The sequence below is a fragment of the Perca fluviatilis genome, chromosome 9 (assembly GCF_010015445.1).
Source record: "Perca fluviatilis chromosome 9, GENO_Pfluv_1.0, whole genome shotgun sequence".
NCBI lineage: Eukaryota > Metazoa > Chordata > Actinopteri > Perciformes > Percidae > Perca > Perca fluviatilis.
Window position 1 is genome coordinate 36,633,586 of NC_053120.1, and position 141,340 is coordinate 36,774,925.

A 141,340-nucleotide genomic window follows, 5' to 3' on the forward strand; every position below is an offset into this window, starting at 1 on the left:
TGAAGAAGAAATTCATGTTGTTTAGTTTAAAACACTCTAAAGGAAATGGTCAGTTATAGTGTGATTAAAACTCACTATTTACATTATTTACAGTACTTGATTTACAGCTGATATGTGAAAAGGTACACAACCTTATTTAACAGTAATTTAGTTTTACTGCGAACCGTCACAGGAAGTGCTTTTATTTTGAAGTAGTCTACACGGAAGTTGTCTTGTGTACTCTTGCTCATTGTCGCCAACTCAGCGACTTTGTCGCTAGATTTAGCGACTATTCAGATCCCCTTAGCCAGAGATGGGAGTAAGTCACACCTGGGCAAGTCACAAGCAAGTCTCAAGTCTTAACCTTCAAGTCACAAGCAAGTCCAAGTCATTTTTTTGACAATCAAGTCAAGTCATAGCTTTGGTCAAGCAAGTCACAAGTCAAGTCATACAAAAGTTTCCATTTTTAAAACAATGGTTATAACTGGATTTTTGTATTTATTTACATCTACTGTTTTTTTTATTCAAAAGACATTGCGTCCAAGCCACATACATCTGAACAGTTTACATTTATACAGATAAAAAAGCACAGCCTAAAACTGATATTAGGCCAACAATAAATCAACATACACATTTGTTCAATATGCCTCAAACATGACATCAAATCATGAAATTCATTCAGACAATTCAAGTATGGTTTCTAAGTCAAATAATATTCTTCAAACATGCCTCACTTTTATGGGACAGAAACACATCCTTTAACCTTTCCTTCTCTTAAAGAAAAATAAAACATATTCTTTAAGAGTAGCTGAATCCCACCACCTTTGCGTAATTTGGAGAGATTGACTGAGTGTATTTAATTTATCACATGGAATGGATAGTATGATAATATTTGTCAGTGTATTTGTGAGTCACTGTGTGTATATGTGCCTAGCTTTATTCACATACTTACATATGTGAGTGTGTGTGTGTGTGTGTGTGTGTGTGTGTGTGTGTGTGTGTGTGTGAGAGAGAGAGAGAGAGAGAGAGAGAGAGAGAGTGCAGTTTGTGTTGTGTGTGCCAAATTTTATTCGCGCTTACCACCACCTTGAACAAAGAGGGGAGGGTGTGCTTATTCATGGCCCAAAACTGAAGGGAGTTCTGTCCATCACAAACGTCCAACTAGTGGTTCAGCTGAATATGGGGACTGGAACCTTAATCTCTCCCAATTTGAAGTGTTTGATGAAATTCGACGTGGTGGTTGACGTCGGGCATTTTTGTAGTGCAGACCTTGCAAACTGCTGTTCGTTTCTTCTTTGCCTGGTCAGATGTGTAATCCTTATAGCCAAACTTTATTATTTTCGGTGCAGAGGGATCCATGACGTTAAGTTCCTAGCCGTAGCCAGTCTCGTTTACTGCAGGTCTGCCGCCGCGTGCCGCGTCATCATATCAATGGATCCCGCGCATGCGACAGCACTAAAATCGTAAAGAATTATACGATTTTACTCCTCCTCCTCCTCAACATCAGAGGGGAAAAATACATGTTTATTAAACAGAAAATCAAGTCATTTCAAGTCATTTGACTCAAGTCTAAGTCAAGTCTCAAGTCATGAATATCAAGTCAAAGTCAAGTTGAGTCTTTTATGAATATTTATCAAGCAAGTCTCAAGTCCTAAAATTTGCGACTCGAGTCTAACTCGAGTCAAGTCATGTGACTCGAGTCCCCCATGCCTGCCCTTAGCGACTTTTTTTCACAGGCGACTAGCGACAAATCTGGCGACTTTCTGTAGAAAAGACAGCAACTTTCTGTAAAAAAAAGTCGCCAGTATTGTCCAGCGACCATGCAAGGTATTTCTCTCCTGTGTCACCTCTCTCTTCTGTTGTGTGAATGAGGAGCAGAGGAGCAGCCCCTCCCCTCTCTCCTCATGTGTATTAGCGCAGTGCGCAGGCAGGTAGAAAGGGGAGAAGGGACAGGGTGCGGGGCCGGTGTAGGTAGGAGAGACAGCGGGACGCGATGGGAGAAAGACGCTGCTGGGCTGGCCTGGTCCTGGGCAAGCAAGCCTTCTTTGAGAATTCTTTATCGTTCTTTTTCCCTCCCTTTGTAGAACAACAACGTGAAAAAGAAATATCAATCGCAGGACACAAAGTCAAACGCAGGACTCAATCCCCGCTCTCCTGGGTGAAAGTCCTGTGTTTTACCCATCCTCCACCCTGACCAATGTACCTATTTGGATTTTCGCCCTTTCATACTACTCGCTACGGCGTCAATTCATACACAATTGCAATTGGCATACGGAAGTACCGGAAGTACATGCCACTGGCACATGCCACATGCCACTTAAAAATCTAACTGCCTCTCAAAACAATACACCATTAAATGTTGCGTTAAAATGTGTTGTAACTTGCCTTACTGGGTTTGTAATGAGTATAATATTACCAAAATGTAATTAGTAATGTGTTATATTACTGTGTTACAGCAAATTAACATTACTTTTGTAACGCGTTACTCCCAACACTGCTGGACACACACTGTTCTTTCTGATTCTGTCTATTTTTTCATTTTAAACTTTGACCCTCTCACTGTGTGTCTTGTTCTTCCAACCAAGCTAGCTAGCTACCGCTAGGGTTACCTGGTAACTTAAGGGAAAGTTTACAGATTTTCTCTTCTGCTGTACATGCTGATGAATGTCTCCAGTACCCGGAGGTCTGCGTTTATCCGCCGGTAAATCTCTGCTGGATGACTCGCTTCAGAAGGGTTGAAAATAAGCAACTTTCCCTTTTAGCATTTAGCTTAGCGCAGCTCCATTGAAACCAAACGCAACAGTGGCTTGGCCACCCCAGCTCCATCCTGTCGTACAAACATGTTCAATTCTGACTCCAAAATACCTAGATGGCCAAAATTCAATCTCCTAACTATTATTATTATTATATAATAATATATTATTATATTTTATTATTATTATTATTATTATTATATAATATATTATTATATATACTGTATAATATTATTATAATAAATGAACAAATTTTATGATGTAAGCCGAAAATGCGCTTCCCTTCTTTGAAAAACCAGCAGCCGCCACTTACCATTAATGAGCTAGGTTAGCCTTTAGTAGCTATATGTCTTTGTTATATGAGCGCAGCTTAGCTTTAGCCTTGTAGCAATTAATATAATGATGATGATAATAATAAACACTGCATCAAGAATTGTGCTTTTTACGGATTGGATTCCTGACAATATTCTGGTTAGGGACCGTTCGGTATTTATGGAATGGACCATCGGAGGAAAATAGGGGAGGGCCATGTCTTTTTATAATTTGTTGAAGGGAAGGTCCACATGCAAGCTCCCAAATTGACGCTTGTCTGAGAAATGGAGTTTTGGATAATGTTCAGCTTCGACAGCTTTACCTTTATGCTAAAATATACAATGACTGAGGAAGCCTAGTGCGAGTCCATATATAGCAACCAGTTCATGTTTTGAATTTGTTATTACCCAGTGTGCTTTGTTGAATGGTCTCAGTGTTTTATTGTTTTATTTCATGTGAATACTAGTTTACTAGAGGAGTAACTTAGTATTTGAAGTAATGCAGTAATGAAGGAAGTGTGCATAAGAGATTCCATGCTTATTGTGTTTCCATAACAATGTTAGTGAGTAAATCTACTGAAATGGCCACCATAACAGTGGCGTGTGATGTGTAAGATGAGAAAGCAGAGGTTAAGTCATTTATGTCATGGCTGTAAAAAGACAATGGGCATTTTTGCCAAGTGCAAACCAATACATAAGGCATCAGTAAAATATTAGGGAGGGTTGTGCCTCTTTTCCCAATCATTTTGGAGGGTCATAGAAAATGTATTGCTGGTGAAGGGAGGGTCAAGTCTATTTTGATGAAAGATCCCAAAACTCCTCTGGTGACCCCTTAAATAAATAATGAACAGTCCCTTAGTTGACTTTACGCCACTGTAACTAAGATGCATCTCACGTCTCTGTGGTGCAACCAAACATTGTTACAGCTTTAGTGTCAAACTAGCTGGTTTTAATGTTCATCGTACATGGTTTAGTGTGGACTTTACCTTAAAAGAGAACTTACTGTACACAAATGCTGCTTTAAAAAAATATATTATGAAAGCTTTATGTATGAGCTGATCAAATTCAAGCCATTCTGAGCCGTGATGTCTGCACAAGGCAGGTCAATGAAAGAAGTTTCATCACAGAAATTTACACCATGACTGTTTATTTGACATGTTTAGTAATATGTTCTATTTCTCGTATACTTTAGAGACTGTTACAGAACTTTTCAAACAGTTATGGTTGCTTAAGCGTTGTGTGGTGTATCTCAGTCCTCGTCTCTGGGGCTGGGGCGGCGCCAAGTACGAGGCCAGGGGCAAATGTGGTGGAGAGCTGGGTCCGATCCATGGCAGCGATGGAAGCGATGCCAGGCATGGAATTGGTGTTTGGAACCGAATGGGGGCCTATGATGCTGCTTTTCTTGGTCAGGATGGCCATCGCCGGAATGATGGCGGCCACGGTGGCCATCGCTGTCATGATGGCGGCCACGTTGGCCATCGCTGTCATGATGGCGGCCACGTTGGCCATTGTTGTCATGATGGCGGCCACGTTGGCCATCGCTGTCATGATGGCGGCCATCGCTGTCATGATGGCGGCCACGTTGGCCATCGCTGTCATGATGGCGGCCACCACGGCCATCGCTGTCATGATGGCGGCCACCATGGCCATCGCCAGCATGGGGACCAAAGTGATGTCTGCCACCGCCTGCATGGGGAGGATAATGCCTGCATACGGGCTCTTGCTCACCAGGGCCAAGGGCAGTCGTGTTCTGTTCAGAACAGAGACAACAGAGTTAGTTGAAGTGTATTTCTTCATATTATATCTGTATATAACTGCACATTTCTAAACATATGGGTACAGGACTAATGAACAATGTAAAGTATAGCAAGGCATTCCAAAACAAGAACTGGAGTTTAGGAAAGATAACTACATCAGTCTCAGCATGAAGTAGATTACGTGAACACATATGATTAGGATGTGGACTCACCGATGGGGGATAGAATTCACACTCGACTGACTGGAGGCCGGTTTGCCTGAAGTAAGTTGACTTGCAGAAAGCATGATGCTTTGAAGAGAGGAGAGAGAGAAACTGATGAACTCAACATCACACTCAGTCATGTTGTTACCTGTCCTTCAAAACAATGGACTACCTAGCTCTGATCCTGGACTCCTACTACTGTACAGATCAGTCAGACTTTGTAACGATAAAGAACATGATAAATGTTAAGTAAGAAAAAACATGATTGTCAATGTTTATTTGTGAAATTGTGAATAGTACTTCCTTTACCTCCGCTCTCTACTTCTCTACTACTTCTTGCTTATTCACAGACTATTTTGTTTTGAGGCCCCCTGGTGTTTTGGAGAATACTGCAATGATCAATGCGTTGAGGATAAACATCTCCGTGCATGCTCGTAGTTCGTGCACCATCTACAGAGGCCAGATGAGTATAAATGAAGCTTTTATAAGACCAAGACAACCAAAGGCAACCAGAGCTCACTCATCACATCTCACCATGAAAGTAAAACTCAACTTACCATAGTGTCTTTTAAAGGTGCTCTAAGTGATGTGATGCGTTTTTTAGGCTACAACATTTTTGTCACATACAGCAAACATCTCCTCACTATCCTTTAGCTGCCTGTCCCCTGAACACACCAAAGACAGCCCAGGCTCCACAAACACCAACAAAAACAAACTGCGCAAACCTGCCCCATGAAACATAACAAACAGTGTTCCAGCCAATAACCGACGAGAAGCAGCTGGTTGAGTGGTGAACGTGCGTTGTGGAAGTAGCCTACGTGCTAACGCTGCTGCAGTGATGGTTCAACCAGCTCCTTCTTGTCTGTTATTGGCTGGAACACTGTTATGGTTCGTGGGACAGGTTGGCGCAGTTTGTTTTTGTTGGTGTTTGTGGAGCCTGGGCTGTCTACAGAGACCGCATTTTTTTACAGTGTGTTCATGGGACAGGCAGCTAGCAGATAGTGAGGAGATGTTTGCTGTATGTGACGAAAAATGTTGGAACCTAAAAAACGCGTCACATCACTTAGAGCACCTTTAAATTCAGTACATAAGATGTCAAAATGTGGCTGTGAATTTTTCCAAAGCTTGTGTGAGTTGTACTTACAGCTCTGTCGGGGCAGAGGGGTTTGCATGCCTCAGGATTGATTCTGCTTCCCATTGGACAATGAGTCTCCACAAGGGCAAACTCAGCATAGTAGTCCTTCCCAGACTGAGCCAGGACAAGAAAGAGAAGGTGAGATGCGAGATTACAGACATTACTGAGCAGCATTAATTCCCAAACATATATACAAACTAGGGCTGTCAAAGCATTAATGCATGTGCTGAATCTAAAAAAATAAAGCGTTATTTTTTTTTATGCAAAGTAATCATTTTATCAAGAGTAAAAAGATCGCTGGTTCTTAATTTATAGTTGTTTTTTAGTTTTTTTAAGGTGCATAGCAGTGACTAACGTTTTGATGTAAGGTTCGAAGGGCTCTGATGAAGATGTAACCTTATGTAAACGTTAGTCACTGCTATGCACCTTAACATTTTTTAAAAATAACAAAAAACTATAAAATAAGAATACATCTGTGTTGCACCGGCGATCTTTTTACTCTACACTGTCTTGTCTTGCCCTGGTTGCACCGGATTGTTGTGGTTTACAGAAGCGCAGGGAACTCTCTCTTTTTTACTCATCATTTTATCAAGTTTGACCCCAACCTCTTCCTGTTAATCACAGCCCATGACTGTGATTTGATTAAAAAAAACTGCTAGAACCCATCTCTCTGTTATATAATTATACAAAACAGAAGAGTGTGTGTGTGTGTGTGTGTGTGTGTGTGTGTGTGTGGTGTGTGTGTGTGTGTGTGTGTGTGTGTGTGTGTGTGTGTGTGTGAGAGATTCCCTCTACCCCAAGTCTGATCCGTCCCACTTCCTTCAGGATGTAGTGGTGCTGGTTGGTGGCGTTCTGGTTGAACTTGCTCTCAGCTTCATTAATAGACTTGAGACCTTCAGTGCTGTTCAGTGGGACCAGCACGGGAACGTCCAGGTCGGTTTTACTACACACACACACACACACACACACACACACACACACACACACACACACACACACACACACACACACACACACACACACACACACACACACACACACACACACACAGTTCTTGTTATGAGAGAGCCTGCTCTGTGACGCTTCCAGTTTAGTGATCATTTTTTAAATCATGACATCCCTGTACAGAACATGAGAGCCGCCATATATGGTTTAAGACACTGCAAACATAAAGACATGCATGCAGCTAGGACTACAGTTGAAAATTATCCGACTGGCTAACACTGGCGCATTTACAGAAATGTTGATTAATGTGCATTGTCCTAATCAAAATAAATAAATCTTAAATCTTAAACAAGCTTTCTTCCTCCAGGAGTAGGGCGGGCCGTAGAGGAAATATTAGTTTGATAGACTCATGTTGTCAGCTCAACAAAAAGATCAGATTGATTCTAAAAACCTCCATCTAACAAAACATCCAAGTATGTCATTGGCTGCTTCAACCACATTTTTGACCATGCCTGATGAAGATCTCTGTTAGACCGAGGTGTTGCTCTATCAAGTTAAATTGGCTGGGAGGGAGCTGTCAGCCCAGTGCTCAGATCTTTGGTAGGACCTCTGCTGCAGTCATATCACACTTTGTCTGCAGTCCTCCCCAGGCCATCAGTAAAGTAGTAAAGCAGTAACCATATGCCATAGCCTAACCTTAACCATACTACAGATGCCAGGTGCAGATATCGTAGAAATGAATGATTATAAAAAGGTACACTGGATGTGACAAAAAGAAAAACCCCATCCAAGGTCCAGGGTTTAAAAGTTATTAAAGTCTGATACATGACAGAGAAGCCCACCTTGTCGCGTGTCACACTCATACTTGGTGACATTGGCGTCATTATTTTTAACGCTCATCTTTACGGTGCAGTTAGCCGTCACCGCCTACAGAGAAACAGAGACAGACAACATTTCACTGTAGATACCTCACTTCTTCTCCATTACAGACAAGATAGGAGAGTGATGGTCAAATGAAGCTTCGTAAACCATTTCCTTTATTTCTGAGCTCACTAGACGGCGCTCTCTGTTCAAAGAAAAAGATTAAACGAATGGCAATTCAGTGTGTTTTCAACCCTTTGTTGAAGAGAGAACCCCATCTAGTGGGCTCAGAAAAAAGAGAAAATGGTTCACAAAGCTTAATTTGGCCATCACTAAAAACAACTCTCCGCTCTCCATTGACTTGTATTGCAGAACTTTTTTATAAACTGCTGACCCAAAAAACTGAGCTTTTATGAAGACAAAATTGGAAACAGACGTGAGGAATCAGCAGGGACAATGGGGAGACTGGGGGATCCTGACACTAATCTAATGTTATGTCCGACGTTACATTTGCAGCAAGCATGTTCTTACCAAGTCAAATATCCAATGTCAGTTTTAGGCTAACTATACTGTATGTCTGTAAGTTAAACTAAAACACGTAACTGTGGACCCCCCATTCTCTCTGCTGATTCCTCACATCTGTATCCACTTTTGTCTTCATAAAAGCTCAGTTTGATCATGTCAGCAGCGTATAACAACTTAAGTAATGGGCTCTGACTGTATAAAAGAAATGGATTAAGCAAACGTTTGCTTAGCATTTACCCGCTCAGCCTCTCCACGGATCTGACAGTCCTCAAAGTGTTTGGGGTTGACGACGTGGCACACCGTCTCCTGAAGGTTCAACTGCAGCTCAAGGTTACAGCCGTCGTCCGCCTGCAAACAACAGAGTCAGAGCGTAATCACATTTATTGAGGCGTTATGATTAGCCTGTTTTAATTTCCCCACACCTCCCTGCTGCAAGCATCTATCCTGTCAGGAAAAGCTGAAATCATGTAAACATATGGTTCTTCTGCCAGATTTAAGACCAGATAATAAAATGAGGCATCTGGAAGCAGTGCCTCCCAACCAGAGGTGTATAGTCCAGGTGCCAGAAAGTAGAAATCCTGTGCAGCAGCTGTCCCAACCATCACTAAACCAGCTCCTCTACCAGGTAGATGAGCTCGTTAGTGAAAACACCTGTTCTAGATGTAGAGGCAGATCCAAAAACATGGCAGGATTTTTACTTTCTGGCACCTGGACTATACACCTCTGCTCCCAACGGTGCCTTCCAGGCAGCGCTGCCTGGAAGGCACCGTTGGGGGCAAAAAACACAGATAAACTGTCCAATTGCCTTGTGTTTATTCAGATGTAATATGCTTTTTGTACACTGGGTGGCAGTCACCTGTAACAGGACTGCATTTCTACAGGAAGGCTGCTGCGGCCAGGTGTGTTGCGTGCTAGAGGAAGAATACCGTTTTTTGACCGTGATCATGACGTCTGCAGGTAGCGGTGTCTAAAATAGGGATGGCGATATCCAGTCAATTTACCATAAGAGAACCCCCCCCACACACACACACACACAAATATCGTGTACATCTCCTCTACAACACCACGGACGATGAGAGCTTCGTCTTGGAGGTGGACAACGTAATACGACATCACAGATCTTCGTTATGAAGACAACGCCAGAAAAGAGAAGGCATGGAGTTTAACTGTAGGAGTGCTTGGACTGGAAGATAGATACTAGCTTAATAAAGACCTGATTGTTCTGTAAAGTTCTTGTAGACACAATATAATCTGCAAGTCGGGCATCAAGACGCTCCGCTTCTGAGACGCTCCCGGGGTGGTATGGTGTGTGGTGGAGGACGGAACAAAACCGGAACGCAGCACAGACGCGCCTGGTGGGAAATCATGGTTACAGGTATTAACTAATAAAGCTGCTTTGTGTCGAATCAAAGAGTCAACTCGGGACACGAGCATTATTCTCTCCTCTTACAGTTTTTTTCGATTGCTAAACGACAGTGGGCACAACTGGAGTCACATGTGCAAAACTCAAACTACAGTCTGCACTACCACCAGTCACCTGAGCTAAACAGTTCACATCACCTACAAAACTCATTCAAAGCAACACAACTCTTAACACACGTCTCAAACAGTATGCACAGGCCTCACTGAGATAACACACACTGTCACTCAGAACACACTGAGGGTAAAAACACTATGATCAAACACCAATACAGAAATTACAAACTTTCTCATCTTTACAGTTTGAACAATTTGAGTGACTTGACACTACTCAACAGTTTATTTAAGGAAAAAATATAGATTGTATAGCATACCAATTTTTACATAAGGTAAACAAGAAGGAATGAAAATCATCAGTTTTCTTGTAATTTGTTGTCTCTAGTAATTTATGGAATTACTGGGGGAAAAAACTAAAGGTACATAACAGTACCAACGAATAGTGTGACTAATCCTGCCTCTCTCCAACATCATGTGGCAAGTTCTCTTCATCACATTGGATGTCTGCATCATCTCTAAATACAAATTACTGTAATGTGGTGTTTCTATTGCTTTCACCTCCATTACTTTCTGAAAAACAGTAAGAACACAGTTTTACTATTGTAAAGATATAGTGTTTTTCACTTTTTATTATAGCTGCGTACATAACCTCAGACATCTTACCTGGACATGTTGGTATCTTTGCTCTTTTACCCGTTTCTCTCAAACGTTACAGTGTAGAATTGTTTCATTCTTATTTGGCGTTTGTATACAAAAAAAGACTTTCTGAGCTTTCTCTGTATAAATACCATATATGTTCACTAACTAGTCTAAAACAAGACACCTGCTTAGGCTTTCAGCTAAAATTGCAATCAGCAGTGTTTGATAGGCACCAGACTGAAATCTATTCTGTTTTGAATGTGTGGTTAACAGTTTTGACAGCAGTGTGTTAGCATTTGAACAAAGTGCTGTAAATCTACAGTGTTGTGCACGTTGTGGTTAAAGGCATGGGATAAGTGTGTAGAGTTTTGAAAACTGTGTTCAAGCAATGAAAAATGAACTAGAGTTTGGTCCACATGAACTGCTGCTGTGGAGACTGTAGTTAGAGTTTTGCACATGTGACTCCAGTTGTGCCCACTGTCGTTTAGCAATCGAAAAAAACTGTAAACTGTTGATAAAATTACAACTTGGGAAAATCAAAATTTGTATGCATGGCAGGATAACTGCCTAAACGCCCTGCTTAAAACACAAAGGTGAGGGCAAAATATTTGTCTGTCATCACTGATGAACCTGGTTTTATCTCTGATTAACGGCACTTTTGCTACACGTTTGTTCGAATTCCTTAGAATTTACCTTTATTTCAAATTTGCTGAAATAACTTTTGCTTTGTCTCAGCGTGCAGTCCAGGCTGTGCATGTACACAGGGGACAAACAGTACAAAACTAAATAAGACAAACACAGACATATGACTTGTTTTCTGGTTGCTGTTTTATGATTACCCATATATTTGCTATATATTACACTATTTTTATTATATATTATACTACATTCATACTGTACTATATTTAATTTGACATTGTACATATCATTCACACACACAGATTTCATTCACACACACAGATTTCCCTGTGAGCTGTATTTTGTATGAATGAAGTCTTCCAAAATGGAAATACTCAGTTGGACTAATTAGCAGAGAAACTAGTGCTCAGTCACTGCTCTTTTCTGGTTCCCATACCTTTTCGACTTTGTTGCCTTGGATCTCTTGGAGTCTGAACTTGTAGCCGTGGCGATGGTTCTCGTTGATGCGATGCATAGCCAGCTGTGCAGCCGCAGCTCCACTCTCCTCGCTGCATGTCACCAGCTCCATAGCCGGAGCAGCGCTGACCAGCAGCACGGCCGAGGACAGCAGCACCACGATGTGAAAGCCCTTCATGGTGCAGAATAGAGAGGTAGAGGATGGGGACAGGGTTATAGGACGAGGGGTGGGGGGGGGGTGCAAAACAAGAGGAGAGATAAAGGATAAATGTGATAAGAGACTGAAGAGGCGTAGCATGGGGACAGAACCGCAGAGCTGCCAGAGTAAAGAACAAACAGAGACTTTAACCAGAGCAGTCCATCTGATTTTCCACATGCACAGTGAAGGCTTTAATCCCAGCTCCTTGGAGGAAGCTGGGGGGGTTAAATGCAGAACTGTAGCCAATCAACAGCAGTCTCACATAGCTTCCTGTGTTTTCCAGGTGAGATAAAATGAGGTGCTGTGGAGGATGTGTGCTCTCTCCTGCTGATTGGTTGTGACAGCTGGCAAACTAGTGAAACTGATTACTAAAATGACAAAATTAATGTTAAGGTTAATGAAATGACTTGGTCAATGGGGTATAAGGTTGAAGTGATAGATAAACCATCCAATTACCATTTACAGAAAGGTCTGCTAGGAATGAAAAAAGAAAGGAAAGGAATGCTAATTTGACTGTAAGATATTGACATGTAAAGTTGCAAAATAAAGCAAAATAAAGACTATGCTTGTCACAGTTCAAGAACTAAGAAATATTATATTATAAGATAATATCTCTGGATCACAATATTACCTCTATCTTGAGATAAAGTGTTTTCTTCAGGTTGCAGCTTCATTATCAAATCTTATTAACCCTTGTGTCGTCTTCAATCCTTGAGAGAGATTATCTATTGATTGATGGAATAGCTGACAGTATAGCACCTTTGCATCTTGAGCAAAGTCACACTTGGCCATTGGCTGCATCCTTTGGTTTTATTCAGAATAGATGCATGTTTTTCACTTTCACATTTTAATAGCAAAGTTCTTGTTGTTTATTTTCAGGCTGGAGGCAATTCCAGATGCAACTCCCAATACACATTTGTTTGCAGAGTAAAGTTGAAGCTCAAAGGGAACATGTTCGAGGCCTTTTCCCCTGCAGGGAGATCACAGACTAAAACCTAAGTGATGCTCCTCCAAGAGGCCTCAGGCAAAACTGTAACTACAGTCTGCACACACTGTGGACACACAGCACTTCAAATGCTAACACGCTGCTGGCAAAACGGTTAACCCTTGTGTTGTCTTAAAAGATATAAATGATGTTTGTGTATCAATAGATGGTCACTCTGTGCACAGCTGGAAGTCCCTCGTCTATTGTTCCTTGGCCATTTTGTTTAAAGATGAGAGGGAAATAAGCTTGGACACAGCCACACATTATTTTGTGTTAAGTATTTTAACCCTCTCACTCTCAAAAGAATGTACTGTTTACTGTCCACAAAATACATAATAATATAAATGCCTTGTCAGAAAGGGGTACTCTGGTTCATAAGTATTGTAAGCGGACTGTATAGTGCTTTTCTAGTCTTAACGACCACTCAGACACGTATAGGCACCATTCACACACCGGAGGCCGAGGCTGCCATACACGGTGCAACCTGCTCGTCAGATAACCATCACTCACATTCACACAGCGATGGACTGTCTATAGGACTGCCTAGTTGACTCTAATCAAGTAGATGGCATGTAACCAGTGTGTTCACACTTCACAAAAACTACACAAACACACTAACCCACACAGTGGGGGCAAATGCACATATACTTTAGTAATCTTAGCAGTTATTTGTTTTTTTAAATGTCCATGTAAGCAGGAAACCCTGGTTAGTTGTTCTGGGTAAGGGATTACAGATTAGGCACATGTCAACAGAGAGCAGGCAGCAGCAGCAGCAGCACACTGCCAGCCAGCATGTCTGCAGCGATAAAGACACTGTGTTTGTGTTGAACCTGAAGGAATACAACACTTTCTATTCTATTTGTATTGAGATTCTTTGGAGAAATATACTGTTATACATCATCATATTTGTATTGAGACAGGCAGGAACTCTGAGCAGACTTGAAAATGTCTGTAGAGTGCTGGAGGGTTGAATGCAGCTGTTAGTGACCCTGAAAGGTTTTCTGGGACATGGAGCCATGGCATCGTTTGAAGACTTTGATGTTGATTTTTGCGGCTGCCTTATCAAGGTCCATTTTGTTAAAAATGTTATTTTGCGTGCAGGCCTTTGGGCAAAACTAATATGAACCTGGATCTTATATATCCAGGTTCATATATTTGCTAAATATATTTAGCAAAGTTAGCAGTAGGGCAAGGATCAACAGGTCAAAGTTCATTTTTGACAAAAACAATCATCATCATACCTTGAGGTGAGCTTGTTTTGTCAAGGCAAAGGTTAGGAAAAGAGCCGTGGTTAAAAGATATTGACCCCACTGTCACCAACCCCCAGAGTACCTACCTGGACTCATCTACTGTTCAAATGTGCCCCGTGATTAGTCAGTGTGAGGAAAGCTGCTCAGAGTAAAATGTTACATGTCACAGTGTAAGTTTTATCTTCCTTTTATCAGCACGTGTTTTGGTCCGTGCTCCTAATTAAAGAACTAGCAGTCAACAGCAGATAGCAATGTTCCTCTCACAGGGCAGAGACCCACACTACCATGAAGAACAGAACATGTTTGAAAATGTCTAATCATGGAAAAGATCAAGGGTCAATCCCAGTACTACTACCCACACTACATACACATGGTGGAACATGTCATCAAGGAATTGTCATGTTTTATTAAGTGTGAATATAATATTGCTCAGATGGCATTATTTATAATGTACATACAAAACACATACAAACAACTTATAATGAACCTTTAATGACAAATATGACAATAATGCTTAGTAGCAGTACAAGCTTTATTCACACACACTTCTGGTACATGGTAACATATGTTAGTTCACCAAGTTCCCATGATGACAGTGACAGCTCCTCTACTTTAAATATAGTAAATGTAGTTTTGTGTGTGTGTGTGTGTGTGTGTGTGTGTGTGTGTGTGTGTGAGCAGAGGTCGGCCATTTGGCAGAAAGATCATTCTTTCTTGCAGGACTAGATCTACGACCTTTTCATGATTCTGTTTCATGTTGGTTTGAAAGACTATTTCCAAGTTACTGTACAGTACAACTAAACTAGTTTCCCTATTTAATAAAGAACAGCCCTACAAGGTAACGACACACCACACCAAATTCAGTCGCAAATTTAACCCTTCTTTAAGAAGCCTCTTCAAGGGTTCTGTACTCGAAATTCAGACAATTAATATAGCAGCAAACTAATATTAGCTCTGTAAACATATAGTGAAGTAATAAAGTCCCACTTCCTTTCGAGCGTCTTTTATGATAGCCTCAAAATAGCTATTTTTAAAACACTAAGAAGGCTCGACACAACATTAAACTTTGCTCGAAGTATCACCAGGGGCTCTACACCTTAACAAAAGCATTGACAACATTGTTTGTGTAAGGCAAGGCAAGGCAGCTTTATTTGTATAGCACATTTCAATTCAAAGTGTACCCAGAGTTTACCAAAAAGAAAGGTTTTAAACAACTCACTATAGGAGCCACTTCCGCATTGCCCATAGGGGGTTGGACTGTCGGCTTTTTCCGGAGATTGCCGAGGAAAAAAAAAGTGTCAGCCATCTTGAATCCTCGCTTAGCTTCTCAGCACGAGCAGAAACTGTTCATCCCGACGAAAATTTTAGAACAACAATTATGTGCATTCAAACTACCGCACACGCGTACCACCGGGATACATTGGCACACATCGGAGAATATGCAGGACACTTTATTACAGACGCAATACTCAACACACTACGCAAGCTTCACCTGCATGGAGACCAGCGGTGGTGCTCGATGCCTCTGGCCGGTAAAGAGACCTCATCAGCGGGGAGCGTTGAACGAGTGTGCCGGTGGAAAGCTAACGCTAGCCGGCCACCTGTTCCACCAATCCTGCTTGCAAGTGTCCGCTCATTAAACAAACTGGACTACATCCAACTTCAACGAAACTCCCAACGTGAGTTCAGAGACTGCAGTGTTTTTGTTGTTGTGGAAATATTGCTGTACCGGACAATCAGCCTGCTGCTCTGTCACCGGGTAAGACTACTAGTGGAGGTGGGCTGTGTTACCCCGGACTGCCTTTTGCAGAAAATGGGTGATTTGTATCCAACTAACTGCTAACTGCTAACTGCTGGTGGAGTTTGTGACTGTAAAATGCCGACCATTCTACATCCCACGCAAATTTACGGCTGTGTTTATACTCAATGTTTATACCACAGCCCACCAAGAGCTAATGCTAGTAGCTAAGTGTTAGCCTTCTTTCATGGCTTGGTTGAATTCTAATGTAGAATGCAGTCTGTTATTTCTTGTTATACCATGGTCTGGGTAAATACTCGATTCTGATTGGCTGCAGGGTGTCCATTAAAAAGTGATAGAGGACACCTACTAAAGGAGTTCGGTGAAACTGACTGTTTACTGTTCTATATGAATGCGCTACATTAAATCAAAAAGGAAATGTGGATTTATTATTTCCAACTCGTCCTCTGAACACCACAGGATGGCACTAAAACACACAGGCTGCAAGAAGTCAGTTATACTGGCCCTCTGGACTGACTTTGTTTCACAGCGAATAACGTTATCTCACATCCCGTTCACTGTTCAGCTCGCTGCTTCAGGCTGCGCCGCTGCAGCCGACAGTAACGTTACACATCGCGGATCAAATTCTTCGTAAAAGTCGTTATATTGTTTTGGGGACAATGACATGGCTGGATAGCTAGCTTGTCTTGTTGTTCAACATACTGTCAAATTATTTTTACTGATTGCCAACTGTACACAATGTTATTGACTTTGGATCTTGCTAGCATAGCGTTAGCTTTCTGGCTCGTAGCTAAACTGAAGGGTTCTATCAGCTGAGCGGATTATATAAATATCTCCGGTTGCTAAGGGAGGCAAGTCGTATCTAAGGTTCTTCCTAATTCCTGGTGGGGAGAACAACGTTTGCATTGCATAAGAACCTGATGGATGGGAATGATTGTTCCAGGTATTAGTCAAACCGTCCAGGCAATTAACGGAAACGGGAGTTAGTTTTTTTGGTATAAACTTTAGATTTCGATTGTAAAACTAATTAAAATATGAACTAATGTTTTAAAAATATGTTATTTGGCAAGTGACCATGGTATAAGCGGGTTAATGCCCTTCGAGGTGTCCATTGTCAGGTATTAATGGACTTCGGCGGACGGTTCACGCCTCGCCGTCGTCCATTAATACCTGACAATGGACACCTCGTCGGGCATTAACCCTTACATAACAGACCGCTGTTAAGGATAACACACCGTTGCCATGCATAGCAGAGTGTTGCCATGGACACAGTTCTGTTCACTCTGGAGCTATCAATCAATACAATTAAAGAAGTCCGGATAATGTATCAGCTGTGGCAAAAAAGTATATGTTTTAAATATGTAACACCACTTGAGCCACGGTGAAACGTTTTTTCGTGTATATGGTTGAAATGACAATAAAACACACTTGTTGAGTTGATCGCCTCACTGTCTGTCTGTAAAGGGTAGGCGTGGCTTGGGAGTAGACGCTAAAGCAGCGAAGCAAGTGCATTCTGGGATTTGGTGTCTTTCATCCACATGAGCCAAAAACACATTTTCTGGCTTTTCTCGGCCTAGAAGCCGAAAAGATTCACATTTCTACTACATAAGTGACCCAATTTAAATATATATTCATCTTTCCAATGGTGAAATATTCCTTTAAGGTGTAGAGCCCCTGGTGATACTTGGAGCAAAGTTTCATGTTGTGTCGAGCCTTCTTAGTGTTTTAAAAATAGCTATTTTGAGGCTAGCATAAAAGTGCCCCTAGCACTCCCATTCAAAAGGCCATTTGACCGAAAAACGAAAATACGGTAAATCTTAAAAGTGGCAATTCCGTCCTAAATATGCTTTTAAACAAAAGTTTGACTCGGGTACGTTCACAAAAAGACCCTAGGTTGCATTTTGGCGAGAGTAACGCTTTAATATTGTACGTGGCGTTTTCTTTTGCAGGGTGCAACTGTTCCACCAAAACAAGTTCCTTCCTGAGACTGCATCTGGAGCTTAGCATCAACCAAGACCATTGTGATTGGTTTAAAGAAATGCAAACAAAGTGTTGTAATAATTTGGAAGTATTTAAGGAAATAAACAACATAATTTTCCTTTTCAGAGTTCCCTCAGCCAACAAAGCCCTCCGTAGCGTCTGTTTACTTCTCTGCATGAGCAGAATGGAAGACCTCCCCATCTGCGTCATGGCTTCTGTTCACAACTCACTTGTCTTTAAGTATATGTTGTTTTAATTTTTGTGTGCTGATGTTATACGCGTATGGAAATGCTGTTAAAACCTTCTGTATGCTGGATTCCAGTGATCATGGAGAATGTGTCAAAGTCTTCAAATTAAAATAATAGTCTTAAGTTTTTTTACTGTTTATATTCTTTTTGCTGTCTGTATTTCAGTTATGAAGTGTAGTCTTTAATAAACAGCTTTTCCATCCCATCTGTACCTCCTGGTTTTACATCTACATTTCATTTATGTAATTGTGTTAAATGTTATTTAACACACGGAGCAGCTGCAGGGGCTGTGATTGGCCAGACTCCTTTGGCCAATCAGAGCTCCTGCTGCTGCTCTGTGGGTGGGACTTGATTACATCTTTAGGTGGCACCAAGCGACAACTTCCCACACATAGGGAGTGCTTTGTTGTTGCTGGAAACAGTCAGCTGTTCCACAAACTCCCGGGCAGTTCAGAGCTTGTGTTTGGTGTTTTTAAACTTTCTTGTGGCAGCGATAGAGGCAGTGATGTTTCCTGTTTCCTGTACGGGACTCTGGCTCAAAACACACCGACAAGTCTGATCTCTGTTTACATGATTGGCCACCGCAGCATGATGTGGGGTTGCGTTTCTCCAAAAATTGAGTCTGTCTTAATTTTTTGCACCCCGCCACAGCTTAAACACACACAAAATGAATGAAAAGACCTGCATTTTTGCCAGACCCTCTACAGATAATGCAGGTTGTGTGAATGCGGCTTGAGAAGTGAATCCATTGCTGAAGCTCCTTAAAGCTGCATTATCTGTACCTTACAGCAGGGGGCAACTCCACTGGCTCCATAAAGAAGTCTGTTTCTTTCTTTATTTTTAAGAAAATTTTTTGGACATTTTCGGCCTTTATTTTTGACAGGACAGATGAAGACATGAAAGGGGAAAGAGAGGGGGAATGACATGCAGCAAAGGGCCACAGGTCACGGGCCCGCTACATTGAGGAGTAAACCTCTATATATGGCCACCTGCTCTACCAACTGAGCTATCCAGGCACCCAAGAACTCTGTCTCTATAGAAGGCTATAAGAAAATGAGCCTACTTCTCACTTGATGTATTATTTTAGCAAACATTTTCATAATGAGTTTATGGTCTCAATCGCTAGTTTCAAGTCTTCTTCAACACAGCATGATGTTCATTTAGTAAATTATGGTCTCATTTATTTTAAAGTAGCCTAGAGGATAAAGCAGGGGATGCTTTAGGATCTTTTTTTTCAGGACAGAGGCTTAGCAATGCTAACAATGCTATCACTGGACAGGAAAATAGACTTCAACTTGTTTTTGGCTGTTGTCATATCATCCACTCTGCTGAGAAGGTGATTGTCTCTTGTAAGGAAATTCTAAAAAGACGTGTTCGCTTGATTTCTGAGGAGGAAGGAGAGGCCTGGGTCGAATTGAAAGTTAAGCAAAAGGTTTAATGAACAACACGATGAAAATGACATGACAAAAACAAATGATGCACTGCAGCTGACAGCGGACTGAAATGACATGCCTCCTCTTCAGGAATTATATCAATCAGTCCTGAGACATTCTCAGGTTCGGAATTATATTCCTTTGGAATTGTGGGTGTTTCCCTGAATGGAAACTGTCCCAGGTTAAAGACACACCTCTGATTTCAGGTTTACTTTAGGTCACAGACAAAGGTTGTTTATCATGGTAATGCCGATTCTACAGAGATATGCATTTCCTTTGTTCTAACCCAGTCTGGCCCCGCAGGGAGTGGCTCTCCAAAAGTTGTTTAAACAATAAGTCTTCTAGAGCATCTACATTCATGCTAAATAATATGACCTAATCAATTCTTTAGAAGCTTGAGAAGGTGTGAGCCAGACAAATGCTGATTAGGCTTAATCAGTATTGAAACATTCCTTCACTCAGTCACACAACAGTTTACATTTTTAATTTACATTTTTTACCTAAAAGTATATTGTACTAAAACATAAGCATGGTTTTAACTTTTTTATCTTCAACACTCTCCAGGACCTGTACACCTCCAGGATGCTGAGGCAGGCAGGAAAGATTGTAGCCGATCCCTCTCACCCCGGATACACACTGTTCTTACTGATTCTGTCCATGTTTTCATCTTAAACTTTGACCCTCTCACTGTGTGTCTTGTTCTTCCAACCAAGCTAGCTAGCTACCGCTAGGGTTATCTGGTAACTTAAGGGAAAGTTTACAGATTTTCTCTTCTGCTGTACATGCTGATGAATGTGTCCAGTACCCGGAGGTCTGCGTTTATCCGCCGGTAAATCTCCGCTGGATGACTCTCCTCATAAGGGTTGAAAATAAGCAACTTTCCCTTTTAGCATTTAGCTTAGCGCAGCTCCATTGAAACCAAACGCAACAGTGGCTTGGCCACCCCAGCTCCATCCTCTCGTCCAAACATGTTCAATTCTGGCTCCAAAATACCAAGATGGCCAAAATGCAATGTCTCCCAATCCACAAACCACTGGGTGACATCACTGATGCTGCCTCTACTTTGGTAGGCTATGGGTGACACAAACACGTTCTTAGATAGCTCTTTAAAAAAATGACACTTCAGTACACTGAGCTGTATGATAGAGACACAGGTATGTGGAATAACAAGTACAATTCCATTGACTACAATCATGACTATGTACCCAATTTGTATAATTTGATATTATTTTTGTTACTTTTAAAGCTGATTTAATTCATCAGTTTATGGTAGTTTTTTTTTTTAGATGTATCGATTCATTGATGATTACACTTTAACATGGAAATAGTCTAATACTCCCATTGTACAATCCAGCACTGGGTTGCACCAGCTGTGTGTACGTTCAAACTTGGACTAGTTTTAATGTTGGCCTGACGAGGACGCCCTCAGAGGACAAGGAGCAAAGGACCTGGAGCAGAGGTCGCTCAAGACGCCGTCATCACCGAAGCAAGCAGCCATCTTCAAACACTAACAAAACAGCGGCTGGGTGAGTCAGTTTAACTAAGCACAACCCCTCTAGAAGTAGGAAAGACATACACTCATCCAGGTCAGTTTAGGTCTCACGTTAAATGCAACATGCAGGGAAAGGAGACAATACCATTAATGAGCTAGGTTAGCCTTTAGTAGCTATGTGTCTTTGTTATACGAGCCCAGCTTAGCTTTAGCCTTGTAGCAATTATTAATATAATAATGATGATAATAATAAACACTGCATCAAGAATTGTGCTTTTTACGGATTGGATTCCTGACAATATTCTGGTTAGTTGACTTTACGCCAACTTTGTAACTAAGATGCACCTCACATCTCTGTGGTGCAACCAAACATTGATACAGCTTTAGTGTCAAACTAGCTGATTTTAATGTTCATCGTACATCGTTTAGTGTGGACTTTACCTTAAAAGAGAACTTACTGTACAAATGCTGCTTCAAAAAATATATACAGTTTTTTTCGATTGCTAAACGACAGTGGGCACAACTGGAGTCACATGTGCAAAACTCTAACAGTTGTGGACCAATCTCTAGTTTGTTTCTCATTGCTTGAAAACAGTTTTCAAAACTCTACACACTTATCCCATGCCTTTAACCACAACGTGCACAACACTGTAGATTTACAGCACGTTGTTCAAATGCTAACACACTGCTGTCAAAACTGTTAACCACACATTCAAAACAGAATAGATTTCAGTCTGGTGCCTCTCAAACACTGCCGATTGGAATTTTAGTTGAAAGCCTAAGCAGGTGTCTTGTTTTAGACTAGTTAGTGAACATATATGGTATTTATACAGAGAAAGATCAGAAAGCCTTTTTTGTATACAAACACCAAATAAGAATGAAACAATTCTACACTGTAACGTTTGAGAGAAACAGGTAAAAGAGCAAAGATACCAATATGTCCAGGTAAGATGTCTGAGGTTATGTACACAGCTATAAAAAAAAATTTAATGAGAAAAACATTATATCTTTACAATAGTAAAACTGCGTTCTTACTGTTTTTCAGAAAGTAATGGAGGTGAAAGCAGTGGAAACACCACATTCATTTGTTATTTAGAGATGATGCAGACATCCAATGTGATGAAGAAAACTTGCCACATGATGCTGGAGAGAGGCAGGATTAGTCACACTATTCTTTGTTACTGTTATGTACCCTTAGTTTTTTTCCCCAGTAATTCCATAAATTACTAGCGACAAAATACTATATTGAAGAAAACTGCAGTGTAAAGTCACTCAAATTGTTCAAACTGTAAAGATGAGAAAGTTTGTAATTTCTGTATTGGGTTTTGATCATGGTGTTTTTACTCTCAGTGTGTTCTGAGTGACAGTGTGTGTTATCTCAGTGAGGATTGTTCTGAGTGTTTGGCTGCACTGAGCCTGTTTTGAGACACGTGTTAAGAGTTGTGTTGCTTTGAATGAGTTTTGCAGGTGATGTGAACTGTTTAGCTCAGGTGACTGGTGGTAGTGCAGACTGTAGTTTGAGTTTTGCACATGGGACTCCAGTCGTGCCCACTATCGTTTAGCAATCGAAAAAAACTGTAAGAAAGCTTTATGTATGATCAAATTCAAGCAATTCTGAGCCGTGATGTCTGCACAAGGCAGGTCTATGAAAGAAGTTTCATCACAGAAGTTTACACCATGACTGTTTATTTGACATGTTTAATAATATGTTCTATTTCTCGTAGACTGGTAAGAATTCTTCGGGTACTGTCAAGCAGTTATGGTTGCCTAAGCGCTGTGTGGTGTAGCTCAATCCTTGCCTCTAGGGCTGGGGTGGCTCCAAAGACGAGGCCATGAGCAAATGGGGTGGAGAGCTGGGTCCGATCCACGGCAGTGATGGAAGTGATGGAAGGCATGCAAGTGGTGCTTGGAACCGAATGGGGGCCTATGATGGCCATCGCCTGCATGATGGTGGTCACCGTGGCCACCGCCTACACGGGGAGGATGGCCATCGCCCCCATGGTGAGGAGGGCCACAGGGACGGAATCGATGGCCATCACCTCCGTGGGGAGGGGGGCCTTGGCCAACATGGGGAGGATCGCCTCCGCCACCAAGGGGAGGCAATATGCATCCAAGGGGAGGTCTGCCACCGCCTGCATGGGGAGGTTGGCCATCGCCACCATGGTGAGGAGGGCCACAGGGACGGGATGGATGGCCATCGCCTCCAGTGGGAGGGGGGCCATGGCCAACATGGGGAGGATTGCCATCGCCACCAAGGGGAGGCAATATGCATCCAAGGGGAGGTCTGCCACCGCCTGCATGGGGAGGATGGCCACCCACATGATGCCTGCATACGGGCTCTTGCTCACCAGGGCCAAGGGCAGTCGTGTTCTGTTCAGAACAGAGACAACAGAGTTAGTTGAAGTGTATTTCTTCATAGTATATCTGCATATAACATAGAGCTGGGCAATATATTGATATTATATCGATATTGTGATATGAGACTAGATATGTCAGTGTTGTCTTTTCCTGGTTTTAAAGGCTGCATTACAGTAAAGTGATTTTTCTGAACTCACCAGACTGTTGTAACGGTTCTATTATTTGCCTTTAACCACTTAGTCATGATATCCACATTACTGATGATTATTTATCAAAAATCTCATTTTGTAAATATTTTGTGAAAGCACCAATAGTCAATCATTGCGGTATCGATATCGAGGTATTTGGTCAAAAATATCATGATATTTTATTTTCTCCATATCGCCCAGCCCTAATATAACTGCACATTTTGAAAATATGGGTACAGGACTAATGAACAATGTAAAGTATAGCAAGACATAGATTACGTGAACGCATATGATTAGGATGTGGACTCACCGATGGGGGATAGAATTCACACTCGACTGACTGGAGGCCGGTGGCATTCAAGTAAGTTGACTTGCAGAAAGCATGATGCTTTGAAGAGAGGAGAGAGAGAAACTGATGAACTCAACATCACACTCAGTCATATTGTTACCTGTCCTTCAAAACAATGGACTACCTAGCTCTGATCCTGGACTCATACTACTGTACAGATCAGTCAGACTTTGTAACGATAAATAACATGATGAATGTTAAGTAAGAAAAAACATGATTGTCAATGTTTATTTGTGAAATTATGAATAGTACTTTGACAAAAACAACTCAACTCAAGGTCCACATTCTAGCTTTTTCCAGAGATTTCAATCAAACATCATGATCTACTTCAACAGCTGATGGAGAGTTCACATGACGAAAGTATAGGTGACATGATAGTGTTTGGAGATGGTCACCTCTGTCTCTGTTCAGAGATGGTCTCTGGTATCACATGTGAAAGTTCTGATCTTTCTCCGGCCGTCACGCACACAGCTCCGCAAGTCAGTGCATTTGATTTCAACATGTTCGGCTTGGAAGACTGGCCGAGCAGCTTCGCCTCTACCAACATCTGTATGATTCTTCATTTACAGATCTCAGAGAGTCAAACAGCCTCAAATAAGTGGTCCGAGAGCATTTTTGCTTCGTGTGGAAAAACATGAGCTATCGTTTTGTCAAAGCTAACTCATCAAATCTCTCCATGAAAGTAAAGCTCAACTTAGATATCATAGTCTCTTTTAAATTCAGTAAATAACATGTCAAAATGTGGCTGTGAATTTTTCCGAAGCTTTTGTGTGTGTGTGTGTGTGTGTGTGTGTGTGTGTGTGTGTGTGTGTGTGTGTGTGTGTGTGTGTGTGTGTGTGTGTGTGTGTGTGTGTGTGTGTCAGAGATGTTCACAAGTAATTTTTTGGAAGTCCAATTCAAGTCTCAAGTTTTTGAGCTTGAGTCCAAGTCAAGTCTCAAGTCTTTGAGGGGCAAGTTCAAGTCAAGTCTCAAGTCTTTTGCCACGTGTCCATTCAAGTCTCAAGTCTCTGGCCATCTGGCCATCTGATCTGTCCCTAACACTGTATTATTAAATCTTATGAATTCAAAGCATGTCCTGTAGCTACCATCCCAACACGGTCTCACGGCAGTTCATGAAATGGTCACGTTATTTTTAATCTATTGATACGTGTTCACGGGGAAGTTTTTGTCGTTTTTTTTTGTGGTGGTCAGCACGAAATGGTCTATACGGAGATTAACGGGGAAAGCAAACTCCACACCCCGGGGGAGGACGCCTCACACACTGGGAGACGGCCGCGGGTGACGCGCGAAAATAACGGGATGGCAGAGGTTGGGTTTAGGAAAAGACGCTTCACATGCCACGACACGGCCGCGGGGGCCGCGCAACATTTTGGTATCTGCACCAGCGAATACATGTTTGTCTGTGTTACTAACTGGCTGTTTCATGTAACATCTGCATTGAAAGTTAATACACCAACCATGGTGCAAACATGTGAGAACTTATACTTGTAACATCATATGGATACAACTATAAAGATACAATTTGCCTGTTCCCAGCATTAGCACACTTTGCGATGGTTAGCTTGTTACCTGTGACGATATCTGCTAAATGTAACGTCTCTTTCACATTAGCAAGTGACTGACCTATCTGGGTGCGTTTTGAGATGCCTGATGAAGTTCGACGTTGTTGATCCGGTGCCACACACCTTGCATGTAGCTGTTGGCTTACTGCCACTGTGTACTAAGTTATTGAAAGCAAAACTAATGACAAAAGGCACAACTCCGGGAGGACTTGGTGTCGCCATCGTCAATGCATTTATGTGAGTGCGCGCACATATAGGCATAGCGCATGCATTACGTTGCACATTATGGCAAAGGGCAGGGGACATGCAGCTCCTCATACGTTTCCCCAATGTATATGCGCCAATAAAAGAAAATATAAATACATGAATGAATTTAGATTTAAAAAGCAATAATTGCATGAAAACAGGTTGTTGACGAGTCTCTAAGCTCAAGTCCGAGACAAGTCTGAAGTCTTTTGGGTCGAGTCGCAAGTAAAGTCTGAAGTCAGCTGTTTGTGCGACTTAAGTGCGACTTGAGTCTGAGTCTCAGACTTGAGTCCCCATCTCTGGTGTGTGTGTGTGTGTGTATGTGTGTTGTACTTACAGCTCTGTCGGGGCAGAGGGGTTTGCATGCCTCAATACTGATTCTGCTTCCCATTGGACACTGAGTTTCCACAAGGGCAAACTCAGCATAGTAGTCCTTCCCAGACTGAGCCAGAATGAGAAAGAGAAGGTGAGACGCGAGATTACAGACATTACTAAGCAGCATTAATTCACAAACATATATACAAACTAGGGCTGTCAACGCACATCACAGCCCATGACTGTGATTAACTTGATTACATTTTTTTTTCTTTCTTGATTGACAGCCCTAATACAAACATTTATTTGGTTATGTTTAGGCTGCTAGAACCCGTCTCTCTGTCATATAATGACACAAAAAAGAAGAGTGTGTGTGTGTGTTTGTGTGTGTGTGTGTGTGTGTGTGTGTGTGTGTGTGAGAGAGAGATTCTCTCTACCCCAAGTCTGATCCGTCCCACTTCCTTCAGGATGTAGTGGTGCTTGTTGGTGGCGTTCTGGTTGAACTTGCTCTCAGCTTCATTAACAGACTTGAGACCTTCAGTGCTGTTCAGTGGGACCAGCACGGGAACATCCACGTCGGTTTTTACTACACACACACACACACACACACACACACACACACACACACACACACACACACACACACACACACACACACAGTTCTTGTTATGACAGAGCCTGCTAGTTTTAGTGATTATTATTTACATCATGACATCCCTGTACAGAACATTGCTCTCACTGTACACAAGATCATATATATAATATATATATATATATATATATATATATATATATATATATATATATATATGCAGCCAGGTATGGTTTAAGACACTGCAAACAAGCTTTCTTCCCCCAGGAGTAGGGCGGGCTGTAGAGTAAATATTAGTTTGATAGACTCATGTTGTCAGCTCAACAAAAAGATCAGATTGATTCTATAAACCTCCATCTAACAAAACATCCAAGTATGTCATTGGCTGCTTCAAACACATTTTTGACCATGCCTGATGAAGATCTCTGTTAGACCGAGGTGTTGCTCTATCAAGTTAAATTGGCTGGGAGGGAGCTGTCAGCCCAGTGCTCAGATTTTTGGTAGGACCTCTGCTGCAGTCATATCACACTTTGTCTGCAGTCCTCCCCAGGCCATCAGTAAAGTAGTAAAGCAGTAACCATATGCCATAGCCTAACCTTAACCATACTACAGATGCCAGGTGCAGATATCGTAGAAATGAATGACTATAAAAAAGGTACACTGGATTATGACAAAAAGAAAAACTCCATCCAAGGTCCAGGGTTTAAAAGTTATTAAAGTCTGATACATGACAGAGAAGCCCACCTTGTCGCGTGTCACACTCATACTTGGTGACGTTGGCGTCATTATTTTTAACGCTCATCTTTACGGTGCAGTTAGCCGTCACCGCCTACAGAGAAACAGAGACAGACAACATTTCACTGTAGATACCTCACTTCTTCTCCATTACAGACAAGATGTCAAAATCAGTTTGTCCACCATCTGGCTGTAGATGAATGTGACACAGGGCTGATAGAGACAGAGCACATCACGTCATACTCTCAACACCATGCCCCGGGGGGGGACAACTCTCCGCTTGCCATTGACTTGTATTGCATGAAGGTTTCCTGTGGTGGGATGCAATACGTGAGGAATCAGCAGGGACAATGGGGAGACTGGGGGATCCTGACACTAATCTAACGTTATGTCCGACGTTATGTTTGCAGCAAGCATGTTCTTACCAAGTCAAATATCCCAATGTCAGTTTTAGGCTAACTATACTGTATGTCTGTAAGTTAAACTACAACACGTAAAGGTGGACATATCGTAAGCTTAGTGTCTCCCCATTCTCTCTGTTGATTCCTCACGTCTGTATCCACTGTTGTCTTCATAAAAGCTCAGTTTGATCATGTCAGCAGCGTATAACAACTTAAGTAATGGGCTCTGACTGTATAAAAGAAATGGATTAAGCAAACGTTTGCTTAGCATTTACCCGCTCAGCCTCTCCACGGATCTGACAGTCCTCAAAGTGTTTGGGGTTGACGACGTGGCACACCGTCTCCTGAAGGTTCAACTGCAGCTCAAGGTTACAGCCGTCGTCCACCTGCAAACAACAGAGTCAGAGCGTAATCACATTTATTGAGGCGTTATGATTAGCCTGTTTTAATTTCCCCACACCTCACTGCTGCAAGCATCTGTCCTGTCAAGAAAAACATATGTTTTTTCTGCCAGATTTACGACCAGATAATAAAATGAGGCATCTGGAAATGACTTTATTACATTTAAATGCTGACAATTGTTTACTGAAAAGAAGCCTGTATTAGCAGTAAAGCCTGACTGCATTGCTATGTCCGATTGCCTTTGTGTTTATTCAAATGTAATATGCTTTTTGTACACTGGGTGGCAGTCACCTGTAACGGGACTGCTTTTCTACAGGAAGGTTGCTGCGGCCAGGTGTGTTGCGTGCTGCAACATGGCAGCCACCGAAGCGCAGCAACCCGTTGAAGCCTAATGCCGCTGTCGCTGCTACGTCACCCGGATCGTTGGTCCGATTGGTTGAAGGACTATCCAATTGCGTACAGAGTCATTTGAACTATGCCCGTTGATCACGCCTCTTGTGCAGTAGAAAATACAGAGCAGACTCCCCAGACTAATGTTCAATCTTAAAAGATTGAGCTTGGTCTGGTGATAGCCAGACTAGGCGTCTGCAGGTAGCAGTGACTAAAATAGGGATGGCAATATCCAGTCAATTTACCAAAAGACCCCCCTCACCAAATATTGTATACATCTCCTCTACAACACCATGGACGACGAGAGATTCGTATATGAAGACAACGCCAGAAAAGAGAAGGCACGGAGTTTAACTGTAGGAGTGCTTGGACTGGAAGATAGATACTAGCTTAATAAAGACCTGATTGTTCTGTAAAGTGCTTGTAGAGACAATATAATCTGCAAGTCGGTTAGCAAGACGCTCCGCTTCTGAGATGCTCCCGGGGTGGTATGGTGTGTGGTGGACGGAACAAAACCGGTACGCAGCATAGACGCGCCTGGTGGGAAATCATGGTTACAGGTATTAACTAATAAAGCTGCTTTGCAGACAGTGGCCACTAGATGTCGCTGTACAACATGATTGTGTCGAATCAAAGAGTCAACTCGGGACACGAGCATTATTGTCTCCTCTTAAACTGTTGATAAAATTACAACTTGGGAAAATCTGCATTTGTGTGCATGGCAGGATAACTGCCTAAACGCCCTGCTTAAAACACATCGGTGTTCATCACTGATGAACCTGGTTTTATCTCTGATTAACGGCACTTTTGCTACATGTTTGTTCGAATTCCTTAGAATTTACCTTTATTTCAAATTTGCTGAAATAACTTTTGCTTTGTCTCAGCGTGCAGTCCAGGCTGTGCATATACACAGGGGACAAACAGTAAAAAACTAAATAAGACAAACACAGAGATATGACTTGTTTTCTGGTTGCTGTTTTTTGATTACCCATTTCAGTTATATATTTGCTATATATTAGACTATTTTTATTAAATATTATACTACGTTCATACTGTACTATATTTAATTTGACATTTTCCATATCATTCACACAAACAGATATTTCCCTGTGAGCTGTATTTTAAGAATATGAATGAAGTCTTCCAAAATAGAAATACTCAGTTGGACTAAAATAACAAAAAATTTGCCGGTGCAACACAGATGTCTTATTACTTAATGGTTTTATTTCTTAAGGTGCATAACAGTGACTAACGTTTTGATGTAAGGTTACATCTTCATCAGAGTCCTTGGACCTAGGACCTGATGAAGATGTAACCTAAGAAAACAGTGCTCAGTCACTGCTCTTTTCTGGTTCCCATACCTTTTCCACTTTGTTGCCTTGGATCTCTTGGAGTCTGAACTTGTAGCCGTGGCGATGGTTCTCGTTGATGCGATGCATAGCCAGCCGTGCAGCCGCAGCTCCACTCTCCGCGGTGCATGTCACCAGCTGCAGAGCCGGAGCAGCGCTGACCAGCAGCATGGCCGAGGACAGCAGCGCCACGATGTGAAAGCCCTTCATGGTGCAGAATAGAGAGGTAGAAGATGGGGACAGGGTTATATAGACCTGGATAAAGGATAAATGTGATAAGAGACTGAAGAGGCGTAGCATGAGGACAGAACCACAGAGCTGCCAGAGTAAAGAACAAACAGAGACTTTAACCAGAGCAGTGCATCTGATTTTCCACTGAAACTCCGTCTTTTTATCCTGTCAACCTTTTTCTGATGCTATAAAAACAGCAAGCTTAATTAAAGGAAATGTCAGCTTCATCCCAGCTTCATTTCATGAACATGGTCTACATAAGAGCACCATTACAATGAATGAGTCATTTTGGCTCGGACATGATGGGACAAGATTGTAAGATTTAAACAAATTGAAAAAATTTAAGATATTTTAATTTGTTTAAAATCCGCGGCAAATTCTACGGAAGTCTCCGTCCGCCCTGCTCGTGTCCAAACATGGGCAGGTACCAACATTTAAAGTGACTTCTTTTACAAAAGGCTTTATAGTTCAACAAATAAATCTATAATAACTCATAGACTACATTCTAATCTAACAAATCTATTAATCTTAGAAACTTTCTAAGCCATTTCTTTTGTGTTGTTCTCTATAGACTATAGAAGTGTGAAGCTACGTCCCATTATTCCAAGGCCCATGCATGACAGGGTTCCTGGTATAGATTTTATATCTTGTAAGGGTCTCTATTACGTCCTTAACCATCCTGACTGCCTTCAAGTTGCAGCTTCATTATCAAATCGTATTAACCCTTCTGTCGTCTTTAATCCTTGAGAGAGATTATCTATTGATTGATGGAATAGCTGACAGTATAACGCCTTTGCATCTTGAGCAAAGTCACACTTGGCCATTGGCTGCATCCTTTGGTTTTATTCAGAATAGATGCAAGTAATAGCTGCATGTTTTTCACTTCACCTTTTCAGATTTTAACAACAAAGTTCTTTCAGGCTGGAGGCAATTCCAAGTGCAACTCCCAATACACTTTTGTTTGCAGAGTAAAGTTGAAGCTCAAACCGAACTGTGGACACCCAGCACTTTGTTCAAATGCTAACATGCTGCTGGCAAAACGGTTTACCCTTGTGTCGTCTTTAAAGATATAAATGATGCTTGTGTATCAATAGATGATCGCTCTGTGCACAGCTGGAAGTCCCTCGTCTAGATCTGAAGCAGGAACAATCTAGCAATACAAGCTCAACTATTCCAGCTTCTCTTCAACAAACCAAAGTGTACCCCAAAATGACTTACAGAAGGACCCTGAACCACTTAATATGCAACTCCACTCTATCCTACTATGTATTGACTTAGTCTAGGCTACGTCTACATCAGAGACAGACATAGGCACCCACGGAAAATACCAAGCACCCACTGAGCACCCACGTGTGCCAGACTGCCAGTAGGCTACATTCATTTAAAATTAAACATTGCAATTGGTGCTAAGTGGAGCGTCTGTCATATTGTGATTGGTTATGTCGCTGTCAGTCCCCTGCTCCATATCCTATCCACCAATCACAGCGTCTCTTGGATGAAAACGCCTCCATTCCCCCAAAGTGCGTGCATGTGCGTTAGGTAATCAGAGTGAGAATGAAATGGACAGATTTGTTATTAAAAAAGAAAAAACCTAATGATTCAAGTGCATCAACGAAATCCACCACCAGTGCAGAGATTTCTTAATTTCCCACGAAGCTAATCCCGATTGATACCCCAGAATCGGTTAGGCCGTACTGCGCGCTAGATATGGTGCACCGCGAGTGGCCGGTCGTGGTGCTCCGTCAGGTCAGCGGTAGTTGGTGGTCTAGTTACCCCAGAATAGGTGATTGTGCGCTAGATACAGAGCACCGCGAGCGACCGGTCGTGGTGCTCCGTCAGGTCAGCGGTAGTTGGTGGTCAGTTAAACTTTCAGTTAGACTTTACAGCTTTATTATCGAGTTAATAGCGTGTTTGTATCGGCAGCTGTCCGTTTCCTCCATCCATCCATCCATCTTCGTCCGCTTATCCGGTGTCGGGTCGCGGGGGGAGCAGCTCCAGCAGGGGACCCCAAACTTCCCTTTCCCGAGCAACATTAACCAGCTCCGACTGGGGGATCCCGAGGCGTTCCCAGGCCAGGTTGGAGATATAATCCCTCCACCTAGTCCTGGGTCTTCCCCGAGGCCTCCTCCCAGCTGGACGTGCCTGGAACACCTCCCTAGGGAAGCCAGGGGCATCCTTACCAGATGCCCGAACCACCTCAACTGGCTCCTTTCCGCACGCAGAGCAGCGGCTCTACCGAGCTCCTCACGGATGACTGAGCTTCTCACTATCTCTAAGGGAGACGGCCAGCCACCCTCCTGAGGAAACCCATTTCGGCCGCTGTACCCTGGATCTCGTTCTTTCGGTCATGACCCAGCCTTCATGACCATAGGTGAGGGTAGGAACGAAAACTGACCGGTAGATCGAGAGCTTTGCCTTCTGGCTCAGCTCTCTTTCGTCACAACGGTGCGATAGATGGAATGTAATACCGCCCGCTCGCCCAATTTCTCCGACCAATCTCCGCTCCATTGTCCCTCACTCGCGAACAAAACCCCAAGGTACTTGAACTCCTTCACTTGGGGTAAGGACTCATTCCCTACCCGGAGAAGGTATTCCATCGGTTTCCTGCTGAGAACCATGGCCTCCGATTTAGAGGTGCTGATCCTCATCCCAACCGCTTCACACTCGGCTGCGAAACGATCCAGTGAGTGCTGAAGGTTACAGGCCGATGATGCCATCAGGACCACATCATCTGCATGAGATCCCCAGCCCACCGAACTGCAACCCCTCCCCACCCCGACTACGCCTCGATATCCTGTCCATAAATATTACAAACAGGATTGGTGACAAAGCGCAGCCCTGGCGGAGGCCAACCCTCACCTGAAACGAGTCCGACTTACTGCCGAGAACCCGGACACAGCTCTCACTTTGGTCGTACAGATTGGATGGCCCTGAGTAGAGACCCCCTCACCCCATACTCCCGCAGCACCTCCCACAGTATCTCCCGGGGGACCCGGTCATACGCCTTCTCCAAATCCACAAAACACATGTAGACCGGTTGGGCATACTCCCAGGCCCCCTCCAGGATCCTTGCGAGAGTGAAGAGCTGGTCCGTTGTTCCACGACCAGGACGGAATCCGCATTGTTCCTCCTCAACCTGAGGTTCGACTATCGGCCGAACCCTCCTTTCCAGCACCTTGGAGTAGACTTTACCAGGGAGGCTGAGAAGTGTGATACCCCTGTAATTGGCACACACCCTCTGGTCTCCCTTTTTAAAAAGGGGAACCACCACCCCAGTCTGCCACTCCTTTGGCACTGTTCCAGACTTCCACGCAATGTTGAAGAGACGTGTCAACCAGGACAGCCCCTCCACACCCAGAGCCTTGAGCATTTCTGGACGGATCTCATCAATCCCCGGGGCTTTGCCACTGTGGAGTTGTTTGACTACATCAGTGACTTCCGCCCGGGAAATCAACGACAATCCCCCGTCATCCTCCAGCTCTGCCTCTAACATAGAGGGCGTATTAGGCGGATTCAGGAGTTCCTCAAAATGCTCCTTCCACCGCCCTATTACCTCCTCAGTTGAGGTCAACAGTGTCCCATCCTTACTGTACACAGCTTGGATGGTTCCCTGCTTCCCCCTCCTGAGGTGGCGAACAGTTTTCCAGAAGCACTTTGGTGCCGACCGAAAGTCCTTCTCCATGTCTTCTCCAAACTTCTCCCACACCCGCTGCTTTGCCTCTTTCACGGCAGAGGCTGAAGCCCTTCGGGCCCTTCATTACCCTGCAACTGCCTCCGGAGTCCTCTGGGATAACATATCCCGGAAAGACTCCTTCTTCAGTCGGACGGATTCCCTGACCACCGGTGTCCACCACGGTGTTCGTGGGTTACCGCCCCTTGAGGCACCTAAGACCCTAAGACCACAGCTCCTCGCCGCAGCTTCAGCAATGGAAACTTTGAACATTGTCCACTCGGGTTCAATGCCCCCAGCCTCCACAGGGATGCGAAAGCTCCGCCCGAGAGTGCGAGTTGAAAGTCCGTTGGACAGGGGCCTCCTCAGACGTTCCCAATTTACCCGCACTACACGTTTGGGCTTACCAGGTCTGTCCAGAGTCTTCCCCACCCCTGACCCAACTCACCACCAGATGGTGATCGGTTGACAGCTCTGCCCCTCTCTTCACCCGAGTGTCCAAAACATACGGCCTCAGATCAGATAAAGAACTTTATAAAATCGATCATTGACCCGCGCCTAGGGTGCTCTGGTACCAGGTACACTTATGAGCATCCCTATGTTCGAACATGGTGTTCGTTATAGACAATCCATGACTAGCACAGAAGTCCAACAACAAACAACCACTCTGGTTTAGATCAGGGAGGCCGTTCCTCCCAATCGCACTCTCCAGGTGTCTCCATCATTGCCGATGCGTTGAAGTCCCCCAGCAGAACAATGGAGTCCCCCACTGGCCCCATGCAGGACTCCACCAAGGTCTCCAAGAAGGCCGAATACTCCGAACTCCTGTTTGGTGCATATGCACAAACAACAGTCAGAGTTTTTCCCCCCACAACCCGCAGGCGTAGGGAGGCGACCCTCCGTCCACCCGGGTAAACTCAAACGTAAGCGGCGCTCAGCCCGGGGCTTGTTAGTATCCCCCACCACACCGCCCGGCGCACACCCTGAGCAACTCCAGAGAAGAAAAGAGTCCAACCCCTATCGCAGGAGTATCGGTTCCAGAACCGAGACTGTGCGTAGAGGTAAGCCCCACCAGATCTAACCGGTAGCGCTCCACCTCCCGCACCAGTTCCGGCTCCTTCCCCCACAGAGAGGTGACGTTCCACGTCCCCAGAGCCAGCGTCTGTTGCCCGGGTCTGGTCCGTCGAGGCCCCTGACCTTCACTGCCACCCATGTGGCAGCGCACCCGACCCCAGCGGTTCCTCCCACAGGTGGTGGGCCCATGGGCTGGAGAGATGGGAGCCACGTAGCTTGTTCGGGCTGTGCCCGGCCGGGCTCCGTGGCAAACCCGGCCACCAGGCGCGCGCGCCGAGCCCGGCCGTCTGGGCCTGGCTCCAGACGGGGGCCCCGGGCTTCCTCCGGGCAGGGTCACTCCATTTCTACCTTGTTTTTCCATTGGGGTTTTGAACCATTCTTTGTCTGGCCCCTCACCTGAGACCACTTTGCCTTGGGAGACCCTACCAGGAGCACAAAGCTCCAGACAACACAGCCCTCAGGTTCACAGAGACACACAAACCTCTCCACCACGATAAGGTGATGGTTCACGGAGAGGCCCGTTTCCTAAGGTCCTGAAATGCAAACATTTTTTGACTACTTTTTTTGCCATCTAAATCGGCGCCTATGGAGAAAGACATTGTGCTTCTATATTTACCTGACAAAGAACATTGCAGAATCAGAATGTAATCACAAAATATCACAATGAAAATGTGGAGTAATCAGACATTAGTGTCATGGACTCATGGCAATGCGCTACCCACTCTGACCGTTATGAGAGCTAAACAGCACATATCTGCGATCATCAACCACCAGAACCGGACTGCGTGCGCGCGCGTGTGTGTGTGTTGTCGGATCATTAAGGAATTTAACATTTCAGCAGAGGTGTTCATTTCCATACAGGTTTAGTGGCTTGACGGTTAACAGCTCACAGCAATTTAATACAATAGCAGGAAAAGAGTCAGAGGCGCTGATGTGCAGGTTACCTTCCCCCCCAAACACGGACACACATACAGATACGTCTCACTTTATAAGATAGATAGCCTGCCTATAAGTGACATCACGCTCTGTCTGCACTTGTTGTAGGCCTAGCTGGTTGTGCCTTGCATGTGTGGGATTCTGAAACGTCCTTTTGTCAGATAAACATCACTCACATTCACACAGCGATGGAGCAGCACAGGAGCCTGAGATATGGGTCCAGGTCTATAGGACTGCCTAGTTGACTCTAATCAAGTAGTTGGCATGTAACCAGTGTGTTCACACTACACAAAAACTACACAAACACACACTAACCCACACAGTGGGGGCACATGCATATATACTTTAGTAATATTAGCTGTTATTTGTTTTTTTAAATGTCCATGTAAGCAGGAAACCCTGGTTAGTTGTTCTGGGTAAGGGATTACAGATTAGGCACATGTCAACAGAGAGCAGGCAGCAGCAGCAGCAGCACACTGCCAGCCAGCATGTCTGCAGCGATAAAGACACTGTGTTTGTGTTGAACCTGAAGGAATACAACACTTTCTATTCTATTTGTATTGAGATTCTTTGGAGAAATAAACTGTAATACATCATCATATTTGTATTGAGACAGGCAGGAACTCTGAGCAGACTTTTAAAACGTTGTCTGTAGAGTGCTGGAGGGTTGAATGTAGCTGTTAGTGACCCTGAAAGGTTTTCTGGGACATGGAGCCATGGCATCCTTTGAGGACTTTGATGTTGATTTTTGCGGCTGCCTTATCAAGGTCCATTTGGTTAAACATTTGATTTTGCGTGCATGCCTTTGGCCAAAACTAATATGAACCTGGATCTTTACACAAAAAAATATATAATTAGGAAAGTTAGCAGTAGGGCAAGGATCAGCACGTCAAAACAACAACCCTTCACACCAAAATGACAAAACAGTTACTTGTTAGTGTCTTTATGGTTAAGGTTTGGTTTGGTTAAGGCAACTAAACTACCTGGTTAAGTTGAGTTTCAAAGTTTCATTTTTGACAAAAACAATCATCATACCTTGAGGTGATTTTGTTTTGTCAAGGCAAAGGTTAGGAAAAGAGCCATTAATAGACATTGTGACACCACTGTCACCAACCCCCAGAGTACCTACCTGGACTCATCTACTGTTCAAATGTGTCCCGTGATTGGTCAGTGTGAGGAAAGCTGCTTAGAGTAAAATGTTACATGTCACAGTGTAAGTTTTATCTTCCTTTTATCAGCACGTGTTTTGATCCGTGCTCCTAATTAAAAAACTAGCAGTCACCAGCAGATAGCAATGTTCCTCACACAGGGCAGAGACCCACACTACCATGAAGAACAGATGTTTGAAAATGTCTAATCACATGGAAAAGATCCAGGGTCAATCCCAGTACCACTACCCACACTACATACACATGGTGGAACATGTCATCAAGGAATTGTCATGTTTGATTAAGTGTGAATATAATATTTCTCAGATGGCATTATTTATAATGTACATACAAACCACATACAAACAACTTAAAATGAACCATTTAATGACAAATATGACAATAATGCTTAGTAGCAGTACAAGCTTTATTCACACACACTTCAGGTACATGGTAACATTAGTTCACCCAAGTTTCGTGATGACAGCGACAGCTCCTCTACTTTAAACATAGTAAATGTAGTGTTGTGTGTTAGTGTGTGTGTGTGTGTGTGTGTGTGCGCGTGCACACGTGCATGCGTGGGTGTGAGTGCAGGTCTACAGGTGCTCAGCCTTGGACAGCCATGTTGGCTCTTGAATGCCCCTCAATAGTATCACCCCATCTCCACCCGGACCATTTTTGTTAATATTTCAACCAGTCACAGGCTTTACAAAGACTTACATTAAGCTGTTACGCTTCCACGTCAGTAGATGGTGCTGATGTGGATCCATTAGGGCAGAGATCTTCAACAGGGGGGTCCAGGACCGCTAGGGTTACTGCAGGGGGGGCCTCCAAATTATTGTTAATTCTTTTGAAAGATTTTTCAAATATTAAAATGTGAATGAATTAGCCTATTTGTAAAGAAAAAACCCACTGATGCTAGGCTTACTGGCCTATAGGTGTGGTAGTAACTAACACATGTATCCACAGATACAGTTCATCCTAAGGATTCACTGGGCCACATTTAACAATAAAAGATGATTTATAAAATCATGCCAACAATTATTATTTTAATAGCTTAGTATTCTATCCACTAAAAAGGTGTGTATGAAAACTTAAAGTGATGGTTCGGAGTAATTTCACCCTAGGGTCCTTTGCACCATGACCTCGAGCCAAACACCCCCCCAGAAGCTTTTTTCACCTGGGTCTAACATTGGGAGAGTTAGAGTAGAGTAGCGTTATCAGCTGAATAGCTTAGCGCAGGGTCTAATGGACCCACGTTTGTATCTCGTAAATGACCTCACAAATAATGCCCGAAATGATACCAAACTTCTACACTAGTACATATAGGTTATGCTCTCATAAAACGATGGATTGGAAAGTTTGTAAGTACACCAGAAGTTTTTGAACACTTGCCTGCTCTCTTCAGCTCTCTGCTGCTGCTGCTGCTACCTGCAGTTAGACGAGTGATTAGGGCCGTCTACAAATTACTACACCGAAAAGAGATGCAACAAAAATATTTGTTAATTTAATGATTAAATAAGTTAATGTCTCCAAACTTACCTCAATTATTACTTGTCTCCTGCTAGTTATACTACAGCACTTACTTTACAAAATAAGGTTTGTTGGGTTTGTTGCATCTCTTTTCGGTGTTGTAATTTTTAGACGGCCCTAAGCACTCGTCTCACAGCAGCAACAACAGCAGAGAGCAGAAGCCAGCAGGCAAGTGTTATTTACATAAACTTCTGGTGTACTTACAAACTTTCCAATCCGAGAGTGTATATACATATACTATGTATACCTTTGTATCATTTCGAACATTATGAGGTCATTTACAGCAATAACTCCTAACGCTATTTCAGCTGATAACACTACCTCTAACTAACCCCATGTTAGACCGTGAAACTGGGGGTGTTTGTCCGAATGGTGCAAAGAAGTGAAAGATTACTCTGAACCATCACTTTAAGGCGGCCCTGCATTTTATTCTAGGCCCAGTTTAATATGCAACTTATTTTATACAATATACATAGTGGGGATGGGGGGGGGGTCCCTGATCTGTATCTTTTTCAGTTAAGGGGTCCTTGGCTTAAAAAACGTTGAAGACCCCTGCATTAGGGAGATCGTAGCTGTCAGCTCTGTTCATGCGCAGCTCAGAAATAAACAAGCTTTGCCATGAGCAAGACGCAAACTTTGGTTTTCTCTCTATTGATTTACAGAGGCCCAGTTTCCTGTCTTATATCTGGCTATGCAGTGCTTGTTAGTCTGTGTTACCATTGCTGTCGGTCCAGATTTCCCCTAGGTCTGCTGGCGGTATCACAGAATGGCCGTGGACCAAATCACATGCCAGATTTATGAGTTCCCTATGAAGCTTCCAGACCCTTCAGGTCTTCTGGGACAGGTGGTATGTTGTGTGTTCCCAGAACTAGGACCAAACAAAGTGAAGCAGCGTTTAGTTCTTCTGCAACCTCACCTGTGGAACAAACTCCCTGAAAACATTCTTGTTTATTTGTCCTGTGTGGCGCTAGTGGCGGTTCTCTCTGACCAGTCAGTTGTCTGCAGTGAACTCCACCTTCTAGTATCAGCTCAGCCCACTTGGAACCTCGACCGAGGTGATACCAAAAAAAAAAGGACCACAACTTTTGCTATTTGAAAAGCGAGCTGTACCATGCAGTGGAAGCGGGGCAAAAGTGTGAAGTGGAGCCTGACGTTGAATCATTCCTTTAGTCTGATAGGTGCTAATTTATCATTATGTAACAAAGGACTGCAACATCCAATCCTGTGCATTTGAAAAATGTCCACATGTCTGACAGTAACAGGGACTTCTACCAGGGGCCTGTATAACGGTGAAAGATTAGTGTTATAGTCAGCTCATCTTTGGTTTACTCAGGTTTTCCGATATCATGACGTTGGCTCACTTTAAACTGGGTTAGATCACCATGTTAACCAGGTAATGTTACCCTATGCTCAGGGGCATCGGACTGGGGGTAAAAGGGGGACTGATCATACAGGGCCCTTATTTGTTAAAAGTGAATAGCTGTGAATGTGTGGAGGGGCCTATGTACAGGGTCCAGAATGTTGTGCTACACCCCTGCCTATGCTGCACGGCTCCAGAACATGTTGAGATCATAGAATCATACACCAAAAGAATATGCAGTGGTTTTGATTCTTTGCCAAGAGGTGTAGAAATATAGTACAGGGGGTGGCTCTTCCCCCAGGGAGAGATTGTTGGGGATTCCCTGTATGTGGAAGTGAACTGGCATACAATATGGTTGGCTGCTGATAAATATTGTTTTAATAACAAGGTAAATATGGTGTCTTTAGGATTTTGCACCTGATACACTCAGTAAAACATGTGCTGGAGGGGTTTAGACTGGATTTTTTAAAGATAAGTTTCTGGGCTTTTCTGCATTTATTTGACTGGACAGCTAGGTGAGAAAGGGGGAAGACATGCATGAAATTGTCACAGGTCAGATTCAAACCCTGGACCTCTGCGTCAAGGCATAAACCTCCAAGTATATGTGCGCCTGCTCTACCCACTGAGCCAACCCTGCCACGGGTTTAGACTGGATATTGATATCCTTGTGATTTATGGGGAATGTATTCACACAAAAATATCCTGGATGGTGGCCGGGTTGGTTCGGTGTGTAGAGCAGGCGCACATATATTGAGAGGCTTATGCCTCGACGCAGGGGTCCAGGGTTTGAGTCTGACCTGTGGCGGTTTCCTGCATGTCTTCCCCCTCGCTCTCTCCTTTCTCACCTAGCTGTCCTGTCAATTAAAGGCAGAAAAGCCCCAAAAAATCATCTAAAAAAAAAAATATATGGATGGACACCATAAATTATGTAAAGAGGATCCATTTGAAGGAAAAAAAGACATCCTTCTTAGACAATGAGATGGACAAAGATTTTATTTTCTGTGTACAATTGGTTTAAAAATGGGAAAATGTCACATACACAAAAAGAAATGGACTAACTCCAATCTGAACTTTGGACACTTTTGTCATGGGCTGTCTGAAATGGGATAAAAATACAAAGGAAAATAAATATATTTTAGTTAAATATGGTATATGCACATAGTTTAATTACTTATTTTAATTAAAACAATGTGTGCATATATATATATATATCTATAAATTACTTAACAACCATATCCCTGGTACAATCTGAGAAAATAAAAAGTTCTAGTAAAGTTGAGTCGTCATTCAGGATCAGAAGCTAACCTGGTAGTTAAGGGAAGGGCGACATTTAGAATATAAATATTGAATATTTGTATGCTCAATGTTTGTGATTCTGAATGAAACATATGCCCGATGTAGCCTTTTTTTTTAGATAAAAACATCCATGCACTCACAGTGATTTGTTATTGCAGTTCAGTCGGCTATACCTTATTAGGTATTCATTTTTCTTCTATTCTTCAAGCCTTAATTTCAGTCTGGTTTGCATTGAATTGAGTTTAATCATCTTGACGCACAAGAAATCAGATAATGTTGCTGAGTATTTAATAAGTCATATGGCGGCACTGAGACCACTGCAAATAAAAAGAAAACATCTTCTCCAGTTCGACTACACTTGCACATTTTTTAAAAAACTCTCCAAATACAGAAAACACAACCATAACAGAAACACACTGCAAGTAGCACACATGTGATGCACATAGCTGGGATCGGTCAGTGGTATTGCTGAAATGTAGTTACATTGTTTGGTTTGTTGTAACATTGTGATCGCATAATTCAGCTATTACGAAAGGTTTTAGGGCCCTATTTTAACGATCTAATCGCACGCCGTGAAGGCGAAGCTCTTGGCAAAGGTGCGTTTAGGGTGTGTACAAATCCACTTTTGCTAGTTTAACGGCAGAAAAAAGGGTCCGTGCACCAGGCGCATGGTTCAAAAGGGTTGTACTTAGTGTCTTAATTAATCATAGGTGTTTTTTGGATGTTGTGTGCAATAAACCTGTATATATGGGGGTGGCGCAGTGCATATGACACATCCCTGTATATATGGTGATGGCGCAGTGGATATGACACATGCCTTTGGTGTGGGAAACTTGGGTTCAATTCCCACTGTGATACATCAACCGATGTGGCCCTGAGCAAGACACTTAACCCCTAGTTGCTCCAGAGGCGTGTGACCTCTGACATATATAGCAATTGTAATTTGCTTTGGATAAAAAGCATCAGCTAAAATGACATATAATGCCTGTGGTGTGGGAGACCTGGGTTCGATTCCCACTGCAGCAAGACACTTAAAGGAGAATTCCGGGCGATTTCAACACATAACTCTGTTGTTTGTAAATTTGGCGTGCTGTCAGTAGCGAGAAAAACGAAAAGAATTGGTGTTGCCTACGCCGTGTTATCCTCCTGCTAGCATTAGCACCCAGGAGGCTGAAACCAGGCAAGTTTTAAACGTGCTTTTAGCATCTTAACATGATCGAAATGTCATTGCAAGTGCCTACCCATGTGAAGTGATTCCTTCTGAGTGAACACAGTGAATCTGACTGCAGTAGATGGGAAAGAAATGCATGAAAGTTGTGCTAATTCAGCTCTGTTTAGTTCCGGTGTTGAGACGGCAAGACAAGTGTGCTTAGGGACCATCTACAGTACAGTACAACACTGAAAAGAGATACAAAAATATTTTCAAAAATAGGCATATGCTTATTTTTTAAAGGTAAGTACTGTAGTACAACTAGCAGGAGACAAGTTATAATTGAGGTAAGTTTGGAGACACTACCTTATTTAATTATTAAATTAATAAATACTATTGTATCTCTTTTCGGTGTTGTAGTTTGTCATATAAATATGAATGAGGATAAATTGAATTGTTATTGTTGTTCTTATTATTATTTAGGGGGGCTTAGGAACATTTTGGGGTAGCTTCAGCCCCCCTAAAATAGGCCTAATGACGTCCCTGATTGGCAGGCAAATAATAAGCAAAAGGGTAACCCTAGGTTAATGTCAGCTGCGTGCATGACTTTTTAGTGTCCCCTGGAAACAGTGCTACTTGCATTACATTTCTGTATTTGCAGTGTGTGTTCTGTATTTGCAGTGTGTGTTACTGTATTTGCAGTGTGTGTTCTGTATTTGCAGTGTGTGTTCTGTATTTGCAGTGTGTGTTACTGTATTTGCAGTGTGTGTTACTGTATTTGCAGTGTGTGTTCTGTATTTGCAGTGTGTGTTTTGTATTTGCAGTGTGTGTTCTGTATTTTCAGTGTGTCTGTATTAGGTTGTGTTTTCTGTATTTGCAGTGTGTTTCTTTCTACAGTTTCTTATCTTTTTCAGGTGTGGGACTATAATCTATACTGTTGACGGTGCTGAATCCTTTCTGCCACTGCAACAGTCCCAATGTGTTAACAGTTTCACGATTTTGAGATTAAGAAAACAGAATTTTCAGAAAGTTCTCTGTGGTGATTTAACCCATTACCTAAAACATTTAAATAAGTAATTACAAAATTCAGCTGTTGCTGTCACACACCCCACTGTACTGCCTTCAGATGCTCAACAGCATGTCCAGACATTAACAACAACAGTTGTAAAAACACACTTTGGTTCCTACATGCTCATGAAATGGAAGGTTCCATGATGTCCCCCTTGCGTTATGCTCACCCTGCAAACTGGAGCCTTCAGAGTTCTTGAGAGGACAGATGTTAACTCTTGCACAGCAATGATGCTGAAAAGGTTTCTGGTGTGAAAGTAGCTCTGATAAATGCTGAGCCAGATGTTCATGTACAGGACAGTTCTGTTGTGTGCAGCTCAGCTTCTACCTGAGCCCAGTTAAATGGGTCTTTGACTGTAGGGCATTTGAATAGCAGTCTACCCACCAGCCTACTGACCACTGCTGTTTTAGCGTGCAAAGGTCAAATTATGTTCATTCCAAAGTCTAAAGTGCCGTTGATGTAGCAAACCCGATTGTGAGCTGTGCCAGGTATGTAACCCTTCTCCAATAAGAGTCCGTCACTGTGGGGGAGTAATAGAAAGGATTCACACACAGAGCCTCTGTGTTGCAGTGGATTCTCTCCGCTTCAGCAGTGGATCTCGTATGCGATCTGAGAGTCCATGAACAGACCTGTGTGATTAAGAAACATCCCTTCTGCCTCTGAAGTAATCACAGGCTCAGCTTCCCCTCCCTCCCCCGCCATTCTCCTCATGGTCCGTATGTCGCCCTCCTGCTGCTGCTGCTTTTTGTTGGGGGCCAGAGTGGGGCTGGTGGTCTGGCCCAGCCCAGAGGACAGGGTGTGGCTGGAGGTGTCAGACGGAGCTGAGCAGCCCAGGTTAGTGGTGGAGACAGCCGTGGGGGGGGCAGGAGGCAGCACAGGCTTGGCCCTGTTGAGGACGTACATCTCATGGCCGCGCTCGTCCCGGTACTCCTCCAGCTGGGCGAAGGTGGTGGGGCCGTCCGAGTAGTCATTCACGTACAGGATGCTCTCCTCCTGCAGGTTACAGTTCACCTTTACAGTACAGCAATATACAATACAATGGAAGAATTAGAGGTTTTAATACTTTACAACTGCAATGAATTGCACACATTTCCAATGTTATCAGTGTAATTCGTGGACCAAGATGGTGCTGTGGATGGCAGCCTCTGTGTGGTGCTCTCTGGTACTTTATGAGGTTTTTTAACATTAATATGAGTTCCCCCAACCTGCCTATGGTCCCCCAGTGGCTAGAAATGGAGATAGGTGTAAACCGAGCCCTGGGTATCCTGCTATGCCTTTGAGAAAATGAAAGCTCAGATGGACCAATCAGGAATCTTCTCCTTATGAGGTCATAAGGAGCAAGGTTACCTCCCCTTTCTCTTCTTTGCCCGTCCAGAGAATTTGGCCCAACCATGAGAGAGATGCATCATGGCTTTCAAACAAGCAGAGTGGCAGTTGGTCAAGGCCACAACCCCCCCCCCCCATCCTCCTCAATAGCATTTAAAGCTCCAGACACAGAAATGACACATCCTAAGGAAAGGTCACATGGGACTGGCTCTAGTGGCTGTAATTCTGCACCAAGGCTGAATTTTGGGAAAGAGACTTCAGATACAGTATTAGGGGACCACTAAGGTCTATATAAAAGAGACTTCAGATACAGTATTAGGGGACCACTAAGGTGTATATAAAAGAGACTTCAGATACAGTATTAGGGGACCACTAAGGCCTATATAAAAGAGACTTCAGATACAGTATTAGGGGACCACTAAGGTGTATATAAAAGAGACTTCAGATACAGTATTAGGGGACCACTAAGGTCTATATAAAAGAGACTTCAGATACAGTATTAGGGGACCACTAAGGCCTATATAAAAGCATCCAAAGAGCATGTCATGGGACCTTTAAACTGTGAAAGGGATTTTAAACTGTGCTCCTGTCATGTCGCTCTCCGGGAAAATATTAAAAGTTAGAACTGCCGCTTCTCAAAAGAGGATGAACAGACATTTCCAGATCTACTTATGGGTCTGCAGGTTGGACATTTGAATTCAGCGACACACAGGCTAATATTGTTGTAGTTTTCACTGGCTGCCATCACATGCTACTAAAGGCTCCAAATTACTGACTTAGTTTTTTTACTTTAGGGACTCCTACTTTACAGCAGTTTATTATTAGATAATAATTAATACATCAGTTCCAAAGGAAAGGTTTAGAGTTTTAACTTGCCTAACCTGCTTTCATCTGTGTAGTGTGTCAGAAAACAATTTGTTGTGTATCAAATTCTGTGTTGTTCCAAAAATAAGTCTACCTTAAGCAGTTCCTCTCGTTTACCAGGTTGGATAATAAAACACTGTTGCTAATTATTTAAAAAAAAAAGTACCATTTACTCTAGTCCAGACTGACACGCACCTTCTCGGCTCCATCAGCGTCCTTGTCTGGCTGCTGCTGGCGGCTGTAGATCATGGCGAGCAGCAGCAGAGCGGTCAGGGCGAGCAGCGAGATGCCCACAGCGATGGCCGTCTGTGTGGCTGCTCCCAGAGCGCTGAAGGCCATGCTGCCCAGAGCGTAGAGCGGCTCGCGGCTCACCTCGGAGCCCACAGCAGGGCCGTGGTTTCTTAGCCGGGGCCAGGCCGGCGAGTACGGGGACGACACCTGGGACCACGAGGCCCAGATGGAGGAGGAAGAGGAGGAAGAGGAAGTGGAAGAGTTGATGGCGAGCTGAAAGGTCACTCTGGCCACACCGCCCGCATTCCAGGCTTCACATTCGTAGAAACCTGCGTGAGCCACAGTCACGTTGCTGAGGAACAGCATGCCGCTGCCGGTGTCGGGGTCGAAGCGCTCGCCGGCAGTCTTCTGCAGACTGACCCGGCCTTCCTCGGACGGCTCCTCTGCACCCCCCACTGCCCCTCCTCCAGCACCCAGCTCCTGCACCAGGCCTCTGGGAGAGAGCACCACCTTCCCCTGGGACGCCTTTCTCCACGTCACCTGGAAGAGCATTCAGAGTTTCAGTATCAGCTGTCTTGCTTCTCATCACATACAGAATCCAAAAGTAGACATGACATGACATGACATGACATTAAACATACCATCATGGTTTTACTGTTGAATCTACTTTCATCATCTGTTTTTGAATTCACATTTGCTGAAATTTATGGACATTGTTACATTCAAAACGGCACAATTTATGTTTAAAGTTAAAGAAAATAATTGACCATGTAACATACGCGCAATGTTTAATGAAAGAGACGGGCGATATCATCTAAGAGGACATTCTATGTTCAAACAACCTCTTGTGTGAACTGCTGTTAAAGGGATACGCCACCGTTTGTTGAAATAGGGCTTATCACGGTCTCCCCTAGCTGTAGATAGGTGGGCCAACGCATTTTTTGTGCATGCATTGTTTTAGTCCGGTGCAACACCGGCAGCGCCGCTGCTAGTTAGCTTAGCGTAGTGAATGGAATCCTATGTTGCCGGTTAGCATGTTGTGATTAAAAGTGAGCCAACAAAAGACAAAAGAATGCGTTGGCCCACCTATCTACAGCCAGGGGAGACCGTGATAAGCCCTATTTCAACAAACGGTGGCGTATTCCTTTAAAAGCATGTGTGTTTCAGTTTGTGGGGTGACCTTATGGAATGGACTGAACAATGACATCGAACAGAGCCATAATATCATTCAGTTCAAAAATACATTAAAGAAATCAATACTTGACCAATACAGAAAAGAATAGACCGAAACATAGGAATGGAACTGTAATAGGTATTGTTGTATATTGTAATGTACATTAATAATGTAAGTTGTAAGTTATTGTAAGACCTGAAAGATTGTATGCTGTATTTGCCTATCTATTTGTTTTGTAATAATATGATATTGTGAAGTAGGGACAGGACCTAATAAGCTATTTGCTTCTGCCTGCTCCTTCTAGAACTTATACTTTTTTATTCTTTATTTTTTTTGTCTTTGGTAAATTATGATTGTTTGCGTTTGAATTTGGGGGTTTTAAATTTTTTATTTTTTTTTGCAACATTGTTGAGTGTTCAAGATCAACAAAAAAATGAAATGAAATTTTGTTCACTAAAAAAAAGAACTAAAATGTTTGTTTTTTTTCAAATTAAAATAGATAAGATCATCAAAAGGAAATGAAAGACTTTACACAGTATAGGCTGATCGTGTAGACGGATTACTGAACGGGCCGCCTGGGCATCAGGCTCAGGACGCTCTTAATGGACAGCTTCTGACAGTGGCCATATGAACATTGCAACAGTGTTGCTTACTATTATAATCATTCCTTCTGTCCATACTGACTATTACTAATCCTTCATATGCACTTACAGTGAGACAAAATTCACAGTCCTTGTTCTGTGTAAAAATGTTTTCAAAGTTTGTGTTAAGGCTCAGTAGTCTAAGTCAGTCAAATCAAGTGGAGCTCTCTCACAGTTCCTGATGATTGTCTCTTTTTGTCTTTCTCTGCTGAGCTACAGCGGAGGGATGGTAACACTTCAGAGAAGTTTTGACGTAGGGCGGCACGATTCAAAAAATGTCACGATTCGATTCAATATCGATTTTTAGGCTCAAGATTCGATTCAAAATCGATTTTCGATTAAAAAAAACGATTCACAGAATATAAATGTATTTACTGTTTCCATGTGATTGCATTAGACATAGAATTAAAAAAAATAAAAAATAAAATATGAATCGATTTTTGGAATTCTATGAATCGATTTTGAATCGGTAGAGCTTGAATCGCAATACGAATGTGAATCAATTTTTTTGCACACCCCTACTTTGAAGTATATTTCTGAACAGAACGATGACTTTGGATTTATGGTGAACAGAAGAAATGGTAACAGCAACAACAACGAAAAAGTGTTTCCATGTTCATAAGGGCGTCTGACTTTTGTTTTAAGACCGACTCAAACAGTTGTGGACCTATGCTTTAGGCCCCAGTATGTGTATGAATGTCTCTTGTTGGAAAGTCAAGATGCTCAGTCAAAAGTTTGGATGATGTGGCCGGGTTGGATCAGTGGGTAGAGCAGGTGCCCGTATACTGAGAGGCTAATGCCTCGACGCAAAGTTCCAGGGTTTGAGTCCGACCTGTGACAATTCCCTGCATGTCTTCCCCCTCTCTATCCCATTTCTCCCCTAGCTGTACTATTGATTAAAAGTGGAAAAGCCCAAAAAATAATCTTTAAAATTTTTTTTGATGATACTGATGCAAGTCCTTTTGTTTTCTTTATTTCAATTTCAGTATTCAGAAGTCCGTGCAATATAAGCAAGAAGCTTCGACAGCGCCCCTAAGTTCAGAATTTCTGAAATGAGAGTTCTTTTGCATCGCATCCTGAGCGAGTGAGTATTCTTCAGGCGACGACATGCAAACTGCTGCTGGACTATTTTGGAGGCTGAACCAGTGTTGTGGAAACTGCTGGAAGTTCTCCTTATTGACTCTACGTATCCCTACCTGTGGCCGAGGGTAGCCCGAGGCATGGCAGGACACCCTGAGGCTCTCTCCCAGGCGCACAGCGAGCCTCCTGGGCTCCAGCTGCACCAGTGGAGGGATACACACCAGGCTATTGAGGGGGACCTCCACCAGGCTGAGGTGGGAGAGGCGCGGTGGCTCGGTGCAGACCAGGCGACGCTCTGCAGAGCTGAGCAGGCGCTGGCCCTCCTCATCGATCCAGCTCCGCAGCCAGTGCAGAGCACAGTCACAGCGCCACGGGTTGTCTGTCAGAGAGAGGACAGGAAGTCAGACAGGAGGCCTCAACGCTGAGCAAGTCCAGGTCCCAGTCACTGGAAGAAGACTTACTGAATACTGAGTACTGAAAGACAGTGTTTGTTTTGTGATGAGTACATAAGATCATAGACATAATATATTATGTCTATGCATAAGTTATCATAAGGAACGTATATGTATTTGGCAGGAGGGTTATGAATGGTTTTGGACTGACCTATGGAAAACCAGGAAACTTTACCTTAAAGGGGTGATAGAATGCAAAACCGATTTTACCCTGTCATAGTTGAATAACGACAGTTCGGTGGGTAAATAGGACATACATAGAAGCTCAAAGTCCCACTGACACCCCTTTACTATGAAAATCTCATATTTTGAAACTACCGCTGAAAACGGGCGAATCCCAACAAAGCTGAGTTGCTTACGCAAGCGTCTCAAAATCCGGAACCTTAAGAGAACAGTCACGCCCCAACATTTACATATCTACACAACTGACCTGAGATCAGGTAGTCTTCTGAATCTAGCTAGGTCACGCAGATCTCTGCTATTCCATTACAAAATTCACTTCTGAAACTTTTTTGGATCGGAAATCAACCATATAAAGCTCAAATATGGGCCGCTTTACGAAAATGGATGGCTAATTGCAAATTTTCTCCGACTGTGTGTCGGAGTTTAGTGCCGGTGTTGGTGCTGCCTGGGTTGCTACATCGCCGCCCTGACCGGCAGTGTCAGCGAGCTTTTTACGCCCGCAATCTTTACCCCGCGCCCGCCGCAGGTTCCAGTAAATCTTATAATGGGTATGTGTGTTGAGTTATTTAAACAAACAATCGGGAAATAAAGCCTCTTGTCCGTGAGTCTCATTGACAGAGCCGCGGTGAGATGGAGTCCATCAATGAGAGCTAGCTAGCCTCCTCCTAACTCTGACATTCACAAAAATACATTCAATTGATATCCAAAATCGGACAAGTGTTAGTTAAGCTTTGTAAGACCTTGAGGAACCTGTAATATTCATGCCGTGACGAAATTCAAACTGTAAATATACTTTAGTTATGCAAAAGTGAGCAAGCTGCGATATTTCCCCATTGTAATGAATGGGACATATAGCAAGCAGCTGCTCGTCCTACAAAGGACGCTGCGCTTCATAAAAATGCTTATAAAATCAAATCGGACACAACGGTTAGCTTTATAAGATAGTGGGGAATGATGTAATATAAGTGGCGTGACGAAATTCAAACTGTAAATATAATTTAGTTATGGCGACAGTGTAGCTAGCTAGCTGCGGTATTTCCCCATTGTAATGAATGGGACATATAGCAAGCAGTTGCTGGTCCTACAAAGACGCCTCACGTTCATAAAAATGCCTTAAAATCAAATCGGACACAACGGTTAGCTTTATAAGACATTGGGGAATGATGTTATAAGTGGCGTGACGAAATTCAAACTGTAAATATAATTTAGTTATGGCGACAGTGTAGCTAGCTAGCTGCGGTATTTTCCCATTGTAATGAATGGGACATATTGCAAGCAGCGTGCTGGTCCTACAAAGACCGCCGTTCCTCAAAATGCCTTAAAATCAAATCGGACACAACGGTTAGCTTTATAAGACATTGGGGAATGATGTTGTATAAGTGGCGTGACGAAATTCAAACTGTAAATATAATTTAGTTATGGCGACAGTGTAGCTAGCTAGCTGCGGTATTTCCCCATTGTAATGAATGGGACATATAGCAAGCAGCTGCTCGTCCTACAAAGACGCATTGCGTTCATAAAAATGCCTTAAAATCAAATCGGACAACGGTTAGCTTTATAAGATAGTAGGGAATGATGTAATATAAGTGGCGTACGAAATTCAAACTGTAAATATAATTTAGTTATGGCGACAGTGTAGCTGGCTAGCTAGTAGGTATTTCCCCATTGTAATGAATGGGACATATAGCAAGCAGTTGCTGGTCCTACAAAGACGCCTCACGTTCCAAAAATGCCTTAAAATCAAATCGGACAACGGTTAGCTTTATAAGACATTGGGGAATTATGTTATAAGTGCCTTGGCGAAATTCAAACTGTAAATATAATTTAGTTATGGCGACAGTGTAGCTAGCTAGCGGCGGTATTTCCCCATTGTAATGAATGGGACATATAGCAAGCAGTTGCTGGTCCTACAAAGACGCCTCACGTTCATAAAAATGCCTTAAAATCAAATCGGACACAACGGTTAGCTTTATAAGACATTGGGGATTATGTTATAATGCCTTCAAACTTAAATATATTTAGTTTCGACAGTTACTAGCTGCGGTATTTCCCCATTGTAATGAATGGGACATATACCAGCAGTTGCTGGTCCACAAAGACGCCTCACGTTCATAAAACTTCCGGGTAGCTTTTAAGACATTGGGGAATGATGTTATAAGTGGCGTGACGAAATTCAAACTGTAAATATAATTTAGTTATGGCGACAGTGTAGCTAGCTAGCTGCGGTATTTTCCCATTGTAATGAATGGGACATATTGCAAGCAGCTGCTGGTCCTACAAAGACGCCTCACGTTCATAAAAATGCCTTAAAATCAAATCGGACACAACGGTTAGCTTTATAAGACATTGGGGAATGATGTTGTATAAGTGGCGTGACGAAATTCAAACTGTAAATATAATTTAGTTATGGCGACAGTGTAGCTAGCTAGCTGCGGTATTTCCCCATTGTAATGAATGGGACATATAGCAAGCAGCTGCTCGGTCCCTACAAAAGACGCATTGCGTTCATAAAAATGCCTTAAAATCAAATCGGACACAATGGTTAGCTTTATAAGATAGTAGGGAATGATGTAATATAAGTGGCGTGACGAAATTCAAACTGTAAATATAATTTAGTTATGGCGACAGTGTAGCTAGCTAGCTGCGGTATTTCCCCCATTGTAATGAATGGGACATATAGCAAGCAGTTGCTGGTCCTACAAAGACGCTCCACGTTCATAAAAATGCCTTAAAATCAATCGGACACAACGGTTAGCTTTATAAGACATTGGGGAATTATGTTATAAGTGGCGTGACGAAATTCAAACTGTAAATATAATTTAGTTATGGCGACAGTGTAGCTAGCTAGCTGCGGTATTTTCCCATTGTAATGAATGGGACATATTGCAAGCAGCTGCTGGTCCTACAAAGACGCCTCACGTTCATAAAAATGCCTTAAAATCAAATCGGACACAACGGTTAGCTTTATAAGACATTGGGGAATGATGTAATATAAGTGGCGTGACGAAATTCAAACTGTAAATATAATTTAGTTATGGCGACAGTGTAGCTAGCTAGCTGCGGTATTTCCCCATTGTAATGAATGGGACATATAGCAAGCAGTTGCTGGTCCTACAAAGACGCCTCACGTTCATAAAAATGCCTTAAAATCAAATCGGACACAACGGTTAGCTTTATAAGACATTGGGGAATGATGTTATAAGTGGCGTGACGAAATTCAAACTGTAAATATAATTTAGTTATGGCGACAGTGTAGCTAGCTAGCTGCGGTATTTTCCCATTGTAATGAATGGGACATATTGCAAGCAGCTGCTGGTCCTACAAAGACGCCTCACGTTCATAAAAATGCCTTAAAATCAAATCGGACACAACGGTTAGCTTTATAAGACATTGGGGAATGATGTTGTATAAGTGGCGTGACGAAATTCAAACTGTAAATATAATTTAGTTATGGCGACAGTGTAGCCGCTAGCTGCGGTATTTCCCCATTGTAATGAATGGGACATATAGCAAGCAGCTGCTCGTCCTACAAAGACGCATTGCGTTCATAAAAATGCCTTAAAATCAAATCGGACACAACGGTTAGCTTTATAAGATAGTAGGGAATGATGTAATATAAGTGGCGTGACGAAATTCAAACTGTAAATATAATTTAGTTATGGCGACAGTGTAGCTAGCTAGCTGCGGTATTTCCCCATTGTAATGAATGGGACATATAGCAAGCAGTTGCTGGTCCTACAAAGACGCCTCACGTTCATAAAAATGCCTTAAAATCAAATCGGACACAACGGTTAGCTTTATAAGACATTGGGGAATTATGTTATAAGTGGCGTGACGAAATTCAAACTGTAAATATAATTTAGTTATGGCGACAGTGTAGCTAGCTAGCTGCGGTATTTCCCCATTGTAATGAATGGGACATATAGCAAGCAGTTGCTGGTCCTACAAAGACGCCTCACGTTCATAAAAATGCCTTAAAATCAAATCGGACACAACGGTTAGCTTTATAAGACATTGGGGAATGATGTTATAAGTGGCGTGAAGAAATTCAAACTGTAAATATAATTTAGTTATGGCGACAGTGTAGCTAGCTAGCTGCGGTATTTCCCCATTGTAATGAATGGGACATATTGCAAGCAGCTGCTGGTCCTACAAAGACGCCTCACGTTCATAAAAATGCCTTAAAATCAAATCGGACACAACGGTTAGCTTTATAAGACATTGGGGAATGATGTTGTATAAGTGGCGTGACGAAATTCAAACTGTAAATATAATTTAGTTATGGCGACAGTGTAGCTAGCTAGCTGCGGTATTTCCCCATTGTAATGAATGGGACATATAGCAAGCAGCTGCTCGTCCTACAAAGACGCATTGCGTTCATAAAAATGCCTTAAAATCAAATCGGACACAACGGTTAGCTTTATAAGATAGTAGGGAATGATGTAATATAAGTGGCGTGACGAAATTCAAACTGTAAATATAATTTAGTTATGGCGACAGTGTAGCTAGCTAGCGCGGTATTTCCCCATTGTAATGAATGGGACATATAGCAAGCAGTTGCTGGTCCTACAAAGACGCCTCACGTTCATAAAAATGCCTTAAAATCAAATCGGACACAACGGTTAGCTTTATAAGACATTGGGGAATTATGTTATAAGTGGCGTGGCCGAAATTCAAACTGTAAATATAATTTAGTTATGGCGACAGTGTAGCTAGCTAGCTGCGGTATTTTCCCATTGTAATGAATGGGACATATTGCAAGCAGCTGCTGGTCCTACAAAGACGCCTCAGCGTTCATAAAAATGCCTTAAAATCCGAACAGGACGCGGTTAGCTTTATAAGACATTGGGGAATGATGTAATATAAGTGGCGTGACGAAATTGAAACTGTAAATATAATTTAGTTATGGCGACAGTGTAGCTAGCTAGCTGCGGTATTTCCCCATTGTAATGAATGGGACATATAGCAAGCAGCTGCTGGTCTACAAAGAGCGACCACGTTCATAAAATGCCTTAAAATCAAATCGGAACAACGGTTAGCTTTATAAGACATTGGGGAATGATGTTATATAAGTGGTGTGACGAAATTCAAACTGTAAATATAATTTAGTTATGGCGACAGTGTAGCTAGCTAGCTGCGATATTTCCCCATTGTAATGAATGGGACATATAGCAAGCAGCTGCTCGTCCTACAAAGACGCATTGCGTTCATAAAAATGCCTTAAAATCAAATCGGACACAACGGTTAGCTTTATAAGATAGTAGGGAATGATGTAATATAAGTGGCGTGACGAAATTCAAACTGTAAATATAATTTAGTTATGGCGACAGTGTAGCTAGCTAGCTGCGGTATTTCCCCATTGTAATGAATGGGACATATAGCAAGCAGTTGCTGGTCCTACAAAGACGCCTCACGTTCATAAAAATGCCTTAAAATCAAATCGGACACAACGGTTAGCTTTATAAGACATTGGGGAATGATGTAATATAAGTGGCGTGACGAAATTCAAACTGTAAATATAATTTAGTTATGGCGACAGTGTAGCTAGCTAGCTGCGGTATTTCCCCATTGTAATGAATGGGACATATAGCAAGCAGCTGCTGGTCCTACAAAGACGCCTCGCGTTCATAAAATGCCTTAAAATCAAATCGGACACAACGGTTAGCTTTATAAGACATTGGGGAATGATGTTATATAAGTGGCGTGACGAAATTCAAACTGTAAATATAATTTAGTTATGGCGACAGTGTAGCTAGCTAGCTGCGATATTTCCCCATTGTAATGAATGGGACATATTGCAAGCAGCTGCTCGTCCTACAAAGACGCCTCACGTTCATAAAAATGCCTTAAAATCAAAGTGGCGTGACGAAATTCAAACCGTAAATATATTATAGTTATGCAGTTATGCAGCTGGCCGCGGAGCCCCGTAGTGCAGTATCCACAAAGGGTGACTTTGCGCTGGGTATGGAGCCCAGCAGGCTGCCGCTTTCTCGTCAGACTGTGTGGAGCTCCTAAAGTCCGACACGTCTTACCAAATTTGCAATTAGCCATCAAATTTTGTAAAACGGCCCATATTTCAGCTTTATATAGTTGATTTCTCCCTTAAAAAAGTCTCAGAAGTGAATTTGGTAATGAAACATTGCAGTGTCTGGAATATGAGATTCTGTCGCTTCTCTAATGTATGTGTATTGGGGATTCGCTCAACCAATCAGCGTCTCTAATATGTCGCATGGCAAGTTCTCAGCCAACCAATCAGCCGCCAGCTCATCTAAATATTCATGAGCATACCATATTTGGAAGAAAAGCTCTTGTTTCAAATAGGGCCAAAACACAGGGATGCATAAGGGCCAATAAAATATCAACCAGGCCATTTTCAGCCCAACCAATGTTACATACCCCATTAGGAGACCATAAGGAACAGTGTGAAATACCCTATATAATCATTCTATCACCCCTTTAAAGCAACACTCGAGAACTTTTCCCGCTTCGGTCCCCCTACAGGTTGGAAGCGGAATTACATTACATTATGCAAGTTTGCCAGATCGGGTAGTGGATCTTTAGTTCGAATGAACTGGACAGTGTAATGTAATGGACAATTCTGCTTCCAACCTGTAGGGGGACCGAAGCGGGAAAAGTTCTCTAGTGTTGCTTTAAGGCTTTGGGAGTAACCATAAAAAGAGAGAGGAATGCATTGACCGCATAAGGAATAACTGCAGGAAGAATGTGAAATATAAAGGATTCAATAAAATGAATTTAGAAAAAAGAAATAACCCTTGTTGAGTGGAGAGGGGTCAGCCTGCCTTGTTCAGTTTACATCAACCACATTGCTTTAACTTAACACTTAAATTGGTAGGACATTCAATCCAAAAACAAACAGTTTTAAGAAAAGTAGAGAGACAAACCAGGCAACATGTAGTCCAGTCTCACCTGTGATGCGCAGCACCTGCAGGCTGACCAGAGGGCGCAGGGACGCAGGGCCAATGGTGTGAAGATTATTCCTGCTCAGGTCCAGCAGGGCCAGAGAAGTCAAACCAACGAGAGCCTGGTCTGCTAACATCTCTATACTGTTGTGCTGCAAATGGAGCTCCTGCAGGCGCTGCACATGGTTAGCATGGTTAGCAGGGTTAGCAGAGGCTAACAGATGGAACACTACGTATCACTGATGGAGCCTCATACAGGTAGGAAGATCTGCTGTGCTGAGCATAGCTCTATATTGAGTTTACTGTTGAAATGTGTGAAAGTGAAATGGAATGGACATACATGTGCTCTTACCTGTAAGCCACGGAAAGTGTAGTCCAGCAGACGTGTGATGTCATTTCCTGCCAGGTAAAGAATGCGGAGATGTTCGAGTCCCTGGAACATGTCAGCTGTCACCAGGTGGACCCGGTTCCCATTCAGAGCCAGCTCCAACAGCTGGCCCTGGTTCTGGAAGGAGCCCGGCTCCACTGCTGAGATGCTGTTGTTCTGTAGACAGAGGAACGCAGCAGGCTAAATGCTTCTGCTGCTGATACTGCTGATCGCTTCATTAAAACCAGTAACTTTATGATTTGGTACCGTTTCTTCTGTTTTGTTCCATTCCTGATTGAAAAGACATCTGACTGGGTTCCATCTTGGTCCAAATTAATTTTTCATCCCGTTAGTTGATTTAAACATGGAGTTGCTGGTGCACTCAGACTAGAAAGACTGCTGTATATCTTTTTGTTTTTCTGTGTTGTTATTTTTTTATAGACTAGACAAGAAGTTAAGAGACGTTAAGATTCCAATGAATGAGGAAATGCTTGATACAGTAGATTAGAAGCTCAAACAGAAAACCACAAAACATTTGTAAAGCCCACGTGTTACGGTTTGTTCAATTACTCAACAGTTACAGTTAGAGTTTGAGTTCCAAAAAAATCTTGTGTGCGTGCCTGCGTGCTTGCATGTGCGTGTGTGTGTGTGTGTTCTTGTTTAACAATATTTGTGGGGTCCAAAAACCTGGAGTCCAGTATACTTGTGGGGTCCCGACAGATTTGTGGGTCCAAAATGCTGGACCCCACAAGTTTAAAGGGCTGTTTGAGGGTTAAGACTTGGTTTTAGGACTAGGGATAGAATTAGGTTATGGTTAGGGTGAGTGTAAGGGTTAAGTTTAGGCATTTAGTTGTGATAGTTAAGGTTAGGGTAAGGGGCTAGGGAATGCATTATGTCAATGACGGGTCCCCACAAAGATAGTACCACAAACCTGGGGAACTGAGTGGCAAAGAAAAGGGGGCGTGGCAACTGCAGGACAGAGCTAGAATCTTCCAAACACTGTGTCTGTGTGTGTGTGTGTGTGTGTGTGTGTGTGTGTGTGTGTGTGTGTGTGTGTGTGTGTGTGTGTGTGTGTGTGTGTGTGTTACCTGCAGGTACAGGTAGTGCAGGTGCCTCAGCAGAGTGAAGTCATGTCGACGGATCTGACCAATCACATTGTCCTGGAGGAAGACGGTCTGGACAGAGAGAAGACACGATGAAGGCGGACAAAGGCAGAGTGTTGGTCGGCACCGGTGAATGTTTCAAAGAAGTCTGACTTGGTGGTGAACTGTTTATCTTTGGTTCTTTCATTCTGATGTCTGTCAATTGATGTACCTGTGTGGACGGAGGGACGTGTAATGGGCGTACCTGTGTGGACGTGTAATGGATGTACCTGTGTGGACGGAGGGATGTGTAATGGGCGTACCTGTGTGGACGGAGGGACGTGTAATGGACGTACCTGTGTGGACGTGTAATGGGCGTACCTGTGTGGACGGAGGGACGTGTAATGGGGCGCCCTCTGTGGAACCAAGGGACGTGTAATGGGGTACCTGTGGGACGGAGGGACGTGTAATGGGCGGTACCCTGTGTGGACCAAGGGACGTGTAATGGGCGTACCTGTGTGGACGGAGGGACGTGTAATGGGCGTACCTGTGTGGACCAAGGGACGTGTAATGGGCGTACCTGTGTGGACGGAGGGACGTGTAATGGGCGTACCTGTGTGGACGGAGGGACGTGTAATGGGCGTACCTGTATGGACGGTGGGACATGTAATGGGCGTACCTGTATGGACGGAGGGACGTGTAATGGGCGTACCTGTATGGACGGTGGGACATGTAATGGGCGTACCTGTATGGACGGAGGGACATGTAATGGGTGTACCTGTATGGACGGAGGGACATGTAATGGGTGTACCTGTATGGACGGAGGGACATGTAATGGGTGTACCTGTGTGGACGGAGGGACGTGTAATGGACGTACCTGTGTGAGTAGGAACGTGTAATGGACGTACCTGTGTGGACGTGTAATGGGCGTACCTGTGTGGACGGAGGGACGTGTAATGGACGTACCTGTGTGAGTAGGAACGTGTAATGGACGTACCTGTGTGGACGTGTAATGGGCGTACCTGTGTGGACGGAGGGACGTGTTTAGGGATGTCCCTAAGGCCGGTCGAACCGCATTCCACAGTGAGGCTGTAGCAGCGACAGCTCACAGGGCAGGACGGAGACGCTGTGCTGGGAGTGTGGAGGGACAGGAGAAGCAGGGACAGAGGAAGCACCGGGGACACAGCCATCACACCAACACACAGGGCTGAGGACGAGGAGGACAAGAGAACACACGGCTCAGACAGTCCTCATCAACGCAACCCAACCCACATAGTCTCATTCTCTTGCCCTAAAGATCATACATATATATTTGATATCAGCCAAACAGCAGGTCCCTGAAAACACATCATGTTAATTTAATGTTCAAATCAGGAATGTCATTAAATATGAAGCCCAAAAACACTTATTTAGAGATGATAAACATTTTAAGGGGTCCCCAACAGGAGGGTTAATGGAATTTTGTTTGTTATGCATAATCATAGTCACTATCTGTGTTAGCTTGTGTCTGTTTTATCTCGGCTGAAAGCTGATATTATCTTATTACAGATATGTTCGGACTATCACTATCATGTCAGGTAATAAAGAAGAAGAAGCAAGAAATGTTAATATGTTTGAGGTCGTAGAGAAACAGAAACCTGAGAAACCTGTATTGTTAAATGTGAAACGATCCAAAACCTACATATCTTGGTCACCATTTTTCTTTTTCTTTATTTTATGGACACAAACTTAAAGAGTTCTGAATCAACAGTCAAAAATATGCAACAAACCGAAAAGTTGTGTTTGTGTGTGTGTGTGTGTGTGTGTGTGTGTGTGTGTGTGTGTGTGTGTGTGTGTGTGTGTGTGTGTGTGTGTGTGTGTGTGTGTGTGTGCGTCTGTGTGTGTCTTATCAAAGATGTTTAGTTATGTGTTTCTGTAATATCATGAGTTCCTCATTATCAGATGTTTAAATCTCTCACATGGTGGGATTGGTGATTGGCCTCCCACACAGTGTCAGCCACACACTGTTGCTGTAGTGTTTCAGTGGAGCTACAGGTCCGCTCAACACACACATCTGACTGGATACATCGCTCTAGAGGTAAGGGCAAGCAACCATGTGCCATTCATTGTTTGTTTCCATTACTGGAAACATGCTTTCTGTTTGCATTCAGTGGCTTTTCTGCACCGGCCAAGGAAGAACATACGTTTTAGACCATCTCTCCTTAACCTGCCTCTCTTAGTCATGCTGTTATAATTCTAGACTGCCGGAGAAGTTCCTTCCTTCCGATGACACAGTGAGCTGCTCTCTCCTCTCTCTTTTCATTTGTTTCCTTTCGTGTGCATCCTTGTCCCAGAAATGCTTGTTACTAACCTAGCTCTGGGGAGTTTACTCCCTGGAGTCCATTTGTTTCTTTTTCGCCCAGAATATTCCGTGGCACCAAGAACTGGGTCCTGGGTGCAGCTGTCGCTGTGGTCCTGCTACACCCTGCTACGCCCTGCTGTGTCCGGCTGCGTCCTGCAGCATCCTGCTGCGTCGCGCCGCTTCTACCGCGTCCACCCACGCTCTGCTGTACATCTTGTAACGCCCTGCCATGCCCTGCTATGACATGAACTACTACGACTAACATTGTAGTCACTGCTCCATTATCTTTATTGTGACTATTATTTGCCACTGTTCATCACACCCCCAACCGGCCCCGTCAGACACCGCCTACCAAGAGTCTGGGTCTGCCGAGGTTTCTTCCTAAGAGGGAGTTTTTCCTCGCCACTGTCGCAACAGCCACTGCTAATGCTTGCTCTTGGGGGAATTATTAGAATTGTTGGGGCTTTGTAAATTATAGAGTATGGTCTAGACCTACTCTATCTGTAAAGTGTCTCGAGATAACTCTTGTTATGATTTGATACTATAAATAAAATTGAATTGAATTTATCACACACAATTATGTCTAGGTTAACAAAGATTCAAAATCTCACACATATTTTCATGTCCACATGGAAACTAAAATGAAATGCAGCCAAATTTGGACTAAAGTATGTAAATGGACTGCCACCGCTTTTCTAGTCTTAAAGACTACTCAAAGTGCTTTCACACAGTACAGGAACCATTGACACACTGGTTAGGCTGCCATACAAGGCATAACCTGCTCACCAGATAAACACATTCACACACCACCAACCTTCCCATTGAAGGTTATCCCACAGATAGCCTCCAACCTGCTGTAAGTTCACACAGACATATCTGGAGAAGTCTTGTGGAAATTGATCAAATATTTGCAGGAGTAGAGAAATCTGATCGACTGGACATGTAGCCAGTGTTGTGCCCTACACGTTCATTGAACGATAGTTCATGAACTCGTTCATATTTTGGGCGAACGTGAACTGAACGTACCGTATTACTGCCTGATGAACGATACTGTGAACTCGTTCATCCTGGTGTCTGTGAACGGCACGCTCTCTCAAGTTTAACTTTGTTCAACAGGGTGCCAGATTTCTATAGAGCCTTCCAGGCCAAAACCTGGCTAAAACACACCGTAAACAGGCCTTAATATGTAGCGGAAAAAACACCCAATCTGGCAAAACAGCCACCAAGCAGCAAAGAGGCGTCGTATGATCATTTAAACCAGTTTTATGGTTAAAGGTCGGTGAGGATGTGAAAAATCGTACATTTCTGTGCAAACTTTGCCCGCCGGCTTTCAAAAAGAAAATCCGCACTTCAGTCCCATCCACAGCAAACCTGAGACGGCACGTTGAACTGATTGGATATGAAGATGAAATCTGACGCAAAATTTTAATGTTAAAACTGATCAAATAATTGCTGTCTGTGGTTCTATTTGTGGGCTGTGGCAATAATTTTGAAAAATAATACCTTGTGGCAACATATGGAAAAAAAAGAACTATGAGCTAGTTCATTTTTGGAACTGTGAACTTAGTTCAAAATGTTGAAGTATGAACTATGAACTGAACTAGTTCATTTTAAAATTTGTGAACTGAACTTTGAACTAGTTCATGTAGAAAGTGAACTTTCCCAACACTGCATGTAGCCACTGAACCTTGGATCTGTTCATGCCAGGAGTAGGTGTCAGGTAAGTGCTGGGACTGTTGACTTTGTCCAAATGTCAGCATGTCATGTATTTCCCAACCTTCCTCCCTCTGTGAGGTGAATAAAGCAGTGTGCTTTAAGCATCAAGGTGCAGAGAACAGCTCAGTGACAGCGAAAGCGTGCTGTCACAGCAGCTCTAAGGGATTATCTGTTTATAGAGGAACACTGAGGACACCGCCACAGATTAAAGCTCTTTTGGATATATTCATATCAGCTGGTGAATCACTGTCACCATAGTAACCATCCGTGCCATATACGGAGCCATCATCAAGGCCTTTCTTTGTTTCTCCTGGAGCTGAAAGTGCAGCAGTGGATGCTGACAGGAGTAGCAGAGGAAAGGTCTGGAGTGAAATCATATATGGAAATATGAGAGAAATATGAGGAAATATGAGGATGATAGTCCACGAGAAAACACAAAACAGGTATTAGAAGCACGGGCACAATGAATAACTTTCTTATTTGATTATATCTTAATTTTTTTTCATTTTACTTTTCCTATTCTGATCATCGTTTATCTGCGTGTTAAATACACTCAGGGGCCACTTTATTAGGGACACTTGTACAGTCTAATGCAACCTAGTCTCGCTTTGCCAGACCCTCCTCCAAAGCGCGCTGAATGAGGGTCTGGCTACTCCACGCAGCATTCGGGGATGGGAGGAAAACGTGCTCTGGTTTAATGTCATTTCTTTTAACCAATCAGAATCGTCATGGGAGGTGCTAAACTCCGCACAGAGCCGCTGCAAAATAGTCGTGCGAGAGAAAACTCCGATAGGACAGATAGTCTAGCTAGCTGTCTGGATTTACCCTGCAGAGATCTGAGGAGCAGTTAACCATAGGCTGGTCCTCATCATTCAGCCTGGTCTCACAGAATTCCGTGAAATGATCACGAACTGTTAACAGCTCATTACGTGGTGGTGGCACGGAATGTGTCAAAATTCCGTGTGGCCACCACGGAAAACACTGCCAATGTAAAGTCAATGAGAGTGACTACGGTAGCGAGTAGTATGAAAGGAGGTTGGTTGGGATGGTCAAACACAGGACTTTCACCCAGGAGACCGGGGTTCGTGTCACGTTTCCTATAGTCGCTTTCTTCTTTTCCTGAACCCAACCGTCCCGTTTTTCCCGCGTGTCACAGAACCGTAAGCCCTGACCTTTTCCTTAACTTAAGGGGCCATGTTTATTTAACGGAATTCTTCCGTGGGCCCATCACAGAATTTTTGGCGATCCGTTTTCCTTTCACAGAATTCTTCCGTGGGCCCGTCACGGAATGTTTAGCGATTCCCGTGAAACTGCCACAGATTTTGAGTTAAGGGGCCGTGTTCATTTCACGGAATTCTGTGAGATCAGGTTGCATAAATCCACCGAATTTAAAATTCCAACACAAAGAAAGCCGAAGGAAACGGAAAAGACATGCACCCGGCAGACTGCACCAAGACTCTGGAATGCCCTCCCCTCCCACATTCGACGAGCAGACACAGTCAATTCATAAAAAAAAAAAGTTAAAGGCCTACCTTTTTAAGGCCTACCTTTCAGTCTTCATAGTACTGCATCGCCATAGAAACCCTCCCGACACACATTTCTTTACTGCTTTTCTGACGTCTCTTAGCACTTTTCAGATGTTGTCAATTTAGAAATGTATTTCTATGAAGCTAAATGTATTCTATTGTATTTTCTTTTTTTTATGCCCTCTTAAACATGTAAGATGTCCTTGTGTATCTAGAAAGGTGTCCGCCAAATAAAATGTATTATTATTATTATAATTAATAATAATATAATTTCCTGCGGCACTTGAGCAATCCAGGAAGTGGACAGAAGGATAAAGACTAAATACAACCCAACAGTTATTCATGTTCCGTGATGTTTGAAATCATAGTTATGTATTATCAACACCTCCATTCAATAACATACTTCTGACTAAACTTATACCTCTCTAACAATGTTCAAGACTCAACATTACCCCCACACACACACACACTCGCTTTGTATTAAACAGTGGTTGGCGTATTTCCTAGACATAGTCATGCTCGAACTCTCTACAGCAAGGATTAACAAAGCCAAATCATAGACTATCAACCTATGGAAAAACACAGAAGCACAAATATCAGACCTAATGTCCTCAACGCCACATGAACTAGAGGAGAACTAGAGACTAGGCAAGGTGGGATTTCTGTTTTTTTCTTTTGTTTTCCCCGAGACCACAGAGGGTGGGGGGTGGGAGAAGGTTTTTGTTCTTGTTCAATGTGTTTATCTGCACCATGTGACATTACCTGGCACATATTGTGGAATTTGTTCTGTATGTCTGAATGATAAATTGTGCTAAAACCATTTTTTTTAAAAACCAACTCAACATTATAAACTTGGTAATGGAAGAATTTATGGCAGAACTGTAGGGTTGAGTTGCAATAGATGTTACTGGTGTACCTAATAAAGCGGCCATTGAGTGTATATGTAGTTTCCATGTCAATCAGAATATTAACTCTGTTTATGATGTCAATTATTATGTCATTAACTATAATAAGTGACTCTATTTATATTTGAATGTATCCTACAGTGTTTCCAGATGTTGAGAGCTGGGGCGGTGTAGTGGGTGCAGCCGTGCAGGTGGAGCTGTGATGGACAGAGCAGTGATGGAGCCATGTGTCCATGTGGGGCTGCAGGCTGAGCCCAACACAGACCATAATATGTGCTCCCAGCAGCTTTGAACATGCAAACAGTGTAGAGCCGAGCACAGCCTTCCAGATGTTTCTGTCTAACACATCAGGACTCCTATTGTTGTTTCATACCTGGCAGAGAGAGGATGGAGGGGTGTCCGACACCGACGCTGCCTGCACGACGCCTTATTCCCTCTGACTTATATAATAATAATAATATAGCCTAAATGATACTAGCGTATATGTGATCCGATTAGTCCGATCGATTCTGGTTGTTGACGCTCCAGCTGATCGATGTTTTCACAGTGCGCAGAGCACCGCGGGCCCGTCGCATCCTCCAGCACAGGTTCCGACACAAACAGGATCGAGGGGATCAAGCGGCGGGGAGGAGCGTCGAACAGCGGTGGGCCGGGCCGTGCCGGGCCGGGCGGTAGACTGTGCAGCACCGAGGGTACACCGGTGGAACAGATCAGTTTGATCCAGCACTGGCTCCTCTCATCCTATCAGTTCCGCTGCTGCTGCTGCTGCTGCTGCTGCTCCAGAGGACCACAGTCAAGTCACAGATCCGCCAGCAGCAGCAAGAAAAACACTTCCGCCCAGAATAAATTCACAATAAAAGCCTTATCCCAGGGGCCAAACTGCTTTTAAATTGATAGGCCGATGTGCACATTTGCTGCTATTCAGTGTCAAAATACTTGTCTTACACTCTTACTTAAACCATAGAAAGAAACTGTCAAATGCAGAATCAGCCTATCACATAGCCTACAACATACCATGGATAATAATTTATGTAGCCTATATTTAGCATAGCTATTTTGTGCTTGTAATTTGTGTGATTTATGTTATTAAATATACATGTTGAATCCAGTCTGCAATACAGTGTCTGATCCAACACACCACACTTAGAAAGAACAACCTAATTTTCTTGCTATTTTTTAAAGTTGGAACAGAGTCACAAAGTACAACTAAACTTTCAGTCAACTAACAAGATGTTATAACATAACATAAGTTAAGACTACCAGTTATAGTTACTTAACTTTCAGGGCAATCGATTTAAGTAAGATCTACTTGTTGTAGATTTTACAGTGATATGCATGAGACGAGTAAAGTGTCCACTGTATTTTTGGGGAAGAAACTGATCTGTTTGATCCTCCTCTTTCCTGTCAGCCTCACCATAGTCGGGATAGCTCCAGACCTTCCGCCGCAGCTCTGTGGAGGAAGGTCTGGCTATCCGAGACTAGCCTCACCAACTCCATCTCTGTCAGATGTTTAGAAGTGTGTTCGTATGAGGTACTTCTATAGTTAGTGCAGGGTTAGGATCAGTGCTTAATTTGTAAAGTGGGAGGTCCCGGAGCGCAGAGTGGGGGTGGTTTGAGCGACTCAAAATGGAACAAAAATAAAATTACACTTCCTACGTAGCTTCTCTGACTGAAAAAACCTGAACAACGCTGTGTGTACATCAGGGCATTGTTTATTTCAATTTCAGAACATGCACTGCATGGGTACAAAATGTAATGTCTCCACATTCTTCATCGGCGGAAACGATTTTTGGGATACGACTGGCCAGCGTATTTGAACAAGTTAAGCAAACTTTGTTGTCTTTTTGACATTTTTCCACTGAGTGAAACGAGGCTAACAGCAATCTCAACCAGCGCAAGCAATGGGTCACTTGAAGTGCCTCCCCTCCTTCCGTCCCTCTCCCCCCTGTCTTAGGCCTACCCTGAAAATTCACCTCAAAACGCATTGAAAATGCAAACACAAAATTTTTGTGGAACTTCAATGGGGGAATAAAGACTGACAAGACAGATAACAACATTGAACACTACAGAAACAGTCATTTCTTTTTTTCATTTAGGCGATTAATTTTTCATATAGTGACACAGGAGGAACCGGATACAATTAAAAAAAGGTTCCGGATCCAACGTTGGATGTGGCAGAACATGTTCCGGCGTGTTCCGGCTCAAATTAAGCCCTTGTAGGGTTAGGTAACACAGCTGCTGCCCCCGTCCACAGCAGGACATTGCTTAGCTTGATCAGTGTTGGTACTCCTGCCTGCTTCTACAGACTGGGGGCCGCCCAGCGCTATCTACTGTAACTAACACCCTCAGGGATTAAATCACGTAAACACCTTACCATCAGGGTTAAAATCGGAGTTCTCATACCCTGGTTAACTGAGCTAGATAACTCCTTTAGTAACCGGGTTATGCATACATGTTACACATCTGCACATGCTCCGTAGGTTATGTCTGCCCCATTCGCAAAATTACGAATCCCACTATGGCCACGCCAAGACCCGCCCTACGAAGCAGCTTGATTGGTTAGGGTTAGGCATTTCACCTCGAGTGGTTAAGGTTAGGGTTAGGGGATTGGTCAGGGGATAGGACCTGTACGTGTTAGCATGGACGCCTGGCCAATAGTAGTGTGTGAATGCTATTGAAGGGCGGGTCTTGGCGTGGCCATAGTGGGATTCGTAATATCGCGCCCCATTCCCACTCTGCTGCGGTGGTTTCCGTTTTCTGACCCGGAAATTATCATCAGCGCCATTTTGATGCTACCAAACAATCACCATCCCATTGACTGCCATTCATTTTGACGTCACTTTGACAGCGAATTACATCTGATTTACATCTGAAGCATATAAAGACTCTATTTGTCCATTGTTTATTTCTAAAGAAACACGACAATGTATAAAAGGCTCCATTACCTTGTATCTCACGTTATGGCTCCGTAACAGACGTTTTTATAAAAATAGGCTAAGGATTGTGTCATAACCAAGCAACTTACTGTCGCATAGTAGAGGAATTACTGTATAGTACAGGAGAAGCTCCCAGGCAGTTTCGACTTACATTAGCTGTTTTAGTTTAATTACTAATGTTAACTAGCATTTCAGTTAGCAATAATTAGCCTGTGCCTATGTTATCTCCTTACATATACCTACGCTCTCTGTCTCTGTAAGATTGGGAATGATTGAGATTTCTCTTGGCACAGCTACCAGAAGACTTCCAACTTTCAGACAGGTTGCTCACGTCACATTTACATCGTCTCTCTCAGTTGGAGGCTGCGAAGTAAAACTCAGCGCTCACCGGAAAAGTGCTTCTAACATCCTTCACTGGTCTCCGTCCAGAGCAACGGGATTTGTTGGTCCAGTTTATATACTGTCTATGGTGGAAACTATAGGCCTGGCAAACTTGCTAAGGATTCAGGTTATTCTGAGTCACTCACTAAACTGATCCGGGTTGTGCGAGTCACTTGAGTCACTTGAGTTAGTATTGCTAAATCGCAAAGGAAACTCAGTCCTAGCCCATTGTCTCTAACCACTAACGTAGTAGGAAGTTCTGTGGATTCACTTGGTGCAGACTCACTATTTCAGATCTGCTATTTTTCAGTCTGCCATGTTACCGGCTTTAATAGAAACAGGAACGGAGAAATGCCCGCAGTGAATTACATCTTTTTTTTTTTTTTTTATCGATCAACCTAATTTTGATATGCTACATCTATACACCAAACCTATAACCTATAAGCATGTTATTTCAGAAGTGAAAGAATGACTTTTGTTGTTCACCCTGACTCGAGGAGAAACCGTACTCGCTCGTCTGCTACAGATCCACACATGACAACGTAGCCGGCTGATTCGACTGACTCGAGGACTCAAGAGCTCATGAGTCCCATGGTCTACCGAGCTTGCAATGGTTCGGACTGTCTGCTTGACCTAATTGCATTTTAATATACTACATTTATACACCAAACCTACAGTAGGCCTAGTAGAACATTTATTTCAGAAGTGAAAGAATGGCTTTTGTTGAGGATTTGCTTTTCACCCTGACTCGAGGAGAGACTTCACTCTACAGATCCACTCATGACAGCGTAGCCGGCTGATTCGCGCGACTGACTGACTGACTCGATTACTCGAGCTCATGACTCATGAGTCCCATGGTCTGTGAGCTTGCAATGTTTCCAGCTCTGCGGGAAGTTCCTAATCTCGGGCTGTCTCTGCTCACTCAGTCGCTTGAGTTGACTTGTGGAGTTGTGGTTGCCTACGAAATTGTAAGTTATAAAGCTTTTGGCAGCTAAGATGGCTAGGACTAGTAGCAGCTAATGTTGCAAGAGGTTTGTGTGTGGCGCTGTTATCATTTTAGATTGATCTGTTGAACTGATCTGAGTTAATGATACTAGAGACTCGCGACTCATGGGTTAATTTAAAGACACGGGTGAAAGATCCAAGTGAGTCACGACTCAAACAGGTTTAGTGGAAACCGTTGCTATGATACAACAAAACAGCGGATCAGCAGCGGAGCACAGAGCATTCGGTCCGTCTCTTTCACTCCCTGCCGAGACAGCAGCAGACACCGGGAGTCTCCGGGGCTGTAAACGCTGTGTCTCGGCAAAGAAGTGGAGGGACCTAACAGCCCCCTCTGCGGCTGCTGGCTAACGTTAACGTTTGTTAGCTAGCTTGCTAATTCCACCCGGCGCTGGTTACAGATAATGAGCCGAAGAAGTTCTCAGACATCTGGCTAGAGCACTATGCTCTACGCTGTGACAAGCGTGTGTGAATGAAACATTATGTTGTTAAATGTGACTAATTTAGTGTAGTTTTGTGTTATAATTTTGACATAGGTCAACCGGAAGAAAAACTCTTATTCTGACCAGTTGCACGTTGGCAGAGCGCTACCTATCGTACCGAAGGATAGTTATAGTACGTCCATTGTCAGTGTCATTTCCGCTTTACCCATTTATTTCTATGTGAGCAGCCATGCAATGCATTCTGGTAGCGTCGCAGGGACTTTGGAGAAGCGGGGCGTCGAGTCGCCCGCACCTCATTCGCCATAAGTTGAATCCAGCCAACTTTATGCAAATGCGAGCGGCCGGCTCAGCTCGCTGCCTCTCAAAAGCTGACGAAAATCTTTTAAACTGACCTTTGTCGAAGACAGATTCATCAGCTGCATGGCGTATTTCTCGCTTAAAATGTTTTCAAAAACATCGAACGAGCCGCCATTATGGTCGGTTTTGAAATTCGGGAGCAGCCAGCCCCACATGATGCGTTCGTCCAATCAGCTGCAGCCATTGCGATTGTAGGAGGGTGTAGACTGTTTTCTTTGCTTGTGTCAGTGAAGAGAAACTGGTGGCAAGCTGACTAGCATGCAATGCTGGGAAGCGGGGCAATCCCATCCGTGAAAACAATGCGTAAGCGTAACCTCTACTCCGTCATTCTTCCCCGCTCATGTATACAGGGAGAACCAGTTATTCACTGAACCCCGGTTACTACTGTGCATGTAAACACACTCAGTGACTCTGGAGAATATCTCACTCAACCACACTGAACAAACGTTTCAACTGACCCTTTAAAGGGGATGCTGCATACTCTGCTAACAGTTACACCTGTTAGTGGACTTTGCATGTGTGCTTTAAAGGAACACGCCGATTTATTTGGAATTTAGCTTATTCACCGTAACCCTCAGAGTAAGACAAGTCGATACATACCCTTCTCATCTCCGTGCATGCTGTAAGGCTGTCTGACGGCTCCAGCATTAGCTTAGCCCAGCACAGATCCTGCAGGTAACTGGTTCAACTCAGCCTACTGTTCTGACAAAAGTGAAAAATAACGCCAACATGTTCCTTATTTACTGTTATGATTTGTAGAGTCACAGTGAGCTACAAAAAACCGTAACATATAACACAGCCATCTTCTATCTGTAAACAAACCGGGAACTATATTCTCAGACAGGCTTGCTGCGAGCATATCACTCCGCCCAAGTACTATATTCCTCCCCCTTCCGAGAATATAGTTCCCGGTTTGTTTACGGTTAGAAGACGGCTGTGTCTCATGTTATGTTGTTTTTGTACACGCTAGTACTCTACAAATCACAACATGTAAATAGGAACATGTTGGCGTATTTTGTCACTTATTCGGAGCAGTAGGATTACTGGAACCATTCACCTGCCTGTTCTGTTATGGGCTGATGCTGCTGGAGCCGTCAGACAGCTTTACAGCACGCAAGGAGATGAGAAGGGTATGTATCGACTTGTCTAACTCTGGGGGTTACGGTGAATAAGCTAAATTCCCAATAAATCGGCGTGTTCCTTTAAAACGTAAAAAATAATAATACAAGTATTAACATAGGGATTGAATGAAATAAGAGTGTTAATGTCTAACGCATGATTATCATGAACATGGCTTACAATAGAACTTGTCCCTCACTTTTAAGAATTTAAAATGGTCATTATATTGCCTTTAGTCTGTCATCTTCTAACGCATAGTCAGATGAACTGATGCTGTGATGCATTCTGGGTAGTTTTCTCTATCTCATTGTTTAATAGATGACTAGAACATGAGGCATTTCATTTTATGTTGGCTGATAAAAACAACGAGTCCTCTTATTTATTTGTTCATTTTACTAAGACTTTTTAAATGTAGTGTTTTTCAGTATTTTATTCTGAAAGGTCAACCCGGAACCTGGTCCTGCCAGCGGAAGTTGCAACAGGACGCCTACGCGCAGCCGCGGCACCGAACACACTGAACACACCGGTGGTCCCGCAGCAGCTGTTTCTAACGTCACCTGTGGACCCAAAGGTTAGCCAGAGCCCCGCGCGCGTGTATGTATGTGTGTGTGTATGTGTGTGTGTTACGTCAGCTAGCTGTGAGGGAGGGTTACCTAAATTTAGGAGACGGAAGCTAACAGTTAGCTTCACCCGGGCTACCGTTTTATGGTTTAATAAACTCTATTCGCGGTTCTGCGCATGCGCACATAGCTACGCTTACAGTACACATGGATTGAGTCGTGGTGCAGCATAAGTGATTTGGGGTCTCAGCGTTCTGTAACCACGGTTGTTGACGTCACGACCCCTGTGACGTCAGCCTGAAACGTGGCTGGTAGCCCAGATCGATGACAGTCCATGTGACAGTCGGCCTGTGTGGCTCTCCCATCAATAGACCTGGATCAGTAGTTTGATGAACTGGGCGATGATTTCATATTATCTCTGAGCAACTTTTTGTCTGATGACATTTCAGAGAAAATATGTGTATTGATGTTAGTCCTTCAAATGGTTCACCAGTTATTTCTTTCAGCTTAGTTTATAAGCTCACTTTATCGTATTCTACTGTGGTCTCTCAGCTGGATAACCACGCAGACCTGCCACTTTACCCACCTGCTTCCCAATGGAGTTAAACTGTGATTCCTAGTGATGTTATCAAATGTATTGTTCTGATCAACAGTCCAAAACCCACCTATTATCAATAATTATATATTATTATTATTATTATTATTATATAATAATACTACTAATGTAATGTTAGGATGAGGAAAAGCAGCACAACAAGGTAATGTTTTGGACCTTTTTCTTAAAAGTGACAACTGAATGAATGGACTCTGATTTTCCTTTGATCCATTCGACTGTCTGCAGCGTCACATCGCTAATCAGCTCAGCAGTTTGAGACATTTAGCTAAAGAAGGAGTGTTCCAGACTGAAGACACCCCCCCGGCTGTGTGTCTCCCTGTGCGGCAGAATGGCCAGTGTGGACCAGGTGGTGGCGGTGGGACAGGTTCTGGTGGACCCTGGAGTGGACCTGACCCGGCGCTTCAGAGCCTTATTCACCCTGAAGAACCTGGGAGGTATCGCACGTCCAACAATCCAACACACATCCATGAACAGGCTGAGCATTTAAAAATAAGAACTAGAATGAAGGCAGTCCAATCAGACTCCTTAGATCATTTATGGGGGTCCCCCTACTTTATACAAGCCCTGGGAAGAAAGGAGTCAAATCTTTGAAAGAACAAATGTCTTTTAATGAAACCAGGGTTGAAATGTTGAATATCCTGTAAACAAAAATGTTCACTCAAATGAGACGTATTAATAGTGAAAGTTAATTACTTATTTTACCTCTTAATTCGAGCTATTTGCTTTTATCAGGAACACAGTTCTGTGAAAACACATTTAACGTGACTCTGTTATGAATAGTGCTGTCAGTTAAACGCGTTATTAACGGCGTTAACGCAAACTCATTTTAACGGCGTCAATTCTTTTCAGTTGTTGCAACAGCTAGTAACGTTAGAAAAACTACAACACCGCACCGGATCTAGCTAGACCGGAAACAAGACAGGCACGCCACACACACTTGTTTGGGCTTGCGAGCCGGCCAAAGAGTAGCAGGCTAACGTTATGTTTTGAGTGGAAGGCGAGCGCGAGATGCCGACATGGATGCCAATAAGATTCTGAATGGAAAGTTTACTTTAAAAAAGTTGCCAAATGGTTCCATTGACAAAACCAAATTGATCTGTGTGTTTTGTCGTTGTGAACTGAGCTATCATCGCAGCATGTCCAGTCTGAAATACCACTTTACGGCCGAGCACACATCTGATGGCCGAGCACACAGCTGATGGCCAAGCACACAGCTGATGCCAATTCTCCGCCCCCTCGTCAATGCCAGGCGACAAAAGCACAAAGCAAGCCGATCCGCTTTTCCATGTTGATAAGAGCATTAAAATGAGAAAAAATAATGGGACAAAAAGAAATCAAGGGACATTTAGAATAGATAAAAATATGCGATTAATTGCGAGTTAACTATGATATTAATGCGATTAATCGCGATTAAATATTTTAATCGACTGACAGCACTAGTTATGACATGTTCTCAAATCAACCAAACCGAGAACAGGGAGTGTTTGTGATGCGTTGTGTTGTGTGAGCTGATTGGTGCTGTAACCTGTGTTGGCTGACTGCTGCGAGCTGATTGGTGCTGTAACCTGTGTTGGCTGACTGCTGTGAGCTGATTGGTGCTGTAACTTGTGTTGGCTGACTGCTGCGAGCTGATTGGTGCTGTAACCTGTGTTGGCTGACTGCTGTGAGCTGATTGGTGCTGTAACTTGTGTTGGCTGACTGCTGTGAGCTGATTGGTGCTGTAACCTGTGTTGGCTGACTACTGTGAGCTGATTGGTGCTGTAACCTGTGACTTAGGAGCTGAAGCTGTAGACTGGATCAGTAAAGCCTTCACCGATGACTCGGCCCTGCTGAAGCACGAGCTGGCTTACTGCCTGGGACAGATGCAGGACACCCGGGCCATACCCCCTTTGACTGCAGTCCTCAGAGACACACAGCAGGAACCCATGGTCCGCCACGAAGCAGGTAAACATGTGCACTAATGGCGTTTTTCCACTACATGGTACCTCCCCGGCTCGACTCGGCTGCGGTGCCCCGTCCTCCTTTTTTCGTTGCAGATTTAGTACCGCCTCATGCCTGAGGCGAGCGTGGCTGGTCGTCATAGCGACAACGCGACACACACACACACACAGAACGTCGAATGTGTGTTGTTTTTGATTCTCGGCATGTGGCTGTTTGCCACAGCCAGAAGACACATTTTGTTTCAAAAGAAGCTGGAGTCAGCAAAAAAAAAAACCCCACTGGCTAAACTATTTAAAAATGGCGGGTTTGTTCAGGACACCCCCGTCTGTCGCTAGCAATGATGACGCAGTGATTAGTGACAATTCCCTCCGACCAATCAGTAGTCTGCAGGTTTTCATGTGACCTTTTAGTATTGCCTCAGCTCGCTCGGAACCTCGACGGAGGTGACATTAAAAAAAAATATATAATACTTTTAAAATGCCATATTTTCCCTCTGGGCTCACCAGAACGGATGTAAAAGCATATTAACCTTTCACTGTACGTGATCGCATTGCAAATAGTAAACATATTACACTCGCTCTGCTAGTCTATCGTTAGCTAGCTAGCTTTTAGTGCATTTAAAATGCCTTATTATATATTTAAGTACTTTAAAACGTTAATATATTGTTACATTTAAATCATTTTCAAATAAATCAAACTCTATAAAAGAGCCTTTCTTTGATGTCATTTTTCAGTTTTTCAAGAAAAATAATAAAAATACAATTTAAATCCAAACGATACCCAACCCTATGCAGAAATGTGTGGCTGAATATTCAGATCAGGAGGTTGGTGGTTTGATGCCTTTGATGCCAGCCTGTTATTATTGAGAGAGAGAAATGAGCAGCTAAGTGGTAGTAAATGTAGCGTTTCCTGTTGCTGGTTTTGTAGACAGCGCCTGAGCAAATAACAACCGGGTCACTAGTATTTATCATGTCAATGAGCTGATTTCTCGGTGCTCATGGGAACACCAAAGCCAGAATGGGACAGAGACGCGAGGCCGATTCTACTCTTTCTCTTCCTGGAAGTCATAACTCTGAACACACAGGCATAAAACGCACATTGATTGTCCTTCAGTGTGTGTGTGAGTAGACTGTAATGTTCCTCAAATTAAGAAGTACACACTCAGTATGTGTGTTTGGTAGTGTTCCGACTCTTCATACGCACCGTCACATCTCATTACAGAACACATGTTTTACTCCTCAGTGATTGACAGGATACTAACCAGGTTACTTCTGATCTGTGTGTGTGTGTGGGGGTCTGTGTCTGTGTGTGTGTGTCTGTGTGTCTGCAGGGGAGGCTCTGGGAGCGATTGGTGATCCTGTGGTTCTGGACCTCCTGAAAGAGTACAGTCAGGATCCTGTCATAGAGGTAGGACATCATACTGAGCCTGAAACTAGCGAGGCAGCGTTGTCAGCCAATAAATCCCTTAAAAGGTGCTGTAAGCGATGTCACGCGTTTTTTAGGCTACAACATTTTTTGTCACATACAGCAAACATCTCCTCACTATCCGCTAGCTGCCTGTTCCCTGAACACACTGTACAAAAAATGCAATCTCTGTAGACAGCCCAGGATCCACAAACTGAAAAAAAACATACTGCGACCCAACCTGCACCACCAAACATAACAAACAGTGTTCCAGCCAATAACCGACGAGAAGGATTTGGGGGAAGGGAGGGGGAGGGGATGGGATGAGGAGGAGGGAGGGGCGAGCTAGCCTCCGTTTTGTTTGACAATACTTCGAACGTCAACAAGAAGTGACGTCACCCAACATGGCTTATGGTGCGTTCTTTTTGTCTTGTAATCGCGACTAGTAGCTCGAGCGTGACGTCACATCCGTGTCGAAAAACGAATAACCGCGGGTTGTTGCATTCTTTTTGTCACACAATACTACGAGTCGGAGAAAAGATGGATTTTTGTAACATTTTTAGTAACATTTAGGATTCTATTCACCCAGTTATTGACATATTACACACATATATTTCACAGTTTGATACATGAAAATAATATTTTGATTAACGTTAACGTTAGGCTACTGCTCTGCTTTCTGCTCAAGACTCGGCTTAAAGCCGTTGTTGTCATATAGCAACCGAGCGTCTCTAGCCAATTTCAGCTGCACAAGCTACAAAATAACTAATCAGGCGGTATTTAACTCCTAATAAGACTGTAGCGACATGCCTATAGGTAGCAGTATACAGTGCTATGTGTACGACTTCTTCATTTGGTTACAACAAAGACAAAAGTGCTTAAAATTGTAGATAACCATAATGTTTACTACGTGTGATGCACGACGTAGCCATCTTTGAAAGTGAGCTCGGGGTCCTCTGAGTTCAGACGACTTGACGAGTCGTAAATACGACCTCGGGGGCGTTCTTTTTGCAACTTCCGGGTCGTAACTCCGGAAAACAACTCGTAAAACGACTTCGGTGGACAAAAAGAACGCACCATTAGAGCACCTTTTAATAAAAAGCTTGTTGAGCGTGGGCCAGAATGGCTCTGGATTTAACAGCGACCTCAGAACGGCTCGTAGGGAAAAGGGTTCACTTCTGTGCGCCCTCGGTCCGAACTTTAATGTGTAAAGATGGAAACAAACTTGGATGGCTGCGAAAAGTTTCAAAGCTTCAGACTTCATTCAAACTGGAGGGAAACTGTATGGCCGGCACCAAAAGATGTGTGGTTATCAATCTCAAAAAATATAATTTCTGTCACATAGGGTTTATGACTTATTGAGCAAATGGAAAAGTGGCTGTTTGAGCGCCACCAGGCTTTTTGTGTTACCTGAGTAGTGGGGAGACTTCTGATTGTCTGTAGGTGTTTCTGCGTTTCTGAGCTCTGCATACTTTCAGAGCTGAAGTCTAATAATTATGATGATGATAATAATAATAATAATAATAATATCAGTAGGCCGGACAATTACAACCTGCTTGGAACCTTGTATAATTTGTGTGTGTGTGTGTGTGTGTGTGTGTGTGTGTGTGTCCTTGTGTGTGTGTGTCGGTGTGTGTGTCTTTGTGTGTGTGTGTGTGTGTGTGTGTGTGTGTGTCTCTGTCCGTGTGTGTGTCTCCCTGTGTGTGTGTATGTGTCTGTCTCTCTTTGTGTGTGTGTGTGTGTGTGTGTGTGTCTGTCTCTGTCCATGTGTGTGTCTCCCTGTGTGTGTGTGTGTGTCTGTCTCTCTTTGTGTGTGTGTGTCCCTGTGTGTGACCCTGTGTGTGTTCTCTCTGCAGGTGGCTGAGACATGTCAGCTGGCTGTGCGGCGGCTGGAGTGGCTGCAGGCTGGAGGAGACACACAGCTGGACGACGGCAGCACCGATAAGAACCCGTACTGCTCGGTGGACCCGGCCCCTCCAGCCCTGAGGAGGAGTGTGCCTGAGCTGCGCTCCATCCTGTTGGATGAAAGCCTGCCACTGTTTGAGCGCTACCGTGCCATGTTTGCCCTGCGTAACCTGGGCAACGAGGAGGCGGTGCTGGCACTGGGAGACGGTAGGATACCGCAGCATCCACGCAGCACAATTAATTTCATGATCACACTATGAATTAGAATCCTGGGCCACCATTTCAAGGAGCTCAGACACTTTAGTTGCTGAGCAGCTCATGACTTTATTGGAAGGGAATTTTCATGGTCTGAAATAAAGGTTTCCGTGTTACTGTGCACACGCCTGACAAAGCTGGTGCTGTCCTTAAACTAAGACCAGTGCCCAACAACCGAGCTCCAAATTCGACTTTCCCTGAGTCTTTCCTCATGAATGTGACCCAGGACCATGGTCAATAGTAGTCCAGGGGCCCAGTTCACAAAAGCCATATGTGAGCACTACTTCAAAATGTTACTCATAAAATGGGGAGAGGTCCAGTAACTGAAATGTCCTCCCAGAAAGGGTCCCAGCCTCATGATGTCTAATTTGTGTCCTATGGCCGAAGAGATAGGCTATAGGACACAGTCTTGACATTATTAGGTCTATCAAATAAAATCCACAATGTGCATTTCCATATCATTTCAACAATTGTTAATTTTCAAAGTAGGATACTTTTAACATACAGACACATTCAATTTGTATATCACTCTGTGTGTCCTCTGTGTGTCTGTCTCCTCTGTGTGTCTGTGTCCTCTGTGTCTCTGTGTCCTCTGTGTCTCCGTGTGTCTGTGTCTCTCTGTGTCCTCTGTGTCTCCGTGTGTCTGTGTCTGTGTCTCTCTGTGTGTCTGTGTCTCTGTGTCCTCTGTGTCTCCGTGTGTCTGTGTCCAGGCCTGCAGTGCTCCAGCGCTCTGTTCCGTCATGAAATCGGCTACGTCCTGGGGCAGATGCAGCACCCGGCGGCCTTCCCGGCCCTGCGCGCCGCTCTGGAGCGCTCCGGGGAGAACCCCATGGTCCGACACGAGGCGGCAGAGGCCCTCGGCTCCATTGGTAGAGAGGAGTGTCTGGCCGTTCTGCAGCGTTACCGTGGAGACGGCGAACGCGTAGTCAAGGAGAGCTGCGAGGTGGCTCTGGATATGCTGGAGTACGAAAACAGCGAGCAGTTCCAGTATGCGGACGGACTGGTCCGGTTACAGGGCTAAAAGGCTCCGTCAACACGGTCACTACCCCAGCCCGGCAGAGAGAAGAGCTTTGCGGTATGAAAGATACTCAGCACACAAACGTGCGGCAGGCGGTGAGAGCGTAGCATCTACATCCTCAAAGCTAGCATCATCACTGCTCACTTTCTCTGCTCCGATTCAGGCTGGAGGTAGGAGGAGTGACGGATCCATTCACAGGCTTTTCCTCTGAAGGCGTGTTTCTGTCTTGTGTTTGCGTCTGAGCTGAGTGTGATCATACAGTCCTACAGAGTGGACTCAGAGAGAACTAAAGGTTCTGATCCAGGCTGCTCCACAGCTGATCACTTCTTTCTGCTCTCACACATAGATACAAGCCAAAGATCTATCTGGATGTTGGTCCATTCTAAACTTGTAACTGCTACAGAGATCAACAGCGTAAAACATTAGTAAAATCTCATTCCCTCGTGCTCCTCCGATTGCTTGGTTACTAGATTACTGCAGGTTTTTGTATCTTGTATTCAAATTTTTCCTGTTTGTCGAATTAAAATGATGCTGTATACATTCATTTTATCGTCAAGTCTTTTTAGCTCTTCAGTCCTGTAGCTCAGGTTCTGAGACACACCCACCAAAACGAGGAAATATGTTGTTCAACGGTACACACCGTTTTGAGATTGAACGTGCCCCACATGAAGGTGAAAGGTGAAAAGTCAAAGTAGACCTTTCAGCAAAGTTGAGTAATAATAATAATAATACATTTTATTTAAAGGCCCCTTTCTCGGCACTCAAGGACACCGTACAGGGATACATAAGACATTTAAAAGCAGCAAAAAATATAAATAAAATAGAAAAAAGAGTAAGAACACCAGATACTATTATTTGATAACAGAAATAATAATGTATCCACATACTAACTTACATTTCCTGGTTTTTCTATTGTTTTTTTACCGATATTTTTTTTTTTCAAGAATATTTATTTTCCACAGACGGTGAAGGCATGTCCCGCCCTACTCTGCCTCTGATTGGCTTATCCTGGTATCTTACCCTAACCGTAACCAATCCAACTAACGAAGGCTTTGATTACTGGCCAATCAGAGGCAGAGTGGGACATTTCGTCTAGGCAGAGGAAAGGATTGTGGGACAGTCTTGGACAGTGTACTTGTCAGTAGTTTTTAACCTTAAAGATACGTCTGTTTGTAACACAGAAAATAAAGCTCTTGAATATTTGATTTCATTATTCACACACATCATATGCTAGATTTTGTATTCACAAACAGACATTTTCTGCCTAAAGTACATTTCCTCATAGAACAAAATTCTTTCCTTAAGTCCCACAGTTTGTTAAACAACAAAAAAATATTTTGGAAACTGCAGCGCTTCTCCCCAGAATCTGGATATGATTTTATTTGTGTATGTATGTTAGTTAATCTTGTTCTATGGTGTATTTAAAAAAAAAAAAATATATATATATATATATATATATATATACATATATATATATATATATATATATATATATATATATATATATATATATATATTTTTTTTTTATATATATATATATATAATTTATCCTTTATATTCATCAATTTGTTTGTATGAATTATTTTTGGATTTATATGTGTTAATGTTTATCATACATTTTTATCATAAAAACAAAAACCCTCCAGGCAGGGGCTCGCGGTGCTCTTGCAGCCTAGCAACCGTTGTATTCCCGTGACCATAGCAACGGTGCAGTTGGCGTGCTAACAGAAGTTGTTGTGGCTGCCGTTAGCCGGTGTGTTTGTGTGTGTGTGTCGAAGCTGCTGGAAGACAAGAGAAGACAAAGAAACGGAGGAGAAGAAAGATGGAGTCCGAGGACAGCCGGCGGCTGCAGTCAGCGGCCTCGTTCAAGGCCTTCCTGTTGAAGAGCAGCACGGAGAGCCACCTGAACCTGTGAGTAGCTGGGTTAGCTCTACTCAGCTAACGCTAGCTCCCTCGGCTGGCTTCGGCACGTTCCGTGATCCCCGCTGTAGGCTGCCGCCAGTTGGGTTTCGTTGCGCGTCTACTCAAGAAATTACGGTACCGGTGCCGGCGCATGTAAAGAACCTCAAACCGCAACAAACTGCTACGTGTCACAGACTATATGTCAATGGTCACAGACCGACCTAATGAAACCATGTCATATGATCTATTAGAACAGGATTACTTTTAAATCTGTTTTATAGAAAGATATTTTACTGCAAAATAAGTATCATTTATCCATTTTATATGGAATTTGTTTTTACCTAGGTTATAACAAAACAATAATTGAACATTTTCATAAGAAGTTTGCTGAGAATCCCATGGATTTCTGCTTAATATATATTCTCAGCTGTGCTAAAATAAAATCTGAAAACATTTGATGTCATCCCAGTTTTGGAGGACAAGATCAAATTGTGTAAAATAATTCCTGTTGAAATTGAAAAAAAAAAATTATTTAATAAAATATGTTGTTAAAGGTGCTCTTAGTGATGTCACGCGTTTTTTTGTCACATACAGCAAACATCTCCTCACTATCCGCTATAGCTGCCTGTCCCCTGAACACAGTGTAAAAAAAAAAACGCGAGACAGCCCTGGCTCCACAAAACGGCAACAAAAACAAACTGCGCCAACCTGCACCATGAAACATAGCAAACAGTGTTCCAGCCAGTAACCGACAAGAAGGATTTGGGGGTGGGGGTTGGGGGGGTTAGTGCGCGGAAGCACGGAAGGGAGGGGGATCGGACCAAGGGGGTAAGCTTCTCCTCGGAACGCGTACCTCATATGGCGTCATTTTGATGCTACCAAGCCATCAACTCCCGTTAGCATTCCATTGACTGCCATTCATTTTGGCGCCACTTTGACAGCGAATAACTTTACATCCGGCGTTTAAAGACTTTATTTGTCCATTGTTTATTTCTAAAGAAACACGACAATGTATAAAAGGCTCCATTACCTTGTATCTCACGTTATGGCTCCGCAGCAGAAGTTTTTGTAAAAATAGGCTAACGATTGTGTCATAACCACATAACTTACTTACTATCGCACAGTAGAGGAATTACCGTACAGTACAGGAGAAGCTCGCAGGCAGTTTGGACTTACATTAGCTGTTTAGGTTTATTTACTGATGTTAACTTTTTAGTTAGCAATAATTAGCCTGTGCCCATGTTATCTCCTTACATATACCTACGCTCTCCGTCTCTGCAAGATTGGGAATGATTGCGATTTCTCTTGGCACAGCTACCAGAAGACTTCCAACTTTCAGACACGTTGCTCACGTCACATCTATGTCTTTGAGCTCAGTTGGAGGCTGTGCAGTAATGCTCAGCTATCACCGGAAAAGTGCTTCTAATATCCTTCACTGGTCTCCGTCCAGAGCAACGGGATCTGGTGGTCCATTTTATATATTTCAATGGATGGGACGGGATGAGGAGGAGGGAGGGGCGAGCTAGCCTCCGTTTTGTTTGACAATACTTTGAACGTCAACAAGAAGTGCCGTCACCCAACATCGCTTAGAGCACCTTTTAAAGGTTTGCTGAAATGTTCAAAGGATTCCTGTTGACCGCGACTTATCAATGAATTGACTGAGCTAATCATTTCATGTAAAAAGCAGGAAACCTGATGATTGTCATCAGTGAGGGAAAACGTTTCAGTTCCATGTGTCTGTGAAGAAAGCTCTCAGTGGGTCTCAGGTTTATATTGAAACCAGAGAAAGAGTCCTAAACAGGAGAAAGCCATGTTGCCTCTCAGTGAGGAGAGTCATATTTGTATATGTGTTTATTGGTCATGTTATGTTTATGTATCAGTGTCTGAGATGATGGATGGTCCAGACGTTCTTCTTCCTGCTTCCAGCTATGACCACCTGACCGGGATGCTGCTGAAGGTGATGGATGAGCATCCTCCCAACGTGGTGGATGTGATTGAGGATATGAGCCGCGACGTGAAGCGGGCCATGTTGGAGGAACAGCAGAGCAGCCTGAGAGAGCTCCCAGAGACCAGCGCCGCTGAGCTGCTGGCGGAGCAGCAGCGCTCGCTCTTCAGCCGGCCGGAGGACGCCGACCAGGAGGACGAACTGGTACTGTCGCACGCACGCACACATGCATGCACACACACACAAACACACACATGCACTAGGGGTGCAGCACAGGTCTGACTGTTAGCATCACATGTCTGATTACCTGGACATGTACCGAACCAACATGGTGTGGCTATTACTCATAGAGAATTTGACTAAGAGTGTTACCTCATAGAGAATATGAATAATACTCATAAGACTGTTGCTTGGTGTGGTCAGATGGAGACGCCCCTCCCTAATGTGAGCGAGCTGGGCTTCTACCTGGAGCAGGCCGGGGTGGGGCTGGGTCGCGAGGAGACACAAAGGGTCTTCCTTGCTCTCAAGCAGCTGGTGGAGTCGCAGGCGCTGCTGCGCTGCCGCCTGTGGGGCAAGGTTCTGGGCACAGAAAGCAGCTACATCGTAGCTGAGGCAGAGTACAGAGAGGGGGAGGAAGAGGAGGAGCCCAGCCTCGACGAAGACGAGACAGAGCCGGAGACGGAAGACACCGAGGTGAGCACACACTTCATCTGCTCTATTTCCCCTCCAGCTTCAGACACAACCAGGCTCCTGCTCTCTGATTGGCTCCTGTTTAAATGAGCAAACTCAGCACTTCCTCAGGGCCTTTCTCCTTTCCCAAATTTGTACCTCCTCAACTCCTCGATCCTCGGGCTTTTGACCTGGAAATTATTCTCAGCGCGCCGCGTTGAAGGACGTCCCAATTCCTAAAAGTTCTGTTTCCTCTGTCCAGTTTATAACTACGGATAGTTTTGCTACTTAAATGTCCGATGATGTCAGCTGTAGTGACATTACTGCATCATGGAAAGGTTTAAGTAAATTGTTATAGAACACACTCATACATCATTACAATACATCATTTAAAAAACAATGCAGCCTACAGAGACTGTAGTATCCATGCGGGTCTGATATAAGACCTCCCTACATTTTTATTGCACTGTCAAGTTGTGAACTGAATTCAACGTAGTTATAGAAGTTGTCATGAACACTGTTCTTCTCATCTGACAGAAATCATAAAATACAGTATATGACAAAACAATAACAGCCGATGCTGCTGTCCTGCACGTCATATTTAATAGCCTGTGGGCGGGACTAAAACACCAGGAGAGGAATCGAGGGGAGGTATTGCGAAGAGGAATCGAGGATGTACAATTTGGGAGATGAAAAAGGCCTTCAGTCTGATGTTCGTGTCTACTGCATTACTGCCATCAGTGTAAAAGCCAAGACACACCAGCCAGACGGCCGACTGTCGACAGAAAAGCCAGTCGAAATGATCAGTCGGGTCCCCGAGGTCCAAAAAACTGCCTCGGGACACACTGAGACGACACCGACTTGAGAAATGTAATACGTCTCCATAGCAGCAGTATCTGTATTGTTGCCCAAGAAATGAAAACCGGCAGCTGATTGGACGAACGCGTCACATGGGTTTGTTTTCTCCGGAAATTCAAAGCCAGACTGTCATGGCGGCTCGTTCAGAATACGATCTCATATTGTACTAAAATAGTTCACTGAAACATGTTTCTGAAAACATTTTAAGCGAGAAATAGGCCGTGCAGTTGCTGAATCCGTCTTCATTTCAGCTCAACAAAGGTCAGTTTAAAAGATTTTCATCAGATTTTGAGAGACTCTAGTCACGCTCATTCTGCTCGCCATTTCCGGGTGAGTCCCGACTGCCCTGCCTCCGACTGAACATGTCAAGTCGGCCAAAATGAACGCCGACAGCCCCCCCCAGACTGACGACACACCGAACAGACTCGAGTCACTGACCTCGCCAGACTGTCCAACGGCCGATTATCGGCCCTGTGTGTCCCGGCCTTAACACAACACTGTTCTCACCCAATCACATCTACTCTGCTGTTTTTTTTTATAGAGCTGTTAGCTACTGTCAATGAAACCCAGCACTTCCTGTGGGTGTTTCACATTAAAAGCTTAAATAGTGCTCCCCTTTCCTGGGAGGCTTTTAATGTGAACTATTTATTTACTGTCCCTTGTGATTTGTATTTCCTACCCTATAATTTCATCGTACCTCTCATTTAAGATGTTTAACACAAACTGTGATGAAATGGAATTTAGTTTGAAGTCTTGTGAAAACAAAAGATAGAAAAGCTTCATCCAGAGTGTCCCTTAATCTCTTGGAGGGACAGCAGTGACATTAATTATGTTTCTGGTCTTGTGCTGGCTTTGCTTTCAGACGGACCCTCTCCCTCAGTCGACCTATAAACCCCTCCCAGAAGTGCCGAAGGAGGCCCTGGGAACAGGGGCTAACAAGTATGTTTATTACGTGTGCAAAGAGCCGGGTCTTCCCTGGGTGAAGCTCCCGTCAGTCAGTCCTGCACAGATCACCGCTGCTCGCCAAATCCGTAAATTCTTCACGGGGCGGCTGGACAACCCGGTGGCCAGCTACCCGCCCTTCCCCGGGAATGAAGCCAACTACCTGAGAGCACAGATCGCTCGCATCTCCGCCGGAACACAGGTCAGCCCCCAGGGCTTCTTCCAGGCCGGGGAGGAGGAGGGCGATGAGGAAGACACGTCTCCCCGGGACAGCTACGAAGCCAATCCTGACTTTGAGGGCCTTCCGGTTACTGACATGGCGGAGAGTTTGTCCAGCTGGGTGCATCATGTTCAGCACATCCTGCAGCAGGTACGGTCTGATGGAAGCATACAGCCATCTCTCAGTTTTGGCAATTTCTTCGCTGTTTGCTCGCTTTCTGCTCGCAGGTTTCTCTATAGAGCTCCCCCTTACAGCTTCGGAATAGATATTTGGCAACACTGTCGTAAAAGCTCGTTGGCGACTCTCCCCCCTCCCATCTTCTCCCTCTGGCCATGTGCATTTGTTTTCAAAGAAGCTGACGAACCTACGGAGCCATGTCCACTGAGGTAGACAGCATACCTTAGCAACATTTGGTTTTCAAAATCCGGGAGATTTGTGCGGTGCGACCGGGGGTGGGGGGATGTGGGGGTTGGATTGTGTGAATAGGATGCGTTTCATACAAGAGCTGGCAACTGGTCAACATTAGACAAAAATATTGGTCCAATTATTTATAAAGGAGTTTGGGCCATGCAAATTACGGGAGTTTCCCAGGAAATAGGGCTAAAAAACGGGAGAAACAAACAAAAAAAAAAAAAAAAAAAAAAAACACCACCCCCGGGGGGTTTTTTGGGGTTGCCCCCCCCCCCCCTCTGGGTTTTTTCTTTTTTTTTTTTTTTTTTTTTTTGCCCAAAGTGTGGGGGCACAAAAAAAAACAAAACAAAACTTTACATTTTTTTTTTTTTTTTTTTTTTTCTATTTTTTTTTTTTTTTTTTTTTTTTTTTTTTTTTTTTTTTTTTTTTTTTTTTTTTTTTTTTTTTTTTTTCCTTTCTTTCGCTTTTGCGTCTTTTTTGCCGGCTCAGCCATGACGATAGTGTGAAAAACTCCATCACTACCTTGTTAGCCAGTTCCTGGATGTGTGCAGTGCCGTGAAGAAATTCGTTACATGGCGAGACCTGATATCACGCGATACTTCAGGACGCTGAGGCCGGCGGCCCGCGGGCCCAAAATTGCAAGGATGTTTTTTCCGCTCACAGGCGCTAGGGGGAAGCGAGACGACCGCCATTCAACCCGAAAAAGTCATATAGCCATTCCAATGACTCCGAAGCTGTTCAGTTAAGGTAAATTAAGCTAAAAAAAACTGCCTAGTTCCCCTTTAATGTGTGGATGTGGACTGCTTTAGGGCCGCTGTACCTGGGTGAACCTGGCTGTGAAGCCAGGAGAAGACCCTAATGAGGAAGGAGAGGCGGAGGAGAAGGAAGAGGAGCCTGATGAGCCCGAGCCAGAAGTCGGACCCCCTCTGCTCACCCCCCTCTCCCAGGATGCAGGTCAGTCTTTGACTTTACAAAGCAGTGACGACTTCAAAAGGTTTTCATTTCCACTGGGGATCATCGGGTGGCTTGTTGCCTTCACTTTTTTAGATTAGATTTTAGATTAGATTAGTTAGATTTACTCCCTAAAATCTCTCAAACAGTGTCCTGTGACTGTCCAGCTGCCAAAATCCAGCGAAGAGTCAGGAGGTGATAAAAATGTTGATAGGCTACAGTCAAGATTTTAGAATTGAACAACAATCAAGGCAGTTCAGGTTCTTTCAGGCACCATCTTCGCCCATCGCACACACCAGTCTGATCCTCCGCAGGCCGCTCCAGCTCACCAATACGTGTTGTGATATGTTAGGATATAATTCATCTTAATATCATAAGCATTGTTTATTGGAACTTTCAACTGGACTTTGAAGCTGATCTGAGCCCAGAGATTGTTATTCTTTAATGATTTGTCTGTTCTCTGCTCATCCACAATTCTTTTCATCAGCTGCTGGTTTTCCTCTATGTCGTTTCTATGGTTACCTGCGCACAAAGCGAGTTTAAAATTTTATAAAAGGCAACTATCAGTGGAAAATAGTGGCAGTGACCTCTTCCCCTTGCTGCCATCATCTCTATGTTCCAGACTGTTTGCTGAAAGCCTCTTTGTAGGAAAGATACAGTTGTGCTAGTGCACCAAAACAGCAATACAACAGTTGACATGATCTCATTTGTTTTTGGAAAACATGATAACCAATTATTGATATAAAACTTGAAGTCTTTTTAACATTTGTGTGTTTCAGAAATGTTTGGCACTCCTCCCTGGACCTCCAAGGTGTCCTCCACTCTCACCTCCCAGCATGCAGTAGCTGTGCTGCGCTCTAACCTCTGGCCGGGCTCATGTGCATATGCTTGTGGAAAGTAAGTCAACCGATCAGAATACTCTGAGTTCTTCTGTTGGATCTCTCACGGTATCCTGAAGGCAGCGTTGCAATTTACAAACAACCCTTTCCTGTATCTTCATTCAGGAAGTTTGAGAACATTTATGTTGGCTGGGGTCTGAAGTATGCAGGGGAAGGCTACAGCCCGCTTGTCCCCCCGCTGCCACAGAAAGAATACCCCAGCGGGCCCGAAATCACAGAGGCCCTGGACCCGTCGCTGGAGGAGGAGCAGGTGCTGAAAGAAGCTTTGGAGGAGCAGCAAGCTGCCCAGGAAGAGCTGCAGGACTCGGGAGACGAGGCTGAGGAAGATGACGACTGATAAAACACATATTATATTTCAAGTATTTATTTGTGAGTCAGTGGCCAATAAATCAGTTTACTCAGCAACGTGGCTTGGTGTTGTAAGCACAGGTAAATCTACTTCTGTATGTCTGAACAGGCTGCAGTGCAAAGATGAGGCATTGATTGTTCTCTAAAAGGTGTCCTGTGGAGTTTCGGACCACGAGCAGCACTATGGAACCGTGTTTTACGTTTGGTTTGCTCACTGATCTGCAGCTGCTGTTCATGTGCAACACACACAGTGAAGAAGAAGACTGCTTCAAGTTCACATAGACATTCATAATGCAGGGTTCAAACCTTTAAAGGTCCTACGACATGGTGCTCTTTGGATGCTTTTATATGGACCTTAGTGGTCCCCTAATACTGTATCTGAAGTCTCTTTTATATAGGCCTTAGTGGTCCCCTAATACTGTATCTGAAGTCTCTTTTATATAGGCCTTAGTGGTCCCCTAATACTGTATCTGAAGTCTCTTTTATATAGGCCTTAGTGGTCCCCTAATACTGTATCTGAAGTCTCTTTTATATAGACCTTAGTGGTCCCCTAATACTGTATCTGAAGTCTCTTTTATATAGGCCTTAGTGGTCCCCTAATACTGTATCTGAAGTCTCTTTTATATAGACCTTAGTGGTCCCCTAATACTGTATCTGAAGTTCTCTTTTATATAGACCTTAGTGGTCCCCTAATACTGTATCTGAAGTCTCTTTTATATAGACCTTAGTGGTCCCCTAATACTGTATCTGAAGTCTCTTTTATATAGACCTTAGTGGTCCCCTAATACTGTATCTGAAGTCTCTTTTATATAGGCCTTAGTGGTCCCCTAATACTGTATCTGAAGTCTCTTTTATATAGGCCTTAGTGGTCCCCTAATACTGTATCTGAAGTCTCTTTTATATAGACTTTAGTGGTCCCCTAATACTGTATCTGAAGTCTCTTTTATATAGACCTTAGTGGTCCCCTAATACTGTATCTGAAGTCTCTTTTATATAGGCCTTAGTGGTCCCCTAATACTGTATCTGAAGTCTCTTTTATATAGACTTTAGTGGTCCCCTAATACTGTATCTGAAGTCTCTTTTATATAGACCTTAGTGGTCCCCTAATACTGTATCTGAAGTCTCTTTTATATAGACCTTAGTGGTCCCCTAATACTGTATCTGAAGTCTCTTTTATATAGACCTTAGTGGTCCCCTAATACTGTATCTGAAGTCTCTTTTATATAGGCCTTGGTGGTCCCCTAATACTGTATCTCAAGTCTCTTTTATATAGACCTTAGTGGTCCCCTAATACTGTATCCGAAGTCTCTTTTATATAGGCCTTAGTGGTCCCCTAATACTGTATCTGAAGTCTCTTTTATATAGACTTTAGTGGTCCCCTAATACTGTATCTGAAGTCTCTTTTATATAGACCTTAGTGGTCCCCTAATACTGTATCTGAAGTATCTTTTATATAGACCTTAGTGGTCCCCTAATACTGTATCTGAAGTATCTTTTATATAGACCTTAGTGGTCCCCTAATACTGTATCTGAAGTCTCTTTTATATAGGCCTTAGTGGTCCCCTAATACTGTATCTGAAGTCTCTTTTATATAGGCCTTAGTGGTCCCCTAATACTGTATCTGAAGTCTCTTTTATATAGACCTTAGTGGTCCCCTAATACTGTATCTGAAGTCTCTTTTATATAGACCTTAGTGGTCCCCTAATACTGTATCTGAAGTCTCTTTTATATAGGCCTTAGTGGTCCCCTAATACTGTATCTGAAGTCTCTTTTATATAGACCTTAGTGGTCCCCTAATACTGTATCTAAAGTCTCTTTCCCGAAATTCAGCCTTAGTGCAGAATTACAGCCACTACAGCCAGTCCCACAATGAGCTTTCCTTAGTATGTACTAGGGGTGGTACGGTTCACAAAACCCACGGTTCGGTTCATATCACGGTTTTAGGGTCACGGTTTTCGGTTCTGTACGGCTCTTTTTATTTTTTATTTTAATCTTTATCACTCCAGAAATATACTTATGCATATTATATATAAAAATGTTCCCACACACCAGACTTATATGACGCTGGTGCATCCTCCAACTCCGGGCAGCCTTTCTTATCTCTCCCACTTGCCATTCATACACGTGACGTGACCTGCAGCACTGCACACTCCACCGTTCTCTTAATACATCCATGCACTCCACATGAGGAGCGGTCGGCTCGGCGCCTCTCAAAATCGGACGAAAATCTTTTAAACTGACCTTTGTTGATCTGAAATGAAGACAGATTCAGCAACTGCACGGCCTATTTCTCGCTTAAAATGTTTTCAAAAACACGTTTCGGTGAACTGTTTTCGTAAAATACGAGATCGTATTCTGAACGAGCCGCCATTAGAGTCTGTTTTGAAATTCGGGAGCAGCCAGACTCACGTGACGCGTTCGTCCAATCAGCTGCCATGTGTTGCGTTCGTCATGCTCATCCCGCTTGTCATTTACGGTAAGTGTTTTAACGTAGGCGTCGAAAGTGGGCACTACGGCAGTAAGTGGTTAGTGTACATTGACAGTGTACTGACGAACCGTGCGAGCCACACACGCTCCGAACCGAGACAAGCGAACCGAGCGGTTCGGATGTTTTTTCATGAACCGTACCACCCCTAGTATGTGCCATTTTCTGTGTCTGTAGCTAAATTCTCTGGGCGGGCAAAGCAGAGAAAGGGGAGGTAACCTTGCTCCTTATGACCTCATAAGGAGAAGATTCCAGATCGGCCCATCTGAGCTTTCATTTTCTCAAAGGCAGAGCAGGATACCCAGGGCTCGCCATTTCTAGCCACTGGGGGACCATAGGCAGGCTGGGGGAACTCATATTAATGTTAAAAAAAATTTCATTCCATGGGACCTTTTTAAGAAAGTGTTTCATGAGGAGGGAAATGCACTCATGCACATCACACACAATGCTGGCTGTAACCAGAAGGACATCTGTGACATCACAGAAAGAGATGTGAGGTACACTAGTCTCAACAGCATTACACAATACTTTATTTTCTGTTCACAATGAAAAGATTTTGGTTTAACATGCACACCAAATATGCATCATCTTCTGCAGAACAGTGTCTTGGACGACTTTCCTCATTCCTTATTGTGTGACGTCTGATAATTGAAAATGACAGTTGTAGCAACAGCCGTTACAGATATACAAACTCAGCAAAGAGCTACAATAGGTATGAGTTAGGCTTAAAGGTGCACTGTGAGTTCCTGCATGGTTTCAGCGCAATTTCATTTTTGTCTCAAATTGTAGACATCTCTCCTTGATCCGCTAGCTGCCTGCCCTCTGAATACACTGTGAAAAAGCCCGGTCTCGGGAGACAACACAGGGGTCATAAATGTCAAACAAACATTAGGGGCACAGGCTGTGCACCAAAATACAACAAACCACTCCAGCCAATCACTGACAAGATGGTTGGGGGAGTGGGTGGGGGTTAGTGACAGTTAGTTAGTAGTAGTAGTTAGCAGGAACTCATAGTGCACCTTTAAATATAAGAGACCAAGACAATAACATCTACACAAACACGCACACACACAATTTGTTGTGTGCAATAAATGTATGTATTATTTTTTTTTTTTTGTGATTGCTGGAAGTTTACATGTGGACAAAAACTTTATGTTTATAACATAGATGATATGTTTTCATTATGAGGAATAGAATTAGCATTTAAACATTCAATAGATAAAGGAACAGCATGAAACGTAGAAAGAAAAACTTTCATGTCATGTAACACGAAGAAGCAGGTAAACAGCAGAACATTAGATTTCTGTGGTTCTTTGCAGAATATTCATCTACACTGTGTTTATGTTTTTGTTGTGAGGAACCAGAAAGATTTAATTAATTCTTAACAGTTTTTCATTTCATCACAATGAAAGTGTTAAATAGGAGAAAGGACAATAAAGAAGAAAATAAATGAATAAAATATCGTAAATAAAAAGAAGAGAAACGTTTATTGTGCATACACTTTGTTTGTTTTTTAAATTAAATGTTAGTTAAAATATCACATTAAAATAAAATCAATCTGCAGAATATATGACTAACAGAAGGTTCATAATGTTGGAAAGATTCTCCAACCCTAACCAAAGATAGCCTAAGGTTAAACCGTATCTGCCCTAACCTCTGGGGCATGTGTTATAATCATGTGTTATAATGTGTTATAATCATAGACAGTATGGACCCCACGTAACTTCTAGGCAAGTCCCGCCTAAGAAGCAGCTCGATTGGTTGGTTGGTTAGGCATTGACCTGGGGGCGCCCTTTGTTATTAAAGGGGGGTTTTTTTTTTTGTACGTATCAGACGTTACGGAAGAAGAAGTCAAAGGGTCACGCTGTAGAAAGCTCCAGATCAACATGGCGACCTGCGTGAAGATGCTCTGTGCTGCTCGGCAGCTGCACAGAAACTCGGCTCTGCTCGCGAAAGTGAAGTGTTCCTCCATGGTCCTGAGGACCGGCAGTAGCCGGCCCCTCCCGCCCGACACAGCGGCGGCGCTGAGCCGCCTCCAGACGCCACGCTTCTACACCAGCACCGCGGTGACAGCTGGCTGCCGGCTGACCGCCAGACCTCACCGCTGGATGCGGGTCGGAGCCGCCGCTCTCCGGGGCCGAACCGAGCTCCTTACACCGACCTCTGGACCCTACAGGGTTCAGGACAGGATGTTCGGGAACCGGGCCAGCGGTGCGGGCTTCTCCGGGGAGGACGGCGGAGACAGTGCGGGCTCTGGGGGAGAAGAGTCTGGGGGAGATGGGGGAGCTCCGTACAGTGGACCCCAGATGACGGCTCTCACCCCCATGATGGTTCCGGAGGTGTTCCCCAATGTGCCGCTGATCGCTGTGAGCAGGAACCCGGTGTTCCCCCGCTTCATCAAGATCATAGAGGTGAGGAGGATGAAGGACACGGGATGATGCAATCACACAGCAACACTGGGTTGTCTCTTCAGACACTCTGAGAGACACTACTGTCTCTTTAGAGACACTCTGAGAGACACAGTAATGTCTCTTTAGACAATCTCAGAGACACTACTGTCCCGTAGAGACACTCTGAGAGACACTACTGTCTCTTTAGACAATCTCAGAGACACTACTGTCCCGTAGAGACACTCTGAGAGACACTACTGTCTCTTTAGAGACACTTTGAGAGACATTACTGTCCCTTTGGACACTCTGAGAGACACTACTGTCTCTTTAGACAATCTCAGAGACACTACTGTCCCTTAGAGACAATCTCAGAGACACTACTGTCCCTTTAGAGACACTGTGGAGCTGCGTTAGCGCTAAAGCTGCTCCAACACATGTTGTCCTCTGGCTCTGTGGCTCTGGACGAGCTGGTCAATAGCCCTGATGATGTCACAGTGATGTCACCAGGGTTAACTTGGCTCACGCTCACGTTTCGAATTCCACACAGAGTTTCTCTAAATATGGAAACTGACCGCAGATAAAATATAACTGTGTATTAGGTAACCTACCCATTGTATTTAATCTGGACTGTTCTAGAAGCCTCTACAGATGTGTAACATCTGTCCCCACATCTTCTGCTGCACTGATAGCTGATTGGTGAAGTGTACAAACTCTATTTTCTATTTCTCCTTTCTCCTTTTTGGAGAGCCCTTGCAGGGAAGGAATGATTCTGGGACATTTTCCTAGCGGGGTGAATGTGATATTTCAGGACAAAGAGCAGAGCTCAACATTGTCTGTCCTTGTTTCTGTCAGGTGAAGAACAAAGCGCTGATGGAGCTGTTGAGGAGGAAGGTTCGTCTGGCTCAGCCATACGCTGGAGTCTTCCTGAAGAGAGATGATAAGTGAGTGGTTTAAACGCCTGAGGTCTAACACTGCACGCTCTCCTTCGCTGTATGGAGCACAAACTCAGCGTTGGTTGTTGCTGCTGCTGCTTCACATTAAAAGCCTTCCACCGGTGTGACAGTGGGAGACTTTTATTTTGAAGCAGCCTCAGGAAATGAAAGTAATTGTCACTGAGATTGGTGGGGCTTTATTTGAGGTCTTATTTTTCATGTCAGCCATCATGTGTATCTGCTGATGAGCTTTATATGAGCGCAGTCATCTGGAAGTGACCTGCTGCCTGCCGTCCCTGTCTCCTGCAGCAATGAGTCCGATGTGGTGGAGTCTCTGGATGCCGTCTACTCTACAGGGACCTTTGTCCAGATCCATGAGATGCAGGACCTGGGGGACAAGCTGAGGATGATCGTCATGGGACACCGCAGGTTAGAGCCGCTGAGAGAAAGAAGAAGAAAACGCTGCTGTCCATGCCGCCCTGCGGCCCGCTGTTACCTCTGCTCTGTGTTCTCTGCTCTGTCAGGATCCGGATCACCAGACAGCTGGAGGTGGAGCCTGAAGAGGCAGCGACGTCCCCTGTGTGGTCCGAGTCTGAGTCCGAGTCCCAACACAAACCGCCGCAGAGACGCAAGGCCAAACGCAACCGCAAGGACCAGCCGGGGTCGGTGACGGAGCAGCTGGAGGACAAGGTGTGTTACATGTCATATAGACCATTACAAACACACAAACACACGCAGCACACACGTACACATGAGCACTCTAAATGGCCCCAAGTTGATTTCCTGTTGCAGTGTATGTGAATGACATTAACTGACTGGAAGTTAACAAGGGTCCAGGCTGATGCCTAGCAATGGCATTCCATTGAAAAGGTCTATATCGCTCTCAGACACACACACACACACACGCTGTTCATACGGCCAAGCAACACTCACACCTTCTTCTAGGCTGTGTGGTCGTTATTCACTTTTTCTGGGCTGATAGTGAGTCAGCACATACTGATGCTGCTCAACTATATTTATTCAAACACTGGGACACTGAGGGAATGAGCTGCTACACAGCTCTTAGGCAGAGCAGGAACCCTAACCCACCGGGGCCTCATAGAAAGAAAAAGACCCAGGTCCACTGATGTCAGCTGCTTTAGGTAAGCTGAAAGATAGCTGAAGAGTTTCACCACTGAAGTACATTAACTGTGGCCAGGCCCTGCATGGTTAGCTGATGCTGTGGCCCCGTTCTATAGAGGGGCCCGTGTGCTCTAGGGATCGACCGATATGGATTTTTTTAGTACAGATACCGATTTATTTTCCATCAGCCTTAGCCGATGACCGATACGGGCTGCCGATTTTCTTGAGCCAATATTTGGAGCCGATGCTGCTTTTGCTCCCTCAATTTACATCATAAAAATGTAAACCCTGTCACACTGGATTTGTTTTCGGAATTTGCTCTGCGATTTATTTAAAAATAATAAACAGAAACACAGATCAGTGTCACTTCTGCAATCGATGTTTGCAATGTGCATCATATGGATGGGTGCCCTGCATATGGTTAACTGTGCAAGGGTAAAAGGCTTTCATCAACATCTACAACACAGCCTTGATGATGCATTGCTTGCTGACCTATTATAAGACATATATATAATCAGGTTGTCACAAAATCTCCTTTGTCAACACATTTTAAATAATTTAAGAAAACAATAAACCTGAAAAGTAGCCATTGAATAAAGTGCTTGATTTGTAATTTAAGACTGCCATCACTCTGCTAGTGGGGGACGAGCAGTGCATGGTCTGCACGTGAACTGCAGCGTCTCCAGCAACACAGAGCTGCCTGTGGACGCCTGTCTGTAAATAATGCGGGTGAAAAAACTATCGGCGAACGCAGCAGCCGCGTATCGGCCGGCCGATAAAATCAGCCTATCACTAATGTGCTCACATGGAGGACATTTCTAAGTGAAGTTGTGTGTAAAGTGACTCCGAACACCTGCAGCCAGGTAGGACTGCTGGGCTCAGAGTCAAAAAACGAAGCTGCACAGCTGCTGTGTGTATTTACAGCTACATACAAAATGCAATGTAAATCAGGTTAATCCAGATCTGGCTGAATCCAGTCATCAGATGTGCCCCGAGTTATTTGAGCTCACCGTAAAGACACACAATGAAGAACAAACGAGCGAAGTTAATGACGTTTGTGTCGTTGCTGTTGGTCAGGTGTCAGAAGCCGACCTGAGTCCAGAGCTGCAGCCTCTGTCCTCCTCCAACATCCTGATGGTGGAAGTGGACAACATCCAGCATGAACAGTTCACCGTCACAGAGGAGGTCAAGGTACAAACACCCAGTGCTGTGAAGGAACAGTAGGTGGCAGTAGGACACTGCATTTCATTCACAACACAGAAAGATCTAAACGTGTGTGTGTGTGTGTGTGTGTGTGTGTGTGTGTGTGTGTGTGTGTGTGTGTGTGTGTGTGTGTGTGTGTGTGTGTGTGTGTGTGTGTGTGTGTGTGTGTGTGTGTGTTGAGCAGGCGTTGACAGCAGAGATAGTGAAGACCATCCGAGACATCATCGCTCTGAACCCCCTCTACAGGTCAGTCCCAGTCCGTCGTCCCATCATCCCACACTCCTTCTGCTCTTTATGATGCAGCGCACACAGAGCCTTTAGGGCTGCATTAACAGTCCGATGACTGCTCGCTCTGTGTTACAAACAGGTTCCCTGTAATATTTTACATTGTGTTCTGTAGTGTTGACATCCTTAATCTTGCTTTAATTTCAAGGATTTGAGCTCTTTTTTTTTTTTTGTCTTCAAGTAGTTACACTACATGACTCGAGTTCAGGAAGCAGTATCACTTTTTTATTCATATACAACCCCATGCACATAACTTGGGTGTTATTTTAGACTCCCATCTTTACCTGGAGAAACCAATATCTTCTGTTGTAAAGTCCAGTTTTTACCAACTAAGAATAATTTCTAAACTCAAGTCAGTTCTGTCATACAATGATCTGGAAAAAGTCATCCATGCCTTCATAACCTCCCGCTTAGACTATTGTAACTCTCTCTACTTTGGTCTCCCTCTGACTCTGGTGGCACAGCTTCAGATGGTCCAAAATGCAGCGGCTAGGCTGCTCACCAATACAAAAAAGCGTGAACACATTACACCTGTCCTAGCCTCCTTGCACTGGCTTCCAGTCCAGTCTAGGATACAATTTAAAATACTGTTGATGGTTTTTAAAGCACTTCACGCCCCGGCCCCCAGCTACATAGCTGATATTATTCATCTTCACGTAGCCCCCAGGTCCCTCAGATCCTCCAGCCAAGGCCTCCTCCATGTCCCACGGTCCCGGCTTAAGCAAAAAGGTGACAGCCTTTTCTGTAGCTGGTCCTCAGCTGTGGAACCACCTGCCACCTGGCTAATGCGCTATGTACAGCACTTTGGTCAGCGTGAGCTGTTTTTAAATGTGCTATAGAAATAAACTTTACTTACTTACTTACTTACTTACTATATATCTATAAACTATAAATCTGAGTTTCTCTGCAAAGAGTCATGCAAAAGCACCACTTTAATTCTTGTGTTTACCAGAGATGTGCTTGTACGTTTCTTGGAAATAAGTCATTCAGCATGAAAAAAGCATCAAACATGACTGATTGACTAAAGAAATCTAAGTTGACTAAGACCAAAACGACCGATTAATCGACTAAGAGGGAGCAGCCCTACTATTTTCAATTTTTGTTTTATATCAGAGAATATGGGACGTAGAAATAAGCGCTGAAAGTGTGTAGAAGAAAAATTTTACAATTTAAAACGTTGGAAAAAGCAAAAACAAACTGTGAAAAAAAGCTGTCGAAGGTTGACGGGAAGACAACACAAGGGTTAAATTAGGGGTGTTGTAGAAATTTACAGTGGAAGAAATTCTCCTTGTTGTCTTAAAAATCACAAAGTCACCGGTGTGAAGAATCAAGTCTTTATGTCTCGCTGCATGGAGGGGAGGCATCAGAATGCAGTCCTCTCTAGACATTCAGAATCTTTTGCCCTTAAACATCCTCAAGTCAAACAAAGGAACAAATGCTCAACTCAAGACAATGTTGATTGAGTCTGTGCAATGCAACATGTATTTCCTGAGGCCTTCCTGAAATCAAAAGTCATGTTAATGTATTTCACAATACCCTTTTTATATGTATAAGAACTGCCCCCCTGGTGTTATATTCTAACCATTCGACTTTTGTCTCTCAGCTGACTGTTTTATACATATCTAACATCAAACTCAATACATGAAATAATGTGTTTGTGTGTGTCTGTGTGTCTCTCAGAGAGTCAGTCCTCCAGATGATGCAGGCTGGTCAGAGAGTGGTTGATAATCCCATCTACCTCAGCGACATGGGAGCAGCTCTGACAGGAGCAGAGTCGCAGGAGCTACAGGACGTCCTGGAGGAGACCAATGTGAGCAGCCTGTGTGGGATTGCGGCAGGGGGAGGGGGGGGCTCAGGAACTGGTGGTGGGGAAGTCGATCAGACATCCAGTTAGTCCTCATCCTTCTGGGCTCTTCTATGAACTGAAACCAACTATTCAGATGAAGCACGCGTTGCACTGCGTCTCCTTCGCCTCATTCTGATGTGCAAAGCCAGAATGGGATTATTGGCGCCCGCTGAGGCAGATGGCCCACAGGGACTACGGTTGGTGTGACCCACAGTCATAGTGGGTGTTATTTACCCTAGCCTCGTGGGACCATCCTGATCTGGCGAGCTCCAGTTTTCCACTCGCAGATCAGTCTGGCATCTTGAGATAGAGAAAATTTGGAGCCGTTCACCAAACAACCGACCAATCAGCGTTGTTTTTGAGGCGGGTTTAGGTGTGACGCAACGAGAAGCGACTGTTCAGTCTAAACAACATGCAGCTTCCACGGATGAGATGAGCGTAGCTATCGCGTTTAAGTTTTATCCGAATCAGAAAGTATTCCTTCATTGAAAGAAGAGCAAAAAACGGCACTGGAGGCTTTTCTCGGAGGAAAAGATGTTTTTGCTCTTCTCCCGACTGGTTTCGGCAAGAGTTTGATCTGATTGGTTGATTTGGCCTGTCTGTCACCAACATAGGTGGTGATAGACAGATGGTTTATCCAATCAGCTAACCAGTATTTTCGCCCCTTCCCAAAAGTTCTCCAACGGAAAGTTCCCAGATGGATATGCCGAGCAAATGCGAAGTGATCCATCTGGTGGAGTCAGGTTATATTTACCCAGTAAAAAGGATGGCAACATGAAGGTTGGAGTTATTGCTGGTGTTTTCAGACAGTATGTCAGGTACGAAGATGAGGACTAATTGTGTGATTTTGCAAATGCACGTCTGGTCCCGTGATAAAGATGGGCACACAGACGCCATATATATCTTCATATGAAGGTTGTGGTAGTGATGAGTCGAAAGTGTTCCGGCCTTTGAAACGCGCTGCTGTCTCTCTCTGCAGATCCCGAAGCGTCTCTACAAGGCTCTGTCTCTGCTGAAGAAGGAGTACGAGCTCAGCAAGCTGCAGCAGCGACTGGGCCGAGAGGTCAGAGGTCATCTCCACACGTAGCAGCTTTAGCCGCTCACCACGCTCCGTCACTGATCCCTGTCCCTGCTCTGCTCACAGGTGGAAGAGAAGATCAAGCAGACCCACAGGAAGTACCTGCTCCAGGAGCAGCTCAAGATCATCAAGAAGGTAACACACACACACACACACACACACACACACACACACACACACACACACACACACACACACACACACACACACACACACACACACACACTGATTGACTGACTGACTCTGACAGACATACACACAGACAGACACTGACAGACATATATACACACACACTGACTGACAAACAGACAGAGACACACAAACACCAACACACACACACACACCCACACACACACACACACACACACACACACACACACACACACACACACACACACACACACACACACACACACACACACACACACACACACACACACAGAAGGACCGCCTGTCGGTCACTGTGTCTGTCAATGTGCGTTGTGTCTGCATTGTGTCTGTCGTTGTTTCTGTTGTTGTATGTGTGTCTATCTGTGTGTGTGCCTGTGGGTCTATCACACCAGTGTGACCCCCACAGCAGACGTGGAGCTTTTATTTATCACAGCCTGGCTGTCGTACTGGATTAGCACGATGTATCCAGCAGCTGCAGCATATCACAGAATATTAGTATTATACAGCATACAGTGTAAGATAGTATCTTTACAGGAGTGCAGGTTTTGCTTCTTTGTCCATCACTGACTGTGTGTGTGTTGTTTCAGGAGCTGGGTCTGGAAAAAGAGGACAAGGACGCCATCGAGGAGAAGTTTAGAGAGCGTCTGAAAGAGAGGACTGTCCCGCAGCACATCATGGACGTCATCAACGAAGAACTGAACAAACTGGGACTGCTGGACAACCATTCGTCAGAGTTCAAGTTGGTCTTGTGTATTTCCTGTCCCACTAGCCTGAGAAGGCCTTTGAGTTATGATCTCTTGACAAATACTAAACACAGTGGCATGACATTTATAATATGAACATATATACAATTTAATATTCAGCATCTGTGGGAAATGATCCCTGATGTCACAATGAACCCTGAGCTTTTTCTTTATAGTGCTATATTCAAGATCTAATGCAACAACATTTAGGACATTCTTGCCTTCCATTGTGGATACGTAGCAGCTCTAGTTAAAGAGACAGTTGCGCTGTTCGGTGTGCTTGTATGAGCTACGCCTCCACAGTCAGGAGTGTGTGAGCTACAGTAGATGGCGGTCGGCACGCCCCCAGTAGTACCCACACAGAAGCCAAGCAATGTCCTGCTGCGGACGGGGCAGCAGTAATGTAAAAACATCTGCTGACCGCCATCTACTGTAGCCGACACACTGACTACAACCTTATTGCTAAACTTCTGAACTGTCCCTTTAATTGCAACACTCATTGCCTGCAGGTGGCACTAATGTCAGGATGGCAGTAGCGTGTGCGTTCTCTGCCTGTACACACACACACACACACAAACCGAACCTGAGTGAACGTAAAGAGACTTTGTTCAGAACTGAAGCTCCACAGGAATGCTGTGATGGTCATCTTTCTGTTCTGTTGGTATATCAGACCCACTTCACACTGAGGATACTGAAATCATTTTATTTGACACTGCAACAAACCCCTGTGTGTTTCAGCGTGACCCGTAACTACCTGGACTGGCTAACCAGCATGCCCTGGGGCGTCAACAGTGAAGAGAACCTGCTGCTGGACAGAGCCAAAGAGGTTCTGGAAGAAGACCATTATGGGATGGATGACGTTAAGAAGCGCATATTGGTTAGCACACACACACACGCACGCACGCACGCACGCACGCACGCACGCACGCACGCACGCACGCACGCACGCACGCACACACACACACACACACACACACACACACACAGAGTTACTGCATCATTGACTTCCTCTGTGTCTCTGCAGGAGTTCATCGCAGTGAGCCAGCTGCGTGGCTCCACCCAGGGGAAGATCCTGTGTTTCTACGGTCCTCCGGGCGTAGGGAAGACCTCCATCGCCCGCTCCATCGCCAGAGCCCTCAACAGAGAGTACTTCAGGTTTAGCGTGGGAGGCATGACCGACGTGGCGGAGATTAAAGGACACAGGTGTGGAAGTGTATACTGCCGTTATCACAGAGGGGTCTTATGATAGTTCCCAGCGTCAGTAGCACATCCAGGGCTTTCTGTCTCTGGGCCACGGAGGGAATCTGGATAGTACTTGAATCCACTTCCCCCCCCGGTGTGCTGGGTTACAGCTGCACAGGTGCTCATATTGAATTTCGGGGCTGAAACTGATCCATTATAACCAATGTGAAGAGAACAAGTAAGGTTTATACTTTTTGTTTTTCTAATTTAGAGAGGCTTGGCCATCCCTATAATAAAGAATTTCATTATTGTTAACTTGTTTGTAATAACCTTATTCTATGTTTCAATATATAGACTAATGAACACCAGACTTTGCATGTATAGGCTCAGAAACTCATAAAATGTGGGATAAATGTGCATCACACAATCAATCAATCTATGAATTAATCAATCAATGTCTGTGTGTGTGTGTGTCTCTCTCTCTCTCTCTCTCTCTCTCTTTTTTTTTTTTTTTTTTTTTTTTTTTTTTTTTTTTTTTTTTTTTTTTTTTTTTTTTTCAGGAGAACGTATGTTGGGGCGATGCCGGGGAAGATTATCCAGTGCCTGAAGAAAACCAAGACTGAGAACCCTCTGGTGCTGATCGACGAGGTCAGTACGGTGCTAGTCTCGTATTCTTCCTCCACAGCGCTGCAGAGGAAGATCTGGCTAGTCCACACCACATACCTGGATGGGAGGAAAACGTGCTCTGGTTTATTGGTATTTCTTTAAACCAATCACAATCGTCTTGGGCCACGGTGCCTCTGCTAAATAGCCTCGGGAAGGAACTTGTTTTGCTGGAACGTGTACATTCAAAAGTTGTTTTAGTCTTAGATTAAACTCAGATTGGGCAGGGTCTTTTCCCTTTTCTGCATAGTGGTGGTTAGATAGCTGGGTTATAATAACAAAAGGTCAGTTCCTAATCGCAAAACCGGTTTTGGGGGAGAGTAGTTAGTAGAACTGTTTAGAAGTGGACTGTTCCTATAACTACGTTCCTGTAATTACTTGGTTGGAAAGAAGCTATAGACTAGTATGGTGCTAACATCACATTAGCATGTTAACAAGCTAGCATGTTGATGTTTAGGAGGTACAATGTTTACCGTGTTAGTTTAGCTTGTTAGCATGCTAACATTTGCTAAGCAATAAAGAGAAAGTACAGCTGAGGAACTATTTTCTGAATGAAATGATTTCAAACTTTATTCATTGGATGTCCCCACAATGTTGCATGCTGGGAGAATCCCGTGTAAACTTGTTGGATGTTAAAATAGTTTTCCAGTCCAGAACAGCGTTGGTGAGCCTGGATCATTATGTCGGGTTAGAGTTAGTCAGGTTGTTGCCCTGTGCAGTCTCCTCAGTGGTCAGATGAAGGAGGTTTAAACTGGGATGTGTCTGTCCACAGTATGTTCAGCAGATATTCCAACAGTACTAACCTTCTGTTTCTGTTGTGAAGTTTGAAGAAGTTAAATGTTCATTCCAGCTTGTTAGATGCCGACCTTACACTGAAACAGCTTCCAGTTTGTTTACCAGTGACTGCTGATTAGGATTGGGTACCGAAACCCGGTGCTAATACGGCACCGGTGCCTAAACGGTCGGTATCTACCGGACCGAATGCGGATTTCGGTGCCTCATTTCGGTGCCAATTAAATGTCTTCTCTGATGCTCTGAAACAGACGTTAGAGGCAACCGAAGCATCGCAGTTAACACTTCACTTGGCAGCAGGTAACGTTAGCCCACCGTTAGCTAGCAGCTGGATTAAACACGGTTAAAATGCTGACAGCTAAACGGTGTAAAGGGTGACTGTATTTCACTGTAGAGGGTTCCAACAGCGGGACGTTAAGCAGTCTGCAGCTGCCTTTGTCGGAAAAACAACACAGATGGTGCGTTCAGTTGAAACTAGTAAGCCTCGTGGTGCATTAAAAGTTATTGTAAAATACCCTATTCCCCTATTTTTTTTTTTTTTAAGTATCTGTTCAGGCACAGTTTAGGCACCGGCACCATTTTAAAAGTATCGTTTTAGCACCGGTATCGGAAAAACCCTAACGATACCCAACCTTACTGCTGATTTCTTCTCTTCTTCTACTGTCTCAGAGGAATCTCTGTCAGGACACAATCAAGCTCTGTGGCAGCAGATTGCAAACTTTTCAACATGATTTTTTTGTATAGGTGTATATATTTAAATATTATTCTAATGCGTCTTTCTGTAACCTGCCATTACCAGGTAGATAAGATGGGTCGCGGTTACCAGGGCGATCCATCGTCTGCTCTGCTGGAGCTTCTGGACCCTGAACAGAACGCCAACTTCCTGGACCACTACCTGGACGTTCCGGTGGATCTGTCAAAGGTGCGTTATTATGGATCTCCCCTAACTTCTAGGCAAGTCCCGCCCTACGAAGTAGGCCAATTGGTTGGGGTTAGGCATTAGTGTATTTAAGCCCCGCCCATCTCCTTTTGCTCCAATAAAGGTTTTGTTCATCTGCACGGCCAATGTGATTGACACGATCCCAGAGCCTCTCCGGGACAGGATGGAGATGATTAATGTGTCTGGATATGTGGCCCAGGAGAAACTGGCTATAGCTCAGGTAACACCACGTCTACCTCTGCACTTCTTCATATCCTGAAATACCTTACAATGTGTTGTTTATTTTGCATAGTTTTTTAAATTGTGCTGTAGCAGTGTTGTTTTTATGAATATTGTTGCATATTTGTAATGCTAGTTTTTTTTTCTCAAACTGAATGTGCCTTGCTCTCCATGGTCTGCGTGTCAGAATTACCTGGTCCCTCAGCTGCGCTCCCGCTGTGGTCTGACGGAGGAGAAGGCCTCTATCTCCTCTGACGCCCTCAGTCTGCTCATCAGGCAGTACTGCAGGGAGTCTGGAGTCAGGAACCTGCAGAAACAAGTGGAGAAGGTAAAATACTACACAGACTGACTGGACTAGCTGGACTGTACTGACTTTAAACCATCATTTTATTCATTTGGAAACAAATAAATCTGATGATAACAACGTAATTTCTCATTTGGATGGCACGCTGCAGCAGAAAGCAGCACATTCTCCGCAGTTTGTTTTTGTGCGTTAATCCCTTTTCCGTCTGCTGTCAGGTTTTTCGCAAGGTTGCGTTCTGTATCGTCAGCGGTGAACAAACCGCAGTGACTGTTACGCCTGACAACCTGCAGCTCTACGTGGGTAAACCTATTTTCACAGTGGATCGAATGTATGATGTCACCCCTCCAGGAGTGGTTATGGGGCTGGCATGGACTTCTATGGGTAAGACACACACACAAACACACAAAAACACACACAAACAAACCACAAACAAAAGTATGGATAAAAGATGCAACATGCTGAAGGCCTGTCTGCATTGTGTCCTCTGTGTAGGAGGGTCCACGCTGTTTATCGAGACTTCACTGCGGCGTCCTCCTGCAGGAGCAGAGACTAAAGGAGAGGGCTCACTGGAGGTGACAGGTCAGTCTGACATCTTCTCCAGACACTGAACACAGAGCGTGGTAAAGGTGTTGGTGTAGTCAGTCTGATATCTCCTCCAGATAGTGAACACAGAGCGTGGTAAAGGTGTTGGTGTAGTCAGTCTGACATCTCCTCCAGATAGTGAACACAGAGCGTGGTAAAGGTGTTGGTGTAGTCAGTCTGACATCTCCTCCAGATAGTGAACACAGAGCGTGGTAAAGGTGTTGGTGTAGTCAGTCTGACATCTCCTCCAGATAGTGAACACAGAGCGTGGTAAAGGTGTTGGTGCTCCTCTGCAGGTCAGCTCGGCGATGTGATGAAGGAAAGTGCAAAGATCGCTTCAACCTTTGCCAAAGCCTTCCTGATGACCCAGGAACCCGATAATCACCTACTGGTCAACTCCCACCTGCACCTGCATGTCCCTGAGGTAACCATGGCGATACAGTGCTGTATCTTAATGACATACCATTGTGTCATCTTTTTTTTAATTATTTTTACTTATTCTTCACTAAGCTACTAAACGCTATGCAAGAGAAAGTACGTTTTCATTTGTGTAGCATTTTTCCAAACGGAAGAGCTCAGAGCCACTCTGCGTAGATCTGAAAATGTCCTGCTTGCTTTGTCGTCCGTAACGTCGCTTGTTTCTAGGGGGCGACTCCCAAGGACGGACCAAGCGCTGGCTGCACCATTGTCACAGCACTGTTGTCCCTGGCAACCGACCGACCGGTGCGCCAGAACGTAGCCATGACTGGAGAAGTGTCACTGACGGGCAAAATACTGCCAGTTGGAGGAATCAAAGAGAAAACCATTGCTGTAAGTACAAGAGACACACACACACACACACACACACACACACACACACACACACACACACACACACACACACACACACACACACACACACACACACACACACACGAATGTCAGGGATGATGATGTAGAGCGAGTGTAGAGGGTGATGCAGGACCTGGAGGTGGTAGGATGATTTAGTAATTCCGTTGATGTGGTTTTTGAAATTTAAAGCAACACTATGTAACTTTGGGCAAACAAAATATGAAGATTTAAAACATAAAACATAAATATATACTGATTTGATTACAGCAAAGAAAACGTCGGCAGTATTGACGGCAAAATAGGCTACAGAATATTTTGTTCTGTATTCACCGGTGCAATATTAGAAAATCAAATTTATTTTTCTAGAGACTTTCAAACATCAACATGTCATTTATTAATATGTATTTGTGTCTAAACGACATATAAACATCTTTTCCTATTCTATTTTGCCTGGAAACGATTCCAACACGCTTGCGTGTCGCATGAAAAATAGGCATTGGTTCTAATTCTAGCAGGCACGCATTTTTGTGCATGTCACGCAGGCAGTGTGTAAGCTCTAACCTGTTAACATGGGATCTGACACGCCACGCAGCTGACACCCTCGCACGACGCATCCAGTGTGTAACCGGCCTAAATCAGAGAAGCTACAGGTAAAGAATCTGGGTTCAGAAGGTGGCATTGGAGCTGATAACACTTTCAAATGTGGCATCTATTTTTTTTTTTTTGGGGGGGGGGGTGAAGCTGAAGAAATGAAAGGGGAATGACATGCAGCAAAGGGCTGCAGGTCGGAGTCTAACCCGGGCCCGCTGCGTCAAGGAGTAAACCTTTATATATGGGCGCCCGCTCTACCAACTGAGCTATCCGGGCGCCCCAAATGTGCCATCTCTTAATAAAGCTAAACAATTTGGAGTTTGTCTTTAGAGGAAAGGCCAAGGAGTAACTACAAGTATAAGTGTGTATGCTCAACAGTTTTCATTTTAGGTTTCCTTTTAAATCTTCATATTTTGTTTGCCCAAAGATCTTTTTCTACATGGCCCCTTTAAAGGAAAGATTGTCGAAACTTTTGGGAACCATTTCCTGGGGACCATGAATATTTATAGAAAACGTGCTGACAATCTGGCCGCTAGTTGTTTAGATGCTTCTGTTGGATGATGTTGTTTCTCATTAACAGGACCTTCATATAGTAGCTGGTGTTGGTTTGATAATTTAGGATGAGGATAGGTTTTCATAACATCAAACAAAGAAAAATATTGAAAATATTGGTGCAGTAATTTGTTAAAGTAAAACATTGTTACATCGCTCTGGAGTTAAGTTATTGGAAATGTTTTGATCAGATCAGCTGCGCCGGTGACTCGGCGCTATGCTAAAAATAGCTGCTAACACTTGCATGTCAATTTCACAGACCTGCGGGAACTAATTCTGTCGATAGAAAAATGATTGTTTGCAGCAGATATCTAAGTTATAGCAATATTGAGCTAGCTAAGCAGTTTGGTGTTTGTATGTGCGGGATTTATTGAGTTTGGCAAATCCCACGATCTCTACAAAGCTAATGTTAGCTCAATTATCTGGCTGGGGTCAGCCCTATGGTCCCACAGCCCAATAGTCCCACATTTCTAAGAATTTTTTTTTCATTGAAAATTAGGCCCTATGTTCCCACATTTCTAGGACATTTTCAAAATTAGGTATTACATTTTTTAGGGTTAGGGGGATTAAAATCTGATACAAATTTATGCTGTCAAACGACAGCACTAGTAATATTAAATCGTGATTTAATCGCATTAATGTCATAGTTAACTCGCAGTTAATCGCACATTTTTATCTAAATGTCCCTTGATTTCTTTTTGTCCCATTATTATTTTTTCTCATTTTAATGCTCTTATCAACATGGAACAGTGGATCGGCTTGCTTTGGCGAGGGAGCAGAGAATTCGCATCAGCTGTGTGCTCGGTCATCAAGTGGTATTTCAGACTGGACGTGCGATGATGCCTCAGTTCAGAACGACAAAACACACAGATCACTTTGGTTTTGTCAATGGAACCATTTGGCAACTTTTAGTAAACTTTCCATTCAGAATCTTATTGCCATCCATTTCGGCATCTCGCGCTCGCCATCCACTCAAAACGTAACGTTAGCCTGCTAGTCTTTGGCCGGCTCGCAAGCCCAAACAAGTGTGTGGCGTACCTGTTGTCTTGTTTCCGGTCTAGCTAGATCCAGTGTGGTGTTGTAATTTTTCTAACGTTACTAGTTGTTGCAACAGCATGTGAAAAAAATCTACAAAGTTTGCTAGGCCAAAAAGAACGGTAATCTTGCGATAAAAAAATTGACGCCGTTAAAACAGGTTTGCGTTAACGCCGTTAATAACGCGTTTAACTGACCGCACTAGTGGGAACATAGGGCCTAATTTTGAAAAACATCTTAGAAATGTGGGAACATAGGGAACACTAGTTGTAGGCAAACTTTCCCCTTTTGGGATGGAATAAGATTGTAGTCCGGGGGTTTCTTATACGACTGTTACTACGGCCAAATGCACAGCATAACGGGACGCCGGCCAAATGCACAGCATAACGGGACGCCAGGCAGGTTGTACTAGCGTGTTTTGCGAATCTTCTCGTGTGTATTGCGTATCAGTCTTATGGGTTGCTATGCTGTGACTGGACACAAACATGGAGGCGCCAAGGTAGCATGACCTCAGGTGGTCCCTATGAATAGTTGTTTTTGTAGAAACCTTTGTGAAATAAATGTCTAATTGATGGATTTTCTTGTGTCCATTAGGCCCGTCGTGCTGGTGTGACGTGCATCATCCTGCCCGATGAGAACAGGAAGGACTTCTCTGACCTGCCCGACTACATCACCGAGGGCCTGGAGGTCCACTTTGTGGATCACTACAGACAAATGTACCCCATCGTCTTCCCACAGGACCAGTCTTAACAAGCTTTTAACTACAGAGCTAAAGCCAAGGCGAGGTGGACCAAGACTTGTTTTTATTACACTACTTCAGAACCTATTAAGTTACCACATTCTGTTGTAACATCCACTTTGGACTCCAAGGTCCTGCTGTGGAGATTGGCGCTACATTATCTGTTCCAAAATCCTCCCATGGAACAGCTGGACATAGAACGCAGTTTCAGCCGCTGTAGGAGGACAGACGTGTGCCAATGATGTCATACATAGTGAAGTCAGGTGATGATGAACAATGGCCGCTCGTCACAGGATAAGACGTCATGGATGAGCAGAGGTAGAGGTGGCAGCTCTCTTTTTTTAAAGGGCTGTGGACGGACTCTTACACAGATTTCTTTTATTATTATATATTGTTATTGGCCAGATGTGATGATGATGTCGAAATAAATTAAATAATAAACACAACTCTACCTTTACTAATCAAGGGTTCTCAACCTGGCAACCCCCGTGAACCTGGAGTCAGGGCATGTTTTGAATTTGGACTGCAGTTACCATTGTAAACGCTAGCTGTGTCGGTATTATATATTGTATAATACCTAAAGTAAACTAAACATAAATAGAAGAAAAGGTCAGTAGGCTATATCCAGCGCTCAAAAACACACTGTGAAATATGAAGTTATTAATTTAATTAATTAATCCAAATTCACAACACGCTTGACTGAAAGCAAAAAGCCCTAAAGCCCCACCCCTTGCAGCTGACAACTTAAACTTTTTCAACTTGTATCGTGCAGTAGCTTAGTTTTATTTACAGTTTATAACATGCACTGTTAATGTTTCACTGTGAGTCAGAGACAAGAGTTAAGTTCTCGCATTAACCGGTTGATTAAACCACTCAAACAGTGCCATATTATTATTATTATTATTATTATTATTATTAGCAGTTTCAATGTCTCACAGAAAATCAAATGTACTCAAGCTGTGTACAGGATTACTGGGGAATGAACTAGTGATGGCCAAATGAAGCTTTGTGAACCATTTCTTTTAATTGTCTGAGCCCACTAGATGGAGCTCTTGGCTTCAATAAAAAGGCTCAAGGAATGGCAAATCAGTGGGTTTTCAACCCTTTGTTGAACAGAGAGCGCCATCTAGTGGGCTCAGAAAATAAAGAAAATGCTTTGTGAAGCTTCATGGGGCTTTATTTGGCCATCACTAGACTGAACCACGGGGCCAGAGTTTGCATTGGCTACTTGCTGGTGCAGTGTAAACCCCTGAGCCACCATATCACAATATAAAGTTAGTTGAAAAAAAGTCCTAGTGTAGTATGTTGATAAAAGTGATGAAAATGTCATAGTATAGTATGTCGAAAAAGGTAATGGTATAGTTTGTAAGTTCTAGTATAGTATGTCGAAAAATGTTAAAAAATATTATGTAAAAAGTCTGGAAAAACATGCAAACTCCACACAAAAGTCCCAGCCCAGACAGGGGAATTGAACCAAGGGTCAGGGGCTGCACTGGCTACATGCTGGTGCAGTGCAAACACTTGAGCCACCGTGCTACACTATAAAAATTGTTGAAAACAGTCATAGCTTAGTATGTCGAAAAAAGTCATCGTACTGTATAGTATTTCGTAAAAAGTGCTAAAAAAGTCATAGTATAGTATACAAAAAAGTCATAAAATCATAGTACAGGATGTCGAAAAAAAAAAAAAGTACATAGTTAAATTCAAAGGCTGTTGTTTTGCATTAGAGTTTGTATCTACAAATTTGACCCAGCTGGATTTGATTTTCCAAGGTGACAAAAGGTTCAAATGTGAAAAAAAGAGTGTCCTCACCTGATTGGTCCAAATCTATCACAATATACAAAACAAGGACTTTGTATGCTTTGTAGCAAACACTGTAATTTGAATGACGTGGTGGGACAGAGTTTATCCTAGACAGCACTGAACTATTCAATTCAATTTTATTTATAGTATCAAATCATAAGAGTTATCTCAAGACCCTTTACAGAGAGAGTAGGTATAGACCACATTCTATAATTATATATTCCAGTAATTCCCCCAAGAGCAAGCATTTAGTGCTACAGTGGTGAGGAAAAACTCTCTTTTAGGGAGAAACCTCAGGTGGTGAGGAAAACTTCCTTTTAGGGAGAAACCTGGGACAGACCCAGACTCTTGGTAGGCGGTGTCTGACTGTGCCGGTTGGGGGGGTGATGAACAGTGGCAACAATAGTCACAATAAAGATAATGGAACTATGACTAGAAATAGTAGTTGTAGTAGTTCATGGCGTAGCAGGGCACTGTAGGGCGTTACAGGGCGTAGCAGGGCACTGTAGGGTATACCAGGACATAGCAGGGCGTAGCAGGGCGCTGTAGGGTATACCAGGATGTAGCAGGGCAATGCAGGGCGTAGCAGGACGTAGCAGGACGTAGCAGGGCGAATGAGTTGCACAATATCCATGATGATGGAGAACAAGTAGTGTGATACTTATGTTTTGTTATTGTTGACAGAACATCACTGCAGTGCCCAGGAATAATTTATATTTTAGTTTTTTCCCCCTTCCTTTGTCTTGTTGCAGTCCCATTAAATGCAGTTCATTGAATATTTGATAGATGGAGCTAAAGACAAGATGAGAATGATACTCAGCATTTTGTTTCAGTTTCCTCTCTGTCTACTTAGCTTTTCCCTATCACAGAGGCAGAACATGGGTCAGTATCATCTGCAGCTTGTCAGACTGGGGGACTCTCATCATAGGCACTGATATATGTTTTCCTCTGTGGGTGCTCACGGGCACATGCCCTTTAAAAAAAAAAAAAAGTAATCAAAAAATGTTTGCATTTCAGAACCTTAGGAAATGGACAGCGGCCGATACAAACACACTTTTAACTCGATAATAAAGCCGTAAAGTAGGCTATCTTTCAACTCAGGACGACCGGTCGCTCGTGGTGCTCTGTATCTAGCGCACAGTCACCTATTCTGGGGCAACTAGACCACCAACTACCGCTGACCTAGCGAGCACCACGACCGTGCGCTGTATCTAGCGCGCAGTAACCGACTCTGGGGCATCAACCGCGATCAGCTTTGTGGGAAATTAAGAACTATCTGGATGTTGTTGATGCACTTGCATCATTAGCTTTGCTTTTTTAATAACAAATCTGGGTGCTCAGTGGGTGCTCGGTATTTTCCGTGGGTGCTCGAGCACCCACGGAAAGAGTGCTCGAGACCCATCGGCGCCTATGACTCTCATACAGTGGTGGAAAGTAACTAAGTACACTACATTTTAGAGGAACTAAAAGGGCACTCGGAGAGCGCTGACCTCCACCAAGCCATGCCGTATCTCACAATGTTAATGCAGTGTGAATTTTGGACGTCATTTTTTTTCCGACTGAATTCAGCACCGATACACAATCTCGCAATGTTAACAAAAGTAGAAAATAATTGTGTATTTGTCCCATGATTTGGATCCAAAATGTAATGGTTTCTTTCTTGGCCCGTGTTAAGGCATATTCACGCTTCTGCGTCGAATCGACAGCGTACCCCCGCAGACCCCACTGCGTCGGCGTGAACACCCCCCTCCGAGCCCTCCGCCGTAGCTCGACATGAACCTCCAAACAATTTTAACTTTGCAGCGAGGCTACGCAGACCGCAAGGACTGTGATTGGTCAACCGGTCCTGTGTGTTGATAGTCGGTGTTTCAAGCAGCCTACTGTGGGGGGTAGCAACATGCTAGTTCACTGACATCAGCTTTGCAAATAAACTCAGACATATTTTGGTTACAATGACGGGGTTATCAGTTTGTAAAGGGTCTATATGTCAGTAACGTTTTGAAATTAGCACTTCACCAGCAAGCAGTACTTTGTGGACAGTTGTGCTAAAGTTTGCTTGCTAACATAACATAAACTGGCTGGCAGACACCTCGCAAATAACCTCCGACTTATTTTCTGGTTACAGTAACTAGGTCAATGGATTTTACTGTGTCTATTTCCAGATATTTTTTACAAAATCTGAGCAAGAAAAGGCCAAACAAATAAATATTTAATATTTTAGCACGACAGTCTATGGTGTTTGCCATTCTGAGTACCGTTTCGTGGTGAGCGACACAGACACAGGCGACACCCCCTGGCGTTATGGCGGTGAAATGCACCGCGATGCAAAGCAACACCCGGCGCAGAACTCCGAAAGAGAAAGACGCCGTAGGAGTGACGCCGTAGCTAAGGCGTGGAGTTGACACAGAAGCATAAAACAGCCTTTAGACCCTTCCACCAGGTTTCATGGAAATTGGGCCAGTAGGATTTCCGTAATTCTGCTGACAGACAAACAACCAACAAACAGACAAACCACACCGAAAATATAACCTGCTTGGTGGAGGTAAATATTGTACTTTTTACTTCACTACATTGATTTAATGACTTTAGTTATTAGTTACTTTGCAGATGAAGATTCTAAAAACCTATAATCAGTATATGGAATACCATCTGCAATCAGTCTGTCCATTGACTTACATTACCTTTCGATTGCGTGTGAATTTACGCTGTAGGGAGTAGTATGAAACGACAAAAAAGTCTCTTTCTTCTTTTCCTAAACCCAACCCCGTTTTTCTTTTCCTAAACCCATCCGGTTCTTCTTTTCCTAAACTCAACAGTAGCTTTCTTTTCGCGATAACACGTTCTCGCGATAAACCAGCAAGAGGGCGATAACCCGCCACGTGGCGTGTATGTTTGCGTCCGCTGTATACAGCGTAGACACACACGCGGATAGCTCAAAATGCGTACAGATAACACGCCACTTGGCTTAAGAAAGTCGGCGTGTATGTTTACGTGAAGTCATGATACCACGTTGCAATGGAGGCCAAACGGCGTTGATAAACACGCTAAAAAGCGAGTATGCCTCTTTATAACACGCCAATAATGGCATACGAATTGGCGTGTCATACATACGCCATTTCATGAGATCAGTCTGGCCAGTTAACATTAAAATGCATCTTAGATATAATAATGTAACAACTAAAGAGCCCATTTGGCTGCATAGTGATTAGTTTGACTTTTATACTTATAAGTACATGTTCTTGATTATACTTATTTACTTAATTATGGTTTTAAATGCAGACTTTTACTTGTAACAAAGTGTTTTTTTAAGTCATGGTATTAGTACCTTTACTAAAATATCTTACTACTTCTTCCTCCACTGTTACACACATAAGTATTTGGACATTCGTACATTACACCCATGTGACCGCTCATTCTAAGACCATGTGCATTGATCTGACAAATGAACATATGAACAAAATGAACATAGGTGAGGTCCACCACTGATGTTCAGGGGTTTATATGGTGTGTCTCTACAGAAAGTCTGTGTTCCAGTTCATTCAGTTCATGTGAACACATGACACAGTCATGACACATGAACCCTAACCCTAACTCTAACCCTAACTTGTCATGACAAAACCAAATGACACTTACTGACAGAATCGTTATGTCATAAATATGTTATGACTTGTTTATAATGTTTATGACACATTCATGACAGTGTCATGTCACTCTTATGTAGATACCTTCAAGTAAAGTGTAACCCACAATTCTTTATGTACCGGGCTTTGTGTACAGGGGCATTGTCATGTTGAAACAGAATAAGGATCTTTCCCAAACCAAAAAGTTGGAAGTATAGCGTTGTCTAAAATATGACCGTAGGATGTAGCATAAGATTCGTTTAGAAAGTCCTGACCATTTATTTTCTCAATACAAGTGATCGGATACTACACAAAAACACTATTTTCAATCACAGATCCGTTTTTCTAATTTACTATCAGAGAATTCTGGGTTTCTGTTTTTGTTTCTTTCTCAGAGCTGGGTTAGGGTTAGGTGGTGTCAAGTGGGCTGAGCTCCATTGGAAAAAGGTTGACGTACTTCTTGAGTCAGAATGTGATGACAGTTGGTGGCTTGCTTGGTCACTGTCAATCAAATCTGATCGACAAATCTGAAACCATAACCCACACAGTCCTGATGATGGCAAGAACTGGCTTTTTGAATGTTAAACTTTTCATAAATAATATCATGATGTTTTTTTTTTAGAGAAATACTTCCAATTTTAACTACAAAGGATAAGTTAAAGATGTTCAAGTCTGCCTTATAACAATACTCACATGCCCTAATACCCCCGCCACTTTGCATAGGGACTGTGGATGCTGTGACATGTCTCCTTTAGCTTTAGCTCTTTCTTACACACTATCCAACGCTACCAGATGATCAGCAAACTCCACCATCTCAACCCCCCCCCCCCTACCCCCCCGCCCTTCCCCTCATCCACTAGGTACCCAGTTTCCTCAGTAACAGACTCTGAATGTATTACGTCATGTTGACATCATGATGGCGCGCGCCACCTTGGATGCGGCTAGTATAATTCACCTTTAAGCTGTCAGGGTGTGCACCCCTACTTCACCCAGCGTCATCACCATCCCAGCCAATCGCTATTTCTATACTACTACCAAGGCTCAAAATAGCCCCACACTTCCACAGTAGTATAATGAGGGTCCCTACATGTAAACCAAAGCATTGGAACTTTGTAAGTGTACAGCCAGTTTATTAAAAAGATAGTTTATAAAGGCCGTACCGTTCACGTATACAGGCAGGCGCCATCTTGGGAAACGACTAACGGCGTGTAACCAGTGACCAGTAACATAGCTCAAGCACGGCGTTCGTCGTTCGACTGGTCATTAATTAAGTTCTTTATTTATTTATTTTTTTACGAATTAACAAATTCCCTCTTTATTTCGTCATATTAGCTTTTTTTAATAGACCTTGATCTCTTACATTGGATTTGCATTAGGAAGAGACACTTCAGGGCCAGTACGGACATGAGGAGCAATTACAGTAACCAATAACCCTTTGAATGTATACATGGCCAGGCATGTCAGTGTTGTTTTAAGAGAGACTGAAAATAAATGCAAAATGACCCTTTAAATGAGTGCTTCAACTTCAGGTTTATGCTTAAACAAAAATGAGCATTTCTAACATGATTCACGGGCCAAAGGGTTTTCTGTAAGCCAACTTTCAAGTTTTTTTTACTGTCGCATGAGCTCGTGCATAACTGTGGTGAGCAAACTTAAATTTCATGTTCAGATGCTTTACGTGATTAATTTGCGAGATAGGAAACAGGAAACAGAACAGAAGACATGTCACATGATAAATTAACCATTGATTTGATTTGTAAAGTTTTGCTTCTTCTTATTTGCTCATTTGCTGGTGGAAGAAGTATCCAAATAGAAAGTAGCAATATACATTGTAAAATAATAATAAAAATACTCTGTTACATATACTTAGAGTACTGAAAGTAAAAGTTATACAGAATGGCCTATTTCAGAATCATATACATTATATCACTGAATTATAATTAATGATGCATTAATGTGTTGATAGCTTTAATGCTGAAGTTGGTAAAGGTGGGGCTTATTTTAATTATCTTATATACTGCTCGGCAGCTCATTTGTTAGTCTAAACTTACACAAATTAGACCACGGACCCCCATTTGATAAGGCTGTGTCCCAGCGTCTCCCGTCTGATAGGATTTTTTGCCTTTTGATGTTTTATTACAAAAAGGGTATGAAACCCATGACCAAAATAGTCATACATTATGTCATTGTGTTGCTTATGGATGGAATTATAGTGAAAATAAATGATTCCCCTTTTTGCTGGGGACCCCTATGGAGTCCCCCGACCCCACTTTGGGAACCACTGTATTAGTTGATTCTAAATCTACAAAGTAACTAGAGCAGAGTGAAGTAACTACACTACACTACTACTACAAGACTACAATATTTGACTCTGAGATGCAGTGGAGTAGAAATATAAAGTAATAGCATAAAATAGAAATACCCCAAAGTAGAAGTACCTCAATGTACTTAGTGTTAGTAACATTCCACCACTGCCTGGAGGTCCACATAAATAAGAAACATGAATGGATACACAATATCCCTCATCAATCAACTCGTTGTACTGACATGCTGATGGGCACCAGTACACAAAGGTCAATTTCTGCTTCTGCTGATCGGTAACCACTGAGATTCTGTGATTAACTTTGGGGTTTAGCCCAAAATGACAGAAACATAGAAGTTTGTTCACTTTAAAGAGGATTATTTGGCTCTTATTTCGAGGCACACCAGGTCTGGAGACAGTCATTAACACCAGTTTAAAGTTAGTCACATGGATAAAAGGAAGCGCAAACTCACAAAAATCAACCTGCACAGAAGCGAGACCCTCGTGATATTCACACAGGAAGGAAACGCGCGTCAAACCAGCCACTGTTCGGTCCTCTCATCTGTGCCCAGCCCGCATAACTTGTCACACTGCACTGACATGAATGTTTGTGGTGTACTGAAAAAGAACCGTGCAAAGAGGGTGTTAAACTGCAAAAAAAAAAAGAAAAAAAAGAAACTAGCATTGCAACGATGCAGTGCACTGTACATTGGTCTGTACGCTAAATGTTACACTTTTCCAATAACCAGGAGAAGTATTTCTTCTTCCCATTTCTGCTACTTTTGGAGTGTTTAACTGCATCTTTCAAAAAAATACAAACCTGCTTGTCTCAGACTTCTGCTCTACCTCAGTGGAATATATGGAAATCTAGTTCATTATCAGAAGTAAGACCACATTCGAGTTGGTGTCTTATCTAAATACTTTCCAGTGGTCATAAACAAAACTCATGTGGGTGTTCATAACATGGCAGACGATCAGTTTTTTTTTTCTTCATTTATTAAAGCATTTCTCTATTTCACCAAATGAAAATCAACTTAAATTATATGTTTATTTACTTCCAAACAACCATTATATCACACATTTAGACATCATCCATGTCAGATCCACACTAAAATAAATATTTAAGTGTGCGGGTTAGCTCAGTCGGCAGAGCAAGCGCACATATATAAGAGGTTTACTCCTCGACGCAGCTGCAGGTTCGACTCCGACCTGCGACCCTTTTCCCCCCCTCTCTCTCCTCTTTCATCTCTTCATCTGTCCGGTGGAATTAAAGGCCTAAAATGCCCCAAAAAATATTCTTCAAAATAAATATAAAAAAAAAAAATGCTACCACTAAATCAGCGTATTAGTGTTAACTGATTCAACATTTATAAAAAGGCACAACATTTGTACATGTGTGGAAATTGCTTCAATTAATCTCACTGCCAACTTTAAAGCTGGCAATAAAGACAATGTGCAATATCTCCCCTGGGTTTTAACATTGTAAACCATTTCATATTATGCTATTCAGTGCAGTTATTATAGGCTATAGCCAGTCCTTCCAGAAAAATGTGGAGTTTTTTTGTGATCGTTCCGGGCAAAAATCCTTGATTATGCGGCACGTTTTATTAAAAAATGCGATGGAATATGTGGGATATTTATGCAATTTTATGCGATGAAATTGCGGGAACTTGCAAAAATTGCGGTTTGATGAAAAAGAGAAAAAAAAAGTGACTCCCCCAACACCCTGCTTTTCGGTGATGTTCACGTCGCGTAATTACGTCACTTCATAACGTTCCCATGGCAAAAGGGGAAAATGCTGCTCTTTTTCAACTTTCTGCTAAGATATATGACTTTTTTGCAACGAAAATGTGGGGATTATGAAATCATAAAAGCCCTGCATATTTTGCGTGGAAATCGGCAATTTATGTGGCGAAAGTGTGGTGTATTTGAAAAAAATGCGGCCTCCGCATAAATATACAGACTTTGGCAAATTATGTATTGAATTATGCGATCGCATAATCGTGTTTTTCTGGAGGGACTGTATAGCGATCACATTCAACATAGGAACCAAAGTGATGAGTAAGATTCAGAGACATTCAGGTTTCCATTCTTTCAGTGGAGTAAAATCATTACACTAAAGCCTTCAGATCTTGTAGAGACCAAAGAAATTGGCATAATAAGCATGACTAAGATAAGTAGGGTGTGATACATTCACAAAAACTCTGTCGGATTTCTGCAGCTGCAGGGCGGAGCCGAGGTAACTGTCTGTGGTCCAGGGGTGGCCCTGCTGCTGAGAGCAGAAACCCTCCCTGTGGGCCTCCATCAGGGTCAGTGGGGAGGGGCGCCCCGCTCTCCTCACAAACACCGAGTGAACGAACAAGGACGAACAGTCCTTAAAGATCAACTCCACTCGTGAGTAAATGTGGTAGAGTCCAGTCTCATTGACTTGCAGGGCACCGTCTTCAGACCTGTAAGCCACTGCCCCGGATATGAACGCCCGGCCTGTCTTGGACTCCCATCGCAAAGTCTTAGGGAAGTGTTCTATTTCAATCCGCCCTGCAACAGAAGAGAAAGGATGTTATACCTCTTCTCAGTCCTATTTAGGATAGAGTACAATAGAGTATCGGTTACATTTTGATTATTATGTTACCTATCACGTGTGCTGCAGGTCTGTTGTCTTTGTCTTTTCCATTGAACTCGGGTTTATGACCTGAAACAACCGTCAGATTAGAGTCACATCATCACATCCCCTTTTTTTTTTTTTTACCTTTATTGGAAACATTTTCACTTTGTTGGGAATCATTCACGTGTGGTGAGAGTTGTTTATATTTACCAATTTGCTTCTGGGGCGTATTAAACTCAGTCACGGGTTGAACCTTATTAGTGAGACAACAGAGAAACAGAGAAATGTCAATACCACATCACACAGAGACACTCAGTGCTTCAGTGCTTTCTTCTAGAAGCCCTCTCAGAGCTGAGTCAGAGAGAGAGGAAATCCTGTCTGAGTGGACCGGTGACCACAGATGGAACGATTACGTCCATGGTTTGCACTTTTTAAATGTCAAAAGCAGAGCTGAGATGTATTAACTCTTCAAATGATAGCAGCAAAGTGAATACATTATTAAACTTTGCAGTGTTAACTTTCCAGATGTGTTCCACTCTCCCACCATACGCCTCTCCATCACCCCCTCTCTATGAAAAGGTGAGAGAAGTCACACCTTTTTATATTTGCAGCTTTTCCCCCATTAAAACAGCACAAGAAGCAATATTCGACACAATCAAATACTAATAATATTGACATTATTTCTTGACAATTGCCCAATTACTTACTTTGCGGTCACATTCTACAACCTCAAAGCTATTTATTTCCACACACTGCTGCAGTCATCATTACCAATATTAATACAGTAAAAGCTCTTTCTTTCTTTATCTCTCTCCATGTTCACTTCCACATCCATCACATCTTGCGGCCTCTTACCGTTCTCAACTCTTTCAGTTCTTGCTGCATGTGGTTAATCTGGTAGGCTTCGAACCCCAGGGCTGCAAACACGAGCAGGAAAAGAAACAGCACGACCAGGGCCAGACCGGGGCTGACTCCCATGCAGCCCCGACTCTTCTCACGGCTCCGCGCCCTCTCCTGGGCAGGCGGGAAGGACCAGCAGGGTACAAGATTGGGTGGATGGACAGAGTGCTGCGTACCTCCACCTCCATCTACAAGGAACACCTGTGGGAACGGATAGCTCTGGTCATGGCTCATGGTGCAGGTCCTGTGGGGAGACAAACTGTGCGCATCTATTGCCTCTGCACAGAAGAGGTGTGTACTTTTGTCTGAGCTCTTCGGTCTTTAAAAAAAATCATGGTTCAGCTGTCAAGGCATTCACCACCCACAAACCCCTCCTACACATATGAAGACAAGTGCACATGACTTCTCATTAACTTCCACAAGCCAAGACACTATCAAACCATCCATTTATCCCTCCCCTCTGGTCTGTATGGCTGCTTACTATTTATTTAGTACTTGTTGCATAATTACTGACTTCATTGAGCTTTATCACACAGTTTGGGTTATTTATTTGCTTACTAGTTCAACCCTGTCTTTACACTTTGTGTGTAGAAAAGTGTAGCTCAGTCTGAAGTGAAAGGAAGCTAGAGGTTTCTGACCCCCACCTCACTAACCAACCACAAGTCATCATCAGAAAGATACGTTTCTCACAAATTCCAGGAAAGGAAAGACTGAGCAACCAGGGCTACCTGCCCAGCATTTTATATGCAACGCAACAGGTCTTTTGGCCTAGGGTAACATCTATCTAATAAAGCGGGACACCTCTGTGTGTGTGTGTGTGTGTGTGTGTGTGTGTGTCTCTGCATCTGTCTTTGAAATATCTCATGAACCATTCATCCAAACTACTTCACACTTGGTTTCCTGGGTACCCAATGAACTTGGGGTTTGGATTTTGGAGCAATTTGGACAGCACTGGATATTGAATATTAAAAATAAAACTCAACGGCCGAACAATAAGCACGCAGCAGACTGTTGACATGCTCTGGACAGCAGCAGGGGTTGGTAAAATCAATTTTATTTATAGTATCAAATCATAACAAGAGTTATCTCAGGACACTTTACAGATAGAGTAGGTCTAGACCACACTCTATAATTTACAGAGACCCAAGAGCAAGCATTTAGTGCAACAGTGGCGAGGAAAACCTCGGGCAGACCCAGGCTCTTGGTAGGCGGTGTCTGACGGTGCCGGTTGGGGGTGTGATGAACGGTGGCAATAATAGTCACAATAAAGATAATGGAACTATGACTAGAAATAGTAGTTGTAGTAATTCATGGCGTAGCAGGGCACTGCAGGGCGTTACAGGGTGTAGCAGGGCGTAGCAGGACGCGGAGCAGGACCACGGCAACAGCTGCAACCAGGCCTGTCGCGATAGTCTATATATGGACTTATCACACGATATATGGAAATGAGCTCGGTAGCTTTTGGTGACGCAATATATTGCAAATGCAAATTTTTTATAATTGAAAATAAAGAGTATATTCATTTTGACCTACAAATGAACGTTACCAACATTTTTGTCGATTGCGCCTCTCATGCCTCTGTCATCTCATCTGCTTTCTGTGTCGGAGGCAGAGGCGGGGTTCAGGGTTACTCTTAAATGTGGTGACGGTGTCTGCCAACGATAATACGATATTGTTGACGAAAAAGACAACACTAAAATGTTTTCGCCCCCTCCCTCTCTCTCTCTCTCTCTCTCTGCGCATGCACGCACGCAAGAAGTAGCCTACACTGTAAGTCAGTAGTAGGCTATACAGTGGAGTTGCATATTACAGTTTTTTTCAATTGCTAAACGATAGTGGGCACGACTGGAGTCCCATGTGCAAAACTCAAACTACAGTCTGCACTACCACCAGTCACCTGAGCTAAACAGTTCACATCACCTGCAAAACTCATTCAAAGCAACACAACTCTTGACACGTGTCTCAAAACAGGCTCAGTGCAGCCAAACACTCAGAACAATCCTCACTGAGATAACACACACTGTCACTCAGAACACACTGAGAGTAAAAACACCATGATCAAACACCATTACAGAAATTACAAACTTTCATCTTCACAGTTTGAACAATTTGAGTGACTTCACACTACTCAATAGTTTAAAAGGAAAAGATGTAGATTGTATAATATACCAATTTTTACACAAGGTAAACAAGAAGGAATAAAAAAAAGCAGTTTTCTTCAATATAGTATTTTGTCTCTAGTAATTTATGGAATTACTGGGGAAAAAAAACTAAAGGTACATAACAGTAACAAAGAATAGTGTGACTAATCCTGCCTCTCTCCAGCATCATGTGGCAAGTTTTCTTCATCACATTGAATGTCTGCATCATCTCTAAATAACAAATGAATGTGGTGTTTCCACTGCTTTCACCTCCATTACTTTCTGAAAAACAGTAAGAACGCAGTTTTACTATTGTAAAGATATAGTGTTTTTCACTTTTTTTGTATAGCGGTGTACATAACCTCAGACATCTTACCTGGACATATTGGTATCTTTGCTCTTTTACCAGTTTCTCTCAAACGTTACAGTGTAGAATTGTTTCATTCTTATTTGGCGTTTGTATACAAAAAAGGCTTTCTGATCTTTCTCTGTATAAATACCGTATATGTTCACTAACTAGTCTAAAACAAGACACCTGCTTAGGCTTTCAGCTAAAATTCCAATCAGCAGTGTTTGATAGGCACCAGACTGAAATCTATTCTGTTTTGAATGTGTGGTTAACAGTTTTGACAGCAGTGTGTTAGCATTTGAACAACGTGCTTTAAATCTACAGTGTTGTGCACGTTGTGGTTAAAGGCATGGGATAAGTGTCAGTGTCAGTGTAGAGTTTTGAAAACTTTCAAGCGATGAAAAACGAACTAGAGATTGAACTGCTGTTGTGCAGACTGCAGTTAGAGTTTTGCACATGTGACTCCAGTTGTCGTTTAGCAATCGAAAAAAAAACTGTAAGTAGTTCGGGGTCCTTCTGTAAGTCATTTTGGGGTACAAATTGGTTTTGGAGAATTCTACAACCAGCAATACCACAGGCCAAGCAATCGGCCCGTTCAAAAAAATTTTCAACTGGCACTGCACTAGTACTTTTAACATAGGTGGGGATTCCTTTTTTGCACTTTTTCACATTTAAACCATGTCCTGAATATTTATCTTTGGTATTCAACGCGTTTAAAAATGCATTATTAATTATTATTAAAGTTGTATTACTTTATCAGTCTTTATGAGACACAGTGTGTAAGTAAACAGTGATACAGCAGTTTCAGTAGCACACAGCGTATTCTTGGTGGGAAGACGCTGCTGCCACATGAAAAGGCCATATGTATCTGCATTGGCTTTCCTGCATGTGAAAAGCTGGTAGCGAGAGACAGTGATACTTTAATGGGGGTGAGAATTAACCCCAACCAATACCTCAGAGATGAGCTTACAGGAAAGTCACGTACTCAGCCTTTATTCCTCTCTGCTCAGTGAAGAGTTAATACCATTGTGGTCTTTCTGCCACTTTTTGCGTTTGTTACTTAGAATGCATAACAATCACTGTGCGCCTTCATTGCGGTTGCAACCGTTTCCATGAGAGGGCTTTGGTGATTTTTGATAAAGGGCATCTTTTTGACCTCATAGATGGAATTCATTGCAAGAAATTAGCAGCCTTGCAGTGCAGACCAGGGTGCCTACAATAAAACTTTGTTAAACTGCTTTGTTATGATTTACATCAATTGTAAAGCTAAGCCAGTCTGATATACTGTATTGTCTAACTTAGTCTTTGATTTGTATGTATTTTGGTACCTGCGCAGGAAGCTGGGAGGCCTCTGCCCTGTCCACTGTTGCAAAACTTTCATTTCCTTTCTCCAGACCCCTGCAGAGACAAATGGAAGTTGCAGTATGCATACAGAGCTCTAACTAAAAGGGTAATTACGTCAAACTAAACCATAAACTGCACAGGGTGTCTGCACTCTCTGAGCTGATGTGTCTGTTTCCCAGAAGTGTCATGCAGTCCTCGCAGCAGCAGCAGCATCTGCAGAGTGGGTTGTAGTGGGTGGGTAGGGTTGTGGGGTCTAACCAGGTCGTGCTCCGAACTGCTTCTCCAGTTAATATAACCGGGCAATGACACTAAAATGAATCACTGAATCAGCAAGTATCTCTGTCTATTACCGTCTGTTTCTCACAGCCTCCCTGCTTTCTGTTGCATAAAGGAGATGCTTGTGGTCATGATGACTGATTACGTACCTAAATGCAGTACTGCCTGACAATGACACAGATTGTCTCATGCTGAAATGAATGACATTACTCTCGACATGCAAACATACCTTTTCCCTTACGCAGCAGGTGTTGTGAGCGGGGCTTTAATATTCAGATTTTCTGTATACCAATTACATGTCGAGGTATCGCCGTGATGCAGTCCTAGTCATTTTCAATTCAGTTCAGTTCAATTTAGCTAATGTCTATCACAACATCTTAGATTTTGTCCATGTGACCCACCAATGGAAGCCTTTGAATGAACAAAGAGCACTCAAGATGTTCCATAAAATACTTCATTGTAAAATTTCATGAGCACGTAAAAACGTTACGTGTCACACTCCTCATCAGAAGAAGAGTAACAGTCTAGTCCCAGCACGTGACCTGTCCTCTCCTCTGTTGTCCCAGTGATGGATGATTTCCCAGGTATCCTTTCTGCTGCTTCAAAGGCTGACTTACAGTCACGGACGACACTTTTCTGTCCAACGACAGATCCCACCGTTGCACCGCCATCGTTCTGTGTGTCTCCGCTCTGGGTTGAAAACGTTTGCCTTGATGAAGCGTTAACGAGGTTTGGCAGGCCAGACTGCAGCACTCTGGCTAGGCTCTGTGTTTGGGAGGAGCCGCGCTGAACTGACGGTCCTCTGAACGCAGCAGTGGCCACCGCCAGCCTTGTATGGTCGAAGGAGAGGGGCTGGTCCTGGTCTGCGCGGACGGCCTCCGAGGTTTCGGAGTTTGGCTTGGTGGGGACAGGGGTTTGAAACCTGGTCGCTGAACGTCTCTCAGGGGCTGAGGTTTTGTGACATCCTGTCCAACTGCGGGCCAAGTCACTCTCACCTCCACTCAACTGACTGCTACCGTCATATGACTCACAGGGCCGAGGGTTCTTCACTGTAAATGAAAGTGAAGATAGATCGAGGCATGAAGGTGAGCTACTGGTGTCTTGAAGGAATAGTTCACCCAAAATGAAATTCAGTCAGAAACAAAGTGTATTAGACAAGTAATAGCATTTTAGGATTATACCGATTTAGGTCTGTCAGAGAGGGCTTTTTTCTTCTTCTTTTTTTTAAATAATCAGCAGCAGTGATCAAAAGTATCTGGAGGTAAAATGCATCCCTGAGGGGATACGGAATAGAATGTAGAAGACTTGATACAGTATCACTGAGTTATATAATGTGCATAATTTACAAAATATACCGTTTTTAATATGAGAAAGAAGACAGGAGCTAGGGCTGGGTGATATGGAGAAAATCAAATATCACAATATTTGTGACCAAATACCTCGATTTCGATATTTTGACGATATTGTAGTCTTGACTATTGGTGCTTTCACAAAATATTTACACAATGAGATTTTTGATAAATAATCATCAGTAATGTGGATATAATGACTAAGTGGGTAAAGGCAAATAATAGAACAGCTAGAACAGTCTGGTAAGTTCAGAAAATGACATCACTTTACTGTAATGCAGCCTTTAAAACCAGGAAAAGACAAAACGTATGCCATATTACGATATCCAAAGTCTAAGACGATATCTAGTCTCATATCACAATATTGATATAATATCGATATATATTGCCGAGGAGGCCTGGTTGGTGAAAGAGGGAATCAGCATTATCAGTAGGGCTGCACAATGTGAGTAAAATATGCAATAACGTTATATACCACTATAACGGTATTACTTGGGATAAATAAACAGGTATTATTGTGTACTTAGTTCTGCCTTTCTGCTGCTTTCAGTATACTGCTGAAATACAACAAAAATTGCTTGTTAAATAAAAAAATCCCTGCATTACTTATACATAGAGCGATATGTTTATATATATGTTTATTAAACATTATTGCACAAGTTGATATCGCGATGGCGATAGAAAAACGATATATTGTGCAGCCTGCCTGGTTATTCAGAGTTCTAAAAGTTCTGGAAACTACCATAAAATGACTATTACGATTATTATATATATATATATATATATATATATAGATGCAATGTAGATATTGCATTAAAGATCAGCCACTTCTTTCTACAACAGTCAAGAACCCTTTTGCAATTCTGTAAGCACATAATGTAATCTGAAAACTGCTGTTCTGATTAAAAAAACAATGCAACTGATCTCAGCTGGTATTCTGTCTGTAATGGAGAGGAATGGAAATTTCTAAGTGACCCCAAACTTTTGACCGGTAGTGTATATACTGTATCCATGTTTTGTTTTAAAACAATTTCTACTTTACACATTTTTTTCTACCACTCTGTTGGGATATTCAACCATGCTAAACATGGATCTGCCCCGGCCAACTTGCAATGTGCTGCCCTGACGCACAAGCTTCACCTGTTTTTCCCGCCACCATTCTGGAATGAAATATTCTTTAAAAGAGTCAAAACAAGATGAGGAATATATCTCTAGAAGCTGTTAGCTAATAAGAAAACATGCTTTTATTGCATGTGAGAGATTAGTCATAAGCTTTGACACACTGACCGATACTTGGAGAGTCTTGTGCCTCTGATCTTCGTTTGCAGTATGCTCGAGGAGTCCATGGCTTATGTTTGCAGGTGGGGTCCAGAACTCGCAGTTTGGCAATGAAGCTCTTGTACTCTTTTTCTAAAGCCTCAATGTGCAGCTGGAACTCGGCTATCTTCCTCTCCGGGTAATGAGACAGCTGGGATTGCTGAAAGGGAAAAGACAAACACTGATATTATTCAACTTTACACAGGGAATTCAGAGTCATTAGAAACCACGTTCTGTATAATCAATTTGACACATTACTGACAATTCACTTACTTGCAAATAATACTCTATTTCATTCTTGATGCCGGGGATCCACTTTTTCACAGAGGAAGTTGAATTAAGAGTAGACTGCAAATAAAAGAGTTGGCTCAAACAAACTAGTCCAAATAAAAGTGAGTTAAGGCGAAGTGTTAACAATTCTTTATTACCAGCCTGGGTCTCCGCTCGTGGACATCTTTGAGGCGTCCCTCTGTAAATGATATATTGAAAGAAAACATTAGTTTAGGTGCCTTAACCCTTGTGTTGTCTTCCCGTCGACCACATCACTTTTTGCTTTTTCTGGGTCAAAATTTTAAGTGAAAACTTTTTTTTTTTCAACATTTTGTTGTTTTTGTTCGACACTTGTCACTTTACCTGATGTTTTTGTTGATTTTTTTCCCAGTTTTTCTGTCACTATTTCCGACGTTTTTGTCGATTATTTCCAGCAATTTATCTGGATGTTTTGTCAATTTTTTCCAGCAATTTTTGGGATGTTTTTGCCGATTTTTTGTCTCACATTTTTTTTACCTTTTTGTCACTTTTTTTCAACGTTCTTTTGTAATTTTTTTTTTCTTTCTTCAAATACGATAAACGATAAAACCCCCCAAACACCCAAATTCGATAAAAGTAGTGAACTGATCATTTATTTTACTCGTGAAGATGGTTGTATGGAACCATCCACGTTATTTTCTTTGACAATTTGGTTGAAAGAAACATCTTACATGCAGCACCTTAGTTAATTTCCTTCTTTCATTTCAACCAGATGGAGTTAATCTGTGAGGTAGCATCATTGTCAGTTAGCTAACAGTTAAAGCTAACATTAGCTGTCCGTACAGCACGGTGTTTTTATCGGCCAAATATGAATTACATTGGACGTTATTGCTACTAGCTGCTTGTGCTTACCCTCTCTCTCTTTCTGAAGCCACAGTCTGTTCAATTTCCCTTGTTGTTTCTCCTCGTTTCTTGCCATTTCAAACTTTACTAGCTACTACTCCAGAGTCTGCAGCAGGGGATAGTATTACAAAACAATGTCACGTGACCCATAGTAGCAGTCATGTGACGCTAACATACCGCAAGAGCAACTCCCAACGTCATCACACGTGCGCTTACCTGTACAACCAAAGACTTATTAATAATATATTCATGAATAATATTATAATATTTATTATGTATAATGTATAAATTACATGAGGCAATTATTCAAATGAAAATGAAATTAAAGATACAGTTTAAAGGTGCTGACTGAACCAATGCCTGTTATTATTACAATGGAGTCACAGATTTGTTTTTCTGAAAGATAAACCCCATACTTAAAAAAAAAAAAACAGAATATTGTTAACAGAGTCCTTAATTAGCCTACTCTTCTAACTATGGTTGCAATGATCTGATACATTGCATACATTCAGCTACATTCACTCATTCAGTTATGGTGGAACAGGCCCAGTTTTTAGTGCCACAGCAATCCCAGGCCTCGTGTTACTTACCTTATATAACACCTATTCAGTGGCTCGATGGTGTTTTAAACCCCCAACGTCTCCTTCCAGGCAGCGCTGCGACCTCAAGGCTAGGTTGACTTCAAGGCACCTAACTTTAACCTTAACCCTAACCCTAACCCTAACCATAATCATTGCCTAATACTAGTGCCAGTGCTGCCTAGAAGGAGACGTTGGGTGCTTAAAACACAGATAAACTATTCATTGAGTCTCAAAAAGTGAGGTAGGCTATAACAGGTTTTACATTTGGGCAAAAGAGAGCACTGGTATCGGATGAGTGCTCGCCTTGGTTTCAGCAGACACCCTGAGCGTCAGCATAAGAAGAGAAAAAAGTTAGATCAGTGCATACTTCTAACCATCTGGATTAAAAACAATACGTCCACTGTAACAACATGAATTTAGAAGTTGCAACTCTATTTTCTAATCCAGAATCCTAACATCTGCACTGGATTACACTAACTGCAACTGCTGATGCCTCATATTAGCTTCAGCTGAACTTAAGAAAGTAAATTGTAACAGACACAAAGTTATTAAAATTACATTTTTATATTTTTTACATTAATTCAATTATTTATATTTTTTACATTAAAGTTGCCTACAGGTTTTGGATTATATCTGAGATACTTATGTGCTTATGTGCTGTTTTTTCTTTTGTTTGCATTTGCTCAAAATATGTTTTATATAATATCATTATACTTTAGGCCATTTTGACGTGAAAATGTGTCAATCCATTATTGTGACAAAGTGTTTTTTGAGTCACAACAGCAACACAATGGAAAAGTGATGTGGGGGGCATGCAACATAATTACCGAAACTGGCAAATGTGAGGAAACACAAAACTATAAAAAAAAAAAAAAAAAAAGAGTCTCCAGCGGTTTTGGTTTTGCTGTCAGCCGCATGCCATGTTGGTCTTTTTTACCAAGAAACACATCCTGAGGCAGATGTGAATCACTAGCAATTATCTTCATCAGTCTATAATCATCCAGCACAACTTGCACCTCTGCTGATCTTTTGCAGATAAAGGGTATATGAAATAAAGAATAATACGTGTTTAAAAGAATATTTTTTTTATTCTAAACTATTGCAAGGACTCATAGCAACCACTGCAAAATCTCTTTTCAACAACAATTAAAATAGAAAACACAGCACTGAACGTCACAACAGGACCCGACCAATGGGCCGAGCATAACGTTAAAGGCTCAATATTTAACTTGCATTAAAAAAATAAATAAATTGTTTTGTCATATTTGTTGAAAATGTCACTATATCCTGACAGGACTACATGAGATAGATAATCTGTGAAAAGAAATCATATTCCTCTGCCTCCTCCTGGTGCGCTGAATGGCATTTCCAATTTTCACTGCGCCTGAATGTAAGCAACCAATCACAGCCAAGGCGTATAGCGATAGATTAGTCACTGCTCCTGAACGGCAATCAAACTGTCAAACTAGGCCACGCTGATCAAATACGGATCAAGATTCTGTTACTGCGTTGCCTATTTCTCACATCAAATGTTTTCAGAAACATATTTTAGTGTAGCTGTGACAAAAAGGCAATGCAGTAATAGAATCTAGATTCATATTTTATCTGCGCCGCCTAGACATTTGGAGATATAGAGATCGGAGTTCACAAGCAGGTTGACACTGCCTTAGAGACTCCTCGGCTCTAACTGTTTCCGTATGCCATTAGGTAACAGGTGCAGGCAGAGGAATGTGATTTTATAACAGATTATCTGTATATTATGTCATATTAACTGTAAACCAACTGTAGCTTTTATATATTAAATATCTGCATTTTTTTTTAATGAAAGTGGCCATCACGTGTCTAGTCTACACATACTGACTCAAAAAGAAAACTCTCCTTCCACTGAGGTCTAAACTGGGATTTTATTTGAACACGAGAAAGGGCATTTCATTACTACATATTTGCTTCATTACTGAAAATAAAAGCAACCTTTGCAGTCTATTCTAACATCCACACAAGAAATACAGTGTTGCATGATTTTATTTCTGTATTATTTTTTGTTTCTATCGCTATTTTATGCAAAACGCATGTCCTCAATACCTTTCACAGGATATGACACAAGGTTTGAGATAAAAGATGAATAGATAAAAAGATAATATCATTAAGCTGACTTTATATTTTCAGTTCCTGTCGTTTGCTCTCTGAACTCATCTCCCTTTATTTGATAAGAAACATCTTTCTCCCGAGTAAAGTCGCAATGCTCTCATGTTCTGGTGTGTCTCCACTCTTTGCCACCTGCAGTGGTGTCTTCCCCACATTGTTGGCCGCCTGCAGATTCACCTTCTTGTGCCGCCCCATGTGCCCAGCTTGGCCCCAGTTTACGAGCCTCTTCACTACCTCCTGGTGTCCACCTCGTGCAGCACAGTGCAGAGGAGTGTCTTTACTGTGATCTGTGCTGTTGATCTTTGCCCCAGCCTCCAGGAGCAGCGCCGTCACACTATCATGGCCCCTCTCAGCCGCAGCATGAAGCGGCGTTTTCCTCCATGTATTCCTCTCCTCTGTCCCTCTGTTGCTGAGTAACTGTAGAAGAGCTGAAACCACGCCGGCTTGCCCACCAGCTGCTGCGTAATGGAGAGGTGTGGAGCCGTCCATGTCTTTAGCCAGTCCCTTTGCCTTGTGGGACAACAGTGAGGTCACAGCATCTACTTTCCCCTCCACAGCAGCCAGGTGAAGGGCAGTTCTTTTCTCCTTATCAGTGGTGTTTGGGTTGGCTTTGGCCGACAGCAGCAGGTCTACCACACAGCTTTCTCCCTGGGAGGAGGCTGCCCAGTGCAAGGCTGTCCTCCCCAGCTTGTCTTTGACTTCTGGGTCTGCCTTGCCTTGAAGAAGCTGGGTCACTGAGTCTGCATGGCCCTGTTGACTGGCTATATGCAGAGGAGTCAGCCCATCCTGGGCTAACGCATTTACCTAAAGAAATGACACACGACTGTCAGTCTCCACAAACATAAACACACATCTACAAAATGGATACCAATCAGCAACTGGTTTGACAATTACCTGTGCTCCAGCTCGTAGCAACACATCAACTAGTTCTGGCCTATTGCACTGAGCTGCCAGGTGTAAAGGGGTTTGGCCTTTAGGTCCAGTTATGTCGGGGTCTAATCCCTTATTCAGCAACGTCTGCACTATCGGCACACTGCCACTGTGGACGGCCAGGTGCAATGCTGAGGACAGGTCGGATAATGTAGCATCCAGTTTGGCCTGTTTTGCTACCAGCACTCTGAAATGAAAAAAATAAGGTCACTGTTTAAGATATAATAATAGTTAGTCTATATCCACGACGTTCCACTTCCGGGTTTTGCTCCGGCGCCGCCGGAAATTCCGTCGGATGTCCCACTTTTCGGCAGGATGTCCGTTACCTTATGCTTTCTTTGTGTTGGAATTTTTGCGCAGGCACCGTGGCTCTGCCCAGCGCAAAGCACCGCCTAAGACGATTGTGATTGGTTTAAAGAAATGCCAATAAACCAGAGCACGTTTTTCTCCCATCCCCGAATGCAGTGTTGACTAACCTCCGCAGCGCTGTGAGGAAGGTCTGGCAACGCGAGACTAACAAATAGCTAATAAACCGGTAGAATACAGAGAAAGGACTGTCTCAAAGTAAATATGGACTCATTTGCAGTAGCGAGTATTGCAGTAACAAGAAAGAGCTGCAGTAATGACCATAGGCCTAATATGATTTGGTAGGAAGAAGAATGAGTACATTATATTGTATGTGTAGCCTACTGTGTGTATTGGATGTTTTAGATATGATTACATTCTATGTTCTGTTGTAGACATGTCATGGTTGGTTAATTGCTGTCTGTGAAAATCTGAAAAAGCCCCTACAACATCAAAATATAAAGCCACAATGTGTGAAATTGAACAATATCATACACCAGTGCCCCCTAGTGGGGGTTAAAAAAGAAACCCTGTGGCAGTCAGCAACGTGTGCAGCTACAAAGGAGACCTATGAAGTCACTGATAATAATCCCTCCTAGCTATAGGTTTCCCTCAATGTGAATGTGTAGAACAGCCATGTCAGTTTATTTTAGCAACATTCAGTCCTTGCTGGAGAGTTACCTGAAGACCTCAGTGTGCCCCAGCTCAGCTGACAGCAGGAGAGGAGTGTACCCCTGTTTGTCTAACATGTTCACGTTTGCTCCGCTGTCTATGAGAGTGGTTACCAGTCCATCATGGTTCTGTTGAACAGCTGAGAAGAGAGCAGAGCCGAGGGCTTCTTCACTCAGAGCTCCTCTGTGATTACCTAGTGTTTAAACAAGATATAGTGTGAGCTTGTACGGCTTCCTTCTTTATTTATGTACAATTAACGTCTACATCATGGTAAGGCCTGAATGGTGAAAAGACTCACCGAGCAGCAAACTGAGAATTGATTCTTCATTGAGCTTAATGGCTTCATTTATGACATCATAGTCCGCTTCAGCCCCTGCATTTAAAAGGACAGTCACCGTTTTCTCATTGTTCCTGGAAACTGCGTGAAAAAGAGCTGTTTTTTTACTGTTGTTTCTGGCACTGACGGCGGCCCCGCTCTGCAGCAGCAGCTCAGCCAGCCTCCAGTTGTCTTCCATGGCTGCCGTGTGAAGAAACATGTCCTGTGTGTGGCTCTCACACTGCTTGGCCTCCTCCTTCACCAGGACTTTCACAGAATCCAGGTGCTTATTGTCCGCTGCCAGGTGAACGGGGGTTTTGCCTTGCAGATCCAGAGTGTAGATGGGGGCCCCGGCCTGTATGAGGGCCCCGACTATCTCAGTGCGACCCCTGATGGCTGCTCTGTGAAGAGCTGTATGACCCTTATTATCCTGCAGGTCCAGTCTGGCTCCTTTACGGACCAAGAGCTCAATGATGGACAGGTTACCGTGCTCAGCAGCTACGTGTAAAAGAGTCTGACTGGAGGAATTGACAGCATTAATATCAGTGTCTTCTAACAGCTCCTCCAGCAGTGCTAGCTCCCTGTCTGTAGCCGTAATGTGGATGAGATCTTCCGGTTTACTTTGCACTGGTTTGTGCTCCTCTGGCTTTAAAAGTGGCACAGTGCTTCTGTCTTCCTTTTCGGGGCTAGATTTCTTAGTTGCTTTGGTGGCAAATAAAGTACGAGTCTTCTGAGTGACAATTCCACGTGTAATTTCCTCCATGCCCTCCTGCTCCCTCTCCAGCAAATATCCAATCAGCTGTCTCCTTGTGTCTCGTATACGTTCATTCACACCACCCAGATAGGTTTTGATTCGCAGATAGAGGTCGGGTTCTGCCAGCATAAGACACGGATGAAAGAACTTCCGACACGCCCTTTCACCTCTGGCCTCCAGGAGCTCCAGGACCCTGGAGTTTTGATCTTTGCGAGTCCTGATGGTCAAGACAATGGATCTCTTCGCTGCCGTCATCACCCCCTCTGTGACGAGAAGATCCAGTAGCTCCTCGGTGTGTGAGATCCCATAAACTAGATCCCTTCTCTTTGCCCGGATCACATCCACAGCATAGGGGTTGATGTAGGTTGATGTCGCTTGAGCATCAAAACCCTTGAGTATATCGAACATTTTAAATACGCTGGGAAACTGAAGATTGTCTTAGGTTTTCACATGCAGCAAGTCATTGTCATAACTCTGGCTGTGTGTGTGTGTGTGTGTGTGTGTTATTGCTTATTGCTAAGTGAAACACCTCTATCCTAGCAACGAAATACTGCCATTCAGATCTGTCCAGCTCAACCTGCTTTTTAGGAGATTATGTGACCAAATGACATTGTTAGTTTTCACTAGCATTTCTGCAGCATGGCAGTTATGATAGCCATCACATAGGTTATTGAAATGTGTAACTTAAGTAATATTACACTGTTTCTGAGCGTGTAAAATTCTTATTTAAAAAAAAAAGGTGAATTTCTTATAAACAGATTTTGAAACGTAGCTGTTTTAAGATGTGTGTTTGTGTGTGTGTGTGTGTATGTGTGTGCGTGCGTGTGAGAGAGGAAATGCATGAGATTGCATTACTAACCATGTGTGGGTGGAGAAATGGGGCACTCTCTGGTCAACCCCATTCTGCTTAATGTCTGAATCATATTGAAATATATATAGGCAAATTGAAACATAATTTGTCATGATGGCGTGCATGCCATTTTGCACCTAACACAAGCCAAACGTTTTCTCTGAAATTATTTATTTGTGTCAGATGTGCCGCATGCAGTCAGTGGTGGAGGAAGTATTCAGGTCATTCTCTGAAGTAATTAAAATTATTTATAGGCTAAATAGGCTAGGATTGAATTGTAGTATTTAATTATTATTACTGATACATTAACATGTATGCATCATTTTAATATTGTGCTAGTTGAGGTAGATATAGGCTAGATAGATACTTTATGGTTAAATATTTTGTCTGTAAAATCTTAATCTGCAAAGTCACTAAATATAACTGTTATATAACTGTTAAATAAATGTAGCCTAGTGGAGTAAAAGGTAAGCGACAATATTTCCCCTAAAATACAGTAAAGTTGCATAAAAGGGAAGTATTCACCTAATTGTACAGTAGGCTACTTGAATGTAGTCTTGACAACGTCATGTTTGCAGTTACAAACTCGATCTATAGCTGATCTTTTTCTTTGTTACTTTGTTGTTAATTTCGACATACAATAGGGTAGTTGTAATATTTTCATTGAGTGTCCCTGTTGAATAAATTCTTAGGGCTCACCGTATTATGCAGCGATTACAGAGTCCAGTCACTTCCCGTACTACACGCCTCCTCCGTCGTGACGTAGATCTTCCGAGGGCTCCCTCTCCTTATATGGTAGGAAAGGACTCCCTTTCCGGGAATGATGCCATGCTGCCCAAGTTTGAGAAATCCAAACAGGTTAAGGTCATACAACCTTTTTTTTACATTCAAGTGACCTCACTACAGCACAAATATTCTAATAGCCCATTTTTTTCCTGAAAAAAAGGATGTACATTGATTGACTATAGACAACAGGGTTGATGTTTTACAAGCTTTTTTAGAAAATAAAACCAGACGGAAAAGTAATTTTAAAAATGGCCTCAGGTTCCTCAGCGTTAAAGCAGATTAATGGATACATTAGAGTCCTCATTATAATAATATATAATAAATAACTATAATAGTTTATTCGGACCTAACAAGCTGATTAGAATACCCCCAGACATCAAGTTTTTAATTGGGTTATTATAACTAAATTGTATAGCCTATAATAATGGATATTGAATTAGCCTTATGTAATTTCATTTGTTTAGGAATTTATTTTGATAAAACCATTGACCAACAGTTGAATGAGCTGCATTGATGCGTCAAACAATGACAATCTTCCTTATGGATCTGTAAGAAAAAAAAATGCGTGAAGAGAAAGAAAGAAAATTAGGGAAAATGAAAAGAAAGACAACATTGTGAAATAGTATTAGACATAATAGGCCTATCTAGTTCACGTTTAGTCTTTATTGTGTATCAAGATATCCTTCCATCCTTCATATTTAATAACCTGTCCTGTTTATTTGACACCTGAAATAAAAAATAAAATAAAGAAAGAAGTTAATTTAATTAAAGCGACAACTGATGAGCCAATACTACAAGCTGCTGTGGAGGCATGAGGACCCTGAGACGGCAACATTTCATTTCATCTCTCAGGTAAATCAGTCTGTGTCGCCCTCTTGTGTTTCATGATAAGCAGGACACACTGGTTCCTTATGAGTGTTCATAAGATAATTATACAATATAACAGTTTAACATGAGTGCCATATCTGACCTATCCTGACACATTCACCTGCTCTAATTATGTTTGTTGGGTTTACTGTGGAAATTAAGCCAAATGCATGTTCCAATCAATAGAATTTTACATATTTACATTTATTTAATGTATGTGTATTATCATATACATATTTTACCAGCATTTGGCATGGTAGATGTTGCTAATTTTGAACCCTGCTTTTATACAGACACAATCTATTGTTACTTCATAAATGTATATTTATATTTACACAGCTGAAGGGTTTTGACAAAAAGCCAGTCAAAAGAACATATTGGGATGGATTTACAGACATCACTGATGGAAACAAACTTTGAACATCTTTGTCTTGTGTGAATACCTCATTTAAAGGTCTGTGAAGGACCCCTATCTTGTGTTCGGATTTTTTACTATTCCTTTGTTTACATTTTTATTAGGCTATTGTTTGTTCCTTTGAGCTACTTTTTCAGGGAGGAACTTACAGCATACTCATTGAGAGCAGCTATGGTATCTGACAATATAGGCTACAATGTATCGAGAATATACTCTCCCACAAAACCACAGTGGTACTTTTACCTTTTTAATGAGTTACCTTTTCATTTGCAATAGAGGATCTGAGACTTTATCGGAGTTTGTTTTCGACATGCTGGGGCTTACAACGGGACAGGAAATATGTTGAATAACTGCAATAGCCTGTGATTTTCCTGTTATTATGTGTTGAATCAGTGACACCTTAGATGTCTTCAGTACAGTTCTATTGCTAATTTCAACCTGTTGTAACTCTGTAACAGTGCTGTAGTTACAACATGTCCTCCTTTTCGTGCCATATAGTGTGAACACTGAGAATAATGGGAGTAGTCAGGTTTTGTATATGTATGCTGTGCTGAGACATAAAGTGGCGATCTCAGCCCGCAGTCTACAGGATTGTCCTCCATCAGTAGCCTAGTAAGTGAGCCTGGTCTGTCAGCTGAAACAATCACTTAGCCTGGATCAATACTAGCACTAATGGAATTAGCCTTGAGGTACTGGGAACTAGCAGCTCTTGCAACATGTTGCAACATGTTTTATTGTTTGAGGTCCTGACATGGCACACCCACTTCTTTTTTCTTCCCTGTCACACACTTACAAAAAACACAGAGGCAATGTGGCTTCATTTGATCTGGTTTATTTTCTTAAATATTGATCATATTTCTGAAGTGCTCAGAAAACAAAAACATAAAAAAAATGATACAGTATTCTTATTACAAATGGTAAACATAAGTCGAGTTGATCTTATATACATATAACAATGAGTGAAACCCCATTAAACAACTTTAGAAAAAAAACAAGTAAATCTTGAAGCTTTTTCTAACCGAATTTCTTACAATTAAGAAAAAAATAAGTACATTGTACTGTAACTCAGGAGTCAGGCAGCTTTTGTTACAACTTTTCAGCCATTTAGAGTTGGCCAACACGCCCATGTTTGAGGCCATTATGGCTACAGCAAGAAAAGTCTCTATTGCAGGTTCTTAAATCCTCTAATACTGAATGTCTCCTTTGATGGTCATAAGGTCCATGCAGAGCTGGGTGTAAATCAAGAAAATGTCAGTCCTGTCCAGTTCTGTATAAAAAAAAACAGCACGAAACAGAAAGGTATCCTGCTTGCATGCCCTCTCTGGTTCATGGCTACTGTCACTTTCCCCGAGCCCCTCTCTGGAACGCGCCACCAGGTAGCGCGTGGCACTCAGGAACTTTAGCGCGGCCCCCCAGGGTCCTGCCAGTGGCGGGCCACATCATTCCAAATCCCGTCACGACTTCAGGAGATACGGCCACTCACTATCACAGGACGCGTGGTTTCATTCCAACTACAGTCTTTTCGTCCCTCCGCCGCCGCTGACACCGCCTCAGAAGGTCTGGAGCTGCTGCGTTAACATGAGCTGGCACCCGCTGTTGACGTGGTTCATCACCTTCTGTTTCAGCTGGGCCACCTGCTCGCGCAACATGTTGGCAGTGGACGCGAGCTCCGAGTTCTGGGACTTGAGGTTCTTCACTTTATCCTCCAGCCTCGAGATGCGCTCCAGCTTCCTCTTCCGGCACTTGGAGGCAGCGATGCGGTTCCTCATCCTCTTTCTCTCGGCCTTGATGCGCTCCTGGTTCTCCATGTCGATTGGGGAGAGAGGAGGCGTCTCCCCCGGCATCTCGGGCACGGTTTGGGGCTCCTCTTTGAGCGCCGTGAGCCGGTGGAGCTGGCCAGAGGATGTCTGCCCGTAGATGGGAAGCTGCGGCGGGGCAGCAGGGAAGGACATAGTCGGGGCTGAGGTGGTGTAATTCGGTGCCGAGACGGTGCTGATGGCCGGGGTAAAAGTGTTCAAGTCCTCGTAAACCGGCGAGTCGGAACGCATGGCTGCGTTGTTGTTGTAAACGGTGGCACCGGCAACAGATGAAACAGGCGGGAGGGCAGTGTTGACACTGGTCTGAGGAGCCGAGGTGACGCTCGCGTTAGCCGTGCCCGGCATGTGCTGGTGGTGAAGCTCAGCCAGGGCTCGGACGAAGCCCTCGGCGAAGCCCTCCTGCTCGTCCGTGACATTCTTGGGACACATGAACTGAGTCGGGGTCGGCGTGGTGGTGATGAGTCCGTTGCTGGACTGGATGATGAGCCGCTCCAGCTCCGGGGAAGCCAGCTTCAGCAAGCCCACGTCGGGAGAGGTGAGGACGTCGCTGGCTTTGGCGCGGAGGTGAGGCTTCAGAGTGCCCGTCGGGTCGCCCAGGTTCAGTGTCATGTTGTGTTTCAGCGCTTTGGGGTTGCCGTATCCGTAGCCGGCGTTGTCTTGCTGGGAGAAAGCGTTGAGTGAGTCGTCATAGAAAGTAGTTTCCATCTTGGTATACATGGAAGAGAAACCAAAGTAGATAAAAAAAATAAAAATAAAAGTCTTCTACAAAACTACTTTCGTCCCCCCCCCCTTCTCTTCTTCCTGGTTTATCACTTGACTGACAAAAAAAAAAACACTGGTTTCCAAACGTCCTCTTTGCGTGTAAACTTCCAAACTTTGAAGCACGCACGTTCTTGACAGGAATCAGGACTTACTTCTTTCAGCCAGTGACGGTCGACTGTTCAGTGCCGAGTGCTAATATAGCTCACACAGCTTTTGCTGAAGTATCCAGACTTCCAGTCAGTGAGCGGAATGAGCCGAGCGTCTCTAACTTTTCTTGTCCGGCACCGAGAGCGTCTGCGGCTCCTTCCTCTGCCTGGATGTGTGTATTACTACTCCGAGCTTGCTGGAGGCAAACCTTATCTGCTGCCGCTGCCTCTCTAAAAATAGCCATGATGTCATGACAGGGCTCTCCCATTGGCCGATGGGCGTGTCGCGGGGCGTGGCCCCAGCCCTCCGATAAGGCGCGTTGCCATGACGACCACCCAGAAGATTCTTAATCTCGCGGTGGATTGTGGGATGATGTAATGCTGTAAGGAGAGCGTAGGCGCGGTGCATTGTGGGATGACGTATTGTTTTTGAATCTCTGGTTACCCGCTTTACTGTCAGTGGCGGGACAACCAGTGTTGCTGCTGTACGCCTCTCCTCTCTTCAATTATTTTGTTGTGAAACTGCTCTACTATTAGCCTACATCTGTTTTCTTGTCATCTGACTTTTATTTTTTGTACACTTGTTCTGTTTACATAAACTTTTTGGACACATATACGCCTTTAATTTAACATTAGAATCCCTTAAAAGTAGCCTACATTTGAACGAGCTCTAATAGCCTATGAATTTCAAAAACATATTTGGATCATAAAATCTATTTTAATCTACTGATGTGTCAAAATGACACCTTCTCTTCTCTCTTACTACATTTGAAAAAGATATCTGACCTTATGACACTAACAGTAAAGGAAAATAACAGGCTTCCATTAAAATTCATCATTGTTTATATGGCTTCAAAACAGCTATTGTCATACAGTAAAAAAAAAAATCTTACAAAATTGTATTCTATTCTGTTATCCAAGTTTATCTGACTTCAAAATACCATTTTGTGATACAGTAAAGGAGCATGGCTCGTCTTTTCTATTCTGCAAATAAAGTTAATTCACTTTCAACCACACTGCAAAAAGAGATGTGTTAAAAATAGAATTTTAACACATGTGGTGAGTTAGTTTCAGGGACTATGCGTGTGAAATTTTACACAATATGTGAACAAGATGTGTGAGCCATTTTAACACAAATTGTGTCAGGTAAATTTTACACTCAAATGTAATATCAAAACATTAAGTGCTGATTATGTGTAGCTGAAAATGACCAGAAATGACTAATAATGTGTTAACATTACCAAGCATATGTAATCATAAAAAATAAAGGGAGAAAAATGTCAAAATATATTTGCCATTTAATGAGTGCAAAGTAAAAGCTGAGATATACAGTGATAAGATTAATATCAGAAGCATGAATACATATTAAAATATACAATCGCACAGTTATGACTAATGGATGACATGTAACAAGATATAGCCTAACAGTAATATCAGAAAACACAGATGCATGAATACATCTTTAGATCTCTGAGATAATAATAAAACTAAAAATATAGTTAATCTGTATGAAAACCACATACTTGCATTGCATATAACAATCACTCACACACAGTTATGACTAATGGATGACATGAAAGCTTCAAGCCATAGGCTATTATATCTGACATTAATACATTTAAATTACCTCCACATTATTTTATGCTACTCTATTCTCTATTATATTATATTCTACAGTAGCCTATTCTATTCTATTATTTGCCAAATATCTAAACAGCAGCTGAATTGGAGCTCTAATTTCTGAGGGAACTGGAGAAAGTTGTGAGCTCAAAAAACTTGGAAAAGTGAATGTAAACTGTTATGTGATAACAAATTATATATTTTTCCGTGTGTGTGTGTGTGTGTGTGTGTGTGTGTGTGTGTGTGTGTGTGTGTGTGTGTGTGTGTGTGCTCTCATAATGGAAAGTCTTCTTGTTCTGACTGTCATTCAGTCTGGGACATCATGGTGGTCTCTGGTTGGTGGTCCCTCTATAAATTGTCCTATATAGCCCACATACACAAAACACTAGCTTTGATTAGTGGGAGTTTAAATTTGACACCTGGGCAGGTTAATATAAACACAGACGTATTTACTTATTTAAGAAATGCATTAAAGCTCTGTTATTTACCTGACGTGTAGAGCCAAGTCCATCTTATTGAGTCATGTACTTTGGTACCTACCAGTCTTTCCTGCCTGCAGTCATTAGGAGACAGATTTAATGGGACCTTTTTTTGCTTTTACCACTGCATGGACCACACGTCTGAAAAGCTACATTTAAGACCTTTTATTTCTGCTGCAACTACAGATTGTTAAAGATAGATTTACTGACGTCTGTTCGTCCTCATAAAGAGCAAGTACATTTCCTATTATCCATGTCAGGGTGTGTAATTAGTGTAGTGCAGTCCATTGTCCCCTGGCCCCTGGTCAGAAATCACAGCCGGTTTAATGGCAGGAGGTTAACCGGTGTGTCTTACGTGTTCCCCTCTAGTCCTCCACACTCCCACTGTCTGGGTCATTTTCTGCCCTGCCAGCTTTACCGCCTACTATCTCCAGCACACCACGGCTAAATATGTCCCCCTTGTGTGACAAGTAAATCAGTCCCCTGGCGCTGGCTGGCTCAGAGAGGCACCTAAGGAGGATGAACCGGATCATAAAACACCACCACAGTCTGACTTTTCATGGCTGCTAATGTTGTCTTTACGTACTGTTGTATATGTCAAACCACGGCAATCAATAAAGTCGGATATAATCTGACCTAACTGGTTGATTTAACTGATCTTGTTGCAGTTTTTTCCTTGATTGAAATGCTTAAAAGAAGATTATCTTTACAGTTATGCACACATAAGGAAAGGTTAAGGTAGC

General features: G+C 43.1%; 10 protein-coding genes and 1 long non-coding RNA gene across 15 annotated transcripts; 4 read left to right on the forward strand and 7 right to left on the reverse strand.

The window, feature by feature from the left end:
• Positions 1-4,173: 4,173 nt before the first annotated feature.
• LOC120564934 (antihemorrhagic factor cHLP-B-like) lies at positions 4,174-11,872 on the reverse strand. The gene is made up of 8 exons (XM_039810202.1): positions 11,660-11,872; positions 8,707-8,817; positions 7,926-8,010; positions 7,255-7,258; positions 6,934-7,081; positions 6,148-6,252; positions 5,013-5,090; positions 4,174-4,793 (listed from the first exon to the last, which is right to left on the reverse strand). The coding sequence occupies exons 1-8, from the start codon at positions 11,855-11,857 to the stop codon at positions 4,293-4,295; spliced, it is 1,230 nt and encodes a 409-aa protein (XP_039666136.1). The 5' UTR covers positions 11,858-11,872; the 3' UTR covers positions 4,174-4,292.
• A 3,883-nt stretch (positions 11,873-15,755) lies between these two features.
• LOC120565379 lies at positions 15,756-18,305 on the forward strand. The gene is made up of 2 exons (XR_005640229.1): positions 15,756-15,792; positions 17,979-18,305. It is a non-coding gene; the product is annotated as an uncharacterized LOC120565379 (long non-coding RNA).
• Positions 18,306-22,690: 4,385 nt separating this feature from the next.
• Positions 22,691-30,150, reverse strand: LOC120565376 (histidine-rich glycoprotein-like). Its single transcript, XM_039811165.1, has 7 exons — positions 29,925-30,150; positions 28,047-28,157; positions 27,380-27,464; positions 26,481-26,629; positions 26,066-26,170; positions 23,882-23,959; positions 22,691-23,395 (listed from the first exon to the last, which is right to left on the reverse strand). The coding sequence occupies exons 1-7, from the start codon at positions 30,120-30,122 to the stop codon at positions 22,814-22,816; spliced, it is 1,308 nt and encodes a 435-aa protein (XP_039667099.1). The 5' UTR covers positions 30,123-30,150; the 3' UTR covers positions 22,691-22,813.
• Positions 30,151-43,092: 12,942 nt separating this feature from the next.
• Positions 43,093-60,336, reverse strand: LOC120565806 (leucine-rich repeat-containing protein 24-like). 3 transcript variants are annotated; one of them, XM_039811838.1, is made up of 9 exons: positions 60,050-60,336; positions 58,666-58,906; positions 57,932-58,055; positions 57,706-57,792; positions 56,603-56,794; positions 56,258-56,426; positions 48,812-49,074; positions 45,765-46,340; positions 43,093-44,390 (listed from the first exon to the last, which is right to left on the reverse strand). In XM_039811838.1, the coding sequence occupies exons 1-9, from the start codon at positions 60,303-60,305 to the stop codon at positions 43,965-43,967; spliced, it is 2,334 nt and encodes a 777-aa protein (XP_039667772.1). In that variant the 5' UTR covers positions 60,306-60,336; the 3' UTR covers positions 43,093-43,964. The 3 variants fall into 3 exon arrangements, with proteins under 3 accessions (XP_039667772.1, XP_039667774.1, XP_039667773.1); XM_039811840.1 differs by lacking the exon at positions 57,932-58,055 and having other exon boundaries at positions 43,093-44,372; positions 58,722-58,906; XM_039811839.1 differs by lacking the exon at positions 57,932-58,055 and having other exon boundaries at positions 58,722-58,906.
• Positions 60,337-70,866: 10,530 nt separating this feature from the next.
• Positions 70,867-78,668, forward strand: dohh (deoxyhypusine hydroxylase/monooxygenase). Of its 2 annotated transcripts, none has more exons than XM_039811841.1 (6): positions 70,867-70,996; positions 71,827-72,035; positions 73,378-73,545; positions 74,873-74,949; positions 76,803-77,058; positions 77,817-78,668. In XM_039811841.1, exons 2-6 carry the CDS (start codon positions 71,930-71,932, stop codon positions 78,125-78,127), a joined length of 918 nt encoding a protein of 305 aa, XP_039667775.1. In that variant the 5' UTR covers positions 70,867-70,996; positions 71,827-71,929; the 3' UTR covers positions 78,128-78,668. The 2 variants fall into 2 exon arrangements, with proteins under 2 accessions (XP_039667775.1, XP_039667776.1); XM_039811842.1 differs by having other exon boundaries at positions 70,870-70,996; positions 71,929-72,035.
• Positions 78,669-79,789: 1,121 nt separating this feature from the next.
• Positions 79,790-87,314, forward strand: rsph4a (radial spoke head component 4A). The gene is made up of 7 exons (XM_039810322.1): positions 79,790-80,035; positions 81,953-82,175; positions 82,395-82,664; positions 84,361-84,810; positions 85,881-86,025; positions 86,802-86,919; positions 87,027-87,314. The coding sequence occupies exons 1-7, from the start codon at positions 79,947-79,949 to the stop codon at positions 87,256-87,258; spliced, it is 1,527 nt and encodes a 508-aa protein (XP_039666256.1). The 5' UTR covers positions 79,790-79,946; the 3' UTR covers positions 87,259-87,314.
• Positions 87,315-91,603: 4,289 nt separating this feature from the next.
• On the forward strand, positions 91,604-108,411 carry lonp1 (lon peptidase 1, mitochondrial). The gene is made up of 21 exons (XM_039812100.1): positions 91,604-92,165; positions 92,997-93,085; positions 93,386-93,505; positions 93,601-93,766; positions 95,276-95,389; positions 95,586-95,647; positions 97,367-97,496; positions 98,512-98,595; positions 98,677-98,745; positions 99,369-99,520; positions 100,263-100,401; positions 100,549-100,727; positions 101,267-101,354; positions 102,961-103,083; positions 103,205-103,321; positions 103,508-103,648; positions 103,840-104,005; positions 104,117-104,203; positions 104,503-104,630; positions 104,852-105,016; positions 107,810-108,411. The coding sequence occupies exons 1-21, from the start codon at positions 91,641-91,643 to the stop codon at positions 107,963-107,965; spliced, it is 3,000 nt and encodes a 999-aa protein (XP_039668034.1). The 5' UTR covers positions 91,604-91,640; the 3' UTR covers positions 107,966-108,411.
• Positions 108,412-117,515: 9,104 nt separating this feature from the next.
• Positions 117,516-123,641, reverse strand: faslg (Fas ligand (TNF superfamily, member 6)). Of its 2 annotated transcripts, XM_039812185.1 has the most exons (6): positions 123,524-123,641; positions 123,003-123,072; positions 119,140-119,428; positions 118,495-118,537; positions 118,312-118,371; positions 117,516-118,217 (listed from the first exon to the last, which is right to left on the reverse strand). In XM_039812185.1, exons 2-6 carry the CDS (start codon positions 123,053-123,055, stop codon positions 117,805-117,807), a joined length of 858 nt encoding a protein of 285 aa, XP_039668119.1. In that variant the 5' UTR covers positions 123,056-123,072; positions 123,524-123,641; the 3' UTR covers positions 117,516-117,804. The 2 variants fall into 2 exon arrangements, with proteins under 2 accessions (XP_039668119.1, XP_039668118.1); XM_039812184.1 differs by lacking the exon at positions 123,524-123,641 and having other exon boundaries at positions 119,140-119,385; positions 123,003-123,425.
• On the reverse strand, positions 123,544-127,281 carry si:dkey-86e18.1 (uncharacterized protein LOC557342 homolog). The gene is made up of 5 exons (XM_039812183.1): positions 127,122-127,281; positions 126,389-126,429; positions 126,234-126,308; positions 125,931-126,120; positions 123,544-124,343 (listed from the first exon to the last, which is right to left on the reverse strand). Exons 1-5 carry the CDS (start codon positions 127,186-127,188, stop codon positions 123,781-123,783), a joined length of 936 nt encoding a protein of 311 aa, XP_039668117.1. The 5' UTR covers positions 127,189-127,281; the 3' UTR covers positions 123,544-123,780.
• Positions 127,282-128,870: 1,589 nt separating this feature from the next.
• Positions 128,871-133,351, reverse strand: LOC120565996 (CARD- and ANK-containing Inflammasome Adaptor Protein). Its single transcript, XM_039812181.1, has 4 exons — positions 132,084-133,351; positions 131,795-131,978; positions 130,733-130,955; positions 128,871-130,642 (listed from the first exon to the last, which is right to left on the reverse strand). Exons 1-4 carry the CDS (start codon positions 133,261-133,263, stop codon positions 129,893-129,895), a joined length of 2,337 nt encoding a protein of 778 aa, XP_039668115.1. The 5' UTR covers positions 133,264-133,351; the 3' UTR covers positions 128,871-129,892.
• Positions 133,352-136,589: 3,238 nt separating this feature from the next.
• On the reverse strand, positions 136,590-138,698 carry jun (Jun proto-oncogene, AP-1 transcription factor subunit). The gene is made up of 2 exons (XM_039812182.1): positions 138,505-138,698; positions 136,590-138,295 (listed from the first exon to the last, which is right to left on the reverse strand). The coding sequence occupies exon 2, from the start codon at positions 138,293-138,295 to the stop codon at positions 137,324-137,326; it is 972 nt and encodes a 323-aa protein (XP_039668116.1). The 5' UTR covers positions 138,505-138,698; the 3' UTR covers positions 136,590-137,323.
• Positions 138,699-141,340: the final 2,642 nt, after the last annotated feature.

What these genes read in the sequence shown, in the direction of transcription:
- si:dkey-86e18.1 (XM_039812183.1), bottom strand. Translation starts at nt 127,188, where the DNA reads ATGGCAAGAAACGAGGAGAAACAACAAGGGAAATTGAACAGACTGTGG. An exon ending in AAATAGAGTATTATTTGCAA is followed by an intron (nt 126,121 to 126,233) that starts GTAAGTGAATTG and finishes TTTCCCTTTCAG; the next exon opens with CAATCCCAGCTGTCTCATTA. An exon ending in ACAAGACTCTCCAAGTATCG is followed by an intron (nt 124,344 to 125,930) that starts GTCAGTGTGTCA and finishes TTTCATTTACAG; the next exon opens with TGAAGAACCCTCGGCCCTGT.
- LOC120565996 (XM_039812181.1), bottom strand. Translation starts at nt 133,263, where the DNA reads ATGTTCGATATACTCAAGGGTTTTGATGCTCAAGCGACATCAACCTAC. An exon ending in AATTCTCAGTTTGCTGCTCG is followed by an intron (nt 131,979 to 132,083) that starts GTGAGTCTTTTC and finishes TTTAAACACTAG; the next exon opens with GTAATCACAGAGGAGCTCTG. An exon ending in GGGCACACTGAGGTCTTCAG is followed by an intron (nt 130,956 to 131,794) that starts GTAACTCTCCAG and finishes TTTTCATTTCAG; the next exon opens with AGTGCTGGTAGCAAAACAGG.
- jun (XM_039812182.1), bottom strand. Translation starts at nt 138,295, where the DNA reads ATGGAAACTACTTTCTATGACGACTCACTCAACGCTTTCTCCCAGCAA.
- LOC120565806 (XM_039811838.1), bottom strand. Translation starts at nt 60,305, where the DNA reads ATGTTAGTCGTAGTAGTTCATGTCATAGCAGGGCATGGCAGGGCGTTA. An exon ending in ACACGTTCCTACTCACACAG is followed by an intron (nt 58,056 to 58,665) that starts GTACGTCCATTA and finishes ACGTCCACACAG; the next exon opens with GTACGTCCATTACACGTCCC. An exon ending in ACACTTTCCGTGGCTTACAG is followed by an intron (nt 56,427 to 56,602) that starts GTAAGAGCACAT and finishes AACCATGTGCAG; the next exon opens with CGCCTGCAGGAGCTCCATTT.
- rsph4a (XM_039810322.1), top strand. Translation starts at nt 79,947, where the DNA reads ATGGAGTCCGAGGACAGCCGGCGGCTGCAGTCAGCGGCCTCGTTCAAG. An exon ending in CCGACCAGGAGGACGAACTG is followed by an intron (nt 82,176 to 82,394) that starts GTACTGTCGCAC and finishes TGGTGTGGTCAG; the next exon opens with ATGGAGACGCCCCTCCCTAA. An exon ending in TTCAGCACATCCTGCAGCAG is followed by an intron (nt 84,811 to 85,880) that starts GTACGGTCTGAT and finishes GGACTGCTTTAG; the next exon opens with GGCCGCTGTACCTGGGTGAA.
- LOC120565376 (XM_039811165.1), bottom strand. Translation starts at nt 30,122, where the DNA reads ATGAAGGGCTTTCACATCGTGGCGCTGCTGTCCTCGGCCATGCTGCTG. An exon ending in TCCGTGGAGAGGCTGAGCGG is followed by an intron (nt 27,465 to 28,046) that starts GTAAATGCTAAG and finishes GTTTCTCTGTAG; the next exon opens with GCGGTGACGGCTAACTGCAC. An exon ending in TGAGTGTGACACGCGACAAG is followed by an intron (nt 26,630 to 27,379) that starts GTGGGCTTCTCT and finishes GTGTGTGTGTAG; the next exon opens with TAAAAACCGACGTGGATGTT.
- lonp1 (XM_039812100.1), top strand. Translation starts at nt 91,641, where the DNA reads ATGGCGACCTGCGTGAAGATGCTCTGTGCTGCTCGGCAGCTGCACAGA. An exon ending in AGCTCAAGATCATCAAGAAG is followed by an intron (nt 98,746 to 99,368) that starts GTAACACACACA and finishes GTGTTGTTTCAG; the next exon opens with GAGCTGGGTCTGGAAAAAGA. An exon ending in AGAAACTGGCTATAGCTCAG is followed by an intron (nt 103,322 to 103,507) that starts GTAACACCACGT and finishes TCTGCGTGTCAG; the next exon opens with AATTACCTGGTCCCTCAGCT.
- faslg (XM_039812184.1), bottom strand. Translation starts at nt 123,104, where the DNA reads ATGCATACTGCAACTTCCATTTGTCTCTGCAGGGGTCTGGAGAAAGGA. An exon ending in CCTCCCAGCTTCCTGCGCAG is followed by an intron (nt 119,386 to 123,002) that starts GTACCAAAATAC and finishes CCGTTCCCACAG; the next exon opens with GTGTTCCTTGTAGATGGAGG. An exon ending in TACGCCCCAGAAGCAAATTG is followed by an intron (nt 118,372 to 118,494) that starts GTAAATATAAAC and finishes CGGTTGTTTCAG; the next exon opens with GTCATAAACCCGAGTTCAAT.
- LOC120564934 (XM_039810202.1), bottom strand. Translation starts at nt 11,857, where the DNA reads ATGAAGGGCTTTCACATCGTGGTGCTGCTGTCCTCGGCCGTGCTGCTG. An exon ending in AAGGCAACAAAGTCGAAAAG is followed by an intron (nt 8,818 to 11,659) that starts GTATGGGAACCA and finishes TGTTGTTTGCAG; the next exon opens with GCGGACGACGGCTGTAACCT. An exon ending in TGGGACGGATCAGACTTGGG is followed by an intron (nt 6,253 to 6,933) that starts GTAGAGGGAATC and finishes GTCCTGGCTCAG; the next exon opens with TCTGGGAAGGACTACTATGC.
- dohh (XM_039811841.1), top strand. Translation starts at nt 71,930, where the DNA reads ATGGCCAGTGTGGACCAGGTGGTGGCGGTGGGACAGGTTCTGGTGGAC. An exon ending in CACCCTGAAGAACCTGGGAG is followed by an intron (nt 72,036 to 73,377) that starts GTATCGCACGTC and finishes CCTGTGACTTAG; the next exon opens with GAGCTGAAGCTGTAGACTGG. An exon ending in CATGGTCCGCCACGAAGCAG is followed by an intron (nt 73,546 to 74,872) that starts GTAAACATGTGC and finishes GTGTGTCTGCAG; the next exon opens with GGGAGGCTCTGGGAGCGATT.